Source organism: Myotis myotis, unplaced genomic scaffold, assembly GCF_014108235.1.
Source record: "Myotis myotis isolate mMyoMyo1 unplaced genomic scaffold, mMyoMyo1.p scaffold_m19_p_21, whole genome shotgun sequence".
Taxonomy (NCBI): Eukaryota; Metazoa; Chordata; class Mammalia; order Chiroptera; family Vespertilionidae; genus Myotis; species Myotis myotis.
Window position 1 is genome coordinate 724,162 of NW_023416326.1, and position 138,430 is coordinate 862,591.

General features: G+C 59.5%; 4 protein-coding genes and 1 non-coding gene across 28 annotated transcripts; 2 read left to right on the top strand and 3 right to left on the bottom strand.

Moving 5' to 3' along the window:
* Window positions 1-792: 792 nt before the first annotated feature.
* CAMSAP2 (calmodulin regulated spectrin associated protein family member 2) lies at window positions 793-68,277 on the bottom strand. Of its 16 annotated transcripts, none has more exons than XM_036355061.1 (19): window positions 67,566-68,265; window positions 57,142-57,401; window positions 54,369-54,530; window positions 53,346-53,429; window positions 50,290-50,322; window positions 47,543-47,681; window positions 46,859-46,998; window positions 45,299-45,392; window positions 44,413-44,479; window positions 44,015-44,023; window positions 43,344-43,423; window positions 43,104-43,173; window positions 40,178-42,329; window positions 39,169-39,305; window positions 38,207-38,427; window positions 37,161-37,251; window positions 36,428-36,543; window positions 35,728-35,846; window positions 34,738-35,181 (listed from the first exon to the last, which is right to left on the bottom strand). In XM_036355061.1, the coding sequence occupies exons 1-19, from the start codon at window positions 67,702-67,704 to the stop codon at window positions 34,876-34,878; spliced, it is 4,419 nt and encodes a 1,472-aa protein (XP_036210954.1). In that variant the 5' UTR covers window positions 67,705-68,265; the 3' UTR covers window positions 34,738-34,875. The 16 variants fall into 16 exon arrangements, with proteins under 16 accessions (XP_036210960.1, XP_036210962.1, XP_036210965.1 ...); XM_036355062.1 differs by having other exon boundaries at window positions 34,876-35,181; window positions 37,161-37,233; XM_036355058.1 differs by lacking the exon at window positions 36,428-36,543 and having other exon boundaries at window positions 32,606-35,181; window positions 37,161-37,233.
* On the bottom strand, window positions 26,076-32,360 carry GPR25 (G protein-coupled receptor 25). Its single transcript, XM_036355074.1, has one exon. The coding sequence runs from the start codon at window positions 28,822-28,824 to the stop codon at window positions 27,154-27,156; it is 1,671 nt and encodes a 556-aa protein (XP_036210967.1). The 5' UTR covers window positions 28,825-32,360; the 3' UTR covers window positions 26,076-27,153.
* Window positions 68,278-79,125: 10,848 nt separating the features above from the next.
* Window positions 79,126-93,554, top strand: DDX59 (DEAD-box helicase 59). 9 transcript variants are annotated; one of them, XM_036354961.1, is made up of 10 exons: window positions 79,126-79,152; window positions 81,473-81,680; window positions 84,399-85,162; window positions 86,357-86,524; window positions 86,876-86,965; window positions 87,811-88,062; window positions 88,903-89,055; window positions 90,302-90,430; window positions 92,464-92,723; window positions 93,154-93,547. In XM_036354961.1, the coding sequence occupies exons 3-10, from the start codon at window positions 84,410-84,412 to the stop codon at window positions 93,323-93,325; spliced, it is 1,977 nt and encodes a 658-aa protein (XP_036210854.1). In that variant the 5' UTR covers window positions 79,126-79,152; window positions 81,473-81,680; window positions 84,399-84,409; the 3' UTR covers window positions 93,326-93,547. The 9 variants fall into 9 exon arrangements, with proteins under 9 accessions (XP_036210854.1, XP_036210856.1, XP_036210849.1 ...); XM_036354956.1 differs by lacking the exon at window positions 79,126-79,152 and adding an exon at window positions 79,453-79,901; XM_036354963.1 differs by lacking the exons at window positions 79,126-79,152; window positions 90,302-90,430 and adding an exon at window positions 79,452-79,901 and having other exon boundaries at window positions 93,154-93,554.
* A 3,587-nt stretch (window positions 93,555-97,141) lies between these two features.
* On the top strand, window positions 97,142-124,389 carry KIF14 (kinesin family member 14). Its single transcript, XM_036355111.1, has 30 exons — window positions 97,142-97,180; window positions 98,697-100,256; window positions 100,657-100,911; window positions 101,680-101,767; window positions 102,512-102,610; window positions 103,477-103,529; window positions 104,247-104,277; window positions 104,678-104,785; window positions 105,784-105,900; window positions 106,252-106,367; window positions 106,798-106,970; window positions 107,649-107,796; window positions 108,116-108,179; window positions 108,534-108,718; window positions 109,663-109,765; window positions 110,720-110,880; window positions 111,221-111,368; window positions 111,858-112,010; window positions 113,103-113,229; window positions 113,910-114,003; window positions 114,263-114,395; window positions 115,808-115,902; window positions 117,769-117,863; window positions 117,986-118,207; window positions 118,396-118,580; window positions 119,154-119,312; window positions 119,945-120,067; window positions 121,370-121,444; window positions 122,078-122,216; window positions 122,753-124,389. The coding sequence occupies exons 2-30, from the start codon at window positions 98,794-98,796 to the stop codon at window positions 123,085-123,087; spliced, it is 5,247 nt and encodes a 1,748-aa protein (XP_036211004.1). The 5' UTR covers window positions 97,142-97,180; window positions 98,697-98,793; the 3' UTR covers window positions 123,088-124,389.
* Window positions 124,390-129,141: 4,752 nt separating this feature from the next.
* On the bottom strand, window positions 129,142-129,220 carry TRNAR-GCG. The gene has a single exon. It is a non-coding gene; the product is annotated as a tRNA-Arg (tRNA).
* Window positions 129,221-138,430: the final 9,210 nt, after the last annotated feature.

Below are 138,430 nucleotides of genomic sequence, written 5' to 3' on the forward strand. Positions count from 1 at the left end.
CCTCCCCAGGCCTCAGCCAACCAGGCCCCAAAGCCACAGGGGCCCCTGGTCCCGGGGGCTGAACACGGGTGGGGGGTGAGCCTGGAGCTGCCCCGCCCGCACCCATCTGCCCCCCTTGTCCCCCCCCTGGGCTGGGGAGGGCCAGGCGGGGTCCCCACTACCTGACACGCTGGCTCCTCAGCTCCGGGCACGGCTCCTCCCGGGACAGGCTCCAGGGGGCGCCGTGTGGGGTGCTGGAGCGGCCCCTGCAGGGCGGGAGGAGCCGGAGGCAGCCACACACCCAGCAGGGACCACAGCCCGGCCGCCCGCCTGGGGGCGCCCCTCCCGAGGCCGCCACCTCGTCCCCCGGCCCCCCCCCCGCCCCCTTCTCTCCCCAGGGAAGCCGCTGAGCCCAGCTCCGAGCCAGGGAGGCCTCTGTCCTGCTCCAGGGGAAGCAGATGGCCCGAGAGGCGCCCCCAATCCCACCCCCACCCCCGTCCGCCCAGCCACCCGCTCCCCAGGACCACCCTGGGGAACGGGCACAGGTTCTCGGCACAAAAGATCCCTTCAGGGCCCGGCCTGGGTGGCTCAGTGGTTGAGCGTCGACCTAGGAACCAGGAGGTCGGGGTTCGAGTCCCGGTCGGGGCACATGCCCGGGTTTCGGGCTCGATCCCCAGTGTGGGGCGTGCAGGGGGCAGCCGGTCCGTGATCCTCTCATCACTGATGTTCTATCCCTCTCCCCCTCTCCCTTCCTCTCTGAAACCAATAAAAATGTTATTTCTTTAAGAAAAAAGCACCCTTTAGCCGGTCAGCTCAGCTGATCACGAAAGAAACCAGACTTTATTGGCGTATTTGGCACTGAAATCCACACGGCTGCGGCCCCACCGCCGAGGGCACGGCCGGGCACCACACGGGACCCAATAAGTTAACAGCAACGACGTTCAGGTGTGTGGGTGTGTGTGTGGGTGTGTGTGTGTGTGTGTGTGTGTGTGCATGTGCGCGTGTGCTTGGCCGGCTCCTGGCTCCACAGCCCCCAGGACACGGGGGGCACATGGGGAGGGAGACGGCCGGGGCCGGGGAGAGGGGCTCAGAGACCAACGGACAAGAACAGCAGCCACTGCGGGACATCGGACATGCAGGTGCGGCCCCGCCCCATCCTCCGACCTGGGCTCTCTGTCCGGCTGGGAGGCCGGGGCCTCTGGGGGTCAGGCATCCATTCCTTGGAGCCCTCGCTGTCTCGGTAGCCGCTGCTGACCGAGTCCAGGGAACCCGGAGGGGGAGGGTCTGTGTGGGCGCAAAGGGAACCAGCGCCCTCCGCCCCCCGGGGCAGCTCTGAGCTGAGCCTTGGGGCTCCGGCCGGGCAGCCGGTCTCCTTGAAGCAGCACCCCCACCTGGGCACCACGCCCAGCGACCACCTGAGGGCCTTTGCCCCGCAGCCCCCAGGCCTGCCCGCGTCTGGGCGTCCGGGACACTTCGCGGCTTCAGGAGGGTCACTCCGCCGCCGGTGACCAGAAGGGCTTGCCCACTGCAAGCAAGTCCGTTCTCGGAGCTGCATCAGGCGCCGTGGGGTGCGGGAGAAGTCGCGACCCCACCCCAGCCTGAGACCACGCCACGGGGGTGGAGCCTCCCGGACATGCCTGTGCAGTTTTGGGGTTTAGGACGAAGGCGGCCACGGGCCGAGTGCGCTCCAGGACACGCTGGGGCTCCCGATGCCGCGTGGAGCCTCGCACTCGGGGCTCAGTCAGAGGTAGGAGATGCTGGAGCCTGCAGGCCCTAAGAGCGGACAGTGACCGGGGCCCTGCGTGGGGGGGCGGGGTCAGGAAGGCAGTCCTCAACCCTCACTTGGTGCGTGCATCACAGGGCACATGGTGGGGGGCCCCCCAGCCCGGCACCCCACGGCACCCCAAGAGCTGGGAGACGGGGGAGGGGAGATGCCCACTGGCTGTTCTCTGGGGCCGTCCTCGGAATCACAGGGCCAGCACTGGGGACCCCAGGGGCCCCCGTCTGCCTCTGTCCCGCCTCTCGTATCGCATAAGGAGACACGCTGGGGGGCACACAGGCGGGGGGCCCAGGTCGAGCCGGCCAGCCGGGCCTCAAGCACGGCCACGCGACAGGGAGCTCGAGAACGAATGACAACAGAGACCTCGGGACGTCCGAACAAAAAACTGGTGTAAAAATAAAAGAAACGTCTCAGCTCCGGGCATCGACCAGCGATGGGGCGGGAGCGGCGAAGGCACAGGCGGGCTCGGCCCGAGGGGGCAGCGGCGGCGGCACAGGGCACACCTGGGCGCTACACCTGGCTGATGATCTCCCCGTTCTCAGGCACGAACACTTGCACGGGGGCCCCCTCGGGCGACCTGCGCAGCACGCACACCGTGGGCACCTGCCGGGCGGAAGCAGAGGGGAGGGAGTGAGCGGACGGGCAGCAGGGTCCTGGCAGCGCGCCCAGGGCACCACCCCGTCCTGAGGGTCCTGGTGGCGGCCCAGCCGGTGCGGCTCAGTGGCTAGAGCATCCACCTGCGGACCAAAGGGTCCCGGGTTCGGCTCCGGTCAAGGGCCTGGACCTCGGTGGCAGGCTCCTCCCTGGCCTGGGCGTGTGCAGGAGGCAGCCCATCGATGTGTGTCTCTCACAGCAATGTTTCTCTGTCTCTCCCTCTCTCCCACTCTTTCTAAATGTCAATGGGAAAATGAGGACTTTTAAAAAAAGATCCTACGGGCAGCGGCCCCGGCACCCCCAGGAGGCCACCTCTCCTTCGCCCACTCCCCACCCCTGCAGTCCTTGGGGTGTGCCGGGCACCCTGACCTCCCACCCGCCTCTCCTGGGCTCACTTCTCACCACCCGCCCGTCCGACAGGTTGGGATGGGCTGGGCCTGGGCCAGGCAGGTCCGAGCTCGCAGGAGGGAGACGCGGAGGGTGCGGCCCAGGACGGGGCAGAAGCAGGCAGGGGGGGGGCGGGGCAGGAGGGCCACCCGCTGGGCCTGCGGTGTCGGGGCTGCTGGTGTCAGTCACTCAACTCTTGGACCTGCTGGCCTCGCAGCCTCTCTAGCTGGAGGGCCCGGCGACCCTCACCTGAGTCCCCCCTCATCTGAGTCCCCCCTCACCTGTGTCCCCCCTCACCTGTGTGCCCCCTCACCTGTGTGCCCCCTCACCTGTGTGCCCCCTCACCTGAGTCCCCCCTCACCTGTGTCCCCCCTCACCTGTGTCCCCCCTCACCTGTGTCCGGGGCCCCAGGGCCCGCCCGGGGGGCAGGCTGCGCACGCGGAAGGCCCCCTGGCGGTCCAGCGACTGGGGGCGGGCGCTCCGCAGGCGGACGCGCTCGTGCCAGGACTGCAGCTCCTGGGTCACGGCCGCGCGGCACAGGGCCCGGCCGGCGGGGCTGTCCTTGAGGGAGGGCGCGCGCGCCAGGCGGCCCCGGGGGCGCAGGTGCTGCTGCAGCTGCTGCAGCTGCTGGAGCCGCAGGGCCAGCCCCTCCTCCTCGTGGGCCCCCGGGTCCCGCTCGCCGGGCGGCAGGCAGCCTTCGGCCACCAGCACGTAGCGGCCGGGCGGGAAGGGCCCGGGGGGCAGCGGCAGCGACGGGCGGGGGGCGGCCGGGCCCCAGCCCCCGCGGTGGCCGGGCGTCCCGGGCGGGGACAGCGGCCGCAGCGCGTAGATGTCGGGGCTGCTGCTGCCGGGGGAGGTGGCGTGGGACACGCTGGAGCCATCGGAGCCGCTGTCCTCGGAGCAGGAGTGGGGGGCCGGGGGCGGCCGCGGGGGGCCGCTCGGGGGCCAGCAGGAGCTGGGCACGGTCACGGTGTAGTGTGTGGGGCGGCGGCGGGGACCTGCCCGGAAGGAGTCCATCCTGTGGGGGGGGACACACATCTGAGTCTGGGGGGCGGGGGGTGGAGGGTGGGGGGTGGGAAGAGGCCAGGCGAGGCTGGGCCCTGGCTCAGATCTCCCCAAACAGACGCCATCCGTGCCGGTCGGCCAGTGTGGCTCAGCGGGTGAGCATCGACCTAGGAACCAGGAGGTCACGGTTCGGTTCCGGTCAAGGGCACAGGCCCGGGTGGCGGGCTCCATCCCCAGTGGGGGGCGTGCGGGAGGCAGCCGGTCCATGATTCGCTCTCATCATGGATGCTTTTCTCTCTTCCCCCCTCCCCCGTCCTCTCTGAAATCAATAAAAATATTTAAAAATAAAATAAATAAGAGGCCTCGCGGACGACTCGCCGTGGCTTCCAGGCCGCGGCACAGTCTCGACTGAAGTCACTGGCCACGCGCCACCCACCCCGGGCCCCGCCGTGGCCGGGACCCGCCACCCCGCATGCACGCTCCCGCCTGGGGGTCCCGTCCTTCACCTCAGAGACTGCGCCTGGCCTCGCCGCCCCTGTGTGTCGGGGGTGGTGGGGGTGGTGGGGGCGCTGGCCCGGCCCTGCCGTGGCCCGGGCACGCCGCGGACGGGGACCCCGTGGTAGGAGGGGGGCTCCAGCAGCCACAGGCCAGAGGTGCTGGGCCCGTCCTGGGGCGTGGAGGCCGGGCTGCTGCGAAAGGATCGGAGGCGGGTCAGGAACAGCCCGGATCCCACCGGCACCCGCTGGGGACCCGGGCTGTCGGCCAGCCCCGCCCCCGCCCGCCCCGCCCCGCCCCCTCTAGCCCCGCCCCCGCCCGCCCCGCCCCGCCCCGCCAGCCCTCACCTGGACGCCCCGCCCCCTCCGCCCCGCCCCCGCCCGCCCCACCCTCACCTGGACGCCCCGCCCCTCCCGCCCCCTCTAGCCCCGCCCTCCGCTGGACGCCCCGCCCCCGCCCCCTCTAGCCCCACCCTCACCTGGACGCCCCGCCCCCTCCCGCCCCGCCCCCACCTGGACTCGCTGCTGGGGCCGGGCGTCTTCCCGGGCTTCTCGTAGGGCTGGTCCAGGCTGCTCTCCGTCCAGGGGCCGTTCTGGATGGGCGCGGGGTCCACGGCCCCGGGCTCAGGGCCGGCGGGCGGCAGCCCCTCGGGGCTCGGGGACTCGGACGCCGGGGCAGGCTTGGGCGCCTGGCCTTCCTCTGCAGGAGAAAGGACTCCTGTGAAGGCGGCCGCCGGGGAACCAGCCCGACAGGAACCTCTGGGACCAGGCCCAGCCCTGCCTCCCACGGCTGCCCGTCCGCCCGGCTGGGCAAGGCCATCGCTCTGGGCCACATGACTTCTGGCCCTGGCCGGTGTGCTCAGTGGACAGAGCGTCGGCCTGCGGACCGAAGGGTCCCGGGTTGATTCCGGTCAAGGGCATGTACCTTGGCTGCGGGCACATCCCCAGTGGGGGGCGTGCAGGAGGCAGCCCATCGATGTTTCTAACTCTCTATCCCTCTCCCTTCCTCTCTGTAAAAAAATCAATAAAATATATTTAAAAAAATATATATATATAATGACTTCTCCTTTGGGACCAAATCCCTCCCTCACAGCCCCGTTTTACACCTGCCTCCTGAAATCCCCCCTCCCCCTGCGCCTGGACGGACTCTCCTTGGCTCAGACGGCTCCACGTCTAACCTTTGCTCCCACTGCCGCGTCCGAGTGCACCGCCTGCCAGTTTACCTGCCTTTCTCGCTCCTGCCGTGCCCGCGTGCAGTTTCCTTATTGACTCGGGCACGCCCTGGGCAGGCCTGCACACCCTGCTCACCTGGACCCCAGGATCCTGGGGCGTGTGACCAGGGCTCCGAAGCTAGGACTTGCACTTCCTGCTCCCTGGGAGCAGTGACTGCGGCAGCCAGAGGGCTCTTTGGCTCTGACAGGTGCACATTGAAATAAAGGCCCAGGCCCGGCTGGTGTGGCTCAGTGGTTGAGCCTCGGCCTGTGAACCAGGAGGTCACGGTTCGATTCCCAGTCGGGGCCCGTGCCCGGGTTGTGGGCTTGATCCCCAGTGTGCGTGTGCAGGAGGCAGCCCATCAATGATACTCTCACATCATTGATCTTTCTCTCTCTCTCTCTCCCCCTTCCTCCCTGAAATCAATGAAAATATATTTGAAAAGAAAAAGAAAGGTGCAGAACAGAGGCGGAGGCCTGGGGCCGGGAGGGGGCTGCCCCTCCCTTTCCTGTCAAAATGACCGAGCGACCAGATCGGAAAGGGACGGGCATCCCCCTGAGCCGGGGCTGGGGCAGAGCTGGAGGCATCGGTCAGGGGGCAGCCGCCCCCACCTGAAGGCCTCACCCGCCGGCTGGGCCGTAGCCCCCGGGTCTCGTCTGACACGCGTCCCCACACGGCCCCCCTCACCTTCCTCCAGGAGCAGCCCATCGGACAGCGAGCTGTCGTCGGAGACACTGAGTTCTGGGAGAGAAAAGGGGAGAGAAGATGGGGGTGAGGAACCCAATGCACGTCCATCCACATCGGGGGCAGCCGGGACCTGCCCCTGCCCCTTCCCCACCGAGCCCTCCGCTGAGTGTGAAAACACGGCCCTGGGCGGGAGTCTATTACTTGGAGGTAAGAGAAAAAACAGAGGTTAGGAGCTGGGACACGGGACACCTTTCATTCTGGCTCCGCCGCTCCTGTGGCAACCACACAAGCCCTTTCAACGCCACGGGCCTCAGTTTCCCCGTCTGTCAAAAAAAAGCCAGGGCTGCCCTGGCCGGTGTGGCTCAGTGGACAGAGTGTTGACCTGGGGACTGGAGGATCCCGGGTTCAATCCAGTCAAGGGCACATGCCCGGGTTGCGGGCTCGATCCCCAGTGTGGGGCGTGCAGGAGGCAGCCGATCCCTGATTCTCTCTCCTCCTGGATGTTTCTCTCTCTCTCTCTCTCTCTCTCTCTCTCAATCTCTCTCTCTCCCTTCTTCTCTGAAATCAATAAAAATATATATATATATATATATTTTTTTTTTAAAAAGAAAAAGGCCAGGGCTCTCTGGGGCCGGGCTCCCTGGCAGGGGGAGGGACAGGCAAGGAGCCGTCTTGAAGGCCACGCCCCCCTCAGCCGGCCTCGGGGCTCCCGTGGAGACACCCTCTTATTGAAAACTGGACCCCGCCTCAGCTCTTCTACGAAAACTGCCCGTCTGTGCGTCACTGGTCAGCCTCCTCCCTCGGCCTCCTGGCGGCTGCAGGTGCCCGGGGAGGTGTCTGCTCACAGCCTTTCTACCCTAAACCAGAGACGACATGGGGTGATGTGGGGGGAGGCTGGGGGGTATTCGGGGCCTGCACTGTGATAGCCTGAGGCACTGGCCACGGCCAGGGACCAGGAAGAGCTTCCGGTTTTACACCAGGTCCCAGGAGGTCCCTGAGGGCAGGGGTCGGATCCTGGGGAATGGGAGCCGCGGACAATTATCCCAGCCCAGCGGCCAGGCCTGGAATCCAGTTCCGCCCCAGGGCCCCCACCAGCCCCTCCTCTGGTCCCCTCACCCGGGGGGAGGTCTGGAACCCCTGGGAGGCCTGGGGGAGGGCCCGCCACGGGCATGCTGCCCTTGCTAGGGGTGCTGCGTTGGACCCCACAAGCTGGGTTTGGGTGGAGCTGGGTTCGGGTGGAGCTGGGTTCGGGTGGAGCTGGGTTTGGGCCGGGAAGCTCAGTGGCACCCGAGGAAGGTGACCCGGGTGGCCTCACCAACACCACCGATGGCTGGTCCTGGGCCCCGGTCACCTACCAGGTGGCCCACAGCCCCGGGTCCCTGGGGCTCAGGGACACGCCTGGACAAGGGAAGGGGCTGCACCTGGCCAGGTGGGCAGAGCAGCCTGGGCCCGAATCAGCCCTGCAACCATCGGGTGAGCGGCCCTGGGCAGCCTCCCTCACAGGGCCTGGCAGCGAAGGCCTCTCTCTGCGGCCTGGAGGGCGTGGGGTGGACAGGGCACCGCAGGAGCAGCACCTGGAATTCGCTCCAGGTCAGCCCGGGGGATGCCTCTGTCCTACCAGTCTTCCAGGGGATGGTGGTGGGGGGGGGGGATTGAGACGGATGTGGAAGGAGGGGGACGCTCTCTAAGGAGCTGGGGGTGGCAGAGGGTCAGCACGGGGTGCACACGGCCCCCCGCCCCCAGCAGGAGATCACAGAGGCTGCTCCCCGGGACCTGGACGCACCTCGGCCCAGCGGCAGGGCGACGGGGGGCAGGGACCCCCGATGGCGCCGCTGCTCGCCCAGGCAGCGCTCCAGCGCCCGCAGCTTCTCCTCCTCCCGCAGCACCGCGTGCTTGCGCTGCCGCCGGGCGTGGCGGCTCAGCTTCTCCTCCCGGCTCAGGCGCCGCGAGGCCTCCGCGATCTGCAGCTGCAGGGCCAGCTCCTGCTCCAGGCTGCTCAGGGGGTCCTGCAGGGGCGGGAGGGAGGGTGAGCTGGGATGCAGGAGGCCTAGGAGGAGGGGCCCTGGAGTCACAGAGAACAGCCGCCTCCTCCAGGCAGGCCTCTGAGATTTGCAGCTGCAGGGCCAGCTCCTGCTCCAGGCTGCTCAGGGGGTCCTGCAGGGGTGGGGGTGGGGGAGTGAGCTGGGACACAGGAGGCCCAAGGTCCCTGGAGTCACAGAGAATGGCCTCCTCCTCCAGGCAGGCCTCCAGGTGCTCCTCCAGGGCCCTCTGCTGCTTGCGCACAATGAATGTCAGGACCCTGGATCCTGGCCCTGGCCCTGGCTTGCCACATGGAGCAGAGGGTGGAGGGCCGGGAGGTGCCCAGGAGCTAAGCTGTCGGCCTGAAAGGCTGGCCCGGGACCCACCCACCAGCAGGTCGAGCCAGACGGGGTGCAAAGCGAAGTGGGACACTTTCCCTCCTGACCCCAAAGGGCTGGGCAGGTGAGGGGGGTGTGGAGCCGCAGAATGCCACCACTCACGCCCCAGGCAGGGAAGGGCTCCCGGGAGGACCTGGGCCACGCCCCCCGCCTTCCGAGGGCCAGGCGACCTGTCTGAACAGGCGGCCCAGCCCGGCCCCTCCCTGGGCCAGTGGTTCTCTCTTAACTGATCTCCTGCCCACAGACCCAGCCCAGGCGCTCCCTGGAGCTCCCGCTGCCCTGCTGCCCAGCTGGCACCCCTTCCCACACCACCTGGGCCACACCTTCGTGGGTGCCTCGTCCACCCAGGGCCCAGCACCCCACGGGCGTGATGGGTGCCCCGGACCCAGCGGCCTCCTCCTCCGGGTGGGAGTGCGGCCCAGGCTCCTCACCTCTCCCTGCAGGGCCTGCTCGTCCAGCTTATACGCCGCCCCGACCCTGCGGTGGACCTTGGGGGCCGTCTCCCCGGGTTTGAGGGGGTACTCGGCGGGCAGGACGCCCGTCAGCTCCTGCGGGGGAAGCGAGTTCGAGTCAGGCCCCCCTCCACTCGCCCAGCCCATCCGGGGGACGACCCAGAGGAGCCTGTCTCGCCCAGCTCTGCCCCCCGCCCCCCCAAGCCCTTCTCCCCAAGGTCTCACTGCCTCCCCCACAACCCCCTTCAAGCCTCCTCGCTGCCCCCTGGCCCCGGCTGCCCCCCTGTCTGCAGGGTCCCCCCACAGTCCTGGGCCCCTCCCCCTCCCCGACCGTGAGTGCCTGCACCCAGGACGCCAGGCACCATGCCCCCCCTCCCCCGTCTGAGTGCCAACCCTCCCCCTTCCCTCTGCCCCCATCTCCCAAAGTGTGGCTCCAGGGCGGAGCCCCAAGAGGGGGCGTGGGAGGGGGGCTCTCACCGCCTCCCGCAAGCAGAGCCTCCTCAGCTCCTCCAGGCAGGCCTCCAGGCGCTGCTCCAGGGCCCGCTGCTGCCTGCGCACAGCGTGCGTCAGCTCCTTCACCTCCTTCAGCTCCTTCAGCGGGGACACCGGGCTGTCCGGTCCTGCGGGCGGGGGGCTCGCGCTCAGGGGAGGCCGGTCAGATCATCCTGACCACCCGTGAGGAACCAGGACACGCACACACGTGTACATGCATGTGCACAGGCGTACAGGCATGCACACAGGTGCACAGGGGTGCACACATGTACAAGCCTCCTCTCTCTCTGTCTAGGCCCACAGGACACAGGTCCAGGGTGGATTTTTCAACCGGGTGATCATTGGCACCAGCGTTGAAGGGGCCGGTTCCAGGCAGCAGCAGACTCCAGACCAAGCCCCTCCAGCCAGAAAAACTGCCCAGCCCGGCCGGCGTGGCTCAGTGGTTGGGAATCAACCCATGAACCAGGAGGTCAGGGTTCGATTCCCGGTCAGGACACAGGCCCCGGTTGCAGGCTCCATCCCCCGTGTGGGGCGTGCAGGAGGCAGCCGGTCCATGGTTCTCTCTCATCATCGGTGCTTCTCTCTCTCCCTCTCCCTCTCCCTTCCTCTCTGACATCAATAATATATATATATATATATTTTAAATATATTTTATTGATTTTTTACAGAGAGGAAAGGAGAGAGATAGAGAGTTAGAAACATCGATGAGAGAGAAACATCGATCAGCTGCCTCCTGCACACCCCCCACTGGGGATGTGCCCGCAACCCAGGTACATGCCCTTGACCGGAATCGAACCCGGGACCCTTCAGTCCGCAGGGCGACGCTCTATCCACTGAGCCAAACCGGTTTTGGCAATAATATATATTTTTAAAAAGGAGAAATCCCGGCACCCACCCCAGCGGAGGCCCCCCTCCGGCACCCCCGCCCACCGCCCAGGGCATCCCCCCTCCCGCCCGGCAGCGGCCGGGGCGCAGACCTCCGCCCCGCTCACCTGACTGCTCACCTGACTGCAGGATGACGCCGCTGTCCGTGTCGCTGACCTCGTCCTTCGTCTCCATGGTGGCTTCTCGGGAGGGGGCGCGCGACGCCGCTCCCCGCCTGGGCCGGGACCTGCAGGCGGCCTGGAGTCCCCCAGCTTGTAAGAGACATCACAGGAAAAGCTCCATGTGAACCCCTGGTTCCAAACCCCCTGGTTCCAAACCCCCTGGTTCCAACCCCCCTGGTTCCAAACCCCCTGGTTCCAAACCCCCTGGTTCCAAACGGAGCTCAGGAATTAGACTCGAGGGCGGGGGCGTGGTGGGGAGGAGCGGGTTTCTGGGACAGGTGGGGGGGTCTCAGCACGGGGGGGGGGAGAAGGGGGTGCACGAGAGAAGCTCTGTGGGTCCCCCAGCACACCCAGCCCCTGCTGCCTCCCTCCCAGAGTCCTCTTGGCCCAAGGGGACGGGGAGCGCGGTGGTGGCCACAGAACCACTGACCCGGGTGAGAAAGGAAAAGACCAAAAAGACACAGACGAGAATGAGACTGAGGCCCGGCCTGTGTGGCTCAGTGGTTGAGCGTCGACCTAGGAACCAGGAGGTCCGGGTTCGGTTCCCGGTCAGGGCACAGGCCCGGGTGTGGGCTCGATCCCCCGTCGAGGGCGTGCAGGAGGCAGCCGATCCGTGGTTCTCTCTCATCATCGGTGCTTCCCTCTCCCTCTCCCTTCCGTTCTGAGATCAATAGAAACATTTTTAAAAAGGGAAAAGGATGGAATAGCACAGGGAGGAGGGAAGCAGGAGGCGCGGTGTCCCTGGGGAGCGCGGTCCCTGCAGGGCCACCCGTGCTCTGCCCGAGAAGCCGGGGCATGAGGCCCATCCCGCTGCCCCCGGGAGAGGGCCTCCAGCCAAGTGTCCATCAAGGCAGGTGCCGGAGTGTCCCAATGCCCTGACCAACTCCCGGGCCGCCTGCCATGCCTAGGAGACCCCTCGAGGGGGGCGGGGGGCCCCGGGAGCGTGTCAGGGCTGTGGGGCGTGGAAGCCGCCGGGGACGGAGATCGCCCGCCTCTGCCTCCCTGGGGCCTGGGGCACAGGGTGGTCTGGGTGCTTGAGTGTCAGCCCAGCTGGCTCCAGTCAACAGAGCAACACCTGTCTCCTCCTCCTCCTCCTCCTTGAACCCACAGCACCGGTCAGGGCCCAGCTGGGCTGTGGGGGACGGGGTGGGGCGGGGCCAGCCACCTCCACACTGAGTCAGCTGTTGAGCAACAACACGGCCGTCCTTGGGGAGTTTCTGTCTAGAGCTTATCCTGCCTCCCCCCCACCCCCCTCTCCGCAGGGACACAGGGGAGGGGGTACCCTTCCATCAGCCCCCGGCAGGGACATGGGGGGCGAGGGGCTGCCCTCCACCTGCCCCCGGGGGGGAGAGCAAGCACAGAGGGAGGCAGAGAGAGAGACGGGGACGTCCCCAGGGCACCCCTCTGCCTGTGGAGGCGGAAGAGCTGGGAGCTTTGGGGGACCCACACACACACCAGGGCTCATCGCAGTGCACGGGGAGGGGGGACGGGGGGCTGCAACCCGGACCCGGTGCCCCGGACTCAGCCCTCAGCTCTCCCAGGCGCGGGAGGCAGGTTCCAAGAGAAAGACTCGTAAGTGAGGTCTTTGCGAACTGCCCCCGAGACAGGCCGTCCGCAAGCTCTGGGGACACTGGAGGGGGTCGCCTCCGCCCCGTGCATCCTCCCAGAGCAGGACAGAGGACAGAGGGGCAGGTGGGCACCCCCCCAGGCCAGGGCCCAGGAAGGGCCTGGAGGTCTCCACAAGCCGGGGCGGGAGGGGTCAGGTGTGGGGAGCCATTCACTCGTCACACCTGCCTGTTAATTATTAACCAGGAAGGAGCTGCCTGGGAAGTTGTGCCGCCCCGGGGGGCCCTGGCGTGGCCAGTTCAAGGATTTGGGGGGGCCAGGCCTCTCCCCAGTCGCTGGGTCAAGGGGGCGGCACTGGCCTTGGGTGGTCCCGGTCGGATGCTGAGCCCAGGGAGGGCTCCCCAGCCGGGCCAGCGCCCAGGCCCGTATATTGGGGCCCAGATCCGAGTCTGAGCTCTCCTGGGAGACCGGCCAGCCTCTCTGGGCCTCCTTTCCCTCCGGGGTGCAGAGGAGACCGGGTCTGACCCCTGCCCCTGGGACCTCAGATGGACGGAGCCCTGGAGCCCCCTCCCCCAGCAGGCCCGGCGCCTGGAGCTTCGGGCGCTGCTTTCAGGGGAAGCAGTTCCGGGAACCCCGCCTCCTCCCCACACAGGAACTGCCCTGCCCTCGGACCCTCAGCCTCTCCCGGCCTAAGAAGCAGTCCATCCGTCCGTCCATCCGGCTGCCCAGCTGAGCAAGGTCCCCAGAGAAAGGCAGAGCCCAGAGGGGGCAGAAAGGGGTGGGGAGACCCTGGTACCCCACAGGCCCAGCCACTGGGGGCCTCCCCTCTCCCTGTGCCCCTCCTCCTGCGGAAACTGAGGCCTCACAACTACGGGGACAGCTCCTCACCGGGGCCCCCAGTACCCCCAGCACCCCTGGGCCCGGCCGGCAGGGAGGGGGACAGGGGACGGTGGTGCTGGCCACTGCCCGGGCCACTCCCAGGCCCCGAGGACCCGCTCACCTGGTCCTGCCCTCACCTGAGTGTGCGAGTGAGTCCAGGAGACGGAAACAGCCCTGTCCCGGGTCAGGGGGCCCGGAGGCCTCGCATGTCACCTGGGGTCCCCCCAGCCACGGCGGCCTCCTGCTGCTGCCTCAGACCTGGCTCTGGGCTCCTGTGGTCCCCACGCTGGTGCCGCCACAGCCTGGCCACAGCCCGGCCCCCGTGGCCCCTCCTCCGCCAGGGGAGCCAGGGCGCTTGTCAGGACTTGAGTCAGAGGGAGGAGCAGGTGAGCTAGTCCCGCCCGGAACAAGCCTGCCTGGGCCGCTCCTGGGCCTCAGCGAGGAGAGGGGTGCCCCCCTGTACCCCCGCTACCCCCCCAGACTTCCCCAGGGAGGGTTCCTCCACCCACAGGGAGGCAGCAGGGACCAACGTACTGAGCCCAGAGGGGCCCCGCGCCCTCCTGCCCTGGCCCGGGATCCTACCTCGGGCGGTCAATGCCCTCCCGTACCCCAGTTTCCCTTTCCGAGGCACACGTGGCCCCCGGAAGCGGGGTGCAGGGCCGCTGTCCACGGGGAGCAGCAGCAAGAAGCTCACAGACGAACGAGGCGAGGCCCCCAGCGTCTGGCTCCCCCCAAGACCTCAGGACGGCTCTGGGGGCCCAAGAAGGCCAGGGGGTTCTTGCTTTTTTATTTTATTTTTTCAACCCTCCCCTGAGGATGTGTTTTTATTGATTTTTAGAGAGAGAGGAGGGGAGAGAGAGAAGCAGTGATCGGTTGCCTCCCATATGCACCCCGACCAGGGATCAAGCCCGAAACCTGGGTGCGTGCCCCGACCAGGAAGCGAACCTGTGACCCTCCGGTGCCCAGGGGACGCTCCAACCCCCCAAGACGCCCGGCCAGGGCCGTTCCTGCCCTTTACCCCCGACATCTCCCCCAGGACGGAGGCCTTCGCCTCCCGGTTTATTATTCGCACCCGTCCCTCAGGAGGGTCCCCAGAGCACTGAACCCCGATCCTGCCCCCTCCTCCAGGGAGGCCACTGTGACCGCGGGCCCTACACCCACTCCCTGACCAGGAAGGACCCGCGACCAAAATGGAACCTGACCCTCGAGCAGTCGCTGCTGGAATTCAGGCTATTTCACCCCGGGCAGCGGGGGTTAAAGGCCACCGGGCGGTCGAGGATCAAGGCTTCGCTCGCCACAGAAACCAAAGGTCCCTCGGACTTCGATGATTCCATTCAGCTTTGAGTGCTCGCTCTAAAAATCCCGTCTCTCTCTACCCCCGCCCCCCCAGACCTGGCCTTGCCCGGGATAACCAGCAACCCCCCCCCTCCCACCCACCCCCGCCCCACCCCAACCCCCGAGGCAGGCCGGACTCACCCCCTCACCCTGCCTGCAGGCCGCCAGGTCGGTTCCGGCCCCACTGAACCCGTGCAGCCAGCGAGGCGCCGGGGTTCGGAGGGAGTGAGCGAGCACCCCATCTCCCAGCGCCCCATCTCCGGGACGGCACCATTCAATCAGCGGTACAACAGCCAGGGCTTTGCCAAAGCAGTTCTCGGGGCCTGGTGTGGGCGGACTCTCTGGGTCCCTGCGCCCCAATCTCTGAGTCTCTACTGAGCGCCCCCTCCCTGGGATCCTGGCCCCTCAACATAGCTCTGGGGTGTTTCGGGGTTTTTTGTTTTGTTTTGTTAGTCCTCACCCCAGGATACTTTTCCATTGATTTTTCAGAGAGGGAAAGACGGAGAGAAACATCAATGAGAGAAACACATCGGTGGGGTGTCTCTTGCACGCGCCCCGACCAGGGCCTGGGCCTGGGCCTGGGAGGAGCCTGCAACCGAAGTATGTGCCCTTGACGGGAATCGAACCCGGGACCCTCGGTCCACAGGCCGACGCTCTATTCACTGAGCCACACCGGCCAGGGCTCAACATCGCTCTGGGTGGCCCCCCCTCTTCCCACCCCTCCCCCAGAGCAGGATGACAGAGAGTCAGCTGCTGCAAGGAGCTCCCCAGCCCCTCCCCTCTGACCCCCTGCCACCGCCCCTACCCCCCCCCTCACCCTCACATTCCTGCACACGTCTCTGCAAACAATGCAAGCCCAGGTCCCCCCGGCTGACCAGCCCTGCTCCCCAGGCCGAGGGGCCGACAGGGGACAGCCCCCTCCCTAGGCGAGGAGCCCCCCAGGAGCCAGAGGTCAGGAGCCCTGGCCCCTTCCTCCCGGAGGAAAAACAACAGCCCTCCACCCCCCGCAGGGCCACCACATTCTTCCCCAGGGGAGAGGAGTTAGTTGACTTTGCACATAATTGACATCCTCCCTCCCCCCACTGCACCCATCCCCCAGCTCCAGGTGGGAGCCCATGGAAGTTTCTAGAATCAGCAGTATTCTTCTGGTGCATAGCAACACCTGGCGAGAACCCCCAAGGCAGCGGTTCTCAACCTGTGGGTCGCGACCCCTTTGGGGGTCGAACGACCCTTTCGCAGGGGTCGCCTAAGACCATCGGAAAACACGTCTATCATTACATGTTGTTTTTGTGATTAATCACTATGCTTTAATGATGTTCAATTTGTAACCATGAAAATACATCCTGCCTATCAGATATTTACATGACGATTCATCACAGTAGCAACATTGCAGTGATGAAGCAGCCACGAAAATAATGTTATGGCGGGGGGTCCCCACAACACGAGGAACCGTATGAAAGGGTCGCAGCATGAGGAAGGTTGAGAACCACTGCCCTAAGGGGACCCACACAGCGCACCCCCTCCCCTGCAGGGACATGCTTCTGCGTGAACGGGATGCGGGATCACCAGTGGGTCGGGTCACAGACGCCAGGCGGCCACCCCCTCCCCGGGGCCCGCAGCTCTGCGGCTCCTACCGCTGGCGGAGGCCCAACCGCGGCTTCTCACCTTCATGGCCGGGGCCTAAATCTCTGCCAACGGCGGTGACCACCTTTGCCATCGCAGTTCATGAACCTTCTGTACGATTGGTGCCCGTGAACGACCCCGCCTTCGGGGAGTCCCTCCTCTCTGCACCCTCAAATGCACAGGCAGGGGACCCCCACCCCAGCTCAGCAGAAGATGGGGTTTGGAGCCTGGCGGGCAAACCAGCTCCCCAAGACGCCCGGGCCCCCAGGGATCTGGGTCTGCCGGTCCGTCCTTCCATGCAAAATGCCAAGGGGAGGTGGGCATGCCGGGCGCTGGCGCCGACCTCAGGGGCCTGATGCCTGATGGACGCCCACCCACCCGGCTCCTGGCCCCGGGCCTGGGCACCCGGGTCAGCAAGAGGTGAGGACTCCCCGTCTCCCTGAATCACACCAGAGACCTTACAGCTCCCCAGGAGAGACCGCGGCTCTGCAGGGCTGTCCCTCCTCCAGGAGCAGCCCTGCGTCGGGGAACACTCGCCCACACCCCCCGGCCGTCCCCTCCCAGGACTAAGTCCGGTCCCTGAGTGTCTGCTGATGCCCAGACCCAAGTCCCTCGGAACCGGGGCCTGTGCAGCTCCCCCGCCGCCCCGCGCCCCGCCCGCCCCGCCTCGGGCGCCCACCATCCCCGCGAATGAATTAACAGCCCGGGTCAGCGCCGAGGCCGCCGCGCACGCAGCCGGGGCGCCAAAGGGCCCCGGACCCTGCAGGCCGAGGGGGCGGGGGGCGGCTCCTCCCCGGTGTTCCCGCTCCCCTCGCCTCCCTTCCCCCCGGGAAAGGTGTTCGCCTCCAGCCGGCGATGGCGGCGCGGCGGGGAACGGGGACCCCCGCGCCGGCCAGAGAAACGCGCCCTGAAACCAGACCCCGGCTTCTCTGAAAAGCCCCTTTGTCCGTCCGCCCGCTCCCCTCCCCCACGCGCCCTCCGCATCCCGGCGCCGGGGACTCGGCTCCTTTTGTCTGGCGGCGTTCGGGGCTTCCCGGAACCTGGCCGTGGGGACCCGGGGCGCGCGCGGGGAGGGCCCCCGGGGGAAGGTGGAGGCGCTGGGGACGGGCGCGTGGGGAGGAACGCGGGATCGCCACCCCCGGGAGGGCGCGTCCCCCCATGTCCCGTGGGGGCCCCTCTGCGGCGGCCGAGGGCGCGGGGTTCAGGGGCCCATCCCCCGGCCGCGGCCCCTGTTCCCCCCTTACCTGTCCCCGGCAGCTGCGGCGCCGCGCGCCCCGATCAGGACCCGCCGCCGCCGCAGGACCCGCGCGTCCAGGCCGCCGTGCCGGCCCCCGGCGCCTCCCCCCGGCCCGCCCTCCCCGGAGGTATTCCCTTTAACTTCGGCATTTGCAGCATCCCAAATGTTAAAGATCCCCAGGCATCTGTCCCCCGGGGCGTACCAAGGCGCGGAGGAGGGGGGACGGCGCGCCCGGGGGGGTCGGGATCCCCGCCCCGGAGGCGGGCGGGGCCGCGTCTGGGGCGCGGAGGGAGCCTGCGGGGGTGGGCGGCCGGCGCGGACCCCGGTTCCAGGGACCAGGCCGCCCCCCTCCCCCCTATTTCGGGCTCCCGAGCGCCGGACCCCCCCGGCGCGGCGTGTTCCCGGGGCCCGGGCGGGAGGAGGCGCCCCCTACGTCCGCGCGCGCCGCCCTCGTCCGCGCGCTCCGGCCGGGCCTGGCGGGGCAGCTCCGTGTCCCAGACCCCGGGCGGGAGCGGACCCCGAGGCGGCGGGGGCACCGCGCCCTCTCTCCCCGCAGGCCGGCCCCCTCCCCGCGCCCGCGCGCCCCGCGAGCCGCAGCGCTCCCTGCTCCGCCCGGCCCCGCGCGCCCGCCGCTGCGCACTGCGCGCCACGTGCCGCGTCCGCCCATCATCCATTCATTCCTTCACTCCGCTGCTCTGCTCGCATTTGCTCCACAAACCGGTTCAGGTTCATGCCCCGGTGCCCCCCAAACCCGCCCCCCGACATTGATCCAGCAGCAATAGCGTCCGGGAAGGCGGGGCCGGACCCGGGCGCGGAGGGGAGGGCCGAGCCTGGCGCAGGAGGCACAGCGGGCGGATTGGGGAGGTTTGAGCGGGAAGCCACGCAGCACAGGATGCACAAACGCGGAAAGGCAGAGGCGCAGCGCGGGTGCTGAGAGCTGCAGGAGGGTGCCCGGCCGGTGTGGCTCAGTGGTTGAGCGTCGACCTAGGAACCAGAAGGTCCGGATTCGATTCCCGGTCACGGCACAGGCCCGGGTTGCGGGCTCGATCCCCAGTAGGGGGCGTGCAGGAGGCAACCGATCACTGATTCTCGTTCATCATGGATGTTTCTCTCCCTCTCCCTTCCTCTCTGACATCAATAAAAATATATATTTAACAAAAAGCTGCAGGGGATGGAGCCTGCAACCCGGGCATGTGCCCTAACCGTGACTTCCTGGTTCATAGGGCAACGTTCAAACTCCGAGCCGTGCCAGCCGGGCCATTTAAACGTTCACCTTGCCCAGCTGGTGGTGTGGATCAGTGGTTGAGCATCTACCCTTGTTGAGGTTCAACTTTCAGTAGGGGGCGTGCTGGAGGCAGCTGATCAGTGATTCTCATCATGGGTGTTTCTCTCCTCTCCCTTCCTCTCTGAAGTCAGTTTTCTATATAAAATTTTAAAAATTAAAAGTAAATAGAAAAGAACAATAAATTCTCACTTATAAAAAACAATTTAATAAGTAAATAAAAATATTTATCTCATCTAAAAAATACACCTTCTCAGAAACATCTAGAATAATGTTTAACCAACTCACTGGGTCCCATGGGCCAGGCCCAGAGGACACATAAAAGTCGCCATCAGCTCAGCCGGCGTGGCTCAGTGGCTGAGCATCAACCTAGGAACCAGGGGGTCAGGGTTCGATTCCTGGTCGGGGCACAGGCCCGGGTTGTGGGCTCCACCCCAGTGTGGGGCGCGCAGGAGGCATCCGATCCATGATTCTCTCTCATCATTGGTGTTTCTCTCTCCCTCTCCGTCTCCCTTCCTCTCTGACATCAAATTTAAAAAATTTTTTTAGCCCTGGCTGGGTTGGCTCAGTGGATAGAGCGTTGGCCTCCGGACTGAAGGGTCCCGGTTCGACAAGGGCACATGCCTGGGTTGTGGGCTCGATCCCCAGTAGGGGGCTCTCTCATCATGGATGTTTCTCCCTCTCCCTCTCCCTTCCTCTCTGACATCAAATAAAAATATGTTTTTTAAAAAGTAGCCATCACACCCCTGAAGACTGACTGGGTCCCGGAGATGACAGGGGCCAGACTCACTCTGATGCATGAGCGACCAGACTGGGGGACTTTGGAAACAGGGAAGCCCTGGCTAGACAGCCGGCCAGGCAGGGGTGATGGCGCCTGACTCACGTGGGCCCCGGGCCGGGGGTGTGAGACGGGGGTGAGTCAAGAGCAGAGCTGAGTGACTGAGAGGAAGAGGGCGGAGGGGGGGATCCCCAGGTGTCTGGCGGGGTTCTCGCTGGGAGGAGGGGGAGGAAGGGGACCAGGGCAGGTCTCCATGGCCCGGCTTCCCTTATTTATTTGTTTGTTTGTTTTAATCCTCACCCGAGGATTTTTTTTTTTTAATTTATATTTTTTCTTTATCTCAGAGAGGAAGTGAGGAGAGACAGAAACACCAATGACGAGAGAGAATCACTGATTGGCTGCCTCCTGCACGATCGAGCCCACAACCCAGGCATGTGTCCCCGACGGAATCGAACCCGGGACCCTTCAGTCCAGAGGCCGATGCTCTATCCACTGAGCCACACCAGTTAGGGCCCAAGGATATTCTTCCACTGATTTTTAGAGAGAGTAGAAGAGAGAGGGAGAGACAGAGAGAAACATCGATGTGAGAGAGACACGTGGATGGGTTGCCTCTTGCACGCGACTGGACCAGGGCCCCGGGCGGGGGAGGAGCCTGCCACCGAGGTCGGTGCCTGTGAATCAAACCTGGGACACTTCTGCCCGCAGACCGACGCTCTATCCACTGAGCCACACCGGCCAGGGTTATAGCTGGGCTTCTGAGAGCTGCGTGGTGGCCGGGAGCTGACTGTCTGCCTGGCACACACCCTGGAGGGCTCCCCCCAACCCTCCCCTGCCCTGGGCCTGGTGGCTCACCCCCTCAGTCCGGGGCCCAGCAGCGGACCAGGCTTGGGACCAGGCTCAGGACCAGGCTTGCACCTGCCCAGTTGCTCACCCTCCCCTTCCTGCCCCCCCCCCCCGCCCCCGTGGGCTGGATTCTCTGGGACCCAGACCCTGCCCTGGCGATGCCCTCGGCAGGCGAGACGCTGGTGGGAAACCCCATGAGCTCAGCGGGGCCCCTTCCTCTCCTGACCGCATCCTGCAGCCCACGGAGGGTGCAGAGAGGGGGAGGGCGCTGCCAGCCGCCTGGGCCTCTGGGGGCCGGACCCTCTCTGCCAGGCACAGGCCGGTGAGCTGCTGAGCCACTCGGGGGTCCAGCCAGCGAGCTTGCCCCCACTCCTCGCGCGGAGAGACCCCTGAACCTGGCGCCAGGCCGGGCGTCTAGAGAGCGGCTGGGCGAAGAGGGCAAGCTCGGCCCTGGGGTCGGACCCGAGGGCCAGGAGGTGGGCAAGGAGCCCCTTCCCCAAACTACCCCCCCCCCCCGCCAGTGGGTCTCCCCGGGTTCTGAGGGCCACCAGGTCCCGTCCAGAGCCCAGCCCTGCCGCTCCCCCTCCCTCCCTCCTTCCTTCTCTCCTTCCCCCTCCGTCTCCCCCCACCCATCCCTCCATCCTGGGCTCCCATAGGCTCCAGGCCACAGGCCCTGCCGCATCCTCCCCTTTCCCTCCCGAGGCGCCCGTTGTCGCTGCTGTCCCGGAGGCCACCACCAGGGGGCAGCAGTTTGGCACAGGCCGCCCTTGGGGCTGGATTCTGGGGAGAATTCTAACCCTGGCAACTCCTCAAAGGTGGGGCTGTACAGGTGCATCTAAAATCGCCCCTGCCAAATAATAATAATATAATAATTAATAATAATAATAATAAATAAAATCGCCCCTGCCGCCTGGCCGGTGTGGCTCAGTGGATAGAGCATCGGCCTGTGGACTGAAGGGTCCCAGGTTCGAGTCCAGTCAAGGGCATGTACCTTGGTTGCGGGCACATCCCCAGGAGTGGGTATGCAGGAGGCAGCTGATTGATGTTTCTAACTCTCTATCCATCTCCCTTCCTCTCTGTAAAAAAATCAATAAAACATATATCTTTTAAAAAAATAAAATAAAATAAAATCGCCCCTGCCAAATAATAATAATAATAATAAATAATAAATAAAATCGCCCCTGCCAAATAATAATAATAATAATAATAATAATAAATAAATAAATAAATAAAATCGCCCCTGCCGCCTGGCCGGTGTGGCTCAGTGGTTGGGCATCCACAGGAGGTCAGGGTTCAAGTCCTGCTCAGGGCACATGCTGGGGTTGCAGGCTGGATCCCCAGTGGGGGGCGTGCAGGAGGCAGCCGATCCGTGATTCCCTCTCATCATGGATGTTTCTCTCTCCCTTCCTCTCTTTGAAATCAATAAAAAAATATATATATTTTTTTTAAATATATTTTATTGATTTTTTACAGAGAGGAAGGGAGAGGGATAGAGAGCTAGAAACATCGATGAGAGAGAAACATCCATCAGCTGCCTCCTGCACATCTCCCACTGGGGATGTGCCCGCAACCAAGGTACATGCCCTTGACCGGAATCGAACCCTGGACCCTTCAGTCTGCAGGCCGACGCTCTACCCACTGAGCCACACCGGTTTCGGCAATAAAAATATATTTTTAAAAAACAAGTAAGGAAAATGTGGGGGTGGTGGGGGCGGAGAAAAAAAGGAAGAAAAGACACTTATTGCAGAAAAAAAAAAAAAAAGAAAGAAAGAAAGAAAATGATTGCAGCTCAGGGGAGGATCCCGAGTGTGTTCACTCCGGATTGTCCACCCCCTCTCGTTATGGTCACAATAATTTCAGCAAACGAGCCCTGAGCAGGCCTGAGCCCTGGGGACCGTGACGGACAGGACTGGTCGCCTGGCTTCACTGACGGGAAGAATCTGGAGCTCGGGCCACAGGGGCTGTGCTCTGTGTGTGTGTGTGTGGGGGGCGGCCCCAGGCCTGGTCGTTGGAGGAAGTTTGGGGTTAAGAGCACTGCGGGGGGGGGGGGGGGCACCTCACGGACAGTCATTCTCAGAGCAGCGGGGAGGCTCATCAGCCCCCGCCCGTCTGGCACCTGCTGGGGGCAAACCGCAGCCTCTGCCCAGACGGCAGCCGTTGCCCGTGCACTTCCCGCTGCGCCTTGTCTGCGAGCTCGATGGAACCCTTCAAGGCTGCCCACCCCTGCCCACCCTGCCCGCCACCCCTGCCCCCACCCCTGCCCACCACCTCTACCCACCATCTCTACCCACCACCCCTGCCCCCATCTCTGCCCACCTCTACCCGCCACCCCTGCCCCCACCCCTGCCCACCCCTCCCCACCACCTCTACCCACCATCTCTACCCACTACCCCTGCCCCCACCCCTGCCCACCACCTCTACCCACCATCTCTACCCACTACCCCTGCCCCCACCCCTGCCCACCACCTCTACCCACTACCCCTGCCCCCACCCCTGCCCACCACCTCTACCCACCATCTCTACCCACCACCCCTGCCCCCACCTCTGCCCACCTCTACCCGCCACCCCTGCCCACCCCTGCCCACCTCTACCCACCACCCCTGCCCCCACTCCTACCCACCTCTACCCACCACCCCTGCCCACCCCTGCCCCTGCCCACCACCCCTGCCGACCTCGGGGTCAAGAGAATCCATACGGTCAAGTGTGTGCTGTTCACAAATGTGTGCACACCAGCCGGCTGACCGGGCTGAATCCACATCTTTGCTTCCTTTCTCTCGCCAGCAGGCCCCACCCGTGGGTCCCCCTTCATGCGCCCCTGTCACTGAGGCTGGGGGCCCGATGGGGGTGGGGGGTGCCGGCCACAAGGCGGGAGGAGAGCAGACCAGTGCCCTCTGAACTCACCAGCACCCAGACCTCGCTCTCTCCCAGGGTGGCGAGGGGCTGAGTCATCCCCGCCCGCCTGCCAGCCCTGCCATTGCCCTGCGCTCCCCAGATCACTCAGCACCGGCCTGGTTCCCACGGGGCGCCCTGAGAAAGAACTCGGGGTCAGGGAGGTGAGGAGGAAGCCAGAATTAGTCAGAGAATCAAAGCAGAAGCACACATGCCCGGTGCCAGGGGCTGCCCCGGCGCCCGGTGCCCAGGGGCTGACCTTTCAGAACCCAGCCCGGCTCCTGGCTCCCGGCTCCCGGCTCCCGGCTCCTCTCCTCTGGTGTCTGGTGATCATGGGGAGGGGGCGGCGGGGGGCAGGGGCGGCTGGAATGGATGATCCCCCGACCCGTCCTGGGCTGCGTCTGCCCACACACCACAGCTCACCAGCACCTTCCAGGACCCGGCTCCTCTGCTCTGTGAGGCCCCAGGAGGCTGGGCAGCCCCCGGAAGCAGGCAGCTGGCTGGGACAGCCGGACTCGGGGCCCAGGACTGACCGGCTCTGGCTCCGGCCGCTTAGCAGCTCCTGGTGAACGGCCCTTGAAAATGAAATGCTCAGCCCGGCCGAGTGGCTCCGTGGCTGAGCGTCGACCTAAGAACCAGGAGGTCAGGGTTCGATTCCCGGTCAGGGCACATGCCCGGGTGGCGGGCTCCATCCCCAGCGGGGGGCGTGCAGGAGGCAGCCGGTCCATGATTCTCTCTCATCATGGATGTTTCTCTCTCTCCCTCTCCCTTCCTCTCTGAAATCAACAAAAAATATATATTAAAAAAAACAAAAAGCTGATAGAACATCGCGAGACTAGAGAAATGGAGGTGGGGGAAGGGAGACACCTTACTCCATCCAGCACAGCCACCCCGGGCATCTGTCCTGTTCCCTCCAGCCTGTCCGTGTGCCGTTTTATAAAACATGCATAAGGCTCCCCCTTCATGTTGTCTCCTATCATTTCACATTGTGACACGGGCCTCAGGGCCGGCCCTCACCAGGCCCAGCTGCAGGCACGGGGGGATGGGGGGGAGGCACACGGGGGGCGGGCAGGCACACGGGGGGGGGGGGGCAGGCACACAGGGGGGCAGGCACACGGGGGGCGGGCAGGCACACGGGGGGCGGGCAGGCACACAGGGGGGCAGGCACACGGGGGGCGGGCAGGCACACGGGGGGCGGGCAGGCACACGGGGGGCGGGCAGGCACACGGGGGGGACAGGCACACGGGGGGGGGGCAGGCACACGGGGGGCGGGCAGGCGTGGAGTGAAAGAAAAGGCCCTTCGATCAGGGACCTCGGGCTCTGACCCCAGACAAGCGCTAAACAGGTCAGTGAAACGATGGTATCAGGTCAGGCAGCACCAAGAGGAAAAACAAACCGGAGACCCGCTTGGGGACCGGAAGGGGCTTCGGGGCGCACACAGCACCCAAGATAACAGAGACTTTGTATCCTCCAGGCGCGGGCGTGGGCGTCGAACAGCGAACAGCGAGTCTGTTGCCTCCTTGGACTTATCATTTTCCAATCTCTCTTTAAGCGACACCTTCACATTTGCATGGCACTGAGTTTCAGAAGCCCTTCAAGGACTTCTTTCATCCTGAAAGCAGCCGCCGCTGTCTGACCCGGAGGAGGGTGAGGCGTGCTATTCCTGGGGCTGTAGATGGACTAACTTCTTTCTTTAAAAAAATTTTTTTTTAATTGATTTCAGAAAGGAAGGGAGAGGGAGAGAGAGAGAGAAACATCCATGATGAGAGAGGATCAAGGATCGGCTGCCTCCTGCACGCCCCACACCGGGGATGGAGCCCGCCACCCGGGCCTGTGCCCTGACCGGGAATCGAATCCTGACCTGGTTCATAGGTCGATGCTCAACCACGGAGCCACAGGGGCTGAGCAAAATCACCATTCCTTGCCTGGGAGAGTCACCGTGAGGCTGGGAGGACACGTCCCACCCCCACCCCCAGGCCTGACCCCTCGAGCAGGAGAGAGAATTGGGTTGGTCCTCAGGCTGCAGCCTGGCCTCCCTTTGGGAAAATTCCTGAGTCCCTTTCCCCTGAGACTGACTTTCCTTTAGGGCAGTGGTTCTCAACCTTCCTCATGCCGAGACCCTTTCATACAGCTCCTCATGTTGTGGGGACCCCCAACCATAACATTGTTTTCGTGGCTACTTCATCACTGTCATGTTGCTACTGTGATGAATCGTCATGGAAATATCTGATATGCAGGATGCATTTTCATGGTTACACATTGAACATCATTAAAGCACAGTGATCAATCACAAAAACAATATGTCATTATATATGTGTTTTCCGATGGTCTTAGGCAACCCCTGTGAAAGGGTCGTTCGGCCCCCAAAGGGGTCGCGGCCCACAGGTTGAGAACCGCTGCTTTAGGGCAAATCCTCTTAAATCAAAAGTCCTGTTAACCCGACAAATAAAAGGCCAGCCGGCGTGGAAAGCAACAAAGCATGTATTTGAGATCAAAAGAAGAGCAGATTCCGGAAGCGCCCGTTCAGGCGGAAGCCCAAACAGGGTTGGCATGAGGAGGCCACGGGCGATGGGGCATTTATGAGAAAGGCGAGGGGACAGGGGCATCCAGAAAATCACGGCGACCTCAACAATGTTTTCAGTTCCAGTCCCGTGGCCTTAGCAACAGCGTTTGCTTTGCAAATAGCTCTTTGAGATACAATGTTGCCACTTGCATCTCTGCAAACAGCTCTTTGAGATACAATGTTGCCACTTGTCTTTGCAAACAGCTCTTTGAGATACAATGTTGCCACTTGCATCTCTGCAAACAGCTCTTTGAGATACAATGTTGCCACTTGTCTTTGCAAACAGCTCTGTAAGATACAAAGTTGCCGGTTTTAACACCCCCCAGGTTGGAGGCACAACGACCGGCAAGGCAGTTCCCTGGGAGACCACCTCCCACTTCACTATAAAGGGACTCCATTTACACGTTTTTTCACAAACACTGAATTTCCAAGCCCCCAAGCCCCCGTCCCCCGCCCCCAAACCTCAAAGGCCAGGCGCAGAATGCGGAGAAAGCGGATAATCCACACACCTGTCCCCGGTGGTCCCAGGACCCACAGGAGCCGGCTGGTGCCCATGTGAAACCCACAAAGGGCACGTCCCCTCTTTGAAGCGACACCTGGCTGGCAGGTGCCCTTGCATTTGTGTTGTTTTGTTTTTTCCCCTCGGTGACCTTCAAACTGGGAAACAAACGTCTTTTAAAATAATAATAAGCAGAAGAACCGACGAGCGCCGCCGCTGGCCTGTGGATGGCTCCGCCCAGGTGGATGCGGCTACCGCCCACGGTGGGGGCATCACCCCAAATCCTCAGGGGCCCGAGGCCAACCTCAGGGGCCCCCGTGGAGCGTGGTCTGACCCCCCAGTTCAGCCGCCCCTGCCACTCATTTCACGGCGGCCGCTCAGGCACAGAGGCACCCGGCCAGGCTCCGGGGAGCAGAGCGGGGACCGAGGGCGGTGATGCGCACAGAGACCCCCGCCCCTGGCGACGGGTTCCCGGTCCCGGGTCCCAGGGAAGGGCCAGGTGGCTGCCAGGTGAGTCCCGCTGCCCGGGAGCGGGGAAACCCATCCCCGGGCGAATACACCGGGTGGCAGACACGGGCCCGTTCCCAGGGCTTTGGGGAACTTTGAAAGCGAGAATCTGAATCGATGGTGACTCATGACTCGGCCCAGTCGCCAGAGATGACACTCAAAGGGCGGCTGGTTCCCACTGGCGGGAGGTTTTTGGAGAGGCGCGAGGTCTGGTGCGGTTCTTAGGAGACGGAGGCTGTCGTCGGGGCCAGAGAAGCTGCAGCTGAAGACAATGGCTTTGGGGCTCTGAGTTGGAAATTCCGGGGTGCCGCGGGGAACCCACTCCCCTCTCCTGTGCCTGGCGAGCCTGCGGGTGTCCCCGCTGCTGTCCGCTGGCTTCACGGGATCCTGAAGGGACTGGAGCGCCTTCGCCCAGGCGCCCACTGCGCGGAGGGAGCGCTGGGCCCGCAGCCTGGCTGGGGAGGGGGGCGTCCAGGAAGCGCTGAGGTTCGGAGAAGCCGACGGCGGCGGAGAAGACCCGGTACCCCGGTGCCCGCGGAGAGGCCCGCTACCAGCAGAGGAGACGCGCCGGAGATCCAGCCGCCTCCCGGGGCCTCCGCGGGGCTGGGGCCGCTACGCGCGCGCGGGCCAGGTGCCGGCTCTCCGTCCGCGCTTGTCCCCCGCTGTCGGCCGCGCCCCGCCCGTCGGCGCTGGGGTCCCCGGAGCTGAGCCCGCGCGCCAGGCGCCATGCCCGGGCGCGGAAGGAGCGGTCCAGCAGCAGGTAGATGAGCGGGTTGGCGCAGCCGTGGCCGAAGGCGAGGCAGGTGGCGAGGGCCAGGCCCCAGCGCAGCGCCCGCAGCAGCGGGCAGGTCAGCGGCAGCGTCTGGAGATGCGCCAGGTGCAGGGCGGCGCGCAGGGCGCCGAAGGGCAGCCAGGAGCCCACGAAGGCGCCCTCGACGGCGCAGATGATGCGCAGCGAGGCAGCGGGGAGGCGGCCGAGGCGCGGGGCCCGGCGCAGGCGGCGCGCCAGGCGGCAGTAGCAGAAGAGGGAGGCGCCCAGCGGCAGCGCGCAGGTCAGCAGCAGCAGCCCCAGCCCGAGCGCCTGCCAGGCGTCCGAGGGCCGCTCGCCGCACTGGCTGCCCGCGCCGTCGGGCCGCGGCTGCAGGTCCCGGGAGACCAGGGCGGGCAGCCCGACCAGCAGCGCCGCGGCCCAGACGCCCCGGCACAGGGAGCGCGCGCACCGCGGGGAGCGCAGCGGCCGCGCCCCGACCGGGCGCACCACGGCCACGTAGCGGTCGGCGGCCAGGCCGGCCAGCAGCAGGGCGCCCGCGCAGCGCGAGGAGGCCACGGCGAAGCTGCTGAGCTTGCAGAGCGCGCGGCCGAAGGGCCAGCGGCCGCCCCCCGCCGCGGCCGCGGCCCAGAGCGGCAGCGTGAGCACCAGGCCCAGGTCGGCGGCCGCCAGGTGCCACTCGAAGGTGTCGGCCAGCCGCCGCGGGCCGCGCCGGGCCAGCAGCCGCAGCACCAGCCCGTTGCCCAGCAGGCCCAGGGCGCAGGCCGTCAGGTAGAGCGCGGGGACCACAGCGCGCGCGTGGGGCAGCTCCCCAGCCGCGCACAGCGCCAGCTCCTCGTCCAGGACGCCCCACCCGGACCCGGACCCCGAGTACTCCCAGGGCGCCGATGTCGGGCTGGGGCTCCAGGGCGGCGCGGTGGGGGGCATGGCGGGGCCAGGACTGTGCGCACCCAGGACGCAGCGCGGGGCGCAGGTGGTGGCGGCAGTTCTGTGGGTGCCCAGCACCTCCCTTCCTGCCTCCCGGGCCCAGGGGATGGGTGGGCAGGAAGGTGGTGGTGGAGGAGGGGAGGAGGGTGTCGGGGTGGGGCAGCTCCCCCACTGCAGATGGTGGCCCCGGGCCAGGAATGGAAACTTCATTGCTGGGTCCGTGGAGGAAAAGTCCTCGGGGCTGGGAACCCCGCCTGGCCGCCCCGGGGAGCCGCCTGATGTCGGGGTGCAAGAGCGGGGGTGCCCTGGAGCCCCCCAGGCTCCCGGCTGCTGTGTGGGCAGGTGCGGAGACAGAGCCGCATGAGACTGGCGTGGGCCGTGGGGATGGGGCCTCGCCTGTGCCCATCCACCGTCCTGCAGGGAGCCTGGGCCGGGGACCTGCCTCCCACACAGGGGCTGGCCGGTCACCAGAGCTCTCAGGTGCATTTGACATGTGGCTGGGCCTCTCTGGCCAGGTGACATCCAGGTACTCAGTCCGCAAGGAGCACCCAGGCGGGCCCTGACTGCTCTCTGCTGAGCCGGCAACAATGTTGCACTTCATCTCCTGAATAGACCCGCTCCTGCTCCTTCATCCTCACTGCAGACCTCCCTCCCTCTCCCTGAAATGCTGGGGTAAATGTCTGAATGCAGAAGAAGAAAGGAAAGGGGAAACGTCCATGAGGAGAGAGAATCACTGATCGGCCGCCTCCTGCACGCCCCCCTACCCAGACCCACAACCCGGGCCTGTGCCCTGACCGGGAATCGAACCGTGACCTCCTGGTTCACAGGTCGATGCTCAACCGCTGAGCCATTTATGATTGAAACCAGGGCCCTTCCGAGAGTCTGAGAGGCAGGCGTTGTCCTCATCCACCTGGGCCTCGATCCAGGACTGCTCTGGGGGCGAAGATGGCAGCCCGGGGTCCCTGTGGCCCACGCGAACCCCCGGGAACTGCATGTGTCCAGGGGGTCCTCCCCGGGCCTGTTACGGATGGACAAAGGCAACAAGAGAGGAGGCCGGGGCCCACGGGGTGTCTGCTCCTCCCTCCAGGATGCTCCAGCCCCCGGGCTTGGGTTACCCCTGATGCCCCCCACACCCCAGGGGGTGGAATCTGAGGGCTGGGAGATGCGGAGACGTTGCCCTGATGTCTGATCCCACAGGTGCTGGGAGTGGCACCCACATCCTGGTGGCCTGGGGGCCGAGCCTCCTTCCCCTGATGGCATCAGGCCGTGCCCGCTTGCCAGGCCAGAGCCCCTGGACGTCACCCCCTTTGGGCACCCTCTGCCCGGAGCCCCCAAAGCGCCAGGGATTCTGAAACGGAGAGACGAACGCCAGGGGAACGAGAAGATGGGCGAGCGGCCGAGCGGGGCCTGGGCGGGGGTGGGGGAAGTGGAAATAGGTTGTTTATTAAAAACACAGAGACTCTTGCTTCCTGGGCTGTGGTCTCGCACCCAAGGGAAGTCGGTGGCCCAGAGCACACGGGGTTTCTCTCTGCGGGCCTGGGCCCCGGGGCCTTTCGGAACCTGTCTGATGGCAGGAAGCAGCAGAGGCCGCACTGGGGCCTCGGCTTGGCCTCCCCGGGTGGGCGCCCAGCCCGGGTCCAGGGACCCAGGCCCGCGTCCTCCCTTCCCCACAGGAGGAGGAGAAAATCAATCCCCTTTCTGAGATGCCTGGCCACCTGCTGTCAGGGGTCAACAAAGCCAAAGGGGGGGTCCTCCCTCAGCCTCGGGGCTTCTCTGTCCATCACGGTGACTGGCAGGAGCGTGAGACAGACACACCCAGACACGGGCAGCCGAGGCCCGACCTGGACTGCTTTCAGGGTAGGTTTTCGTTTTACTTCCGCTCCTTTGTGGGCGCTTACAACTCTCCCCGCCAATTTAAAAAAATATAGATTTTTATTGATTTCAGAGAGGAAGGGAGAGGGAGAGAGCGAGAGAAACAGCCATGATGAGACAGAATCATCGATCGGCTGCCTCCTGCACGCCTCACGCTGGGGACGGAGCCCTGACCAGGAATCGAACCGTGACCTCCTGGTTCCTAGGTCAACCCTCAACCACTGAGCCACCCAGTCGGGCCTGTTTGGTTTTTACTCCGCCGTGTCAGTCACATGCGGATTAGAAGGCAGAAGCCGCATCACTGCACGTTTCTTTGGGTTGCTGAATTTTCTAGCGCCTTAATTTTTTACATTGAGGTTGTGCCCAGTATTATTTTTGCTGTTGTGGAAATGTGTCTGAAATAACTGCACGTAAGACTGTGGTTTTTTTCTTTCTTCTTCTTTGGTGCCGTTTTCACGGGGTGAGTGCCCTGGTGAAGGTCAGAGGCTACGGGACTCCCAGGGCCCGAGAGGGACAGTGATTGGTCACCTTGTGGCTTTGTTGGGGTCCTGGGCGCGGCCATCTCCCTGGGCATGTCCACCGGTAAAGCCTATTTCCCCACTTTTATGGGTAACGCAAAGGGCACCTCACTTTAATTTGCATTTCTTCCAACACAGCGAGCTCGTCTCTGCACATTTAGCTGCTCTCGCGTCTCACCGCGCCCTTCCCGCGCCTGTCTGGTGTGACCATGTGTTACTGTCCCTGTGTGTGAGCTCATTGTCGAGGCTAAGTCAGGGCCCCATTGGGTTCAGATATTTCCCCAGGCTGGTTTCTCAGCCATTTTCACTGTCTCTAGGTCTCCATTGTCACGTAGCCCCGTTTGTTGCTCTCAGCAATTTCCGAGGTTAAAAATGTTCCTTCCTCTTTGCTGATCTAGAAGCATTCACTTCTGTTCTTGTTAGAAAACATGTTTGTCAGTTTCCCCATCTACCTAGAGTGCAGTCTTTTTCTTTCCAGGTTTCTCTCGAACTTTCCCAGGGCCATTCAATGCAAAGCACATACTGTACTGGAAACTGACATCAAATATTACTGACTAGCAACGGCCACGGACACATAAAAGTTCAAGTGGGCCTGGGAACCGCCCCTGCTGTGCCCTTGCGTCGTAAACCCACGTCTGCAGGGCCCGGGTCTGCGTCAGAACATTAGCGACCAGTCTGGCTTCACAGCAGCTTCGTAACCGGCCCGTTTCCACGTCTGCCTGGTGGGCGCTGTGAGGGTGCAGCCGCCGTGGGAGCCCCGTCCTGGGCGGGGGCTGGGTGGGGCCCAGCGATGCTGGCTCCCCGGGCCTTGGCTGGCATCACAGAGGGCGGCTCAGTGACCCTGTCCCGTTGCTCCCGCCTCCAGGACACACGTTTTCTCTGCACACAGTGGGCGGTCGCTTTCTCAGCACACAGTGGGTGGTCGGCAAGCGGCTTAGGAGTCGCACAGTTCACTAGGCCTGGGGTCCCGGGTGAAGGACAGACAGACGGCTGCCAATTCAGTTGCTGTTGGTTGACAGTGACTGGGGCCTGAGCGTGAGGCACGCCTTGCAAAGCCACTTCTCCTCATGGGGCCACTCTCGCTCTCTCGGGGGAAACACTGACCTGGGGGCGGGGAGCCACTGTGACCGAGCGGCCACCATGATGGGGTTTCCCGCAGACCACACAGCCCGCGGCAGGTGGTGGCTGTGTCTGTGCATCCACATGCGTGTATCTGTGTGCGCGCGTGTATCTGTGTGTGTGAAGGCCTGGAGGGCACCAGGGGAGGGCCCCGGCCTGGATGCCCGAGGCCGTGGGATGTTGCAGACACTCAGTTCTTTCAGACCCTGGCAGCCACCGCACAGGAGCTGGGAGGAGAAGAGAGGGTCTCTAATGTGAGCACAGCCCCCGGGTGACTCAGAGTGAAAGCCAGGGCTGCAGCTGTGTGGCCTCGGGGCCTAACCTGCCCCCATCCCCTCGTGGCCCCTGGTGACAAGAGCCGGTGGCACCAAGGCCTGTGCAGGTGAGCCAGCCCCTCAGAGGCCCAGGGTCGGCGCTAAGGGGTCCCAGACGTAAAGGCCCAGGATCTGCTTGGCAAGGACGCACCCCTCCCGTCTGGGGTCGCTCCTCAACCAGGACACCCACGGCTACACACACACACACACACACACACACACACACACACACACACACACAGCTACACACACGCACACCCACACCTACACACACACACACACACACACACACACACACACACACACACACACACACACACACACACACACGGCTACACACACACACACACACACACGGCTACACACACACACACACACGGCTGGTGGCTGGCAGGTTGAGACGGGAGAACTACGAGAGGAGTTCACCTAAGTCCAGAGAGTATCACAGACAGACCCCACATTTCACTCAAGACACAGGTCTCCGGGTGCCATGCGTTTATTGGGGCGAGGAGAGCCACACTGTGCGGGGGCCGTGCGCCTGTGGGCAGGTGGGCGGCGCCAGGAAGTCCCCAGGAAAGGCTGGCCCGGCTCTCAGGGGCCAGAGGACACCATGACAGTCCCCCCCACCCCCAGGCCGCGAGGGCAGAAGGCTCCGGAGCGCGGCAGGTGCACCTGAGTGATCGTCGCGGGTGCCTGACCTCGGTGTGTGTCAGCCAGCGGGTCGTGAGAACCCCCAGGACCGACGAGCCCATGATCTGCATCGAACTCTTCAGACATGATTTTTAAAAACGGCTGCACCTCAAGGAAACAGATGCTACACTGAGGGTGGCGGGCTGTTGTGGCGACATCACACTCTACCTTTGGAGGCGGCGGCTGCGGGACCCACGCACACGGGAGACCAGCGGGCGGCTGCTGGCGGTGACTCTGCCCCCATGGACCTACGTCCAGTTGTTGAAAATTTAATGTCCTGGCGACATGAGGAAGATGCTGCGGAAGCCAGACCTGGTTTAAGAGACCAAATGTAGCCCTGGCCGGCTTGGCTCTGTGGATAGAGCGTCGGCCTGCAGACCAAAGGGTTCTGGGTTCGATTCTTGGTCAGGGCACATGCCCAGGTTGCGGGCTCAATCCCTAGTGCGGGGCCTGCAGGAGGCAGCCGATCCATGATGTTTCTCTCCCCCTCTCCCTTCCTCTCTGAAACCAATAAAAATACGTTAAAAAAAAGGACCAAATTTAGTTATGTACGATGCTCACTAATTCTCTTTTTGATGACTATTTGCCACATTTTAATTCTGTTTATTTACTCCTTTTTAAACCAGTCTTAATCTAAACGCCATTTGGTAACTGCGTCTCCTAACGGGACAGACTGAACGGTAACGTGTGTGTTCCCCGTTTTAATGCGCATGTTACACACGGCGTGTATCCACTTACAACACGAGAGCCACACGGCCCCTCTCACATGCAGACAGCAGGTCACGAGTAGTTTGAGCTACACATACATCTTGCACAGATACTGGGAAAAAATCTGTGAATTTTTTACAGTTTTAACAAATATACATAAATATAAGAACATAAATTACAGGACGATATCGACAGCATTGAGAACGTCGGTAACTCAGAGGCGCGGATGCCCGAAGGGCCTGGGACGACAGGACGGGAAAGCCCCATCCGACATCCGTCCCCACTGTCTCTCCAAATAAGTACGTGCATCACAGGAGATGCTAGCGACTCTCTAACGACTCAGTGAGAACCGCGTGCATGCGAGCCTCTACCCTCCTGTCTGACCCGCTGATGCTCCCCTAGGCTCCCCAAGGCCCACGGCTGCCGCACCCACCTGCACCCGGGTCCCATGATCGCCCGGTCACATGATCGCCCACATCTTCCTGAGAACGAGGCTCCCACGGCACGTGTGCGCTCGCTCTGAGCCGCCCTCTCGGATGGGATACAGGAGAAGAAAAACTCAACGTAAGCAAAGTCATGGAAGCTGTTTTAAAATTAAAGTGTAGCCCTTTGTACATGTGTAAGTTCTAATAGAGTTTGGATGTCAGTTATAAATAAAATGAGGAAAAGAGCCGCTCCCGCCCCAGCTCAGGCGACCGGCCCTCGGGCGGGAAGCAGACAACACTGATTAACCTGCAACGTGCTCTTGGCTGAGCTCCCGGGGGCTCCGCCGACCCCAGCAGCTCCCACACCCCCACGAGCCGAGACCGTTAATACTAGTGAGTGAGAAACACAGGCGGGCACGCTTACTGCGACTCCGACGCTCGGACACGGGGAAACATGAGGTCCCGTCAGACCAACACCAGGGCCCCGCGCGTCACGGGAAGGCGTGCGGCCTGCGCGGCCACCTCCCTCCGTGATCCCCACGGGAAACAAAACACAGGGACCTCGGAATAAACCCCACGGAGAGAAAGGCATCAAAATAAACATAAGGACAAGCACATACATGGAAAGTGTTAAAAAAGCAACAGATAAACCCATATTCTGTACCCTCGCCGTCTTCCCCTTCAGTCCAACAGTGTGAGGCGGGCTCCGTGCCCCTGGCCTGCGCCGGTGCGGCCACGCCCGCCACCGGACCGGCGTCCATCGCCACGGGCACCACCGGCGAGGAGAACCCGCCCCCGCCCGGTGGAGCGCCAGCCGCCGGCAGCAGCTGCGCCCAGTGCAGCGAACACGCGTGGGCTGGCGATCAGGGAGGCTCCCCTGCAGGAGGCGGCGGCGGTCCCCACGAAGTCCCGGAGCGAACCCCGACCCTACGCCTTTGTGGGCAGCAGCTTCTTGGGCGTCACGGGCCGCTTGCTTTGCCACAGGTGGCTGTGGATGGTGATGGCGTCCACGCTGGCCGACAGTGTCTTCGCGGGAATGTGGCTGAACTGCTTCCTGTCGGAGTTGTACTTGTAAAGGCCCTCGATCATCTTCTTGCTGATGGACTTGGGGCCGATCCCGGTCAGCTTGGCGATGTCCTCCGTCTCTGGACAGTAAGTATACAGAGACCGGAACTGGCAGCCCGAGTCCCGGAACAGGATCAGGAAGTTGTTGGCGTCCGACTTCTCCATTTCCTGCAGAACAGCCACACGCGACAGTGAGCACCCGCACGCGACACGGTGAGCACCCGCATGCGACACGGTGAGCGCCCGCGCAGATGCCGCTGAGTAACTGCAGGGCGTTTCTAGTCAAAGCTGATGACATTTAATCAAATATAAATTCTTCAAAGCCAGAGCACCACGCCTGTTACAAGAGCAAGGCGGTGCCACCACCTCACTCTGAGGCGTTGCTGGCTGCGTGGATGATGCTGTGTAGAGCGGCCAGTCCTGTCTCAGGAACCCCCCCCCCGCCCCCCACCCCCACCCCAGCCCGCCAGCCTGTGTCTCCTCAGAGCAGCTGCATTTGGAAACGACGTGACCTGCGCTCGTGAGCACGACTGAGCGGATCTGGGCAACAAACTGTGTAATTTCCGACCGTCCGCACCGTGTGGGGCCCACGTGCGGTGCACGCAGCCTTGCGGTCACGGGCAGTCACGGTCTTTGGTGCGGAAGGTGAGAGCCAGGAGGCTGCGCCCGCGATGGAGCCGGGACGCGCCCGTCCTCCCGCTGCAGCCCGCTCACCTCGAGGATCCGCTTCTTCTGGCCCTCGTTCACCCTGCCCGCCAGGCAGCAGTGCGCCAGCGCGTTCTGGATGATGTGCTTGTTGGACTTGGCGCTGGGCTCCTTGTACAGCTTTGGTCCTGGGGAGGATTTCAGGACAGGAAGTGACCTTCCCAAGTCGGAGGCGCCATCAGCGCTCCCCCGGCACCCCGGCCAGACCAGGGGCCCCACACAGGCGCTCCCGGCCCTCGGCACCGGGTCCCACGCAAGGGGGCGGCGGCTGCTCTAGTTCCTCTGCAGGTCCCACCTGGACGGGCCTGATGCCCACCCCGGTGCCTTCCCCTCACCTGCCAGCGGCCACACCCCTCCCCGCTGTCTCCCTCCCGCTCCGTGTCCCACCCCGTGAAGCCCGGGTCCCGCGGCGCCGACACGGCCCGGGGCTGGGAGGGCCCGAGGGACACGAGCACTGGGTGCCCGCCGGCCCGAGGAACGGTTTCAAAGCCGCACAGTCCTACAGACTGACGTCTTCTGGCCCAATCACAGCCCAGAAACGGCCAGAGGATGCGGTTTCACTCGGAGATTTCTCTCAGCTCATCTGGCTCAGTCACGCCCGCCCGAGCGAACCTGCAGCCTGAGACTGACCCCCTGAGACTGACCCGGCACCCACAGGCCCGGCCCAGAGCCTGTCCTCTCGGCCCGGGAAGGGCACAGCCGCGCCCACCTGTGTACTCTGTCCCCGAGGCCACCGAGGACGTGGTGGACGCGTTCTCCCAGTCCTTCTCTCCGTTCCGGCTGCCGCAGCGGCTCGGGGACAGGAAGCCCTCCACGGACTCCGACCTGGAAGCCAGGACACACGGTTACGTGTCAGACACAGAGAGGGCGTGGCCAGAGGGACCCGTGAGGGCGCCACCCACACCGCCCAGCGACTGAGAGCGCGCTGGGCCTGCCGCCCAGGCCCCGGCACAGCACCCGTGGGCACCACCGAGGGAGTGAACGGCTCCATGTGGAGACGCCACTCACACAACAGGATGGCAACACTGAGGCTGACGCACGAGGCCTGCTGCTCTGGGGGTTGGGAATAAGGTGCCGAGGAGAGGGCAGCGGGAGCCCTGTGCCCTCGGCAGCTGCTCTGGGCCGACCCCGGGGGGGGGGGGGGGGCACTTTGTATCTGGCAGGAAACAGCTCGAGGCCGGCGCCTTTCGGTTCTGCCTCCCGTGGCTTTGCCACGACCCCGTCAGCAATCGCTGCTGACGTCTGTAGCTTATAAAAGCATCTTATCAATGTCACTAGTTCTAGGCTCTGTTCGCTGAAAGGTGAACAGACCCTCTGTACACACGACCTAACCGCTCTATCCTAGTGAGCAAAGCCTGTGAGAGCTAGCGGCCAGGACTTCATCCTGAGACGGACCCTCCCTCGGACATTCGGACGGACGGACAGACAGACGGGTAGATTACCTGGGCGTCCTCTTGCCGGACTGCACGCTCTCGCTGTCACCCGTAGTCAGTGACGCCAGGGAGAGGCTAGAGACTGAAAGACACAACGAAGCTGTGGCCTGAGTGAGAGCAGCGCCCTCCCAGCAGCAGGAGGCGTCTGCTCGCTGGCCCTCGCGGCCCGTGGGAAGGGCAGCCGCGCTCTCCCCGTTCTACTCCCTCTCCACACAGCGCGGCCCGCGGCCAGGCCCCGTTCCCTGGAAAGGAGGGAAAAGCCCAGGCTCGCTGCTGTTAGGAGTCGTTCAGGAGGAAGGTGCACATGAGGCATGAGATGCTGATCATGAGAGAAAAGAAAATGAACAAGCGGAATAAAAGGCATCCAGGACGGTCTCGTTCCCGGTGAAAATTAACTGACTGATTTTAGACGAGACGGGCATCACGTGTCAGGGGCCGGAAGAGGCCGTCGTGCTATTTTCCCTCCGTTTTGGAGTCACTGGGAATTCCCTAAGACGTTCAATGGTTTTTAGTTGCAACAAAACAAACATCGTTTTAAAAAGTGAGCCTGGGGGTTGCATTTGTAAAAAGACACGTCCTCCCAACTCGAAAAGCATGAGCTGGGGTTGCAACCCTGTCTGCTAGGGGAGCCGGGACTCGGCCCCACACTCGCCCCGCACAACGTGGGCCTGACACCCCAGGCCAGGGCGGGGTCCCTGGCCTCACAGGAGGAAAGTGGGTGAGTGATGCGGGGGTCACACCGGGCAGAGCCAACAGGTCAGCATCACACATGTACATGGGACAAACATGCACATGGGATACACGGGACCACACAGATGCACACAGGACACACACATGACACACACACATGCACAGGGGACCCATATGCATGCACGTGGGACCCAGACACATGCACACAGCAGCCCGCGAGACACCTAAGCCGTCCTGCTCGCTCCGGCTCCCAGACAGGGAGGCGTGAGGACTCGGACAGGTCTGGTCTAGCGGAGCACCGTGCAGGCACGTGACCATGACAACAGGCTGGCGTTTCACGGACAGACCTCGCAACACCCAGTTACCTGGAGGGCCCTGGGTGGGGGTCTTGGGGGGCTCCATGTGGTCTCGGTGCATGGACTTGGGGCGCTGCTTCTTCTGCTTGGCGGTGGGCGGACGGGGCTTGATCACCGTGTCCATGTCCTCCATGAGCTTCAGCTGCTTGCGCCTCAGGTACTCCTGCCGGATGAACTCCCTGCGCGCCCTCTCGTCCTCCTTCTTCTGACGCTCCTCCTCCGTCTTCCGCCTAAGAAACCAAGCGGCTCAGTTCTGATTCGGCACCACCGAAAACAGGCGTGGGAGAAGGTGGACCTGTTCTGTTTTAGCGACGTGGGGGAAACGGTCCTTTAAGATGCGGTTGAGGTAAAATATATATATATATATATATTCCAGATAATTTAGGTCATTAAAATATACATAAATATGCCATTTAAAAAAGTGTGTCTGTAAAACCAAGTCAAGTTATTTTGTTTTTTAGAGAGGAAGGGAGAAAGTGTGTGAAACATTGATTTGTGGTTCCACTCATCCATGCATTCATTGACTGACTCTTGTGTGTGCCCTGACCAGGGGTTGAACCCCAACCACGGTGCAGCAGGACGATGCTCTAACCACTGACCCAGCCGTCCAGGGCCAGTGAAGTTGTTTAAAATTAATGTGGTTTCTGGAGAACTTCACTTTGATGCCTCCAACTTAGGGTGAAAATACACAAGCAAGTAATCCTTTGGGAAAACAAATCAGCTTGTAAAAATCACCAAAATCAGCATTAATTCAGTTGTCCATACACGACAAGTGTCTAACATCTACTAGTGAAACTCAGTGAGAAGCCAGCCCTCACCTGTGCCTCCTCACCTGTCCCCTCCTCACCTGTCCCCCCTCATGGCCGCCCTCACCTGTCCCCTCCTCACCTGTCCCCTCCTCACCTGTCCCCTCCTCACCTGTCCCCCTCACCTGTCCCCCCTCACCTGTCCCCCCTCACGGCCGCCCTCACCTCGTCTCCTCCTTCTTGTGCTCCATCTCTGCCTCCAGCTGCTGCTTGCGGAGCTGCGTCTCCTTCTCCCGCCGCAGCCGCTTCTCCAGCAGCGCCGCCCGCTTCAGCGCCATGTCGTCCTCTGCCTTCTGGTCGTCCTGAGAACACGTTTCATTGAAAACAGGGAGAGGCGTTAGGTACCAATGTTCTCAACTTCAATTCTTATAACTGAAAATGGAAATACCGACTCAACCTCATTCCAACCCCACCCACCCATGGAACGTTCCAGGCATTTTGCGGGAAGAAATGAATGAAAACGCTACATTCTTTCAAGTAACAAAGGACTTACTTGTTTCTAAACCTGGGAAGTTAGCAAAGACCAACCAACCAGGAAAAGGAAAGGACTGAGGTGTGCTTTTTTGGATCCAAATAAATAACTCAAGTGGGCAGGTGTCCCCAGTGTTGAAAGCGGCATGTAAACGGCTTTAAACACGCTCCACAGAGAAACGCAAGCCACAGCCCTGACAGCAGCTCCCAAGGTCACACCCAAAAGAAAGCGCCGCTGCACTTCCAGGTGGGGGCTCTGGATTAGTAGGGGTCCTGAGGAAGGGCAGGCTCCACACTGGGGATCGAGCCCGCAGCCCGGGCATGTGCCCTGACCGGGAATCGAATGGTGACCTCCTGGTTCATAGGTTGACGCTCAACCCCTGAGCCACGCCGGCCGGGCTGACAGCTCACGTGTAAGTGAGGGAGGCAGAGGTGCAAGGTCAGCACCTCCAGATGTGCACCGTGACCGTGTGCACCGTGACCGTGTGCACCGTGACCGTGTGCACCGTGACCGTGTGCACGAGGACCCATGTGCGTCATGACCGTGAGCACTGTGACGAGAATGTTCTAGAAATCAGTGGGTTGCGTGTGCTGCCGTGCCCTGGGGGAGCAAGCCCGTGCTGGTGGGCTGGGACCAAGGGGCTGGTCCTGGAGAAGCACATCCACTGAAGAGCCCCCCCCACCCCTCCGGGCCCGGACGCACCTTGAAGAAGAACCCGCAGCACACTTTCTGCTCGTCGTCGAGCTGCTCTCGGTCACTTTCTCCATCCTCTTTCTCCACAGACACGTCGGCCTTCTCTGGGGGCTTCAAGTCCGACAGGGACACCTCGATGAGGCTGACGTTTTTGGGGGCCGCGGGCGGGAAGGCCGGCCGGGGAGCGGGCTCCGCGGGCCAGCCGGGCGGGTCCGCGCTGGGCGTCAGGCACACGGTCTCCGTCACGGGCTGGGCCAGCACCTCGGACACGCTGGACTCCACGGGCTTCCCTGCCTCCCCCGGGGGCCGCGCGGGCGGCTCCGAGGCCTCCGGGGCGTCCGCGCCGTCCTTCCCGGGTCTGGGCTCCCGCAGCTGCGGCTCCCCGTCGTCCCCGAAGCACACGAAGGAGCGCGTCTGGATGGGCACCTGGCTGGGGGAGAACCGCCGCAGCCGCGGGAGGCTGTCCACCGAGCGGGGCGGCGTCAGCGTGCGGTTCAGGGGCGCGATCTTCAGCTCGTTGGGCCGCGGGGTCCGCGGGGTCTTGATGGAGAAGGACGCGCTCTTCCTGTGGATGGGCTGCGGGGACGGGTGGGTGGGCCGCGGGGGCTCGGGGGACGGGCCTGGCCGGGCGGGCCGGGGGTCGCGGGCCTGCCTGTGGGGAGCGGGCTGGGGCGGGGAGATCACCCAGGACTGGCGGTCGCGCATCCGCATCAGCGCCTCCTGCTGCTGCGACAGGCGCTGCATCTCCTGCTGCAGGAAGTGCAGCGAGGCGTTCAGCTTCTCGATGGACCGTGTGTACTCCAGCACCTCGCCCTCGGGCGCCGGCTCCTCGGAGGGGCTCGCCGCCCCCCAGGGCCGCTCAGGGTCCGTGGGCGACGTCGGCCACGGGGCGGGGGCGCCCTCCAGGCCCTCCTTGATGTCCGCCAGAGACTTGCTCCGCTGCCCGCTGGCCCTGGGCAGCTCCCGCTCCGGCGCCCGCTCGCTGAACACCTTCTCGTCCTCGGCCCCAGCCGCTTCCTCCCGCAGCGGGGCGCCCCCGTCCCCCCGCTTCTTCACCACCGTGAGGAAGGCCGTCCTGCCCATCTTCTGCCGCTGCCGGGTGAAGGCGGCCTCCACCTTCTTCTTCTGGGCCTCGATGGCGCGCCGCTTCTCCTCCAGCCGCATGTGCAGCTGCAGCACCTCCGAGGCCAGCAGCTGCGTGCTGTCCCGGCCGGGCGGGCCCGCGTCCTCCGGGCTCTGTGCCCAGGCCACCACGTGCGGGATGTTCAGCTCCGAGCCCTCGGGCGTGGTCTTCTGAGAGCTGCTCCCACTGCTCTTGCCGTCCGTGTGGTTCAGCTTCCGGAACTTCTGCTCGGCAAAGCTGGTCATCTTGACGCCGGAGCTGGAGGAGGCACTGCTGCCGGGCTGGGAGCGGGTGCTCACGGTGCTGGGGCAGGGGCTCGGGGCCTCGCGCGCGCTGCCGGGGCGCAGGTCGTAGTCCTGCAGGAACTTGGGCGCGTCGTCCATGTCGGAGTCCAGGCTGACGGTGTAGTCCCGCAGCGAGGAGTCCTCGTCCACCGTGCCCGGGAGGTCCTCCGACGGCACGTGGATGCCAGTGTCCACCTCGGTGTCGTCGGTCGCGGGGCTCAAGGCACCTTTGGTGTCGGTCAGGCGGTCAGGGCTGGGCGGGTGCAGCTGCAGGTTGGCGTTCAGGGGGCTCAGGTCCTGGCTGTGCAGGAAGAAGCCGTTAGCGACGTGGCCGGGCGGGGGCGCGAGGGGGCGCTGCTCCGTGTCGTGGATGATCTGCAGCGCCTCCTCGATGCTCGGCGCCTCCACCTGGTTGCCCAGCTCGTCCAGGAGGAGCCCGGGCTGCAGGGCTCCGTTGGGGAGCTGGTAGCGGGTGTTCTCGCTGGAGTTGAGCTTGTGCGGGGGGTGGGGCACGTAGGTGGGGAAGCCTCCACGGGGGCCTGTGCTCAGCTCCTCCTCGATGCTCCCCGCCTCCCCCTCCCCGTTGACGGGCTTGAAGGACAGGCTCTTCCTTGTGGTTTTAGACGCTCGGCTGTTGTTCAGAGAAAGGCCTTCGTTGCTGACAGAGCGGGGCAGGCCTCGGTTCGGGGCGCCTCTTGGCACCGTGTTTTCTTTATCAAAAGAAATATCGAATGAAACTCCGTGCACCGACGATCTAAAAAATTCAGAGAAAACCCTTAAATCATCCCAGAAAAGAAACGGCTTTATGTCACCGAACGATTATGTACAACCACAGCCTTCCCTCGGCATCTGCGGAGGGTCGCTCCCGGACGCCCCCACGGGGACCCACATGGAGGAAGCTCAAGTCCCCCCATAAACGGTAGTGTCTGCGGTGACCCTCACCCTCCTGTGCACGTCACATCGTCTCCGTCTCCGTAGAGACTTGAGTCCCCGATGGATGTACAGTGGGGCCTTGACTTACGAGTTTAATTCATTCCGAGACCGAGCTCGTTAACTCAAATTACTCTATCAACTCAATGCAAAAAATCGGCCGAGAGACAGCTGGTATCTCAAAAAACTCGTTAGTTGGGACACTCGTAAGTCAAGGCCCCACTGTAAATGCTGTGACTGTTGTACTGTATCGTTTTGGGAATGATGGTAAGAGTCTGTACATGTTCAGCACAGATTCAATCACAGGCCTGACTACACAGGACACATCAGCAACAGTGTAACTCCCCTTCCCTGCCCCCCGAATATTTTCAACCCACAGTTGGTTGAATCCATGGGTGTGGTGCCCTGCTTCTCCATCACATTGTCCTCAAGGTAAGGTGAGGCCCATGAGGCAACTTCTACACGCAGCCCCTTGATCGATCACCTGCCCACAGGCACTAAGTAAAGGTATATTGCGATTTGCCCAACAGCAGAAGAGACAGAGAGAGAGCTGGCATTTCCTGGTAATGTGAACAGGCGGACAGAATTCTCTGCTTACCTTTTTTCCTTGGGCCATGTCCCTATGAAGCCATCAACGTAAGACATAGATGAAGACCTTCTGATTCCCCCTTCAAATGAAAAAATAAAAAAGTCATTGCAATCATGTAAAAAATTTAAACTTGCAGCAATTTAACAGATTTCACATAACTGGACGTGTGTGTTTGTTTACATTTACTCTCAATCATCTCGCAGTTAACCTACTGAAGTGGCATTTCCTCGGCTTTTTCAAATCTATTACCTGAGGCTGAAGAAGGAGGTTGGGGGCGTGAGTGTCTGGAAGGCAAGTGATGAGGGTGTGGGAACGCATCTCCTTCCGCACTGCAATGCAAACCCGAGACAACGTTACAGCCAGTGTTACAACGTCACAGCCAGTGTTACAATGTCACCATGTGCTTCTGCTTTTCTGTCAACTGTACACAGAACGGCGGAGACCCAGACAACACCACCACCCGACTCTCCCTCCTAGTGAAAAGTAAGCAGAGGAAACAATACGTTGCTTAAACCAAAGAACAGCCGTGATTATACGCACTTCTACATATTTTGTATTTTCACCAAAGAACCTGAAATACTTCCATCTACATCTCAGTGTCCTTGACAGAGAAGAGAGGAACATTATTTTCTTTTCACACATAGAAATGAAAAGGTTAAATGAAAGTGCTTGGTTTGAACTATCTGGGTGGAACCTAAATCTGCAAGAACTGCAGGTGTGATGAGCCCGTGGAGGCTGGCAGCCCCCGCGGGGCCTCCTAACAGTTGGCATCTCCACCCCGATCTGTTGGGAATGAGCTGGGCAACAGGGTGCAGTGGCTTCTAGAACTCTCTGCAACCCACTCTCTCAGTCAGTGAAGAAGTCAGCAGTAAGTGCATAGCTCAGGCAGAGGAAGACAGACACCACATGGCTTCACTTACACATGGAATCTAAAAACAAGACAAATGAATAAACAAAACAAAAGCAGACTGCTAGAAACAGAGGCCACGGGGACGCTTGCCAGAAGGGAGGGGATTGGGGGTGGGGTGAGAAACGTGAAGGGGAAGATAGTCAAGCGTATTGTGATATGTTTACTCGGTGACAAGTGATCACTAGAATAGGGGGGTGATCACACTGTAAGGTATAAAAACGCTGAATCACTATACTGTACACCTGAGACTAATATGACCAATATAAGGCTGTAGACCAACCAAACTTAGATACACTTAAGACAGGCTTCTAAGGGAAGCTAATTAAAGCCTATTCAGTTCAAAGTCCAACTGACATGGTGAAACTCGAGTGCAATGTCGTTGTGTTAGCGAACAGGGGAGAGGCCTACCTGGCGGGGCCCTGGGAGCTGTCCACGGTGCTTGCGCGGGCGTCTGGGGCCCGCACTGCAGGCTCCGCTGCGACAAAGATGAAAACCTCAGCATTGCATACTTAGGCAGCACATTCCCAAGATCATTTCAAGAATCCTAGGCCACAATAACTTTAAATTTAACCTCAATTTCCCTTATTACTCAGAGAAGTCATAGTATATTTAAAGCTATCTTCTTTAAAAAAAATCCTTATTGGTTTCAGAGAGGGAGAGACAGGAACATTAACAATGAATCATTGATGGGCTGCCCCCTGCACGCCCCCTACTGGGGATCCAGCCCACAACCTGCGCCTGTGCCCTGACTAGGAATCGAACCCTGACCTCCTAGCTCATAGGTCAAGGCTCAACCACTGAGCCACACTGGCCGGGCCTTTATTTCTTACAGTTGTTATTAAGTGCAATCACTAGAACATGGTACTATAGTAACCACAAACCTATTAGGTTTAATACATACACACCTTTTTATGGTCTAATGAGAAATTCAAATGGCAGATTAAAGCCAAGAAGCCATAACTGGAGTGGATTCTGGTAACAATGTTGAAAACTCAGAACCTCACAGGGGACACGAGCTGGGGATGGGGGTGAACGAAGTAAAGAGAAGAAAGCGACCGACAGTGAGAGCTCAAAGCCCCGCAACGTCAGGCTTCACATTCACAGCCGCTTCCTTCACTTGTTCCCTCCGACATCAGGCCTCGCACGGAGCATCCAGGGCCTTTAACAACTGGGAACTCGGCACTCATCAAGGTCAGCGCTGACCCTGGAAGGACAGCGGGCCTCCCCTGCCAGAGGGGCCGCGAGGGCTCTGCTGCCCGTCCTGCTCATGCTCAGGACACTCGCGGGACCGTACCTCCCTGTGCACGAAGGACGCGGGGCTGGACGAAGGACGGCTTCACCACCTCGAACCACCAGAAGAGCTCGGCCATGAACACCAGGTAGTTGCTCTGGGGAGGGGGAGAGGGAGGGGGAGAACCGGTGACTGTGCGCCGTGCCAGGCGTGGCTCATGCTGCGCTGGGGCCATGCGCACACCTCGAACCTACACCATGTTCTATGTCGATCGTGCCTTAAAGCTGGAAAGCCGACGGAGCGCCTGGCAAGGCCACTGTCCTCGTGGAGTTGTACTGCGTGTGGCCACCAGGGGTCAGCAGAGTACGGGGTGAGTGTCCCGTAACCACAGCTCACATCTCTGTCTGAGTTTACGATGGTTCAACAGGAAGGAACGCCTGTACCACCAAATGCATCTCATCCCAAGCTCTTCTCTCCGTCTCGTACGACGGCCCCGCGGCTGCAGTGAGGCTCTCACACAACCCACAGAGGCACAGTGTGCAAGACCAACGGGAGAGGGCGCGGTGACCCCCCTCCAGGGAACCAGGCTGTTTGCTCCCACAGACCTGGCTCGAGCAGCCACACGTGTGTATAGCTGTGCACACACTGCGAAAGGCTTCACAACATGTAATGACATCCTCCTCTTTTCACCCAATGCCTTGCAGAGCTGTGTGCTCCATTCAGTAAAGCACCTCCACTCCTTCCCTCCGACAGCTCAGCGCCGGGAGACGTGCACACGGGTCCCTAGTGGGACGGCCTGTTTCCGCTCTTCACCTCCAGGAACTACCCTCTCACGCTCTGTGCCGGCGAATGGGTTAGAGCCCCTCCCCCAGTCACACTGCCACCAGAGGGGAGGGCACCTCGCCGCACAGGGCTGGCTGCAGTGACGGACAGTGAGGGGAGGGCGCCCCTCGCCGCACAGGGCTGGCTGCAGTGACGGACAGTGAGGGGCCGGGACCACGGGCCAAGCTGCTTCCCAAGTCGGGAAACATTCAAGTCAAGTCAGAGCTGTGGTTCCAACGCTTTAGCAAAGGACACGGGAAGCTACCCCCCCACCCCCGTGGACAGCGATCTCCTTCAAGTGTGGCTGATCCACCTGGATCCTGCCCGCTCTGCGCGATGAGAGAGAATCATGGATCGGCTGCCTCCTGCACGCCCCACACTGGGGATTCAGCCCGCAACCTGGGCCTGTGCCCTGACCGGGAATCGAACCCTGACCTCCTGGTTTATAGGTCGACGCTCAACCACTGAGCCATGCTGGCCCGGCAGCACTTGGATTTTTCAACAAGCAAGTTCCAGTAAAGGCGTTCATGAGATACATATGGCCGCGATATTCCTAATTTCTACTCTGATAAACACGGCAGGTGCCAGCCTTCAAACATGAGGTTAGCAGATGGACACCGGGCTGAGTTCCAGGTCAGCTTTACCCTGTCAAAGATGCCCACAGCTCACCGCGGGTTAAAAAACATAAAATAAGCAGGAAATTCACAAGGTGATTTTTCCAAAGGTCCCCTGGCTGACAGAAGAGCTCATCTGCGGCTGGCAAGGAGGGAGGGGAGGGGGGTGGGGGGAGGGAGGACGCACCTTGATGGAGGCAGCGGCGTAGAGCATGTCCTCCAGCGAGAAGTGGCAGCACTGGGTCAGGTGCTCCTGGCAGAACTCCTGGACCAGCTGCAGGTTGTACAGGCTGTCAGCCAAAGACATGGTTTCTTTCAAACAAATATCTTCAAACAGGAAGAGAGCAAGGTGATGACTTGGGGTTGATTTGGAAACACACATTTCAGATCCCGCTTAGTGACTCAGTGTGCGCGCACACACACACACGTGCATCTGCTTCACACACACACACACACACACACGCACGTGCGTTTGCTTCACACACACACACGTGCATCTGCTTCACACACACACACGTGCGTCTGCTTCACACACACACACACGCGCGTGCGTCTGCTTCACACACACACACGCACGTGCGTCTGCTTCACACACACACACACACGCACGTGCGTCTGCTTCACACACACACACACACACACGCACGTGCGTCTGCTTCACACACTCACACACACGCACGTGCGTCTGCTTCACACACACTCACACTCACTCAGAGACGGGGCGGCCACGACACAGACTGGGAGCCAGCATGCCTCCCCGGCTGTCACCTGGGGTCACCCTGCGCTCACACACCACGCTGGTGGAAGCCGTGCGCTGTCACCACGGCCCGCGTCCCCACGCCCCCCACGCCCCGCGGCGTCCGGCGCTCACCCTCCAGCCTGACGATGCCGGGGCAGTAGAAGTGGATGAGGGCGGCCAGCGCGCAGCCGTCCGTCCCGTCCTTCAGCAGGTTCTCCACCAGCGGGATGCACGGCAGCGGCCGCAGCGTCTGCTCCTTCCGGTAGCGCGCCTGCGAGGCAGGAGGCGCAGTCAGTGCGGCACCGGAGCCAGGGCCGCGGCCTGTGTCCCCGACGCCACGCGACAGCGATGAGACCAGTCACAGCGTCCTCTCCTCTCAGCACCCGGCCCCTCACCAGTCACACACACAGCGCCGGGCCCCTCACCCAGTCACACACACAGCACCCGGCCCCTCACCAGTCACACACACAGCGCCGGGCCCCTCACCCAGTCACACACACAGCACCCGGCCCCTCACCAGTCACACACACAGCGCCGGGCCCCTCACCCAGTCACACACACAGCACCGGGCGAGGCTGGCACAGCCCCACTGCTGATTCCGGGAGGGACCCTGAGCCTAAACGCTTCCGTGAAGAAGCATCGCACCCCGGCCGGCGTGGCTCAGGGTGAGCGTCGACCTGTGAACCAGGAGGTCAGGGTTCGATTCCCGGTCAGGGCACAGGCCCGGGGTGCAGACTCATCCCAGTGTGGGGCACGCAGGAGGCAGCTGGTCAATGATTCTCTCTCATCATTGATGTTTTTCTCTCTCTCCCTTTCTCTCTGAAATCAATAAAATATATAGTTTAAAAAATGACTCAGACTGATGAACAAAAATAGATCCAGAGACAAATGGCAGGGGAGGTGGGGGTTAGAGAGCAACCAAAGGATCTGTGTGCGTGCGTGTTAGCATGACCAAGGGACACAGACACTGGGCCGTGGGGGCTTGCCCTCGGGGGTGGGAATGGCTGGGGAGGTGTCCACTGGGGAAAAAGGAGACACATGCAAAACTTCAGACAATAAAAAAAAAAAGGACTCAGAGACTCTGCACGTAATCACCAGCCCGCTGCCCTGAGCACAGCGCTCTGCAGTGCTGGCCGTGCTCTGCGTGGCGGGTCCTCCCACGGAAAGGGCCAGGGAAACTGGGCGGCAGGGCACGCGCTGTCCCCACAGGACACCTGGCGATGGGAAGCATTGCTCGAGGAACTGGGACAGTATCAGGTGTGACACACGGGCTTGTCATCTGAACGCTAAGGTCACACGAATAAAGTGTAACAACCCTGAGACTGGAAAAACCGTCCCAGCTGAGGGCTCACTAACCAGTAGCAGAGCGAGCACAAGAGTTCCTGCTCACCCGGAAAACGGAACCTGGGTGTGCGCGGGGCGGGGAGGGCGTGTGAGGGTTTACGAGACAGCTCTGCTCTCGGCAACGAGATGCTGAGGAGCCAGTGGTTAAGACAAGCTCTGGAATCAGAGACCCCGGTTCAAATCCTGGTCCTGCCACTTAGGAGCTCTCTAGTCTCAGTTTCCCCATCTGTAAAATGGGGCTGAGGAGGGCGCCTGGGGGGTGGACAAGATGACGCGTCAGGTGCGTGCACGCTGCTGGGCACCGCGCAGGCGGAGCTCAAGGCTGGCTGGTACCAGCTCCCAGCTCCCCAAGAGCCGGAGAGGCCGCCGAGGACGGGGAGTTTAGCAGCACAGCTCATGGCGGTGCTGGTTACTGCTCTTTCAAGTGGGTCTTTAAAATAATCAAAACTCATTTTTCTTCTGACTCCACCTAAACCGGTCCCCTCCCTATTTTATAATTAGAATATAACTATGACATGTTCCCGTGCCGGGCCGACGTCTCCATCTATGCTGTGTCCCTCTTCAGAGACACACCACATCACACACACGCGCTGCAGTCTGCACTGATTCCTGATGCTGCGCGGTCAGGACTCCCTCTCAGCCGGCAGCAGCCTTGGCCGCCGGTCTCTCACCCGGGAGGGTCCTCATGCTCCCTGCTTAGCCGGCAGGGAACAGGGCCTGCTGCCCCGATACCCTAGGAACCGCCGGCTCCCTGGCTCCCCAGGTCCCTGGGACAAGCTGGTTGGGCCCATGGTCTGCACTGGACCGAGCCACCACCCAGGGCCACCCAGGGACACCAGCAGGAGGTGCGCCTGCTGCCCTGCTCTCTGCCAGCTGCCGCTCTGCTCCAGGCGCACACACACACGCATGGATGCACAGATGCACGGACACATGCAGACATACGCAAGCTTGGACACACTCAGGCTGAGACACACAAGCACACGTGTGGACGTGTGCACACACAGAGCTTTGCTGGCTTTAGCAGTAAATGTCTATGCTCACCACATTCAGCCAGAGGCGTGGAGGCATGCCAGACATTGTGAGTGGGCTGACCCCAGCCTCAGTCCTGAGAGACCAGCCCTTTGGGTCAACCAGAACTGAGACAGGAAGTCCGGAGCTGGTAAGGACAGCGGTCACTGGCTATCACAGTGTCCCTACCACTCAGGCTGAAGAGGAGATGATTCTTTCAAAACCATGGCTTTAAATATGAATAGCTCACACAAATAATTCATATTCACTCATACTAACGTTATTAAAACTAATGCTCTTTTAAAACCTGGTTACTGATAGTCTGTGGTTATTGACAAGATAAGCAAAAGGTGCTGCCGTGTCAGATGACTTTACAGCTTCCGGCCCAGCCTGGCAGGACTGTCTACCTCCCTATGTCACGGGACCAATGCCGGGCAGTCCCTCTGCGTGACTGACAGGCTGTAGTGACCGCGCCAGCAGGACACAGCAAGGCCACGCTATGGGCACAGTTCTCAGAGCAAACTTACGGGCACCAGTTTCCAAAACCACTTGGAAGGAGACTTCAGAGGAGCAGCGGAAGCAAAGGGAAGGAAAGTCGTCAGGTTAGTTTCAGTGAAGCTACAGTAGATTTCCTACCGCGGAGGCCCACGGCGACAGCGCCCATCACATCTCTAAATGCCAGTTAATACTTCAGCTAAAATCTATAGGTTTATTTAAAAATAAGTGCATATGGACAGACATAGGTTACAACCCGTTAAATAAGTTCATACAGACAATGAAGAGGACAGACCTGCTTACATCAGCAGCCTCAGTAATAAATATAGGAGGAGGGACGGGGTTAGAAAACGACGGCCGTGAGCCTCACGGGAAGCTCACTCAGGTCGGCCCCTCGTGAACATGCCCCTGGGAGGGGAGACTCTCTGCACTCGTGGATAGAGATGGAAACCATGGCCCCAGGCATCTGAGTTACGCCTAACATACAGCCGGTCATCTTCACGCAATACTTATTGCTTGGAGAGAAATCGGGGGCCACCTCTGAATTTTTAAAGGCCTAAAACGCCAAGTTTCTCACTGAGTTGATGGCCAGGGACATATTCTAGACTGAGGTGCTGTGTTTTTGGTCAAAGGGATGTTGGCGATAGGTATAACGAAAGAAACTAATCAGCACTGACCTCAAAGTCCACACAAGAGAAACTGGAACTACAGAACAGACCCTTAGGGGCAGAATTCTAGGTGAACGTTACCTAATCAGGCGGTCAAGGCCTCACAATTATTTAGTTGAAATAACAGTATGAAAAGGAGCCCAGGTAAGCCTCAGAGTCAAACCAAACGATGCATGGGAGGTGACGCCCTGTGTTGGAACCTGTGTCTGTTCTGTGTACTTATAAACGTATGGAACACACCTGGGTCAATAAGAACATTACAGGTCAGACACCAGGTTCCCAGAGCGGCTCCAAAGAACATGGTTCTGTGGGTGTTAGCACATGCCATTCACAGAGGAGTTCAGAGATCACACGTGTTTGGGAGACAGATGGGCAGGCTTCTCCAGGGGCCTTCATGTCTGAAAATGGGCTGTGAATTTCTGAGAGGGGCCCCGGGGGCGGGGAGAGGCAGCATCTCCCAATGGACTTGACTTCAGAGCCCTGTTCTCCAATGTATCTCGGTGCTGCGTGAAGGAATAGAGTTAAAACAAAAGTGGGTTATGGTTTCCACGGCTGAGGAGCTCTGCTCGCACGGGCAGAGGACATCGGGCAGCGCGTGCGCTGCTCTCACTGGGGAGAGGGGCTATTCTGAGCCTCCACCTTCAAATAAAGCAATTAGAACAAGGGGATGTCTTTTCTCCAAAAGCCATTCCTTCCCCCAGTTCCAGTCCCTGCAGAATCCCTCACCCATATTTCTCTTTAAAAAGTGGCAAATGCTACACTGAGTAGACTCGTATCTGTAATATTCTGAGAAACAAACTCAACATAGTTAGTCTTATAAACTTAAGAACACAAACCCGTGGGTTCACAGCTCTCCAAAACCACCAAACCGTCTCCGGCTCATTCCCAAAGGGGCCATGTACTCCAATGGCATGTATGCAGGCACCCGTCCCTGTGACCTAGTGCCCCACTTTCCAAGTCCACCCGCCACCCCCAGGGCCGAGTCACGTCCACACCCTCGAGAAGGCCTCCCAGGTGTTCACGCCCACAGCCGTCCAGGTGTTCACGCCCACAGCCGCCCAGGTGTTCACGCCCACAGCTGCCAGGGGTACATATGGAAGTTCAGGACAACCAGCTCCCTACTTCCACAGACCCGTCGTGTCTAGTACCTGCCGTTACTAACAGCGAAGAGGGGAGATGTGGGAATCATTTTAGTCCCGGAACTTAGGGGCTCTTAATCCAACCCTTAACGTTTACAGGTGAAGAGAGGCCAAGAGGTCGAGGGCCTGGGAAGGTCACGCAGTGTCAGGGCAGCGCTGGTCTGACCGGAAGCTCAGACGCATTTGCCACACGCTCCGCACAGGCCCTCGGAGAATGGGTGCTGGACTTGAGGCCCTGCTGCAAACCCCGGAGATCCCAGAGCAGGGCGCCAAGACAATACAGAGGCTCAAGCAACTTAGACCAAACACTGTTGGTTATTTATCTGAACTTCAAATTTAACGGGCCTCCTACTTTAGCATCAAAAAGAGCATTAGAAGCAGAAAGAGCAATTTGAAAAAAGGGAAACAGAGAACATCCCAGCAGTAAAGGGTCTGGCTTTCCCTCAACTTGGCGCTCCTCACAAGGCCCCCTCTAGGACACGGCCTACCCTACGGTCAGAAACACACCAGGGGGAGCGCACACTCTAAAGAGAGAGCTTTGCAATGTGAATTCTGGTCCAACCCAGTACAAGTGGCGCCGCGCAGGCCCATGTTTAGAGAAGATGGTGGTAAAGGAATCTACTGGAAGGAGGGTGGGCAGGGGGCGGGCAGCGCATTATCGGCACACGGTGGGGGTAACAGTGAGGAGACCGAGTCGCCCAAATGGAAAGGAAGGCTCTGAATAAGGGCAATGTCTCCCCCCGAGCCCCGCGCCCCGCGTCCAAAGGGCTCTCCCGCGATGCGCTCTGCTGGACTGTCCTGCAGGGGCACAGCGGGTCTGCGTGGGCAGCACAGATCTGCAGAGCAGGAAATGCCAGGTGCCGCTCGAATGTCCAAAGACCGACTCTGAGCTGATGTTTCTTCTTCCCCCAGAACCTCCCGGGGGACAACTCGCAGCTCCTGGGCCACGACGGTAAAGGCGGTCCTATTACACGGCATCACAGGGCCGATACCCTGACGCTGTTTTCGTGTTGTTTCCTACATTTTACCAAAGTCCAGACCATTATTTTTGCCAAAAGAACCTCAGAACCTGAGCTCGAGGCATCGATGTTTTCCTGAGCACCATCGTCCACCCCCTTCGCTTTGTGCTCCTGCTTACGTGGTGTCCCCGGCCTGGCGTTCCCGGGCCCAGTTACCGTCACCAAAACCAAGTTCAGGACCACAACTGCGCACATTTCCCAAAGTAACAGCACATGTGGGCGCACGGGCCGCACGAGGCCCCGTTTTCAATGCGAAACGTACCTTTTGACCTCCTGGGGCTTCCACTGTGTGATGCTCCTTCAGTTTCTGTTCTTGCTCCAGGATGTCCTTCAGATGTTCGTTTACCTTAAATACAAAAGCACCGGCGTGAAGGTCCATCCCGCAGAACAGGAAGAGCACGCGCCTCACACTCCTGTGGCCAGACCTGTGTGTCCAACAGCAGCCCCACTCACAGGAGAACATTCCCTTCCCAGCCGGAGGCACGTCCTACAGGGGCCGCCTCCGCTCACGAGGGTGAGCTCACTGACTCACTGGATGCTGCCGGACACCCGGGGCGGGCGGGAGGGGCGAGCTGGGGACAGGGCACCAGGAACCTCAGCTTTAAGGCTCGGGAGCAATAACACTTCTGTTTCGTCAACATTTTACACTCTCTCCGGCGGGCGTGGCTCCGTGGTGGGGCACTGACCTTCAAGCCAGGAGGTCACCCGTTCGACTCCCGGTCAGGGCACAGGCCCAGGTTGGGGGCTGATCCCCAATGTGGGGCGTGCAGGAGGCAGCTGATCCATGACTCTCTCTCATCACTGATGTTTCTATCTCTCTCCCTCTCCCTTCCTCTTTGAAAAAAATAAAAAAGAAGAAAAAGACATAAAAAAAAGGGGGGGGGGGGAGGATGGGAAATTTTAACCAGATTGCACAACCCGAGCTTTCGCTTTGACTTGAAACAGAAAGGGTAATGGAGTGTGTGTCTGCTCAGGCGGCATCAGCAAGATCACAGATGGCAGCTTGAGAACAGCAGAAACGTGTCCCTCACAGCTGGAGGCTGGAGGCTGGAAGCCAAGGGCCCGCGGGGGCGGGTACGGTGTCTGGTGAGGGCCAGCGTCTGGCCATTTTCTCTGGGACCTCACATGCCCAAGAGGCAGGGAGCTCTGGGGTCACCTCCCCAGGCCTCACCTCCTGACACCACACAGATCTGGGGGCACACACCCTCCGTCGCAGCAGAGCGGCAGCGTCTTGAGGACCCGCCTTCCTGCCATGGGAGCGCCGCGGCCCTGCGTGTGCACCCACCTTATTTATCCAGTACATGACGGCGTCCTCGATGTCGTAGGGCAGGTCGGTGGCCTGAAAGAAGGTGGAGTACCGCTGGGCGCACGCGATGACCTTCTCCACGCTGACCATCTCCGCCGTGTAGGCCATCATCAGGGTGTCTATCATCGCCAGGTGGGCGCTCTGAAACGGGAGCGGGGACACGGCTGAGCCACCTGAGAGTTCTGGCCGACGTTCTGAAATGCGAGCGCCGCCTCCCAAGGAGCAGGCGCAGAAGGGAGGCCACAGGAGGCGGGGCGCTAAGGAAGCACACAGGGCACACGCGGGCGGGGCGAACGGAGACAGTCCGTGGTCCGCTCCTGGCGAGGCCCCGGCTTCGGGCACCGTCTTACCCCGAGGCGGCCCTGGTCCTGTTTGTGATCACGTCGTAACTGCTCCTCAGCAGCGGGATGTACAAACTTCAGCGTCATCTCCAGCTGCTCCTGGCTCACGCGTCACATCCACGCAGAACTCTGCAGAGCCTTCCTCTAAGGCAGCGGCCGCCTACCGGTGGTCTGCGGACCACTGTCCCATCTCCCCTCCCGCCTCCACTGGACACGTTCCAGTCCAGCCCTCCACACGCCTCCCACCTGAAGGCAAGGCCTCCGTCTGAACCTCCTGCTCCAGCTCCTCCCCCTGCTCATCCACGCAGGACTCCTGTGTGTCCTCCTGCTGTGGCCTCCTGCTGTTGTTTTATGTTTTTAAATACATAAGTGGCCTTATACTTACCATTACACTTTTGCTACCAGCACACAACTCGCCTCCCAAACTGGAGGCAGCATACAGAAATAAAAGATCCCCAAATTATGGTAATTTATTTAAAAAAAATTTTTTTTTATTGATTTCAGAGAGGAAGGGAGAGGGAGAGAGAGAAACATCAATGATGAGAGAGAAGCATGGACTGGCTGCTTCCTGCACGCCCCCTACTGGGGATCGAGCCTGCAGCCCAGGCCTGTGCCCTTGAATGAAACTGGAACCAAGACCCGTCAGTCCACAGGCCGATGCTCTACCACTGAGCCACACCGGCCGGGGCAAAGTTAGATTGTGCAGAGGTGGAAGGCGGGCGTCCATACGTCCAGCACCAAGCACCATCCCCACACGCTTCCTAAAGCAGGACAAGAGGCCTGATGCTTGTCGCCCGGTCGCTCTAAACCAACACAGCAGGTTCCTAAGGAGCAGCGTTCTCACTAGGACTCAGACCTTCTCCCGAGATTTTAGAAAAACAGTAACACAATCAATCAAACGTTCACGGCAACTGGAAACCTTTACATCTAATGGTGACAAGAACTGACAGCACAGGATTAAAGCACAAGGCAGCACACGGGAGCCTGCGAAGGGCTGCAGGCAGGGTCAGCCGCGGGCGGAGGCTCAGGCCTGCACGTCACCGGTACATCCCTGCCGCGTCCCTGCGACCAGAGTGAGATGCGCCCCCAGCCGTCAGCAGGGTCAGCCCTGTGTCAGCGTCTCCACACCCACACCCACACTCACACACCAACACACACTCACCCCTCCACACACCAATACACACCCACTCACCCACCCCACACACACACTGACACACACACACTCAAACCCACACACTCTGACACACATACACTCACAGTCACACACACACACACACGCACACACACACTGCGCTAGGAAACAACGTGGAAAATACAGGTGCTTCACCTGCTTGAGCGATAACGGTTACGTTGCCATCGGTGTGCGTGGGCCGCGGCTCAGCAGACACGGACCCCCAGCCGTGGGGACCTGGGACCGTGCACTCAGCACGGACACGCACAGCGGGGGCAGCAGCCGGGCAGGGACCCTCCAGAGGGGACGTCAGAGGGGAACTGCTCCCCGTGCTGCAAGCTGCTCGCAGGTGACGTGCCCGCAGAGCAGGCCCCAAAACTCAGTGAGCACGGGAACCTGAAGCCACCACGGAGCTGAAACCCTTCCCCACCGTCCTGACAACTCAGCTGCCCACCTGTAAGCAAATGACCAGCTAACTCTTACATTACCTCCTTCCTTAAAGTAATACAATGGGTTTTTAAAAAAGAAAAAGGCAGAAAGCAAAGTAGGTCACAACCTCATTTAGTGCCAGATGGTGAACTGATTTGGCCCATCCTACTTCAAGCTCATGATTTCTTGCTTTTTTCTTTAACTACATACATTCCTTCCTCTGTCTTCCTACACACATCTCCCCTGCCTCTGAGCATGGCCGCCTCATGGAGGAGCGAGACTTCATCAAACGTGTGGCCGTTTTCCTTCCAACACTATTTCGACGACGCCCAGCATTCTGTAAACCAAGCTAAAGGGGCAGCAGCCCGGCCGGCTGTAGCTCAGCGGTGGACCTAGGAACCAGGAGGTCACAGTTCGATTCCCGGTCAGGGCACAGGCCTGGGTTGTGGGCTCGGTCCCCAGTAGGGGGCTTGCAGGAGGCAGCCGATCCGTGATTCTCTCTCACATTGATGTTTCTCTCTCCCTCTCCCTCCCTCTGAAATCAATGAAAATATCTATTAAAGGGGACAGCAGACGGTGACCTGAACACGGGCCTTGTCTCCAGGGACTGCGAGGCCCTGCCTGCTTGGCCCAGGCCAGCTCAGTGTCCTTCGCCGCGTTTTCCCCAGAAGAACTCACGCTTAGTGACTACACCGACACGTGTGACAGGCAGAGACGCGTCAGGAGGTCACTCAGGCACGCGCACGGGCACTGACACACATTCACACGCGAGCCCGCCCTCCGGCCCGGCCCCGGCCCCGCGGAGGCTCACCATCTGGATGGGCTTCCTCTGCAGGTCCCGCTCGGTCACCAGCCGCTCCTGGTCGGTGACGTAGAGCCCCTTCTGCGCCAAGGCCTGCACCACGGCGTCGTGGCCCACCAGGGGCTTGGCGGCGTCGCCCTTCAGGATGAGGCTGCCGGCCCGGCAGTACAGCTCGGCCGACAGCAGCCGGTGCACGACGGGCGGCTTGATGTGCTCCTGGTCGTACTGGTCCGTGTAGAACGGCTCTCGGAGCTCCTCTGGCACATTTTCTAGGCAGGAGCAGAGGGACGCGCTTACAGGGTTCCGTAAAGAAACACAATGTGCCCAGTAATGACGACTGTGCCATCGACACTAAGGTTCCTCCTAAAATGACAGTGGCCATTCCTAAACTGAGCAGACCTGGAGAGCACCTGAATTGCAGGGAAATCTGCCGCAGACACCATTCCGAGCGCGTCCTAAAGGAGACCACGGCGCCAGCGGGGGAAGGCTCTGATCTAGTGGCTCCAGGGAAAGTCTCCCACATGCACACGCACATACAGTGAGCCACACGCACACGCACACTGAGCCACACACACACGCACATACACACTGAGCCACACACACACGCACATACACAGGGAGCCACACGCACATACACACTGAGCCACACACACGCACACACACACAGGGAGCCACACACACATACACAGGGAGCCAGATGCACATACACACTGAGCCACACACACATACACAGGGAGCCACATGCACATACACACTGAGCCACACACACATACACAGGGAGCCACACGCACATACACACTGAGCCACACACACACGCACACACACAGGGAGCCACATGCACATACACACTGAGCCACACACACACGCAAATACAGTGAGCCACACACACATACACAGGGAGCCAGATGCACATACACACTGAGCCACACACACATACACAGGGAGCCAGATGCACATACACACTGAGCCACACACACATACACAGGGAGCCACATGCACATACACACTGAGCCACACACACATACACAGGGAGCCAGATGCACACACACAGTGAGCCACACGCATGCGCACATACAGTGAGCCGGAAGACTGCACAGGACTTCAGTGACTTCCCCCCCATGTACGCAGTCAACCGGGAGATGCAGGCACAGCTCACTCCGGGGACTGAGGCCTCACCCGAGAACCTCAAACCCCTGCACAGCTCACCTGGGAATCTCCACCTTCCCACGGCCACGCCCATCCTACCCACTGACCCACTCAGCGGGCACAGAGGGCAGCTTACACACCACACAGCCAGGGCACACTGTTTTCCTGCCGTCTCTACTCTGTCGCTGCTTCCCCCCTCTCCTAACTGGGCTCCATGCTTTATAGCAAAGCCAGGACGAGAGCCAGGGCTGTGCCCACAGGGACAGGCGGGCATCCGGGCTCGAGGTCACCGCCCGCCCTCTCCGGGAGAGTGAGGGTCCTGAACGGGCAGCTCGAACGTCCGGTCAGTGACGCACAGAACGAATCGAGGCCTTTCCATGACAGCTGACGAGGGACCGTGAGTGTCGCAGGAGAGAGCCACAGTGAGTGATGCTCGGGCAGTGCCCTGGGAGTCAGGCCTGGCAGCGGGGAGATCAGCTGCAGCTCACACCATGCGGAAGCGAAGGGAGAGCCAGTGAGCGGGGGTGGCCGCACGCACACCGCGTGGAAATATCCACCGCGCAGCTGGGGACCATGCAGGACTCTGGAAGAAGGTCAAGAGTAGCTGGAGCAATCTGGGATCTGGGGGAGATCTAAAAATATCCTCCCATTTAATAATTGAAAGCACTCTCCTCCCACAGCTGCACTAACCAGCGGCGAGCCGGCTGCCGGGCAGGGCACACAGCTCGCTGGGAACCACAGAAGGCGTGTGCGCGTGGGGACTCGTCTAACCCAGCACCCCAGGAGCTGAGGGACCCCCTAACCCAGCACCCCAGGAGCTGAGGGGCCCCCTAACCCAGCACCCCAGGAGCTGAGGGACCCCCTAACCCAGCACCCCAGGAGCTGAGGGACCTGCCTAACCCAGCACCCCAGGAGCTGAGGGACCCCCTAACCCAGCACCCCAGGAGCTGAGTGACCTGCCTAACCCAGCACCCCAGGAGCTGAGGGACCTGCCTAATCCAGCACCCCAGGAGCTGAGGGACCCCCTAACCCAGCACCCCAGGAGCTGAGGGACCTGCCTAACCCAGCACCCCAGGAGCTGAGAGACCCCCTAACCCAGCACCCCAGGAGCTGAGAGACCCCCTAAAAGACTGCTCATTATCAGGGTCACGAACTTCCCCCTCACCCATCACCCCTGTGCATCCACCCAGTTAGTGGCTGCTTTCCCATCCTGTGCCCACACCTGACCATTTCCGAGGGCCCGTCTACCAATCCCACTCCCACCCCAGGTACAAGGTGAGCTTCAAACCTCCCACAGCCAGGGGAGCCAAGGGCCCACAGCATAAAAACGGCAGAAAGAGACCTTTCCACCCCAAAGAACAGGTCCCTTTACATATATACATGTTTTTTTTACTGATCTCAGAGAAGAAGGGAGAGGGAGAGAGACATCCACGATGAGAGAGAATCACTCATCGGCTGCCTCCTGCACCCCCACCCTGGGGATGGAGCCCGCAACCCGGCATGTGCCCTGACTGGGAACTGAACTGTGACCTCCTGGTTCATAGGTCGATGCTCAACCACTGAGCCACCCCAGCCGGGCCCAAACAGGTCACTTTAAAACCAGGTCTTCACGAACTATATGCTTCAGAGGCGACTTGGGAAACGTCTCATTACTACCAACAGTGCAGGCTCCGTTTCCTAATAACAGTTTGGACTTGTGTCACATTTTGAAACCAATGAACCGAAACGGCACGTTAGGAGATAAACAGGCGTCAGCGATAAGAGGTTTCGCCCTCTCCCCGGCGTGCGGCCCAGATAAGAGGGACTCCGGGAGCGGCTGCCAGGGGCGCGGGCGGGTTTTTCTTGTGCACCAGCCTCAGCACAACCCAGCCGATGGGGTCATCACACTTTCCGCCATCACCTGAAAGGCCTGAGGGACAGGGACGGGGACGGGGAGTGCTGCTCAAGGCGATTGCCATCGTTTCCTATGAAGCTGGCGAGCTGCCCGCAGCCTCCGTGTGCCAGGGCACGCGAGGTTCCTCTGAGAAGTGAAGGCTTCCCGGCCACTCACCTCGGCCGCGGTATCACCTTCAAAGCCACACCTCAGGCCTCTTCGCCCACATTCCCTGCCATGGAGGTGGCACCAGCAGTGGGAACGATGGGGGCACTGGACTTAAAGAGACGAGTCCTGACTTAGCCGGTGTGGCTCAGTGGGTAGAGCGTTGGCCTGCGGACTGGAGGGTCCCAGGTTCGATTCCACTCAAGGGCACGTGACCAGGTTGTGGGCTTGATCCCCAGTAGGGGGTGTGCAGGAGGCAGCTGATCCATGATTCTCTCTCATCATTGATGCTTCTCTCTCTCCCCCTCCCTCTCTGAAATCAATTAAAAAACAAAAAAAGATGAGTCTTTGTTCACCCACGTCCTTGGTAGGGGGTCTGAGTCCCCAGGTCCACAGATGTGCCTGCGACCCTCGACTCCAGCGCCCTCCCGCTGCCCTGGGCCCGACAACACGTCTCCTGCTGCTACAGCGCCAGCTCTCCCCTCCGCATGCGCACAGGCCGCCCCTTCAGCCCTCCTCCTCCTCCTCCTCCAACCTGCACGCGGGGGCTCTTTCCACTCAGACTCATGAGCGCCACCTCCTCAGGGCACAGCCCTGGCCCCCGGGGCCACTCATTCCCTACAGGACAGTCACTCCCTACCACACTGAGGGGCCAAGGACAGCAGACGTCTCTGTCCAGTGTCCTGGCGCCACGGCGGCCCCAGGACAGTGACCCAGGGCGGCGTCTTCAGAGCAGATGCCAGGGAAGAGTTCGCTCCCTCCTTCCCCATCACATGCGGGCGGGCGGGCGAGGTGCTGGGCCGCATTCCTCAGCTCACAGTCCGCCCTCTCCCGTGACACACCTCCCGCTCTCATCTCCTCACGGGGCGGCACAGGGAGCCTCAACTCCACCCGGGAGCTGGCTTCTCCCTGAGAAGGGGTCACACACATGAAGGGGGCGTGAGTGACCTGGGGAGGCCGGCAATGGGAGTGTGGGCATGAGCCCGGGTCTCCTCTCTGACGTAGCTACGGGCTCTGTGTGCACCACGTGGGTCTCCTCGCTGCCTCCATGGGCGCCGCGCCTCTGAGCTGCTTCTGAGACCCTGCCCGCCAGAAGGAGGCCGTGCCCGGAGGAAAGCTGCTCCGGGGCTGGAGCGGGAACCGTGCAACATGAGCTAAGAATCTGTGGGAGCGCGCGCGTGTGTTTAAGCGTGTGAGCATGTGTGCGCGTGAGAGAGCGTGTGTGTGAGAGCATGAGAGCGTGTGTGTGCGTGCGCATGTGTAAGAGTGTGAGCATGTGTGTGAGAGCGTGTGTGTGAGTGTGAGTGTGTGTGTGAGCGCGTGGGGGGGAGGGGAAAAGAGAGAGAATAAAAGACACGGGGCAGAATGCTAACAATCGGTCACCCTGGGTCCGGGGCACTCAGGAGTTCCCTGGATTATGTTAGGTTTTGAATTTATTCTGGAAAAAAAGTTGCAAAACCTTGAGATGCCCCAAATCAATCTTCCCCCCAAACGTGAGCATCTTCCAGGGTCCCCTCCATCCAGGAGCCACTAGCTGCCCAGTCGGAACCTCGGGGTCATCCCCAGCCCCGTCCCTCTCTCCACCCCCAAATCACACCCATCACCAAATCCAGTCCCAACCCACCCTTCTCTGGCCAGAGCCCCGCACCCCCGGCCTAGGCAGTCAGCGCCGGTCACAGGCCAGGCACTTACCCCTACACCTGTCTCCTCCACGTGTCCACCCTCGTCCCAGCTCCAGCCAACCACTCTCTCCCACAGCCAGGCCTGCTTATCTCCAGAGCAAGCTGGTCACATCTACACCAGCAACGAGCCGGGTTTTCAAAGACCTCGGACCTCTCTGAGGGTTAAGCCCTCCCTGTGACCTGCAGGGAGGCCTGCCCTGCCCCTGCCCAGCTCCTGTGGCCACACTCCCTCCCCTGCAGAGCTGTCTGCCTCTGCCATTCCGGCCGCTCTGCCCTGAACGCCCTTCTCTCTGTTCCTCACTCTCTCACAAAATACTAGTACGTGCTCAGTGAAGTAGTCATTCTAGTTTTAAATCCATTGTTTCTTAAGCTGGCCCTTCAAACAGCTCTGTCCCACTCTACCTTTCCAGCTGGGTCTCCCACCTCCCCCAACCCGCTGGGCACACCACCTCCCCCAACCCTCTGGGCACACCACCTCCCCCAGCCCGCTGGGCACGCCACCTCCCCCAGCCCGCTGGGCACGCCACCTCCCCCAGCCCGCTGGGCACACCACCTCCCTCAGCCCTCTGGGCACACCACCTCCCCCAGCCCGCTGGGCACGCCACCTCCCCGAACCCGCTGGGCACGCCACCTCCCCCAACCCGCTGGGCACACCACCTCCCCGAACCCGCTGGGCTGAGCTGCGTCACTGACACGGCCCGGGTCTCGGCCTCCGGCCTGCGCACACCAGCTCCTCCACCTGCAGTGCCTGCCCTCACTCCAGGCCCAGTATGACCGGCCTCCCTCCAGGGCCCAGTGGCCCGCCACCTCCCTCCTTGGGCGTTTCCGGAGCTCCATGCAGCTACACGGTCACCGTATCTCCCTGCTGGAGCTCCAATCGGAGGGGAAAGGCCCGGTTAAACCGCGCCTGCGCTGTAAGACCTCCTCCCGGGGCCTCAGCATCACCCCTGTAGTTCTCTCCACACTCAACGGCTCTCCCTCGGCCTCCTTTTCCTCGGGCTCCCCAAAAGCTTTCGAAGGGCTCACTGCCCTCGATCCTGCCTGAGATGTCTTCTCGCCCCTGTGATCTCATCTACTTCCAAGTTCAATTACACTTTATACACGGCCTCCTTCCTCCATCGTCCCCACACCCACACCTGCAGCCAGCGGCATCACAGGCTTCTTGGAGATGTGGCCAACGCACCAAGTTCAAGGTTTCCTCAAACAAAGGTGGCGTGCCTTCCACCCCGCTGCTCTCTCCCCCTCCGCCAATGGCATCGCGACTCACCCTCCCAGTCACTGACTCTCAAAGGCTCAGGTGACCTCATCCTCCCTAAAACCTCAGGTGGCCGCATGCTCTCACAGACTGCCTTTAATTCAAGCCCTCCCCAGGCACCCCAAGTCCAGTCATTCAGAATGCTGGGATCCCCCTACTACCTAGCGCCTCTTGGGCAGCGGTCAAGAGGGCAGAGCACACTCCGGAAGGGGGTGGCGCGGATGAGCTCCTATCCCCCTGGGCCTCGCCCCCCCCCGCCCCCCCCCCCCCCCCCCCCCCCCCCCGTGTAACTGGAGTGACTAACAGTTTCCAGCTCTTGACCAGCCTCCTGGGGTTAAAGTGAGATAAGACATGGAAGTGCCTGACGCCGTAGGTATAAGTTCTCAGTAGCTGTGAGCAGCCCGGGTGGCGTGCTCAGTGGTTAGCGTCGACCTGTGAACCAGGAGGTCACGGTGGGATTGCTGATCAGGGCACACGCCCGAGTTGCGGGCTATCTCCAGTAGGGGGCGTGCAGGAGGCAGCTGATCCATGATTCCCATCATTGATGTTTCTCTCTCTCCTTCCCTTTCCCTTCCTCTGTGAGCAGCTGTCCCCTCTGTCCCAACCCACTTCGAGCTCCTGGGAATGGCCTGCTGGCTCCTGCAGCACGTCCCACACCAGCCCCTGCCGTGCGCCCTCCTGAGGGCAGCGCGCCCTGGCCCCCTGGCCCGCCGTCACCCCCGGCGTGAGCACCAGCGAGCTCCTGCCCTCCAGCACGTGCTGGGACAAACACACAGAGCGTCAGGCGTGTTTGTAAGAAAGGGTGATTTGATGCTGAACTCCACTGAATGGCCCGGAAGGGAGATACCACTGGACAGAGTTGACATGATAAAGTGACATGAGGAAGTGCACGCTAAGATCGCCACACGCAAGAATTCGGTGAGGAAGCGAGTCGTTTAGACGCTCGCGCCCACCATTTCCTCCGAAGGACTGAGGGAGCGGGACCTTCAGGGCGACTGGGTGACATCCTGGCCGAGCGGGCAGGCTGCCCTCCCGCTCCTGGCCCTGCTCAGTCATCAGAGTATCTGTTTACTGGTTACAACGCATCCAAACAAGCCGACTCTTGACTTGATCAAAACCGGGTCTGCATTCTTCCACAAAAGGAACGGCTGACATCCGGACTCTTCAGACCATTTCAGTGAGAAGAGAAGGAGACGATTCAAAGCTTCTGACACAGGACTTCAGAGGAGGTGAGCCTCCACCTGTCTGCTTTCTAGGTGTGACGGCGCTCGTGCTTTATTTTTTCATTTATGGCTCAAAAACTTCATTCTGTGCTCACAAGTGACTTCTAGCTATCATTTTAAGTGACTTTTCAACATCTGGTTCTAAAATTGGCTACTCTTGACTATGTCAAAAGTTAGACAGTTTATCATGGGAAAAGACAAAATCCATGCCCGAAGACCCTATACCGCATCGCTACAGAAGTGATTTTACTAATCAGAGCAAAGTCGGGCTGATTTTCGAATGACTAACTGACTACTATGAGGTAAAACCTTTAAACATGAAGTCTGTTAGCATTTGCTGCATAAGTGTCTGCAGCAAATGAAGCACAGTGACATCAAGAGAAAGAAAGCGTTCCCCTTTCCCTGTTCACACCGTCTGCATTTATGCTTTGGAAGAGCACCGGCTAAGAAATAAATGTGCCAGCACAGCAGGGCTGCTAACGCATTCACCTTTTGTTTCTAAGTCGCTCTGAGGTCCTGAAGCTGGGTTTTCCTGGGTTTTTAGACATTCCAACGGTTGCCCAGGCAAATGTTACCAAGTACCAGCAATACCCACTGAAACCATCTGACAGTTAGTTTAAGACGGGCCCACTCTTGAAAGGAAAAAGGGAGCCGGTTACGGAGCGCTGGATGCACACTTTACAGCCGCCGATGGGATGACTCCGCAGATGCTGGAAGGGGCAGGGCTCTGAGCGCAGAAAGCCCTGAGCTCGCGGAACCCACCGCTGGCCAGATGTGTCAGCTCCCTCATCTGCTAACCGGGAGCAGCCGGAGGGAGGGCTGCTGTGGGAAGAAGCGAAGCCACGTGCTCAGAGGGCTGGGGATCCCGGCATGCCCAGTCCCCAGCATCGTCAAACCCTGGGAGCCGGTCAGATCCCGACTCGTCCCCGCCCTTGGGAAAGCGTGACAGGAGCGGGAAGGCTGTGAGCCCTCTCTGTGCGTTGCGAGGGTTTTTTAGAACGGGGGACCCAGCACCGGCATCACCGAGGGGCCGGGAGCCCCGAACCCCAAATGGGCACCTCAGGGCACAGCCTAGAGCCCAGGCCCTGGCCCAGTAGGGCTGCCGCTCACATGCGATTCCTTTCACTTCCTTCCTTCCGGAAGCGAGCTCGCTACATGTCCCTCCTGGGCCCAGGAGCTAGTGGACATGCCTGACAGTCTGACTGACAGACAGACAGACAGACAGGAGGCGGTTCCGGTCAGGGGCCTCGGCGACCCCGGGCCACTTGCTGGCTGACATCCGGGCTCGAGTGTCCTGGGTTCCGGGAGAAGGACCCGGACATTAGACACAGGTCCTCCTGCACCTTCTCTACGGACTCGGCCTCCATTTCTGCTCCACGTGGGCTCCCGCTTCGTGGGCTGAAACACAGCCCCGCTCCTCGCTGCTGGTGGCCGAGGTGCCGGAAAATAAGAACACCCCAGCAAAGCTCTGCGCCCCTCCTGCGTGTGACCGGACCCTCGGTTCCAGAGAAACCCTGGACATGCAGGCTCTTTCAAAACGACTTTAAAAAATCACGTCTCCGCCTGATGCCCGCTTTTTAAAACACCTGACATCTTTTCCTCCTTCGGCACCAAAGCCCGAGGACGCAAACGCAAAGAAAGCCGCCGCGCACATATACGTGAAATCGTGCGGAATGTGACCGCTCCCGCGAAAGGGATTCAGACAATTTCCCAAACACCGAGACTCCTTCCCACGTTAAGGAAAAGGAGCAGCGGGGAGGATACTCAGCTGGGCGCAGCTGAGCGATGGGAGTGAGTCAAATCCTGACCCACCCCTGCCACAGCTCTAAAGGGGGGCGTGAGCCATCCCCCACCCCACCTCCCCAAACTATATATATATATTTTTTAAATTGACTCCAGAGAGGAAGGGAGAAGGAGGGAGAGAGAGAGAGAAACCTCAGTGATGAGAGCGAATCCCGGATCCGCTGCTCCTGCGCGCCCCACACCGGGGATCAGCATGTGCCCTGATGGGGAACCGAACCGAACTAAACCCTGACCTCCTGGTTCCCAGGTGGCCGTGCAACCCCTCGCTCCCCAAACGACCCTTCACATCTGGAGACAAGCGTGTAAACCCTAAGACGCTTTCCCAGCCAATGCATCACATGCCCCAAAGGGATGAACGGGGGGGGGGGGGGGGCGCAGAAACCTTACACAACGGCCCCTAAAAGCCGCCGGACGAGAAAAGGGCGCAGCTTCCGAGGCAAAGCTCCGGTTTTCCCAGCGACCGGGCGCCGCGCGGGCTCCCGGGGCCGCGGCCGCCGAGTCCCGGCGGGAGGCCCTTTCCTGTTATTCTGCAAAAGCCTGGGTCCGCGGGAGCGCGTCAGCAGCCCGTGGCCTGGCAAGCCCTCTCCCGCTTGAAAAAGACAAATAAAAAACCCCACGGCGGCGAGTGCTTCTTTCCCCTCCACGGATGAAGCCAACATCCGTTTTTGGGAGAAAAGGAAAAAGGAAAGAAAGAAAAAAAAAAAAGGACTATGTCTCCCTGGCAAATACGAAATGGAAACACTGCCCCGGGGCTCAATCTCGGCGGCGCTCGGGGCGCCCGCAACCCCGGCGAGCGGAGGACGAGCCAATCCCGGCGCCTTTCGACCCGGCCGGGCGGGCGGGCGCCTGACATGCGGGAGCCCGGGCGGCACCTCGTCCCAAGTGTCAAAATCAAGGCAGAGCTACGCCCCCCGCCCCCCCAAGTCCCCCCCCCCCCGTCCTCCAGCCACACAGACACCAGCTCAGATCGGCCGGCGGAGCGGGCACAATTATGGGGCTTGCGGGGGGGAGGGGGGTGCATCGCAAGGAGGGGAGCAAACGGCATCGATGAAAACCAGAGGTCGCAACCCGTCCAAATTGCCCCAAAAACAAACCCGTCCGCGATCCAATCCCAGGAGCCCGGCCGGACCCCCCCGCCTCCCCAGGCCCCGTCCCCGCCCCGACCCCGGGCTCCGGCCCCAACCCGCCGCCAGGGTCCCTCCTGCCTTCCCTCCCGGCGCCCGCGGGCGGGAGGCCGGGCGCGGGGCGCGGGGAGGGGGGCGCGGGGCGGGGGCGCCGCCGCCTACCTGTCCCGAAGGCCTTGGCCACCAGCCAGGCCAGGTTGCAGGCGATCTTGGCGCGGGCGAAGTCGTAGTGGTCGAAGGGCTTGATGGCGGGGACAATGAACGTCCTCCGCAGCTCGCGCGGCTCCGCGGCGTCCCCCATGGTCGCGGGGTGCTGGGCGCCGGGCGCGGGCGCTCACATGGCGCGCGGACGGCGGGGCGGCTCGGGGTCCGCGCGCGGGGAGCCCCCGCCTCCGGCCGCCGCCGCCGCCGCCGCCGGCCGGGACCGGCCGCCGCCCCCGCCGCCCGCCCGCGAGCGCGCGTGAGCGACGCCGCTCCCCTTTGTCTGCGCTCCGCCGCCCGGCGGGGGCGGCGGCTGCAGCGCGGGGCGGCCGGGGGCTCAGCGCCGGCGCCGGGGCCCGAGGCCCGCCATGGCGAGGCTGCGCTCCCTCCGTCAGGCCGCGGGCGCAGGGGCGCGGGCGGGGGCGGCCGGCGGCACGACGCTCAGGAAACGTCAAAATCACGGCGGCCGGCCTTCCTCCGCGCCCCCCGCCGCCGCCCCGCGTCCGCCGCCCGGGAGACGCCGCCACCGGCTCTCAGCTCCCGCCTTATCGGTGACGCCCTCAGGGCTTTCCCCCTTCACGCCCGGTTCCTTCGCTCCCCCGCGGCCGCCGCCACCGCCGCCACCGCTGCGGTTTTCCGGCTGCGGCACTGGACCGAGGGAGCAGCTGCGGGCACTGAGCATGCGCCCTGGTGCGGCCCCGCCCCGGACAGGCCCCGCCCCCGACAGGCCCCGCCCCCAGTCGGCCCCAGCCCCGCTTTCCTTCAGCCGCAGGGATGCTTGCCCCAGGCGCGGCGCACTGAGCATGCGCCCTCTCGCGGCCCCGCCCCTGACAGGCCCCGCCCAGGAAAGGCCACGCCCCAGTGCCCGCCCCCTGGTCGGCCGCAGCCCGGCTTTCCTTCAGCCGCAAGGATCCCCGCCCCAGGCTCGGCGCACTGAGCATGCGCAGTCCCGTTTTCGCCCCACCCATACCCTCGGCCACGCCCTCGTACCCGCCCCTGGCTGGCTCCCCTCCAGCCGCAGGCACCTCGGCCCGGGCGCACTGAGCATGCCCAGCCTCGTTCCCGCCCAGTCCACGCCTAGGCCACGCCCCTGGCCACGCCCCCTACCATCTTTCTCCAGCCGCTGGCACCTCGGCCCCAGGTTCGGCTCATTGAGCATGCGCCGCCCTCTCCAGCCCGGGTCCCGGGTCCCGTGCGTCTGCTTTGTACTCATCACTCGGATGCTCGCCGGGGAGGACATCCTCCGCGTCCCTGGCGCTGGGCCGCTGCCCCTGCCACTGCTGGGGAGGCAAGGGAAGGAAGGGCGGAGAGAGGCCTGGTAGGAGCTCCCGTCTGAGCAGAGAGAACTGGTATTTATGAAAACGCTGGGTGCGTGGCATGCCCTTTTGCAGCGAACCCGACGAGCACCATTCTGCTTAATTCTCGGAGGAACCCTCCAGGGTCGGGGCCACGAAACGACGGAGGGGAGGCGTGTGCATTCACTCGCCGGGGTTTCAGGAGGTTTAAGGATCCTCTCCTTAACCCCGTGCTCGCCACTCACACCTTCCTTCGCAAGGCACACTGACTGCCCGCCAGGGTCTGGCACCTACAGACACACCGTGATGACCTCCTTATATCAGAGCTGCCCTCCATCTTCCCAAAGGAACCTGCTAGCTCAGAGCTGTGTCCTTGCCCAGTGTGTCCCCTCTGTCCCCCCTGGCTTATTCCTGCTCCCCCCTCAAGCTTCTTCATGGTCCTCGCCTCCTCCAGGAAGCCCTCCCTGATAGCCCCTGACACCCCCCCCCCCCCCAGCCCGGGCGGTCAGCAGGTGCCTCCCCGACTGCTTCCAGCGCACCCTGTGCTTATGTCTGTCACAGCGTTGGCCACACTATGTGCAGTCATCCATGACTCGTCTGTCTTTCCCACGGTTGACAGGGTCTTCTCCCAGCACCTGGGGCGTGCTTAGACCACAGTTGCTGCTCGGTGAATACTTAGGGGAGTAAGGGATGGATATTGTTGTAGTTAGCGCTTATTTTGTTTACTTAACTCACTGATTCCTCGCTGTATCTCGTTTGAATACAGTACCTAATTTTAATTATGATCAAATCCTGTGTTATCTTCGTTTCACAGGGGCGAAAACTGAAGCTCAGAAAAAAAAATTTAAATCAGCCGGTAGCACACAACTAGGAAATGGGCAGACCCAGGATTTGAACCCAGGGCTGTCCTATTCCAAAGCCCATGCTTTAATGACCAGAGCCTCCCTGGAATTACCTGCCCTGAAGATAGAAGCAAGATATAGGAAGCCTGAGGAGAGGGGCTTTGGGCCGTGCTACCTAAAAGGGTAGCCTGGCCCAGCCAGTGTGTTTCAGTGGTTGGTTGAGCGTCCACCTATGAAGCAGGAGGTCAGGCTTTGAGTCCCATTCAGGGCACATGCCTGGGTTGTGGGCTCGATCCCCAGTGTGGGGCGTGCAGGAGGCAGCCGATCCATGATCCTCTCTCATCATGGCTGTTTCTCTCTCTCCCTTCCTCTCTGAAATCAATACAAATATTTTTTTAAAAATAAAAGGGTAGGTAGCTCCGCCAGCAAGCTTGCCCCTTTAATCCTGTTTAATTCCTACAAATCCTCACCGTGACCATAGGAGGCCCTGTAGGTAATCCTTGCTGGCAGCGTGGGCCAGGAGAAGAGTGCGAGTGAGGACAATCCTACGCCGCAGGGTGGCTGACGTCATTTTTCAATAATGTAATGAACACGAATAGAGTCTGTGCCATAGGCATAGGGGCCCATAAAATTAGCATGCGGGTCACAGCTCAAACAGCGGGGTCATGGGATGACGACGTGAACTCGCACGTCCATGCTGAGAAACCGGCGTTACTCCCATTTTCCGTTCCAGACGAAGGAAGGACTGAGGGGCGTCCGGACCGAGTTGCACAGCCAGGAGTCCGTGGTTGACTCATCTCTTGAGTCTTGCTTCAGAAGCAGGCCCTGCTCTGCTGGCTCCACACCTGGGCCACCCTTCCCTGGGTCTGCTCCCCGCCTGGATGACGGAGGCCGACGCGTCCTTAGATGAATAACGTGATGGAAGAGAGGTAAGTCCTTCGAGAGACGAAGCACCGACAGGGCATGCAGGTGTCCTGGGGAACCTCCGTGCGATCGACTGTAGCCGAATCAGCCCTAACCGGGTTGGCTCAGTGGATAGAGCATCATCGGCCTGTGGACCCAAGAGTCCCGGGTTCGATTCCAGTCAAGGGCCTGTACCTTGACTGTAGGCCCCTCCCCGGCCCGGGTCGGGGCGAGTGCAGGAGGCAGCCAATCGATGTGTCTCTCTCCCATCCATGTTTCTCTCTCTCTCTGTCTCTTCCACTCTCTCTAAAAATCAATGGAAACATATCCTCGGGTGAGGATTTAATAATAATAATAATAACAACAACAACAACAATAACAACGTAGCCAAATTCACCTGCAACTGAATTCTCAAACCTGCAGCCTGCACAGGTCGAAGAGAGAGAGTGAAACATTTCCCCGGGTGTTACCATAATCCAAGAGCTGATATAAGGTTTCTTTTCTTTTTTTTTTTTTTTTCCAAATTTTTAATATACATTTTTGTTGATTTCAGAGAGGAAGGTAGAGAGAGAGAGAGAGAAAAACATCAATGATGAGAGAGAATCACTGATTGGCTGCCTCCTGTATGCCCCACACTGGGGATCGAGCCCGCAACCCAGGCCTATGCCCCTGACTGGAATCGAACCCAGGACCCTTCAGTCCATAGGCCAACGCTTTATCCACTGAGCCAAACCAGCGAGGGCAATACGAGGTTTCTGAGGCCAGAAGCCATGTCCACCGGCTTCGTGCCGGGCGTGTGACCTGGCCCGGTCCTCTCTCTCGGAGTGGGTGCGGGTCAGTGCTCGCAGGATGGGATTGGGAGCCACTGCAACCTCAATAAACACAATGAGGAAGAGGAGGAGACAAAGGCAGCGGCTGTGGCTTGTCCCCTGATTCCGCGGGGATGCATTTAGCAGCGACGGCATCACTCTGGCCCCGATCGCGAGGCGTGTGTTTTAGGAATGGGGCACGGAGGGGAGGGGGGGTGAAGTGCCCACACAAAGGGCAGCTTTCACTTGCAGGGAGGCCTCGAAACCTGGGGTCACCGCAGGAGGCTCTTATTAACAGAGAAACACCCCGAGGACAAAGAGGGATTCATTTCCAGGGAGACAGACGCTCTAAGAGGGTGTTCTTTGTGGCACCTTCAGAATGGTCCCTTTTTAAACACTGGGCATCTCCACAGAACGCCAGTCAGAAAGACATGCCCTCCCCTGCCTCCTTGAGATCGCTGGCTTCGTGGAAAACAAACCCCACGCCTCGGGGTGCCTCGGGCCGCCCGTCCGACCGCACCGCCCTCCCTCTGTGATTTGTCTCTGGGCTTGGAATCTCTATCCAACAGACAACAGCGCATTCACTTATTCCTACACACACAGACCTCCTCCCTGTTTTATGGTATTTTCTATATGTTTTTATTGATTCCAGAGAGGAACAGAGAGGGAGATAGAAACATCAAGGATGAGAGAGAATCATGGGCCGGCCGCCTCCCTCACGCCCCCCACTGGGGATGGAGCCCGCAACCCGGGCCTGTGCCCTGACCGGGAATCGAACCCTGACCTCCTGCTTCATCGGGTGGACGCTCCACCGCTGAGCCACAGGCCTGGCTATTTTACATGTTTCTCTTTCTCCTGGAAAATTCAGTCTCCACCAGACTTCCTTCCTTGTGGGCACCCTCCGTCGCTCTGAGTCATAAATGTGTCCGGTCATCCGCCAGTGTTGATTGACAGCCTGCCTGCTGAGAACACAGTGTTGAAGGAGGCGGCCGAGGAAGCAAATTTTTCATGAGAAAACTCGGGGACTTTGGGTCCAGAGGGGCCCAGCTGTCTGTCCTTCGTGCCTCCATCTCTATAGACTGGAAGCCTTGTTGCTGCTCTAGACATCTCAGAAACAAAGAAACACGTAGCCATTCGCACTCCCCAGAGACCTCGTCTTTCTTTCTTTTTTAAAATTTTTATTTATTGATTTTGAGAGAGAGAAAGAGAGAGAAAAACACTGATTCGCTGTTCCACGTAGTTATGCATTCGCTGGTTGATTCTTATATGCGTCCTGACTGGGGATCGAACCCGCAACCTTGGCGTATCGGGACGATGCTCCAACCAACGGAGCTAAGCTACCCGGCCAGGGCAACCTCGTGTGGTATTTTAAAATGGACAGCACGAACCCACACACTGTCGCCCACTTTCCATGCGCCACCCTCATAGCTGCTGGCACTTACTACGTATGAACACTGTCTACCTGTATTGACTTACTTCATCCTCACCGCAGCCCTGTTCTTACCCTCATGTGGCAAACGGAGAGACCACGGTGGCGAAGACCTTATGTGACTTTGTAACTCCAGGAGGTAGATTAATGATACTTGGAATCCACCAGGTTAAGGATGACCGAGGGGACCGGCTGATATTGCTTGGTCGTTGATCGTCGACCTATAAACCTGGAGGTCGCGGTTCGATTCCCAGTCAAGGGCACAGGCCGGGGTTGTGGGCTCCATCCCCAGTGTGGGGTGTCTAGGAGGCAGCCGATCAGTGATTCTTTCTCATCAAAAATATATTTAAAAAAAAAGAATGGCCATCCCTGGCCAGTTTGGCTCAGTGGATAGAGCGTCCGCCTGCGGACTGAAGGGTCCCAGGTTCGATTCCGGTCAAGGGCCCATCCCTGAGTTACGGGCTCGATCCCCAGTGGGGGGGAGGGGGGGGGCGTGCAGAAGGCGGCCGATCCATGATTCTCTCTCATCATGGATGTTTCTCTCTCTCTCTCTCTCTCCCCTTCTCCCTTCCTCTCTGAAATCAATAAAAATAATACTTAAAAAGAGAAAAGAGCCTAAACCGGTTTGGCTCAGTGGATAGAGCGTCGGCCTGCGGACTGAAGGGTCCCGGGTTCGATTCCGGTCGGGGGCATGTACCTGGGTTGCGGGCACATCCCCAGTGGGAGATGTGCAGGAGGCAGCTGATCGATGTTTCTCTCTCATCGATGTTTCTAACTCTCTATCTCTCTCCCTTCCTCTCTGTAAAAAAATCAATAAAATATATTTAAAAAAATAAAAAATATATAAAAAATAAAAAGAGAAAAGAATGACCAGGGGTTGGGGGAGTGGGGGTGGAAGGGCGCCTCGCTCGCTGAAGACTGAGCACCGCGGCCAGCTGGAAACCCGCATGCGCTGGGCGGGCCTCTGTCACTTCTCGACACAGTGCAGCTTTTCATCCGGACGGCCCGCGGGATTTTACGAGGATTACTTCACCGTCTTCACAGCGCTCCCGGCGAGCCCCGCGTGGTGTGGTGCCAAGTGGGTGGTGGAGCAGCCCAGCCCGGGGAGGCCAGGGAGCTCCCGGAGTCGCCCCGAGTCCGTGTCTAAACCGAAAAGGGAAGCCTGGCCCGTGGGCTCCCAGGGGCAGTGACATCTGTTGTCCTGTTTGCGATGGAAACAGTTATTGTCATTTCAGGGATGCTGGTATTTTCAACTATGGTTGGTATTTGACTGTCCTGGCCTCTGGGCTAGTTCCCCTCCCGGGTTGGTCACCAAAAATAGAAAAATCAGATCTTCCTGTAATCCTCTAGTTGGGACTACGCTGAGGTTTGAGGGTTTGAGGGCCTCTTTCTAACTAGAGTGTGGATGTGCACGTGGTCGTTCCTTTAAAAAAAAATTTATATATATATATATATACATACATATATATATATATATACATACATATATATATATATATATATATATCTCCATCCCTAGCCGGCTTGGCTCAGTGGATAGAGCATCAGCCTGCGGACTAAAGGGTCCCAGGTTCGATTCCGGCCAAGGGCACATGCCTGGTTTGTGGGCACATCCCCCCAGTAGGGGCCGTGCAGGAGGCAGCCAATCAACGATTTTATCTCATCATTGAGGTTTCTCTCTCTCCCTTTCTCTCTGAAATCAATAAAAATATATATCTTAAAAAAAAAAAAAATATATATACATATTTTTTATTGATTTCAGAGAGGAAGGGAGAGAGAGAGAGAGAGAAACATCCATGAGGAGAGAGAATCACTGATCGGCTGCCTCCTGCACGCCCCACACTGGGGATCGAGTTAGCAAACTGGACCTGTGCCCTGACCGGGAATCGAACCGTGACCTCCTGGTTCATGGGTTGACGCTCAACCACCGAGCCACACCGGCCGGGCATGGCTGTCCCTTTTACCACGACGGAGGGACAGCCAGGAAACTGCCTGACTTCCTGCTTTGGGAGGGTCTTTTGGGTTCAGAGCGTTAGGAGGGATTTGAAGATCGGAGTTTGATGAACGGACACAAAACGTGGCTTCCTCCTTCTCCTGCCTGTGTCTTCTCGCCCGCCTGTGCCCCGTCTTCCTCCTCATTTTCGAGATCAGAGGAATGCAACTTCCTGTTTAGCTTCTCGTGCTAATTTGAAGGCTCTGGATAAAGCCAGGAAGCAGGAAATTACAGCCTGAGGCCGAGGACTGGAGAAGGGAAAACCTGTGGCATCCAAAATGACACGTTCACGGGACTCTGAGAAGCCAGCCTTACCTCCGCCACGTGAAGCACACGCCCCTCCCGGGTTCTGCAGGAGGAAAGCCGCGCCGGCGTCGGAAGGGAAGCAAAAGCCATAAGTACTTTCCCACCAGACCCTTTGTATCACACGTCTAAACCAGCGGTTCTCAACCTTCCTAACGCCGCGGCCCTTTCATACGGTTCCTCATGTGGTGGGGACCCCCAACCATAAAATTATTTTCGTGGCGACTTCATCACTGTCATGTTGCTGCTGTTATGAATCGTCATGTAAATATCTGATAGGCAGGATGTATTTTCATTGTGACACATGGAACATCATGAAAGCATAGTGATGAATCACAAAAACAATATGTAATGATAGATGTGTTTTCCGATGGTCTGAGGCGACCCCTGTGAAAGGGTCATTCGACCGCCAAAGGGGTCGCGACCCACAGGTTGAGAACCGCTGGTCTAAACGCAGGGCGTGTCCCTGTATGGAACCACTGTATGTGACTCAGCAGTGAAACCTCCAAATAGCACGTGTTACAGTCAGGCCTCACGCGAGCGTGACTCTCCCCCAAACCCCCGCTTGTGCAGGTTTGAACTCACGCTTAGTGTTTCCGTTGCGTTCCGGGCAAAGTCCCGTCTCCACACAGGATCCCCGCATTGGAAAGAGCGTCACTCCCTTCACTGGGAATCTTCTAGCGAGGATTAGAGACGGCGTTCAATTTAGAAAACCTTTTCCACTCCGCAGGGCGCCGGTTGATAGGACGCTGGGAGAGCGATCGTCATTCCCAGCTCGTCATGGCGTTGCTGTAGACACCCCAAGGGGCTGGAGAAAACTCGAAGAATGAAACAATGAAGGGAGGTCCCTGCTTCTCAAACCAGGTGGAACCGTTAGGGCTGATCGCTAGGACAACAAATGATCAATTTGAACCACGCTTTGATCGTGAAACCACCGGTTAATAATGTGGATACCTGTTAGTAATGTGGATTGACCCTCTACCGGTTAATAATGAGGATTTTGTCATCAAAGAAAACACGATAATTTCAAGAGAAACATCAAAAGTGCTTTGTTCAAAGTCACGTCCGTCGCTGGCTACACATTTCCCCATCTTTCAGGTCATTTGTGGAGACCGTCCCAATAGAACTTTTCTTGTTTTGAGGCAGACCATTCAGAGACCCCATTTCCTACGTCTTCGTACGTTTTGTGGTGCTGCTCAGAAAGCGCGGGTGCCGTCGATCGGAACATCTGAGGGAGCGAGGGCTGGTGAACAGGGCGGGTGGGTTCATGCTCCCCAGGCAAGATCTTTCCACGTGTCTTTAACTGGTTTTGAAGTGTGTGATGGTGTGTCATCATGAAGCAACATTACGTTGCCGTGTCCTCTGGCCCATTCTGGTGGATTTATGATTAAAGCGTGGTTCAAATTGATTATTAGCTGTCGGTAGCGATCAGGATTAACGGTTTCACCTGGTTTGAGAAGCTCATAATCCACCACACCTTCCTGATCCCACCAAACGCAGAGCAGTGTCTTCCTTCCGAAGCGATTTGGCCTTGCAGTCCATGTTGATGGTTGACCTGGATCAACCCATGGTTATGTGCTTTTGGGATTCTCAAAATAAATCCACTTTTCATCGCCAGTCACAATTCGATGCAAAAAAGGCTTTCTTTCGTGCCGGTGAAGCCACATTTTACTGATGACTTTTCGGTTTTCCATTTGTCTTTCGTTCAGTTGATGTGCCACCCACTTTCCTTCCTTTAAAATCCTTCCCATTGCTTGTAAACGACCGGAAATTGTTTGCTGAGCAACATTGAATCTTTCTGCGAGTTGTTTTTGAGTTTGACACGCATCTTCACCCAATAATGCTTGTCATCGTTGGTCCTCAAACGTTTTCGGTTGACCTGGATGTTCTTTGTCTTTCACATCAAAATCATTCCTTTTACAGCGTTTAAACCAGCGCCCACAAGTATCTTGAGATGGAGCATGTTCACCATAAGCTTCCCGAAGGATGCGATCACTGTCAGCAGCACTTTTCTTCAAAATAATGAATTAAAACTTCCCGCAAATGCTCTTTTTTCGGCACAAAATTCGACATTTTTTTAAAAAAATATTTTTTTATTGATTTCAGAGAGGAAGGGAGAGGGAGAGATAGAAACACCCATGATAAGAGAGAACCATGGATCGGTTGCCTCCTGCACGCCCCCTTACTGGGGACCGAGCCCGCAACCCGGGCATGTGCCCTGACCAGGAATCAAACCTGTGACCTCCTGGTTCATAGGTCGATGCTCAACCACTGAGCCACACTGCCCAGGCAAAAATTTGACATTTTTAAGCGTAAAAATATCTATGATGTTAACACCTTCAGCAAATGTGACATATGAAGTTTTGAAGCTTGTTGCCAATACAACAAAACAGCACACATATCAAATCGCATCTATATCAACATACGTGTGACTCCGTCTATTGGAAAAAAAAAATCTGCATTAGTAACCGGTCCACCTGGTAATTGCTTTTGGATCGAAGGTGTTATGGAAACACCCGCTCTCCTCATGGCATCCTTCCCTCAAACATGTTAAAATAGAAATAAAAAATGAGGACAGCGCTTAGGGAGGCAGAAAATCAGGCTGCCCATGAAACGCTGGCTTTGTTCAACGGGGTGTGTGTGTTTTCAGAATTTGGGGAAAAAAAAACAACAACCACCTTTGACCTAAAGCTGTGTGATGCGTACAGCGTTCCAGCCAAGTTATAAATCTCCGTGGAGGGCGGCTGGGGTGGCAGATGTTGGGCGGGACGGTGCCCTCCCTGCCGCTCGACGGCAGCAACAAAGAGGCATTCACAGCCCCACGGCCACCTCGCGTGTGTTCCCGTCTGAGCGGAAGGTGGCTGGGGTGGTGAGTGACGTTAATCCAGAAAACCGAGGGGCGTCGGGGGGGGTGTGTGTTCAGATGTCCCTGGCATCGCCCCGTTCGTGGGACTCGCGTCTGTGTCCTCAGGTCCCAGTTGCATCCACAGAACCAAGACACTCCCGGCTCCCCGGGCTGCACACCCGACTTGGTTCTTATTTAATTTCATATTCTGCCTTTCAATTGTATTTATGTACTTTTTTATTTCCGAGAGGAAGGGAGGGGGAGAGAGAGAGAGAGAGAGAGAGAGAGAGAGAGAGAGAGAGAGAGAGAGAAACATCAATGAGAGAGGATCCTGGATCGGCCGCCTCCTGCACGCCAGCCGGGCTGTTCATTATTCACTTTATCGTCCCGATGACCTGGGCCACGGCTGGGCCCCTACCACCCTCTCCCTTTCGCACCTTTTCCCTGATCAGTAGCACCACCCAGCCTCCAAGTTCCAAAAACGGAGTTATTTACTCGTTCAGCGGGTTTGTGGCCTCGACCGGGAGCCCGGCTGGGAAAATCGTGACGCGCAGGGGGGGCCGTGTGAGCCCGTCCTTAGGTCCCATCCTTGCCCCGAGAGGAGGACTCCCTGCCACTTCCTGTCTCCCACTGTTCTCGGCTGTAAAATACAGGAAGTCGTTTTGTTTTTTTTCCCTTCAAATCGCAGACTCCGTGGGCGTGTCTGTGCTGTCGTCCTGGGAGGGGACGCACTGTAGTCTGGCCGCCTTCCCGCGCCTGCCTCTTCCCTGTCCGCCGCCCCCCAGGGCCCTCTGCGCGTGGGAACCTCCGCTCTCGGTCCGACCCGCCTGGCGTGGCCCCGCACACGGAGCTCCGCACTTTCACCCACGTGCGCGGGTCTCATGCCTGCCCCTGGCCTCGCCCCGTGATGGACCCTTGGGTCATAATCCCATAACAGTGACAAGCTAGGCCACCGTGAAGGTATGTTGCCAAGGAAACAAAAATCTTAAATTTCAACAAGATACTGTGGGAATTAGGGCGATGGTGTTAAAGTAGATTAGAAAGAGCCTAAAAGATGATATGAAAGTATTTTTAGGCCGGCCGGCGTGGCTCAGTGGTTGAGCGTCGACCTATGAACCAGGAGGTCACGGTTCGATTCCCGGTCAGGGCACAGGCCCGGGTTGGGGTTGTGGGCTCGATCCCCAGCAGGGGGCGTGCAGGAGGCGGCCAATCCATGATTCTCTCTCATCATGGATGTTTCTCTCCCTCTCCCTCTCTCTAAAATCAGTAAAATACATATATTTTTAAAAGTAGGGATCTTCTCTTCATGGTACCGTATATTAATATGTTGATTAATTACCTCATTGTGGTGGCTGCATCAGTCATACCAATTCCAGACAAGAGGGTTTAAGGAAAGAATTAAAATAACTTTTAAAACCTGCGTCAGCTGTCTGACTAGTTGGTGGCCTTGAGTGAATGAGCTGTTATCATCCCACAAAGACGCCAGCCTCACTGTCCTACCAGGTGTTTGCAGGATGGGCCGCTGACGCCTGATCGCGGGCTGTAAGGTCCCTTCCTCGCAGGCGTTACTGCGTCCCTGATATGACCGCAGGTTTGAGAGCTGGGCGATGAGGTCATTATCAACACGGCGGCCTGGGGTCCTCCCTGACGGAGGTGGGAGCATGAGCCGTCTCTCTCTCTGCCTGGCGGCTCGGCTCCCGCCCGGACACGCCCAGCCTGTGGGGCTGGCACAGCTCCGGCACCACTTCTCACCACTAAGAGCGGATCCAGAATTCAGAGCAAGAGAAGGCCCGGTGTCACAGAGCTAGCCAACGCCTTCGGGGGCCCGGCCGGCGTGGCTCAGCGGTTGAGCATCGACCTATGAACCAGGAGGTCACGGTGGGTTCGATTCCCCGTCAGGGCACAGGCCCGGGTTTGCAGGCTCGATCCCCAGTGTGGGGCGTGCGGGAGGCAGCCGATCAGTGATGCTGTCTCATCATTGATGTTTCTCTCTCTCCTGCTCTGAAATCAATAACATATATTTTTTAAAAATGCAAAGGCTTATGTGCTTGCTACGGAAAGTGGGGGTTGCTGGGGGGGAAGGGGGTCCCTTTGAGAGGCTAGCCTTGGGAAAAAACGATTTCTAAAAGGAACAGTTTCTAGCCCAGCCACGGGGAGGAGGAGCAGCGACGGAGAAAGTCGGGAGAGGTTCGGGGAGAAGTGTGGGGCCCGGGGAGGGCTCCCGCCTGGACCGTGACGGCCCGTCCCGTGGCCCACGGCGCCCAGTCACCGGGGGGTTAATGCAGGGTTTTCTGATCCTGATGAGCATGTTCTCCTAACCGCTGCTCTGAAACTCAAATTATAGCTTTCCAGGAGGTTAAAAAAAAAGGGGTTGAGCGAATAAGCTGAGGTCTGCACAGGGATCGTATAACCGCCCTTCTGAAACCACGGCCTCGGCCTGGGGGTTTGGCCTTCCTCACGCCCCGTGTCCTCTCGCACGCATCCACACGGGGCAGCTGGCACGGAGGGTCCCTTGTCGGCTGGCAATGTGCACGGGATATAGAACGCGTCCCCTGAAATTGTCGTGCCAAGTGCGTCCTTGTAGGTCGAGGACTCACAAAGACTGGTGGCGGGCACACTCTCCACCTAGCACGAGAGACGGTCTGGACGGATGTAAGGAATACTGATATTCTGCCTGGCCGGCATGGCTCAGCGGTCGAGCACTGACCCATGAACCAGGAGGTCATGGTTCGATTCCCGGTTGGGGCACGGGCCTGGGGTTCAGGCTCCATCCCCAGTGTGGGGCGTGTGGGAGGCAGCAGACCAATGTTTCTCTCTCTATCCCTCTCCCTTCCTCTGTCTAAAAATCAATAAAATGAAAAAGAAATAATGAAATTTGCCCTGGCCGGTTTGGCTCAGTGGATAGAGCCTCAGCCTGTGGACTGAAGGGTCCCGGGTTTGATTCCGGGCAAGGGCACATGCCTGGGTTGCGGGCTCCATCCCCCAGCAGGCAGCTGGCCGGGCGATGTTTGACTTTTCTAGCTGGGAGGAGGTCATGTGCTTTAAGACAGGATATGAGCTCGGCGGTTGAGAGTCGACCTATGAACCAGGAGGTCAGGGTTCCATTCCCCGTCAGGGCACATGCCCGGGCTGCGGGCTCCATCCCCCACTAGGAGGCCTGCAGGAGGCAGCCGATCCATGATCCTCTCATCATTGCTTCTCTCTCTCATGCTTCTATCTCTCTCTCCCTTCCTCTCTGAAATCAATAAAAATACGCTAAAAACAAAAAAACAATGGCCCTCAAATGCTATCCCCTGTGCTCTCTGCCTCCACCGAGATGTCAGCTCGTACGGGTTTTCCAAGCCTCACCTACGAACGGATAAGGAGTGGCTGTAGACCCATAGGTGTGAGCCCAGTTTCCAGGCACCTGAGAAGGACGGGCGTGAGTCTTTCTGTTCGTGTCTCAACAGCTCGCGTTATGACCGCATTTCCTGTTGCGAGGCTGGGCTGAAGGCGAGCTCAGAATGGCCATGCAGGACGAGTGTGAATTCCACGGCGCTGGGCGACTGAGTCACGCCGCACCTTTCCTGCCCCGCCCTGCCCTGCCGAGTCCCCGGGGCTAGGCGTGTGTCCTTAATGCCATCTGCCCATCTGTGGCTCCCACCTGAGCTCCTACAGGTAAGGCTTCCGCCGCCCACCACGCACACGCCATCATCGCACCGTGTTGGTGGGGAGACAGAGCAGCGGGGGTTAACTGGACTGTGCTCTGAGGAGTCCTAATTGGGGACCTGAATATGAGCTTTTTAAAAACAAACAAACAAACAAACATGCCCTGGCCGGTGTGGCTCAGTGGATAGAGTGTCGGCCTGTGGACTCAAGGGTCCCGGGTTCGATTCCGGCCAAGGGGCGCATGCAAGGGGGTTGCAGGCTCCATCCCCAGTAGGGGGCGTGCAGGAGGCAGCCGATCCATGATTCTCTCTCATCATGGATGATTCTCTCCCTCTCTCCCTCTCCGCTTCGCTCTCTAAAATCAATAAAATTATATTAAAAAATAAAATAAGCAAACACATATTTTTATTGATTTCAGAGAGGAAGGGAGAGGGACAGAGAAATCAAAACATCCATGACGAGAGAGAATCATGGATCGGCTGCCTCCAGCGTGAGCAGGACCCCCACTGGGGTTCGAGCCCACAACCTGGGGGGAATCGAACCCTGACCTCCTGGTTCATAGGTTGACACTCAGCCACGGAGCCACGCCTGCTGGGCCCAGCTATGTCATTGGAGCAATAAACTTGCAGAGCCATCAGCCCCTTCCCCTCCCCCTCCTCCTCCCCATTGCTTCTGCACCACCAGTGGCTGGGGGCTCGTGGCCCCAGAGCCTGCCCATCAGAGGACCGTCAGCCGGGAGGGACCAAGCACCGAGACTGTGTTATTTTCTCTCCGGTGTCGGTGGGTGTGGCCGTGGCGGAAACTCGCCACATGAAACAGCCTCGACTTAATTTTAGAGCCATGCTGGCCAGCCCCCAGCGGCAGAACCCGCGTCCAGGCCCGCCGGGGGCCTGCGATCCCCCCACCCCCACCCCGGTCCCCGCCCCTTCCGTCGTCTTTCGGGACCGGCCGATGCTTTTTCGCCAACCCCGGCCCACGCGATCACGTCAGTTCTTCCAAGAGGATCCCCACGCCCGCCCCTCCCTGCAGAGACAGCCTCCCAGCCCAGATCCGGCTCCGGGCTTTCCCTCCAGCCGGGGAGCCGGGAAGGGGCGGGGACAGCGCGTGGAACCCCGCCCCCGGAGCTAGCCACGCCCCTCCCACCAGAGCTCCGCCCCCCGCCTTGGCACCGCCTTCCCGAGGCTCTAGGGCGCGGCCCCTCCCAAAACCCGGAGATGTAGACCGCGCTCCGCACGCCCCTCCCAGCAGCGGTGAAGCCGAGCCTGTGGGCAGGAAGCCCGACCCAGCGCTTGAGGAGCTGCAGGCGACACGGCGGGCCGGCGGCTCGGGCCTCCGACTCTCTAGACCCCGACGCTAGGGCGTGGCAGTAGGAGGGGCCCGCCTTCCCACCCAGGCAAGCTCTCTGCTCGCTCGGTCTCCTAGCAGCGCCAGGACGCGCAGGCGCTCTGAGTGCTGGGCCGCCGGGACGCGCAGGCGCTCTGAGTGCTGGGCCGCCGGGACGCGCAGGCGCTCTGGGTGCGGGCCGCTGGGACGCGCAGGCGCCCTATTACGAGGCGGTGGCGCGGGTGAGAGCTGAGTCCGGGCGCTGGGGGGGGTGGCGGGGGGAGAGGGGGAGGGTGGAGGCGGCGGGGGCGGGGGGCGCCGACGGCGAGGGGGGCCGCCCTTGGACTCTGCATTCCCAGCGTTGAGCCCCCCGGAAAGCCGCGCTCCACGGGGCCTGAAGATTGTCACTGCAGACCCCCAGCTGCATTTTTTGTTGGAATCGAGCCGTTCGCCCCAAGACTTACGTTTGAGAAAAATGTGTAAGAGCCTATATGATGGTCATTGGCACAGACGCTCCTGGGGACCGCGGGCACCCGGGGCCCTGACACAGGGCTGCCGGGAGCCGCCTGTGGAGAGACCCAGCCTCGGATGTGCTCTTGTTTATGGGGGACACGCACCTGCCCGGGACCCCGCAGGTCTGTGCTCGGGCGCCCCGGCTCCGCGGCTCGTTACTTTCTGGGTCAGAGTAGCATTTCCCGCTGTGCTTGGCGGTTTTGACTGTGAAATTCCCATTCGTGAGGTGTCCCCCTCCCCCCGTTTGTGAAAATGCAATAGAATGTCCTCCTGAAGGTGTGTGATGTCTGCTGTTGCCGAGCGCAGGTGGACAGGAAGCAGGAGTCGGCTGTGTGCACGGGCTGCGTGTGTCTCCCTGTGTCTGCATGTCTGTCTCTGTTGGTGTGTGTTGGTATGTGTGTCCATGTGTCTCTGTGCATGTATAAGTGTGTGTATGGGTGTACGTATGTGCATGTATAAGTACATGCATGTGTCTCTGTTGGTATGCATGCATGTCTGTGTGGCTGCATGTATAAACATGTGCATGTATGTTTGTATGTGTGCCTGTGTTGGTATGTGTTTTCATGTGTCTCTGCATGTATAAATGTGTGCATGTGTCTCTCTCGGTATGCGTGCGTGTGTGTATATGTGTGTGCGTGTATGAACGCGCACATGTGTTGGTATGCGCGTTTGTGTGCATGCGTGTGTATGTGGGGAAAGGATGCTGTCTTTTCATCAGAGAAAGCTGGCGAATGGAAGAAAAGCTCCACACAGCTAGTGTCTTGATACTTCCTCTAATCCTTTGAGGCAAAACCCGGGACACCAGGCTGATTCCAGGATGACCACCTGCTACTCTGTCCTGGGCACTTCATTGTGTTGACAGTAAACCTCACTGTATGATTTCCTCCACAGAAGATCGAAGGATGTTTGTCCCGAGGTCTCTCAAAGTCAAGAGGAACGCCCCCGACGGAGGCCAAGGCTGCGTGGCCAAGAAAGCGAGACCAGAAGCCGACGTCGTGCGGTGGGATGAGGGGAGTGGCCCCCCGGCGGACGCTGTCCCTACAGGAGACGCCGCAGCTGCCCACAGGCCACAGGCGGGGCCCGAGCCGGGCGCCCGGGACAGCCTTCCCTCCGACGAGCCTGTCAAGTCCTTTTCGAAAATGCAGCGCGCGGCGGAGCCCGGGGAGCCCGTGTGCGTCGTCTGTGGCCGTTACGGCGAGTACATCTGCGACAAGACGGACGAAGACGTGTGCAGCTTGGAGTGCAAAGCGAAACATCTCCTGCAGGTGAAGGAAAAGGAAGAGAGGTCGGCGCTCAGCGGCCCCCCGGGAGCCGGCTCGCAGCCGCAGGCCCCGCTCCTGACGCCCTACGTCTACCAGGAGCACCCCTTCATCGCCAGCCTCGGGGAGGACCAGGTCGAGAACCTCAGACACCAGCTGGGCATCTGCGTCCAGGGGCGGGCTGTCGCCAGGCCCATCGTGGACTTTGAGCACTGCGCCTTCCCCGAGACCTTGAGCCTCAACCTGACGGCGGCCGGCTACGAGGTGCCCACCCCCATCCAGATGCAGATGACTCCCGTGGGCCTCCTGGGGCGGGACATCCTGGCCAGCGCGGACACGGGCTCGGGGAAGACGGCCGCCTTCCTCCTGCCTGTCATCATGCGCGCTCTGGTCGAGGTGAGTTCAAATTCACCCGGAACACGGGAGGCGTCCACCCACCTCCGCGCTTACCTGGGTTCAAGTTGCAAAGCGACCCTGAATCTTTAGCGTTGAGGAGTGTGTCTGAGAAATGTAACTTGAGGGAATTTAAAAATATATATATATTTTTATTGGTTTCAGAGAGGAAGGGAGAGGGAGAAGGAGGGAGAGATAGAAACTTCAATGATGAGAGAGAACTGTTGAACTCTTCCTCTCTGAAATCAATAAAAAAAAAAAAAAGATATATATTTAAGCCCTCGCCGGTTTGGCTCAGTGGATAGAGCGTCGGCCTGTGGACTGAAGGGTCCCAGGTTCGATTCCAGGCCACGTACCTGGCTCCTTCCTGGCCTGGGCCCTGGTCAGTGGGTGTGCAGGAGGCAACCAATTGATGTGTTTCTCTCACGTAGGTATTTCTCTCTGTCTTTCCCTCTTTCTCTCTCTCTGAAAATCAATGAAAAAATATCCTCAGGTGAGGATTAAAAAAAGTTTTATATCTATATCTATATGGCCACCAGAGAGAGGTGACACTTTTACCTATAGAACACCAAACAATGACAGCAGATTTCTGCCGATTAGAAATCACGGAGGCCGTGCTATTGTTCAAGTGCTGCCAGGGAGGAACGGCCAAACTGGAATTACATGCCCAGTGGAGACGTTCTCTGTAACGATGAGGAAACCAAGACGTTTTCAGAAGGAAAACGAGAGGCACCGGTCACCAGCCTGCCAGTCCTGAAGGAATGGCTAAAGGAAGAAAGGCAACGGTGAGAGAGAGAATCTGGGGCCACCAGTGAGGAACAAAGAACAGTAAAAAAGCGTAAAATAGGGGTAAACATAATACTTTTCCTCTTGAGTTATCTACATCATGTTGTGTGGTTAAAGCAGCAATTCTAGCAAAACCCTATGTAATAAAGAGCTAATACGCTAGTTAGACCTGCCGGCGGCGGTGGAACGACCTTCCGGAACGACCTTCCGGAACGACCTTCTGGAATGACCAGTGGGCGGGGCCGCGAGGCAGCTGGGGATGCGAGGGCCGAGCTCCTTGCATGCATTCCGTGCGCCGGGCCTCTAGTCTACACACACACACACACATGCATGTATTTTTTTTAAAGAATTTAGTTCATATCCAAAGGGATAGACGGCTGGTGTCTCTAGGTCTGTTTTCCGTCCTTGCAGGGCACGTGTCCGTCCGCGCTCATCCTCACCCCAACGAGAGAGCTGGCCATTCAGATAGAGAGACAAGCCAAAGAGCTGATGAAGGGCCTGCCGGGCATGAAGACCGTGCTGCTGGTGGGGGGCCTGCCCTTGCCGCCCCAGCTGCACCGTCTGCGGCAGCACGTCAAGGTGAGCGGCCCAGCCCGCGGGGCGTCCTTCAACGGCCATGTGGCCGGGGGTTTCCTTCCTGGAGAAGCCTTGTGTGTGACCCTCGGTGGCCTTTGCAGTCTCGCCTACTCAGAGTGGGTGTTTCTGAAGTCGGTTCCCTGTGGGGAAGGGGAGGGGCACGTTCATGGATGCGCGCTGCACGCCGTGAGTGTCGGATGCTCACACAGGCGGCTCGTTGAACCGCCGCACGTGCGCCCTGACCTGGAATCGAACCCGCGGCCTCTTGGTACACGGGTTGATGCCCAACCACTGAGCCACACCGGCCGGGCTCCTCACGTGTATTTTTTTATTTGCTTTTCCCCTTTTACCCAGGTCGTCATAGCAACCCCGGGCCGCCTCCTGGACATCCTGAAGCAGAGCTCCGTCCAGCTCCGCGGCGTGAAGATAGCAGTTGTGGACGAAGTGAGTGACCGGGAACATGGGTCGCGTGGCGCCCTGTAGTTGGTGGGCTCTCTCTTTACATGTATTTTCGTGGATCTCAGAGAGGAAGGGAGCGGGAGAGAGAGATGGAAGCGTCCATGATGAGAGAGAATCATGGGTCGGCTGCCTCCTACACGCCCCACACTGGGCATCGAGCCCGCAACCCGGGCCTGTGCCCCGACCGGGAATCAAACCTTGACCTCCCGGTTCATAGGTCTGGGTTCAAACAGAGCCACGCCGGCCCAGCTGGCCTCTTTTCCTAAACTCGTCCCGTGCGGACCGCAGCTAAGCTGAGGCGTGGGCATGAAATCGAACCCTAGGCCTCCGTTTCCAAAGGGCAGAAAACAGACCCAGCCGCACTGTCGCCCGCACCTCCCGCTCTGTTTATCTGTGACTGTGTCCGAGTTGTGTCACATGGTTACACAGTGTCTACTTTCATGTAAACGTGTCTTTTTCCCAGGGGATCCTTCCTGTTTTGACAGGGTGGCAGCTGTTTCTGGGTAAGGGTTTTCCATTTGTTACCGGAGTCTTTTCTTGGGTGGCCCTGGGTTTAACGTCAAATCAGGCTCATGTGGAAATGATGTCTCAGCCTGGCCGGCGTGGCTCAGGAGTTGAGCGTCGACCTCTGAACCGGGAGGTCACAGTTCGATTCCCGGTCAAGGGCACAGGCCTGGGTGGCGGGCTCGATGCCCAGTCGGGGGCGTGCAGGAGGCAGCCGATCCGCGATTCTCTCTCATCATGGATGTTTCTCTCTCTCTCCCTCTCCGTTCCTCTCTGACATCAATAAACGAGATATGAAATAATAAAATAAAACGACGCTGTTTCAGGCCGACACCATGTTGAAGATGGGCTTTCAGCAGCAGGTGCTGGACGTCCTGGAGCACGTCCCCCATGACTGTCAGACCGTCCTGGTCTCGGCCACGATCCCCGCCAGCATCGAGCAGCTGGCGGGCCAGCTCCTGCGGGACCCCGTGCGGATCACGGCTGGAGAGAAGAACCGGCCCTGCCCCCACGTGCGGCAGATCGTGCTGTGGGTGGAGGAGCCCGCCAAGAAGAAGAAGCTGTTTGAGATCCTGAACGTGAGCAGCCACGCTGGGTAGCCCGGCCCGTAGGTCTTAAGAGGAGGAGTGTCGGGTGTAGCTTTCGGGGCATTTGGCTTAGGTTTCTGCTAACACATTGCTTTGCCTGTCTCAGAATCCTGTAAGAATCCATGATTTTTTATTTTTATTTTTTTTTCATTGATTTTTTTTTACAGAGAGGAAGGGAGAGGGACAGAGAGCTAGAAACATCGATGAGAGAGAACCATCCATCAGCTGCCTCCTGCACACTCCCCAATGGGGATGTGCCTGCAACCAAGGTACATGCCCTTGACCAGAATCGAACCTGGGACCCTTCAGTCCACAGGCCAACGCTCTAGCCACTGAGCCAAACTGGTCAGGGCGAATCCATGAAATTTTTAAAAAATACATATTTTTATTGATGTCAGAGAGGAAGGGAGATGGAGAAAGAGAGAGAAGGAAACATCCATGATGAGAGAGAATCACGGATCGGCTGCCTCCTGCACTCCCCCCACTGGGGGTCACGTGTACAACCCGGGCGTGCGCCCTGACCGGGAATCGAACCCCCGTCTCCCGGTTCAGAGGTCAACGCTCGACCACTGAGACACACCAGCCATGCTCATCGCGCCCAACTTTTAAAAGTTATTTGTGCGTAGAAGGGCCGTAGGCTGTTCTGGCTTCTGTGTGTGCATATTTCAAAGAAAAAACACTCATGTTGACAGGGTATGCCTTGTCCCTCCTTCATGGTGCGTACGAATCTGCTGGTAACCAGCTGGCACCGGTGCTTGCAGGAGAACTACCCGTGGTGGGTGTTCCCGAGTAACTTGAACGTGCATTCTCCCCCCCCGCCCTCCCCCCCAGGATAAGAAACTCTTCCAGCCGCCCGTGCTGGTGTTTGTGGACTGCAGGCTCGGGGCGGACCTGCTGAGTGAGGCCGTGCAGAAGGTCACGGGCCTGAGGAGCGTGTCCATGCATTCGGAGAAGCCGCAGGCGGAGCGGAGGAGCATCCTGGAGGTGCGACGTGGCCCCCTGTCTCATCTCGGTCCCGAGACCCGTGTTGCCTCATTTTCAAGAGACACGGGAATAACCAGCCGGTGTTTAATGCAGACCCCTTTATTTAAAAAAAATAGATTTTTATTGATTTCAGAGAGGAAGGGAGAATTTATAGATAGAAACATGCAATGATGAGAGAGAATCATCGATCGGCTGCCCCCTGCACGCCCCCTATTGGGTAATTGAGCCCACAACCTGGGCATGTGCCCTTGACCGGAATCGAACCCAGGACCCTTCAGTCCGCAGGCTGACGCTCCATCCACTGAGCCAAACCGGCCAGGGCTGGACCCTTTTTTAAAAATCCTCACTCGAGGATATGTTTTTCCTGATTTTAGATAAAGAGGGAGGAAGAGGGAGAGAAACGTCCATCGGTTGTCTCTCGGGATGGAACCGGGGATGGAACCCGTAACCTCCGTACGCGCCCTTTGCCCGATCGGGAAGCAAACGGTAACCTTTTTGGTGTAGGAGATGCTCCAACCCACTGAGCCACACCTGCCAGAAAGGAAGGAAGAGGGATGAAGAGAAATAGCAATGATGAGAGAGAGATATCGATCGGCTGCCTCCTGCACGCCCCCTATTGGGGATCAAGCCTGCAACCTTGGCATGAGCCCTGACGGGGAATCAAACTGTGACCTCCTGGTTCACAGGTAGACCTGAGCCACGCCGGCCAGGCTAAAGCAGACCTTTTTTTTTAACGACTAAGAACTCCAGGCAGGCAGTGACCGAAGCTGACTGTCCCTCCTGCCAGCATTTGTGTTTGGGGAGCAGGTCAGCCTGGTCCCCAGGGATCGTCCGCTAATGAGGTGACTAATTCAGAAGCCAGCGTTTCTGTCATCAGGTCAGCGTGGCTGGGGCAGAGCCTAGGTCACCTCTGGGAAAGGTCTGCCCGAGGAAAGGAATAGAGAACACCCCGGTGGTGGGGGGCCGGGGGGGCCCTGGGAGGAACCTGGGCCACACCCACTTCCCCCGGTTCACCAAGTTTCCTTCCCGAAAAGATACTGCAGAAATGTTGCAGGAAGTATCGGGAAAAGGAAAGGACCTCAAGTCTATGAAACGCCAAGAGACACAGTTCTCAGGGGTCACCAACCTTTCGCACCCCAGGGACCACCAGTGTAACCCTAACCCTGACCCCAACCCTAAAGCGGTCCGCGGCCCACCGGCTGGCGACCGCTGCCCTGAACAGCGCGTTTTCTCGCTTTCCTGGAAGGGCTTGCTCGGCGGAGCCCATGAGGTGGTGGTGAGCACGGGCGTCCTGGGACGAGGGCTGGACCTGGTCAGGGTCAAGCTGGTCGTGAACTTCGACATGCCCTCGAGCATGGACGAGTACGTGCACCAGGTAAGGGGGTTTCCGTGTGACCGCGTGACTTTCCTCGGGCACAGCCCTTGTCAGGGTAACGACGAGTAAGAAAAAGGCCCGTGATGGACAGGAAACTTGATTTTTACTTATTTTTGCTTTTAAGACGTATATGCCTATAAACGAAATCTTGGTTTTAAAGACTCTGTGCCTTACGTAGTAACTAGAGACGATAACCTACCATGCCATTTACATTTTTAGTTGTTTTTATATATTGTTTTATTTCCTTTGTATTCCTTTTTAAATTTTAATATATTTTTATTAATTTCAGAGAGGGAGAGAGAGACGGAAACATCCATGATGACAGAGAATCATGGATCGGCTGCCTCCCGCACGCCCCCCCACTGGGGATGGAGCCCACAACCCGGGCCTGTGCCCTGACGGGAATCGAACCCGGGACCCTTCAGTCCGTAGGCCGACTCTCTACCCACTGAGCACCACTGGCTAGGGCTCTTTTATATTTCTTCTCTTCAGTGAGCATGTTAAATGGCTTTTAGAACCAGAAAAAGCAAGGGGCCAGGGGAGGCTTTGTTTTACGTGGGTACATCTGGCCGGAATACAAGGAGCCCCACAGTGTTTGTTTTTGAGGAATCTTGTCTTCATCTCCTCTTCACATCCGTGTGGCTCTAGTCTTTCCCTTTTCAGGTGCGTCTCTCCCCTTTGCTGCCAGAGACGCCAACCGGCAGCTCTCCTTTCGGCCGGACACAGAGCCTCCTCTGAGCCGTTATCTCCCCGGCGCTGCTGGCTTCCTTCTCCGGAGTCACTTACCGGCCCTGCGAGGAGGCCTTTCTCCGGTGCTCGCAGAGGCCCCGGGGGGCCACCTTCCCCCGGGCCGCCCAGGAGGCTGCAGGCCGGACGAGGTCCTCTGCGGTGCTCGGGCTCAGTGACACGGCAGCACCCCCACCCCGCCGCCTCCCCCTGCTTGTCAGAGAGCTGACGATGGCCCAGGAGGCCGTTTTCAAATAACCGAGGCTCGTTTCCTTCCAGACGTGGAGTCGTGTTGTGTGGGAATCTTTCTAACATTTTAAAATATGTAAGAGGCGCCAGCAGGTGTTTCTCAGTGGTTGAGCGCCGACCTCTGAACCAGGAGGTCACGGTTCCATTCCTGCTCAGGGCACGTGCCCGGGTTGCGGGCTCGATCCCCAGTGTGGGGCGTGCAGGAGGCAGCTGATCAGTGATTCTCTCTCTCTCTCCCTCTCCCTTCTTCTCTGAGATCAATAATAAAATATATTTAAGAAAATGAAATAAAATAGGTAAGAAGCTGCTCTGCGTCCTGGGCAGAGGGTGCTGCTAGAACGCCCTCACCTTTCCTCCGGTCCCAAGGTCAGTCCTCTGCGTTCATTACTCGCGGAGCAGCGCGCAGTCACACCGCGATGGCCGCCCGCCGTCAGGGTGGCTCCGACCGTGCTTGTCTGTCTGTCTCCGTCCTTGGAGCACACGTGCACACAGGGACAAGGAACACGAATGAGTAAGCCCTCACCTCGGAGTGGTCACCTGAGCTCACGGTGCAGAAATGCACGTGCACGTGTGTGCACACGTGTGTACATGTGTGCACATGTGTGCATATACACATAGGTGTTTGGGCTGTTTCTTTTAAATATATTTTTATTGATTTCAGAGAGGAAGGGAGAGGGACGGAGGGAGAGAAACATCTATGTTGAGAGAGAATCATCGATCGGCTACTTCCTGCACGCCCCATTCTGGGGATCGAGCCCACAACCCCGGGCATGTGCCCTGACCGGGAATCTCCGAACCCGGGACCCTTCAGTCCACAGGCTGACCCTCTATCCACTGAGCCACACCAGCCAGGGCTGGGGTATTTCTTAAAAAAAGATGCCAGTGGCAGCCACTAGAGTGATTTCACAAATATATTGAGAGACCAGTTCCAGCAGCTGCTCTCGGAACAACCGTTCGTCCCGGGCAAGCGTCTTCACACCCGGGTCCTCCGCTCCTTCCTCGGGGCATTGGGGTGTCACGGGGACCATCCTGAAACCCCCCTCTGCCTCCCGCTCCAGGTCGGCCGCGTGGGGAGGCTCGGCCAGAAGGGCACGGCCATCACCTTCATCAACAACAACTCCAAGCGGCTCTTCTGGGACGTGGCCAAGAGGGTGAAGCCCACGGGCTCCCTCCTGCCGCCGCAGCTGCTCAACTCCCCGTACCTGCGCGACCAGCAGCGGCGGGAGCAGCAGGGGGACCGGCAGGCCCCGAACCCGCTGGTCACGGGCGCCAACCTCATGGACATCATCCGGAGGCACGACAAGAGCAGCGCCCAGAGGTGACGCCCGCGCCCCGGACGCTCCGGTTCGGGACGTTCTGCACGCTAGGACGCGCGGTTTGAGGAACCGGGAGGGGACATGAAATAAAAATGGAAAAAAAAATTGGGGGAGGTTTAGACAAATATTTCTTTTTATTTATGTATTTATATTTTTTAAGGGGGGGAAAGGGACATCTATACTACTTTTAACAATAAAATGGAATTAAAAAAAAATTCCTGCCTGGTCACAGCAGCTCAGAGGTTGAGCATTAACCTATGAACCAGGAGGTCAGGGTTCGATTCCCGGTCAGGGCACAGGCCCGGGTTGTGGGCTCCGTCCCCAGTGCGGGGCGTGCGGGAGGCGGCCGATCCATGGTTCTCTCTCATCACTGATGTTTCTCTCTCTCTCACTCGCTCGCCCTTCCTCTCTGGCGTCAATCAATAAATTAAGAAAAAGACACCGTCGTCTTTGGCAGGCTGAGCCGCACTCAGGTTGTGCCGCCGGTGGCACTCACACCGACACCCCTCTGTCGCCTCTATGCTTCCTGCTGACCGCAGTGGACACAGCATTTGCTCACAGGGAGGCAGGCCTGGTACAGGAGGTGGCAGGTCATTCAAGGTGACTGTCCTGGCGGCCGCCAGTAAGCCGACTCCGGGGAGATAGGGCCCTTTTGTTGTCCGAGAGGCTCCCTGAGTGACCCCGCTGGGCGGCCGCCGCCCGAAACCGACCAGGGATAATTAGGTGAGCGGTCGCGTCCCATCCCGCCAGGACCTGCCGCGCAGTCACCTGCTACAGTGTGTGGCATGTGCAGCCTCATTGCACAGAATGGCCCGGAAGTAGAAGGCAGGCGTTTACCATTTAGATATGTTTACAAGGAGCAATTTACAGCTTGGCCAGCGTGGCTCAGTGGCTGAGTATCGACCCAGGAGCCAGGAGGCCACCGTTCGATTCCCGGTCAGGGCACATGCCCGGGTTGTGGGCTCCATACTGTGTGGGGCGTGCAGGAGGCAGCCGATGCGTGATGCTCTCTCATCACTGAGGTTTCTCTCTCTCTCCCTCTCCCTTCCTCTCTGAAATCAATAAAAAAATATATTTTAAGAGAAGATAAAAAGGGAGAACTCTGTTACCGTGAACGCCCTCCCCCCCAAGGTGTCCTGTGCAGAGTGGAGAGTTGGGGTGCACAGCAGGCACCCCACGCTGCCCGCTCTCAGCCCCCCTGCGGGCGGTGCACCCTCCTAATTACCCCGGGCGGGCACCTTGGGCACAATGGGAGCATTGAGTCCCTGGTGTCCTCAGGTGAGAAGGGAGGGTTTCGGATGAGCCTGTGAGGACGCGGAGTATCGGGTGCCACATTCCAGGAATGGGCCGGATGACTACAGATCTGAGCCGTCTAGGGAAACGAGCAGAAACGGGGCTACTGACACGCAGCCTCACAAGCTGGGAGGCCCCGATTGGAAGCCGAATCTCTAACACGTTTAAATGGAGCCTTCACGGAACCGCTGACCATGCGAAGGAGAGAGCCTGGGGCTGGACCACAATGACCACTCTTTGCTTGTTTTGTTTAAAATATGTTTGTACTAGAGGCCCAATGCATGCAACCGTGCACGGGTGGGGTCCCTAGGCCTAGCCTGCCATCAGGGCCATCTTCTGTCCGTTCACCAGTCCCCAGTCCTGCCCCGCCGCCACCCACCCCGGTTCCCTGTGGTTCCCGTTGGGTATACAGAGCCTGCAGGATGGGGGAGGGACCGAGAGGTGGTCAGTGTGCCTCATAGTGACTGGTCGATCTGGTTGTTACGCAGTTATGGTCGCTGGGCTTTTATTATGTAGGATTCATTTCAGAGAGGAAGATAGAAACATCCATGATGAGAGGGAATCCTGATTGGCTGCCTCCCGCATGCCCCCCCCCCCCCCCCGGGGATGGAGCCCGCAACCTGGGCCTGTGCCCTGACCGGGAATCAAACCGTGACCTTCTGGTTCATAGGTCGACGCTCAAACCACTGAGCAGCACCGGCCGGGTGGGATCTCCTGGAGCAGAGAGGTGGTGGGTCCTGTTCCTTTGTGATGAGCGTATGGGGGCTTGCTCAGAACCCCGGGGGACGGTTCCCTCCATCCTCACTGAACCCTAGAGCTTCCTTGATGTACAAACAGGTTACTCAGTAGGCCCTGGGGCTGACAATGGTTTTTTGATTCCTACTAATCATCTCTGGAATGAACCCAGAGTGATTCAGAGAGGAAAGAGCGTCTGGAACAGGTACTAATCCCCGAGCTCTCCTCTTTCTATATTAAAAAGGGATTATGAGGTTCCTGGAACGGCCTCTTTTTAAATGACGGGCAGACTTGCTCAATGGATTAGGTTGCGTCACCGAGTGGTCACGATGGAATTCCTAAAGATTTCATCAGCCGATCAGACCGCAACGTGCAGGCGCCCATACTCCCAAGGCTCCTGGCCCAACACGTGTTCGAATTTAGAAAGAAAACACAAGATCTGCCCAATTTAAAACGGCCTTTGTGCTTAACTCTTGCAGGAATTTGAAGAGTCCCAAAGACACGGCAGTAAAAAATGCAACGCAACACGAGCTCCTACAAAGCAGGACGATACAGCCCGCGTTTTAACAATTTAAAAACTATGACATTGAGTAATTTATGATAAATCTCTGTCCCCAGGGACTGTTAACTGGCCCAAGTGAAGGTTTTCCTGTGAACCTTAACCTAATCTAAAAGGCTTCCAATGGGCTTGCATCACTTCTTTAAAAAAATTATTTTTATTGATTTCAGAGAGGAAGGGAGAGGGAGAGAGAAACATCCATGATGAGGGAGAATCATGGATCGGCTGCCTCCTGCACGCTCCCCCTACTTCCCACCGGGGATGGAGCCCACACCCAGGGCATGTGCCTCCACCAGGAATTGAACTGTGACCTCCTGGTTCAGAGGTCGATGCTCAGCCACTGAGCCAGGCCTCTCCCGACCCCTTTCCATGTGTTTTCTTTCAGTTTGTCTCCCTCTGGTGGATTTTTTAAAAAAGATGTGCGTTTATTTTCAGAATAACTGGATTATTTGGGGCAGTGAAGAGGGAAGAGGAATATTTTGATGTAGGGAGGTCCCCGGGAAGGGGGAAGCTGAGGCCAGAATGCAGGTGTGGGGCCCCTGTTTTCTCCGAGACCAGAGCTAGGGAGGGGCTCGACCAAAGGGGAGTGGGCAGCTGGTGGTGAATGAGATCGGAAACTAAGGGAAAATTATCCCTAGGATTCCTAGCCGACGGCAGATGCAGTTGGTTTCTGAGGTCGTCCATTTATGGAGTCCCGTCTCATGCAACATGCTCGCACTTTCATACACATCGGCTACTGCAGCTCTCACAAATACTTGACAGCTGCCTGTACGGTATACAGTGAAAACGTGTCAATTATATTGCTAGACAGTAACCAGTCACATTTTAAAAACCACTTCACATGCATTCTCTAACTTGACTTTTCCAGCAATCATTGATGTTTTATCTCATATTACAAGCACAGAAACCAAGGCACAGAGAGGTAAAGTGATTTTAGTGATACGTAGGTTTTTGTTTTGTTTAAATATTTTTATTGATTTCAGAGAGGAAGGAGAGGGAGAGAGAGATAGAAACATCCATGATGAGAGAGAATCATGAATCGGCTGCCTCCTGCACGCCCCACACTGGGGATGGAGCCCACAACCTCCGAATCGAACCGCGACCTCCTGGCTCATAGGTCCACGCTCAAGCCACTGAGCCACACCAGCCGGGCGCCCCATGCAGGTGTGATCAGTCCTTCAAGGAACTCCTACTCGGAGGAGTCCAGTTCGGAGCAGGTTTGGAAACGCGGGCATCGTGAATAGCTGCTGTCCCGGCAGCGGGGCCTGAATGCGATGCGGGCACAGAGCTCTGAGCTGCCCGCTGCTCGGCACCACAGCCCGCGTGGGAGCATCTGGCGTTCCCTCCTCGCGGGGCTTGGAGACCGGTTCCAGTTGGGGTTTTCAGAATTAAGCGAAACAAACTCAAGGTAAAACATTCAGTCCGTTCCGATCGCCGCGCTCTGCCTCCGAAACCCTAGAAAAGCGCAGCGATGACCAATGGGGACAATCAGCCACTTTGACGGTGGGCGGGCTCCGCGCTTACCCTGAAGGTGGACGAGTGTCACTGCCCCAGGGTCCGGCGTTCCGATTCCCCGAGCCCCAGCCACCGGCGCTTCCGGGAGGGGCGGGAGGAAGCCAAGGCGTGGCGCCGACGCGACGTCCAGCAGCCAATCAGAAGGCGGGGCCGACGCGACGTCAGCGCGCAAATCGTAGTGCGGCGCCCAGCAGCCAATCCGAATGCCACACCCTGCAGCCAATTAGAAGGCGGCGCCGACGCGGCCGCAGTCACTAATCAGAACGCGACGCCCAGCAGCCAATCAGAACGCGGCTTCCAGTAGCCAATCGGAAGGCGGAGCGCCCATTCAAATTGTGGGCACCGGGAAAGCGGGCGGTGAGTGTCGCGGTCACCGTGTCGGGCCTTCTCGGCGGCGGGGGGCGTGCGAGGTGGGGGTGCCGTGTGTGGGGGTGCGGCCCTGGGAGGGTGCGGTCGTGGGGGTGCGGGCGGTGGTCTCGGCTCCGGGTCTCTCGGAGGAAGGGAGGGAGGGAGGACGGACGGATGGACCTGGCGGCCGGACCTCAGGCTCCGGTCCAGTCTCACCGCAGTGACCAGCGACGCCCAGAACCGCGGGGACGCTGGGCAGGGCGGTGACTGCTTTCCCGAGGGTCCGTCCCGTCGGATGGAGAACTCGCCCAAACGGCCCAGCCGTGGGTGCGAGCAGCGGAGTGTCCGGCGGCGGACTTGCTGGCCGTCCGTGTGTCTGCATAGGAGGAAGGGCGTGTCCTTGGACTGGAAAGCTTGCCCGGAGATGCTCAGGCCCGGCTTGTCCAGGGTGGTGTTGTTTATTTAGAACTTCAAAAAGACGCCCTTAAAAATGGACTTCTGGCATTTTTGTTCTTTAAAAAAAAATTTAGATATATATTGGAGGCCCGATGCTCGAAATTCCCCTGGCTGATGGCCCCGGCTTCCCTCGCAGTCCCGGCTTCGTCCGGAAGGTCGTCTGGAAGGCCGTCCGGTCTAATTAGCATATTATGCACATCTATATCTATATCTATATCTATCTATCTATCTATCTATCTATCTATCTATCTATTGATTTCAGAGAGGAAGGGAGGGGGAGAGAGAGAGATGGAGAAAGAGAAACATCAGTGATGAGAGAATCGTTGATCGTCTGCCTCCCCTACTGGGGATTAAGGCTGCAACCCGGGCATGTGCCCTGACTGGCAAATCAGACCGTGACCTCCTGGTTCCTAGGTTGATGCTCAACCACTGAGCCCCGCCGGCCAGGCTGCCCCTTCCTCTTTGAACCCGGCTGGAACGTCCTGTATATTGAGCATTTGCAGCCTGTAGGCCAGGGTTTTGTTTTTCATATTTGTTGATGGGGAGTCTTGTTAGGATTTTGACCGATTCAGCCTGGGTGGCTTGAAATCATTCTGTCCATATCCCGCTAGGCATCCCTGTTTGTAACATTTCCTCAACGCGTATTACGAAAATGCTTCTCCGTCTTTGACTTAGGTGCTAGGGTTTCCTTTCACCCCCCTCCCTGCTCCCCAAACTGGGGGTACTTTAAAAAAAGCACAACACTTTGCCGACATGCACTTTTTACATCTTTTAAGTCCCTTGGCACCTTTGACCTGATGTAAGGGTGATGTGTCTATTCCTTCTGGACTAAGGAACTAAGAATAGGGGTCTTGTCTTTGGAATCCGTAGCATTGGCATAAGGGGACGTAAATAACGTGTGAGATAATGACCGTCAGCTCTTCGAGGGGATTTGTCTGAGCTGCTTGGAAACAGTTCTGAGCTGGATGTCGCCATTTATTCTGATGTATTCTAATGTCAGGAAAGGTCCTCATGTCTTTGAAGCCTGTTTGTGGTCTGTGCAATCTAATTTTTTCTTGTAACTTAACAGATACTTTTGGAAACGGATCCGCTGGACGTCAAAGGAGCATCCAGAGAAGAGCTTAGAGTCCTCAACGGCATCCTTTTGAGAGTAACTCGCTGCCCCAATGTCAGTCTACACGGCACACCGAGGGCACAGCAGTGGCCTCCCCGGCGCTCCTGCTTCCCAGAGGAGCTCATCACCGGACGGCCTCGGCCTGGGGAGCAGCCGGAAGCAGCTGTCCAGCTCGGACGTGTCCGAGCGTGAAAACGACGACCCGTTCCTGAGGTCCGCAAGGAAACTCAGAGACATAAACAGCACCTACGTGATCTCCGCCTGTAAGACACCTGGAGATACGCCCCTGACCCCTAACCCTGCAGGTAGACTGACCCTTCAGAGGAGAGTTACAAGAAACAAAGAATCATCGTTGCTTGGGAGTGAGGTGGGCGAGTCATCTGAAAGAAAGACAGAAACTCGTCTTAAGTTACAACGTTGCATCCGAGCAGGTTCTGTGGACAGGCGGACACCAGCTGGAGCAGATTCCGTGGACAGGCAGGCAACAGCCAGAGCAGATTTCGTGGACAGGCGGACACCAGCTGGAGCAGATTCCGTGGACAGGCTGACCCCAGCTAGAGCAGATTCCGTGGACAGACGGACACCAGCTGGAGCAGATTCCGTGGACAGGTGGACACCAGCTGGAGCAGATTCCGTGGACAGGCGGACACCAGCTGGAGCAGATTCCGTGGACAGGCGGACACCAGCTGGAGCAGATTCCGTGGACAGGCGGACAACAGCTAGAGCAGATTCTGTGGACAGCCGGACACCAGCTGGAGCAGATTCCGTGGACAGGCGGACACCAGCTAGAGCAGATTCTGTGGACAGCCGGACAACAGCTAGAGCAGATTCAACGACACAGAGCGTGGGCGGGGCTGCAGCAAGTGGTAGTGCTTCACGGGACACCAGTAGGACGGTAAGGATTGTCAATAATGAGAAACACTCCTCCGTTGCATCATCTGCACCCTCAGCTGAAGACAGCGACACTGGACTGGTGGCCGATGAAAAAGGCAGAGGAACATTTTCTTCCCTCAGGGGAGCAAATGACAGCGTGACACGTGAGTACTTCAGTCATAGCACGCCCATCCGTCCCCAGAAAGAGGCTGAGGAGGCTCGACCAGGACGCCTGGCCACGAAACCCTTTCAGAGCCCGTTGGACGTCAGAGTGTCGGGAACAGGAAGCTGGCGCCACAGAAATCTTGGGGAGGATGTTGCGAAAAACAGAACTGGGTTTGAAAGCTTAGGAAAAGGGACGCCTACGAAACGCACTGCAGGGCACACGTGGACCCCACGGTGCGGCACGCCTCAGCCTCAGAGCGTGGCGATGTCCACCCTGAGACCCAGGACGCCCAGCTCCCAAGGTCAACAGAAGCCAAAACGCTCTCTTTTCGCAAATAAAAGGGAAGGGTCACAGGAGCATACAATCCCTCCCACGGAGGAGGCTGCGGCTCAGAGGGCCTCCACAGAGAGGGACCCCTTAAAAGCGGAGAACAGTCAGGTGACGGTGGCGGTCCGGGTGAGGCCCTTCAGCAAGAGGTAGGTCACACCTTTTCATGCCTGCTGCTCTGCATTTTCTTTCCTTTTTTTTTTTTTTTTTTTTTTTTTTTAATGTTTTTATTGCTTTCAGAGACAGGAAGGGAGAGGGAGAGAGATAGAAACATCAGTGATGAGAGAGAATCACTGATCGGCCGCCTCCTGCACGCCCCACACTGGGGATCGAGCCCACAACCCAGGCCTGTGCCCTGACCGGGAATCGAACCCTGACCTCCTGGTTTACAGGTCGACGTTCAACCACTGAGCCACGCTGGCCGGGCTGCTCTGTATTTTCCACATAAAACTCATCCCCCCCAGAGGAGTGTTATGTTCACCTAGTTTTGAGGGCTTCATCCTCAGAATAACGGCGGCAGCTTGACCTTCTTTGCGCTCCTTCTCGAAGAGAGAAGGACGAGGACACGGCCCAGGTGGTCTTCCTGGACGGGGAGGAGATCGCCGTGCGACACCCGGACCTGAGACAGGCGTACAGTTTCCTCTACGACGTCTCCTTCTGGTCCTTCGACGCGTGCCACCCACGCTACGCCAGCCAGGCCGCCGTGTACGAGACGCTGGCGGCCCCGCTCCTGGCCCGCGCCTTGGAGGGCTACAACGCCTGCCTCTTCGCCTACGGGCAGACGGGCTCCGGGAAGTCGTACACGTGAGTGTGGCCGCAGACGTGGCTCTGGGCGGGCATGTGTGCGTGTGTGTGTGTGTGTGTGTGTGTGTGTGTGTGTGTGTGTGTGTGTCTTACGTGAGAAGCGGCCTGGCTTGATTGACGGCGCACAGTTCTGAGACCACAGGGATCCCGGCTCAGGTCTGCTCGTTTACACGCTAGTCCCGCACCCTTGGTCCAGCTGCCTGACCCCTCGGCTCCGGTGCATGCCCAGGAGTCACTGACCTTTGCGAGAGTCATTGGCCCCATTTTACTGTAAAGCGAGCATTTCTAACGCAGGCCGGATAAACAAGGTCGAAGTGTCTGTGGGCCGCAAAAAAACAAAAGCTTCCATTTTCATAGAAATGTGGGTTTATTTCCATAGAGACGTGCTGAATACAAAGGGCCGAAATAAATGAGTCGTCGTTAACATAAAATAATGGAACATTTTAATAAAAATTGATATTTTTGCTTGAACATTCACTTACCAGACACTGAATAACTGCACAAACGAATAAGCATCATGCAAATAAATCTGTTTTTCTCGTTCTCTGAAAGCGAACTATTTCCTGTTGCGCACACCACACAAGTCAGTCCAAGCCTCTCGGCTTCTGGGGCCTCCCGGTCGCCTCCCTTCACCCCTCACGTGGCCCCTCCAGCGTGTTCACCCGGCTTCACCCCCTTATTCCCGTGCCCATTTGGGGTGATCACGTGGCCCCGCCCCCCAACAGAGTTTTAAAGACCTGCTTGGTGTTACTTCCCCTCTTCACACAGGATGATGGGATTCGGTGAAGAACCAGGAATCATCCCAAGATTCTGCGAAGACCTATTTGCTCAAGTGGCCAAACACCAAACCCAGGAGGTCGGTGCGGGGGCTGCAGGCCTTCGTGTTGGGCTAGAAGAGCGCCCAAGCGGGTGCACATCGGAGGGAGGCGGGGCCACCGAGGAAGCCCCCAGGGGGAGACGGGCCCTGACTTCCCTCAGCGCCAGGGTGGGCGAGGGCCCAGGGGTGGGCGAGGGCGGGGCTCCGGCCTGGTGTCGGTTCCTCCTGGTGGCAGTGGAGGAGGAGGGTGGAGGAGGAGTGTCTGCTGTGTCCCCCGGAGGGAGCCGGCACCGCTGTGCGGGTCTCTGCACTCAGCCAGCGGCGCACCGACCCCGCAGGACACAGGCCCGGGCTTAGGGCGAGAAGCTGCTGATGTGTGAGCTTGGAGTTCAGCTCCCAGGCCCTGTGGGTCAGAGAGCGGAAGGGAGAAACGCGCTATCAGTGCTAATGCATGAAACTAACCCAGAATGAGGAGGGGCTTCTGTGAGAACCGCAGGAGGGGGGGGGGGTAGGCAGGTCTTCTCAGGGGGACAGCTGGGCTGGTGAAGGACACGGTCATTACTGGTGGGAGGGGGCGGGGCACCCAGGCGGAGGGCAGTGGGTGCGGGGATTGGAAAGCGAGGACGCGGGAGCAATGGGGTCTGTAGACTGCTCTGCTTGGAGCCGGAGCTGGAGGGTGGAGGGTGGAGGGTGGAGGGTGACAGGAGGCCCCCGTCGGGTGCAGGTTGCAGACCGCGCGAGGGCGTTCGGAGGTAAGTTGCAGGCTGAGCTTCTCTCCTACAGGTCAGGTATCACCTGGAAATGAGCTTCTTTGAAGTTTATAACGAAAAAATCCACGACCTGCTGGTGGGCAGAGGCGACGGCAGGCAGGGGAAGCAGGCGGTGAGTGAGAGCGTCTGTCGCTGGCTCCCAGTGTCTGTGTTTACGAAAGCCTGTGGCCCCACGCGCCCCCCAGGTGACACGTCGGGCTTACGTGCTTACAAGTGCTGTTGTGTGACAGCAGGTACGTGGGGCTGCAGTTGAGCTGTCTTGTTATTTAGTCAATAAGCTGGGCGTTATGGCCAGTGGAGATTAAATGAGTTATTGAAGTGAAGCTCTTTATTTTAAGCAAGTATCGTGTAAAAGGTACTCGTTCCAGGATATAGTTGGACCACTTAAACGCTCAATCCCAACACGTCTATAAAGCTAAAAGGCAGTAGAGGCTCACAAAAAATTGTACTGTTATTATAGCACTGTTCTTCACTGGGCTATTTGGCAAACTGATATCCTATGGATAATATTTCCTGTGAAGTAGGACATTTCACAAATACATAAGCTTTTAAGAAAATGCTGTTAGAATTTAAAGTTTTTAATTTTTTTATTACTTATTTATTAGAATATATTTTTATTGATTTCAGAGAGGAAGGGCGCGGGGTGGGGGGGCGCGGGGGCGGGGAGAGAGGGAGAGAAACATCAATGATGAGAGAGATTCACTGATTGGTTGCCTCCTGCACACCCCCTTCTGGGGATTGAACCGTGACCTCTGGGTTCATAGGTCAACACCCAACCACTGAGCCACAGCAGCCGGGCTTGAGGCGGGTTGTAATGCCTCACAGGTTGGTTTCCGTGGGAACCTTGATGTTTATTCCTGGGTCAAGTGAAGGCAGATGTCTGGGCCTGAAACTCAGAGTGTGGGGAAAAGCCGCTGAGAACTGCCTTCGCACGGACCCCCTGCCGTGCGCTGACCACCACTCTCGCTTGCTCCACAGCTGAGGGTCCGGGAGCACCCCGTCTCCGGGCCGTACGTCGAAGCTCTGGCCGTGTAAGTACCGTGTCCGCTGCGCGTTCTCCTGTGTGTCTGTACCTTTCCCAGCACCCGTGGGGCCTGGCGCAGACCATGAGTTACACCGAGTGGCCAATACTAGGGGGTTCTCCCTCTGTCCCCTCCCCGCTGCGGTTTGTATCTGCTCCTTAAGCCGCCGGGGGAGGAGGTGTAAGATGAGCTCATGGTAAGAGTTTTGGTTTTTCTTTTTTTAAATATATTTCATTGCTTTTTACAGAAGGGAAGGGAGAGGGACAGAGAGTCAGAAACATCGATGAGAGAGAAACATCGATCAGCCGCCTCCTGCACACCCCCCACTGGGAATGTGCCCACAACCCAGGTACATGCCCTTGATAGGAATCGAACCCGGGACCCTTCAGTCCGCAGGCCGACGCTCTATCCACTGAGCCACACTGGTCAGGGCGAGTTTCAGTTTTTTAAAATATTTTTCATTGGTTTCAGAGAGGAAGGGAGAGAGAGAGAGAGAGAGAGAGAGAGAGAGAGAGAGAGAGAGAGAGAGAAACAGAGAAACATCAGCGATGAGAGAGGATCACGGATCTGATGCCTCCTGACACTGGGGACCCAGCCCACAGCCCGGGCCTGTGCCCTGACCGGGACGGAGCTGGGAACGTTGTCACGTGGAGGCCCTCAGGGGCTCCCCTCCTTACCGTGGGAGAACAAGAGGGTAACCGACTCTGTCTTTTCCCTTCCCGCCAGGAACGCCGTGGGTTCTTACTCCGACATCCAGGTAAGAGGGGCTGTCCCTCACCCTCTGCCCCCTGGAGAGCGTGACCGTGGCCATGAGCCTATGAGAATATCCCCCTTGGTTGCTGGTCGCAGGAGGGGACGGTTAACCTTGTTCACTTCTCACGAGCAGGTTTCGCTTCTTGAACTTAATTCAAGAGAATTTCTCTTCTGAACTAAAACTAAATCCCACCAGCGTAGAGTTATAGCAGTTGCCTTTCAAAGTTGTTATTTCCCGACTCAGATATCGGGGGTAGACACAACCGGACAGTGGGCATACAGAGGACTGCACGGTAGACATTGATGTGTGGCTTCATTTACGAACTGAGGAGCGTGGGGTCACGGGGGGTGCGGGCGTCCTCGCCCCCGGGGCCCCCGCCCGCAGCCTGGCCTCTCCCCCGCAGGGCTGGCTGCAGCTGGGGAGCAAGCAGCGGGCCACGGCGGCCACCGGCATGAACGACAAGAGCTCCCGCTCGCACTCGGTGCTCACGCTGCTGCTGACCCGTACCCAGGTGGGACCCCTCACGCCTCGCGTGCCTCCCACCTTTCCTTTCAGTCAGAGGTAAAAGGACATCCGTGTGCATGCCTGACCCCGGTGGGTTTGAGGAAATATACTCAGCGACTGAGTCAGGTTTGGTGCAGATGGCTGTACGTTTTTCTCACCGTTTTAAAAACCAATAATAGCTATTATTCATTTACCGGGATATCGCGGGCGTCGTATCAACATGTGGTGTGTTCTCAGTAACGCGTGGGGATTACCGTACGGTATTTGGAAAATCCTACCAGAAAGTAAAAGATTTCTTATAACTCGGCTATCGGGCCCGTGGCTCCAGTAAAACCGCTCTAAACATTTCGGTGAACGTGTGTCAATTGTGTGACCATTCCGCTTGAACAAGTTTACAAGCCCTGCAGCCAGTTCATGCGACTACCACGCTTTGTGAAATGTTTTTCATGGCTGCCCGACGTTCCCTTGACTTCACTTCCTCCAGTCTTTACTGCTGGGCGTTTGTGTTGCTTTTAGGCCAAGAGCTGTTGTTTGTTTGTTTTTCCATGAGAGAGAGAGAGAGAGACAGACAGACAGACAGACAGACATAAGCTTGTTCCCCCTGCTGATGCATTCATTCATTGGTTGATTCTTGTTTGTGCTCCGACGGGGATGGAGCCCGCAGCCTTGGGGTCTGGGGAGGCTCTAACGGCCTGAGCTGCTGCGTTAAGCCCGTTGCTACTTCCCCGCTGGGATGAACACCTTCACACGTTGTTAAGCTGCTTACCTGCTTATGGTTGCTTCCTTAGTGGCAATCTGTCCCTTTCAAGTCGCTTCTTTCCTTTTGGCACAATCCGCTCAGCGCGTTCGCAGCTGTGAGTGACTCACGATCGCAGGTCCACGGAGGGTCCCTCGGCTCCAGGAACAAGCGGGCGGCCTGGTCCTCACAGCTCCCCTCCCGCAGGCTCCCCTCGGGGTGAGTCCCAGGGACTGACGCTGCGTCATGTTAACCTCCTTTTGCCACAGACGGAGCTGGTGGACGGGGAGGAGCACGACCACACGGTGACCAGCCGCATCAGCCTGGTGGACCTGGCGGGCAGCGAGCGCCAGGGGCCGGCGGGCACCAACGGGCAGCAGCTGAGGGTGATGGACCTCCCTGGGGGAGGGGCTTGCCCCTGGGGGAGGGGCTTGTCCCTGGGGGAGGGGCTTGTCCCAGGGGAGGGGCTTGTCCCTGGGGGCGGGGCTTGCCCCAGGCCTTATGTTTAGGTTTAGGAGGTGACCAGGGACACGTGCTCCACAACAACCAGACGCCTCCCCCTGCAGCTGACAGCCTGCGCTGCTGGGGCGTCCGGAGGCCCCCAGTTTGGTTGTGGTCACTTTCCAGGGACGCTAGGAGGCTGGGAGTCGCGAGGCAGCTGGGAGTGTGTGGAAGGGAGCGTGGCGTCCACCTGCTCTGAGCAGCGATCTGACCTTCACGCGTCTCTCTCCCCACAGGAGGGCGTGAGCATCAACAAGTCCCTGCTGACCCTGGGCAAGGTCATCTCCGCGCTGGCGGAGCACGGGGGCCGCCGGAGAGCGTTTATTCCCTACCGGGAGTCGGTCCTGACGTGGCAAGTGTCTTTCGAACTTTCTTTTCTACATTATTTTCAAAAATAGATTTTTATTGATGTCAGAGAGGAAGGGAGAGGGAGAGAGAGAGAAACATCCACGATGAGAGAGGATCATGGACCGGCTGCCTCCTGCACGCCCCCCACTGGGGAGGGAGCCTGCAACCCGGGCCTGTGCCCTGACCGGGAATCGAACCCGGGACCCTTCCGTCCGCTCTCTCCGCTGAGCCAGGGCCCCTGGGCATTTTTAGCGTTTGCAGAGCTTCTCCCCGCTCTATGGTCGTGGTGGCCCCAGGAATGGGTGACCGCGCCGTGGAGGGTCTTCCCCACAGTGGCTCCCTGTGCGCTCGGGGAGATGGTGGGGGAGATGGGGAGATGGCTGCGGGGCCCGGCGGAGGCTGACCCAGCGCCCCCCCCCCCCCCCCCCCCGCAGGCTGCTGAAGGAAAGCCTGGGCGGCAACTCCAAGACGGCCATGATCGCCACGGTGAGCCCGGCGGCCAGCAGCCTGGAGGAGACGCTGAGCACCCTGCGCTACGCCCGCCAGGCGCGCAGCATCGTCAACCGGGCCCGGGTGAACGAGGACGCCAGCGCCCAGCTCATCCGCGGTGAGCGCCCTCCCCTGCGCCGCGGGCTCCGCTGCTGCAGCAGGTCCTCCCGGATGACAGTTTGGGCGACGGTCGGACGGATGGACGGACGGGCGTGTGCGACTTAAGGATGATTTCCGGGGCCTGTTTTTAGAGACCTTGGCCGGCTCCTGCAGTGGTGGAGGGCAGCGAGGGACCCGGGAGGGAGCGTGAGCGGCGAGGGCCGCCTACCGGGCCTCAGTGCCGTGCCATGGCCACCTCCCAGGCCCGGCTCGGCCGTGGCAGCAGCAGGAGGGGGAGGTGCCGGGCTGGCCTCACAGGGGCGAGCTGCTGTCTCAGTCCAGCCTCTCACACGGGACCTTTCTCGTGAACGTCAGTGTGTGCTTCCCGCTTGCAAACCTTTGCGCCGGCAGGTCCCGTGTCCCTCTGTCCCAGGGGGAGCCGTAGGCCCCCCTCCCCGGGTGTCCCGCTTGGACACCATCCCTCCTCCCCGGGAGGGCAGGCTCCTGGACACGGGAGCGCTCCGGGCAGGGCGGGGGAGGCAGGCGCGGAGGCCCCGCAGGGGCAGTGGCCTCGATTCTGCAAAGATCCCGGTTCCCCGAGGAAGGTTTAAAACTCCCAGCGCAGTGGGAATTGGAGGGCCACGCTGACCGCGGAGATGATTCTGCATCAGTCGTGCGTCTTCTTATCAATATTTAGAATTGAAAGCAGAAATCGAGAAGCTGAAAGCTGCTCAAAGAAGCCGTCAGAACATCGACCCTGAGCGCTACCGGCTCTGTCGGCAGGAAATCACATCCTTGCGAATGAAGCTGCACGAGCAGGAGCGAGCTATGCTGGAGATGCAGAGGTGGGGGCGAGGGCCGAGGGGTGGGCGGGGCCACGGGCTGCAGGATCAGGGGCTGGAGGGGGCGGGGTCAGATGGGTGGGCGGGGCCACGGGCTGCAGGACCAGGGGCGGGAGGGGGCGGGGTCAGATGGGTGGGCGGGGCCCGGACGGTGCAGCCTCCCCCTTCCTGTCCCCCCGCCCCCCAGGTGTGCAGCTGCCCACCCCCAGGCCATCTCCTTTAATCCCAAATGGTGTCATAATCTTTGTTGATTGTCTGTTGATTGTTAACTATATATATGTGTATGTATTTTTAACTACGAATTCTGTTTGTTTTTGTAAAGAGCGTGGAAAGAAAAATTTGAACAGGCTGAACAAAGAAAACATCATGAAATCAAGGAGTTACAGGTATGAGCTCAGCGTCCTAACTGATGTAGGCGGCAGAGAAGGGTGCCAGCGAAACGCTGATTAAACCTGTCGATGACGCGCTGGCCCTATAGGAAGCACGGCCCAGAGAGGGTTAGTGTAAAGCCGTGTGGAGGTCAGGGTGGCGCTTGGAATGTGAGGGGCATCGGGGCGTCGCTGGGACGTCCCACGGAGAAATTACCGACCTTAACTGAGAGCCGCTGGGTGGAGAGAAGCCTTTCACCTGGACCGCTCATTTCAAGCCCATCTCAGTCACGCTGTGGCCACGGTTCTGCTCATTTCAAGCGCATTTAACAGTCACGCTGTGACCATGGTCTCCCCTCCCTCCGGCTTCAGAAAGCAGGAATCACCTTCCAAGTGGACGACCGCCTGCCGAACCTGGTCAACCTGAGCGAGGACCCGCAGCTGTCGGAGACGCTGCTGTACGTGATCCGGGAGGGCACCACCACGGTCGGGAAGCGCGGCCCCGCCTCCCGCCCCGACATCCAGCTGTCCGGGGCCCTGGTGGCCGACGAGCACTGGTAGGTGAGCCTTCTCGGAATCGAGGGCCCCTGGCCGTTGTCTGCCGGTGACCGACCCGCTCACGGGAGGCACGCGTGTGCCCTGAATCCTTGGCATGATCCTCCCAGGGCATCTTTTACCAGGAGGAGCGACACCGAGTGCTCCGTGATCATACAGACTCGTCCCCACTGTGGGGTCGTCTCTCCCCCCTTTTCCATCCTGTTAGCCCAAAGACGACTCTGGGTTTCTTTCCCGTTCTCTGAATAGAAAGCTGCTTTTAAAAATATATATTTGTATTGATTTCAGAGAGGAAGGGAGAGAGAGAGAGAAACATCAATGATGAGAGAGACTCATGATCGGCTGCCTCCTGCACGCCCCTCACTGGGAATCGAGCCCGCAACCCAGGCATGCGCCCTGACCGGGAATCGAACTGTGACCTCCTGGTTCATAGGTCGACGCTCAACCACTGAGCCACGCTGGCCGGCCGGCTCAGCCAGGGGCTTTTATCTCCCCGCTCCCCCCACTCTCACGCCAGGAAAACGTTCCTTATCTGTCCCGTTATCAACACTCTCTCACAAACCCGGAACATTAGGAAAGCAGAACACAAGAACACTGTCCATCTGTTCCATTTAGAGGGAGACCACCATCGATATTTTACTATGCTTTTCACTGGGTTTTTCTCTGTTTTCTTTGAGGGGGGGAGGGGGCACTTTTTCAAAAGCAGTTGTGATCAAAATACCCACAGTGCTCATCTTCCTCCCTGCGGAGGGTGCGCTTGCTGGGGGCCAGGCTTTTCCACCGAAACCCAAAGTCTGCTTGGAGGCAAGTTTGTTATTGTTATTGTCACGCATTGATCTGGACCTTCACCCCAAAGGAGTGACCCCGACAGGACGGCTTGTCCTGTGTCCCCTCCTCCTACGCCGTCCTCTGCCCCGTAGCGGTAACTGTGTCTCCATCCCCGCAGCACCATCAGCCACGTCGACGGGACTGTGAGCATCGCCCCCGTCGGGGAGGCCAGGACCTACGTGAACGGCAAGCACGTGTTGGGGCCCACGGTGTTGCACCACGTAAGCGGGCGCCGTCAGGCGGGCGAAGGCGCTGGGCTCCGGCGGGCCGTTCACGTATCTGCGTTTCAGTCTGAAAACGCCCTCTCCTGTGTGTTCATTAACCGCCTCCTTTCGTGCAAAGACAAGAGCCGTGTGGCTGTGGGGGGACCGGGCGAGCTGCTCACTGTCCTCATCATGTGTCCCCAGGCCGGACGGGTGGCACCTGGCCCTGCCCTTTGCCCTTTGCCCTCTGTCCTCTGCCCAGTGACTTTGAAGAGCTGGTGAATGGCCTGGCTGTGCATTGCCCAGGCCTGGACACCTGAGAGAGCACCGTGATGATCATCCGGGGAACAGGCCTTCGGGCGCCCCATGATGCAGGCTTACCTCCTATGTCCCTCAGTGTCAGGGGAAGTGATTCATGTGCAAGTCTTTTTTTTTTTTTTTAATATATTTTGATTGACTTCAGAGAGGAAGGGAGAGAAAGAGAGAGAGAGAGATCAGTGATGAGATAGAATCATGGATCGGCTGCCTCCTGCACGCCCCCCACTGGGGATGGAGCCCGCAACCCGGGCCTGTGCCCTGACCGGGAATCGAACCCTGACCTCCTGGGTCATAGGTGATGCTCCACCACTGAGCCACACCGGCTGGGCTTTTCCTGTGTGTGTGTGTGTCCAGCTCTCAACACGGTGCCTGCAGGGAGAGGCTCCCCGAGCGCCCCCATTGAGTCTGTGCTCCAGGCTCCTCATTCCTGACGTCGGCAGCCAGTGTCTCGGGGGTTGTTGTGACACATCCAGGAAGGGACACGTGCAGAATGTCCCATGCCGTTCTCGGAGTAGGAAGTGCCGGCTGGACGCCGGTTGCCCTGACCCGTGTTTCTCGTTAATCGCACCGACTGTCCTGAGCCGCTGAGCAGTGGTCTGTCCCGAGCGCCTGTGCGGCCGGACGCCCCTGCAGCGGCTGCTGTGTGTGCCGCAGGGCGACCGCGTGGTGCTCGGGGGAGACCATTACTTCAGGTTTAACCACCCGGCGGAGGCCCGGAGCGGGAAGAGGCCGCCCGGGGGAGGCGCCCCGGCCGGCGAGGGCCCGAAGGACTTTGAGTTCGCCAAGAACGAGTGGTTGGTGGCCCAGCGATCGCAGTGAGTGTCGGGGTCTGAAGCAGTGAGTTTGGGGGGCAACGGGGGGAGAGCTGTAGGGGGAGGGCTCCCGGGAGGGGAGTTTCGAGATTGAAGGTTTTGTTTAATGGGAAACATTTGAACACGATTCAGAGCTGCTGTGGTTATGGCCCTCTGACCATGGCGCCTTGAACCTGAGACTGATACAGGATAGCGTTGCATGTAAAGTGCGATGGGAGAAAACCTGCCCTGGCCGGTGTGGCTCCGTGGGTAGAGCCTCGGCCTGCGGACTGGAGGGTCCCGGGTTCGATTCCCGGTCGAGGGCACAGGCCCAGGTTGCACTGCGGGTTTCGGTCCTTCGCAGGCTGGAGGCGGAGATCCAGGAGGCGCAGCTGAGGGCGAAGCAGGAGATGCTGCAGGGCATCCAGGTGGCCAAGGAGGTGGCAGAGCAGGAGCTGTCCTCGCAGAGAGCCGCCTTCGAGGGCAGGATCGAGGCCCTGCAGGCCGAGCTGGTACGGGCGGGCGGCCTCCTCCCCTCGCGTCCTTTCCTGGACGGCTCCCTGAGCGACAGGTGGCTGTGGACAGGTGGCTGGCGGCCAGACCAGGAGCCTCTCTGGGCCCAGTGTTGGCTCTGGCCCACCCCCTGCTGGGCGTTCCGGGAAGCCTCCCAGTCCACCTGCTGATCTGAACCCTGATGTTGGAAGCACCCAGTGACGCCCTCCAGAGGGGCTGGGTCATCGATGGGGAGGCCACCGGGTCCTCCAGCCGAGTGAGCCTGGCTCCCGGCGCCATCTGTGGGCCTGCGTCCCCAGGGCCCCGCGTGGAGGGTTGACCAGGGATGTCTGTTTGTGGTCAGACCCGTCGGGCCAGCTCTTCTCCCGGCGCGTCCGTCTCTCCTGCTCTGGTGAAAGGCGGGCCCTTTGGTGCATCCAGGAGCTTGGGGAAGGACTTGCATGTTGGCCCTGGTTACTTATTTATTATTTATTTATTATTCTTTAAAGAAAGAAGAGTCTCAGCGGAAGAGGCTGCAGGAGATGAGTAACCAGAAGGCACATCTCCGCATCGAGGAGCTGGAGAGGGCGAAGCAACGGCTGGAGCAGGAGGTGCAGGCCAACCAGAGGCGCCTGCAGCTGGAGAGGCTGGCGGCCCAGCAGGTGACTCTCCTGGCCGGGCTCGGGCTGTGGGTGGAGAAGCAGGGCTGTCAGGGGAGAAGCTGGGCTGTGGGTGGAGAAGCGGGGCTGTCAGGGGAGAAGCCGGGCTGTGGGGGGAGAAGCCGGGCTTTGGGGGGAGAAGTGGGGCTGTTGGGGGAGAAGCTGGGCTGTGGGTAGAGAAGCGGGGTTGTCAGGGGAGAAGCCGGGCTATGGGGGGAGAAGCGGGGCTGTCAGGGGAGAAGCCGGGCTGTGGGGGGAGAAGCGGGGCTGTCAGGGGAGAAGCTGGGCTGTCGGGGGAGAAGCCGGGCTTTGGGGGGAGAAGTGGGGCTGTCGGGGGAGAAGCTGGGCTGTGGGTAGAGAAGCGGGGTTGTCAGGGGAGAAGCCGGGCTATGGGGGGAGAAGCGGGGCTGTCAGGGGAGAAGCCGGGCTGTGGGGGGAGAAGCGAGGCTGTCAGGGGAGAAGCGGGGCTGTCGGGGGAGAAGCAGGGCTGTCAGGGGAGAAGCCGGGCTGTGGGGGGAGAAGCGGGGCTGTGGGGGGAGAAGCCGGGCTGTGGGGGGAGAAGCGGGGCTGTGGGGGGAGAAGCTGGGCTGTGGGGGGAGAAGCGGGGCTGTCAGGGGCTTAATGTCCCAGCGTCACTCTCAGTGGCCCCAAGTGTGGACACGGTGGTGACGTGTGGTCACTCCTTGGGGGTCAGCTCGAGGACACCGAGGGCCCAAACTCGAGGGCTTTAGGAGGGAAAGCAGAACGGCTTAAATCTTGAGAACAGTGTTAGTCGCGGTCACAGGCTGATGGTGTCCAGTGAGGTTTTCAAAGGCATTGACCGTGGGCTGCTGTGAGCACTGTTTTGTGTGGGTTTTTTTTTTGTTTTTAACTCCTGTCAGTGGAAAGAGGAAGATTAATCTATGTAATTAAAGCCCTAATGACGTTTTGGTGGGGGAAGGCGTTCCTTAGAGACGTTTCCTAAGCTCCCAGCAGCCTCCTGTGCTGACTGGAACACGCCTTGGGAGCTGAGCCGCAGTGGCAGCGTGTGCCGCGGCCCACCCCTCCGTGTTCTCTCCCACATGCACACGCGTGGCCCCGCGATGCACGGCCCAGGCTCTGGACGACCACAGCGTCCGCCACACGAGGATCCTGGAGGCTCTGGAAGCCGAGAAGCAAAAAATCGCCCAAGAGGTGCAGGCGCTGCAGCAGAACCGGGGCGACAGGGACAGGGCTCTCCCGGGTGAGTGCGCGACGGGGCAGCGCTTCTCGGCCCCTGTGCACGCAGCGCAGGCCGAGGAGAGCTACTCAGACGCCACCCTCACCCGGGCTAAATCATTAAGCAAATGACTTTCCCAGGCCTGTCCTCCCCCGGGGCGATTGCTAGAGTGTGCATGCATGTGTGTGTGCGTGTGCACTGACTCCCCATGTGCTCGCTTCCAGTCCCGACGAGCTGTGTGCGCGTGCGCGTGTGTGTGCGTGTGCATGTTCATGTGTGTGTGCACTGACTCCCTGTGTGCTCGTTTCCAGTCCCGACGAGCTGTGCGTGTGCGTATGCATGTGCGTGTGCACTGACTCCCCGTGTGCTCGCTTCCAGTCCCGACGAGCTGTGTGTGTGTATGTGCGTGTGTGTGCATATGCATGTGCGTGTGCACTGACTCCCCATGTGCTCACTTCCAGTCCCGACGAGCTGTGCGTGTGTGTGTGCGTATGCATGTGCGTGTGCACTGACTCCCCGTGTGCTCGTTTCCAGTCCCAACAAGCTGTGTGCGCGTGTGCGTGTGTGTGCGTGTACACATTCATGTGAGTGTGCACTGACTCCCCATGTGCTCGCTTCCAGTCCCGACGAGCTGTGCGTGTGTGCGTGTGTGTGTGTGTGTGTGCACGTGCATGTGCACTGACTCCCCGTGTGCTCGCTTCCAGTCCCGACGAGCTGGGGCTCCCTGAAGCTCTCCCTCATGATCCAGGAGGCCAACGCCCTCAGCGGCCGCTCTCAGAGGCAGTATGTGTTCGGCAGGTGAGGCCTTGGTGGTCGGGGTTGGAAAGCAGCTCTGGGTTTGCAGAGTTCACCTCTGTGTCCCTTCAGAAACGGTGACAGTGTTTTAGTTCCTCCGAGGACAGCACCCCCTGCCCATGATGGTCACCGCCACAGCATGCTGAGCCCTGAGGGTCTCCTCCAGGCCCCGTGCTGGGGGAGGGGCCTCTGGTTCAGAAGCTCCCGTGGGAGTGACGGGCACGGGTGTCTTAAGATGGCCTTTCCCTCTGGTGTGTTTCAGACACGAGGCGCCCGATGGAGGGGGTGGCCCTGGCCCCCGGGTCCGGGTGCGGAACCTGCGGCTGGGCGTGTCCACCCTCTGGAGCCTGGAGAAGTTTGAGTCCAAGCTGGCGGCCCTGAAGGAGCTCGAAGAGGTTCACATGCTATGACTCTGTCTACACTGTTTTAAAAATGTTTCTATTGATGTCAGAGAGGAAGGGAGAGGGAGAGAGAGAGAAACATCCATGATGAGAGAGAATCGTGGACCGGCTGCCTCCTGCACATCCCACACTAGGGATGGAGCCCGCAACCCGGCATGTGCCCTGACCGGGAATCGAACCCTGACCTCCTGGTTCATAGGTCAGCGCTCAACCACGCCGGCCGGGCCCTACTTGTTTTCGATATCTTACTTTCTGTCTTCTGTCTTCTAAAATCATACCCCAAATAGGAATCTTTTTAATCACACTTTGATGCTCACAATTTGCTACCAGAAATATTGCCTGTTTTACCAGTTTGTTTTCATTTGTGTTTAATAACTGGTGAGTCGGAGGGTTGGACTCTGTTTCCTTGTGGGAAAAGTGTGTGGTCAGCCTAGGAAACCAGGACACAAAGCAAAGGAAAGCCAGGGAGAGGGAAAGCCGTCGCGGATGAGGCGGAGGTCAGCGCACGCGGCCGCCGGGTCTGGGAAGGGGAACCGGGGATTCGAGGTGCGGGCAGCATCTCAACAAAGACCACAGGGCCTTTAAGGTCGTGTCGCACGTGCAGCTGTGCCGATAAGTGTGGTCATTCTCCAGGAAGAAAAGCCTTTCTGGTAAAAGGAAAGTTATGAAAGCTGAGTAACCGGCAGCACACCGGAAAGTCAGTCAACAAGCCTCAAAAAATAAAGGCGGCGGGAGGGGGGGGGGGGCGGGTGTAAAAAGGTGCGGACCCCAGTCGGTTTCACGAGGAAGTGCTTTTGAACCTCTAAACCTTCCAGACAGACAATCCCGTGAACGGTCCCAGAGCATCGAGAAAGACAGGTGTCCCGGCTGCCTTCCGACGATAGGACAATTGATTAAAATCAAACGAAAACCACAAAACCCGAAAAGATGACTCAGAAGAGAACCACAAGCCAATCTCAGTGCGATCACAGCTATGAACACCCCGGATGCAATGCTAATGAGGCAAACCCACACAGATACTCCCAGAGCCCTCGCCCCGGGGTCAGGCGGGGTCAGGCCCCCGCGAGTGAGACCAGGCAGGTCAGGTCCGGGACCGAGGGCGTGTTCACCACAGAAAACCGCCGCCGGGAGGACTCGGCCTGCGGACTGAAGGGTCCCGGGCTCGATTCCGGTCAAGGGCACACGCCTGGGTTGCGGGCTCAATTGCCAGTGGGAGGCGTGCAGGAGGCAGCCGATTAAATGATTCTCTCTCATCGTCGGTGTTTCTATCTCTCTCTCTCCCTCTCCCTCCCTCTCTGAAATCAGTAGAAATACAGATTAAACAAATAATAATAAAAAGTGAAATAAAGTGCAACCACGTATTTAAGTTCGTAACAAGCAGAAACCGTCTGTTTTATTTCTCCCAGAGTAACTGCCAGTGCGAGGACCTCTTCTGTGACCCCGAGGACGAGTGGGAGCCCGACCTCACGGACGCGCCCGCCGCCTCGTTCTCCAGGAGGAGGTAGGCCTCGCTGCACAGGATCGCTTCCTTATTTTTCATTTTATTCATTTTATTTCTGGTTCAATCCTCGCCCGAAGATTTTTAGAGAGAGCTGGAGGGAGGAGGAGAGACACGCAGAGAGAGAAGCATCGATGTGAGAGAGACGCATTGATGGGTTGCCTCCCACACGAGCCCTGACCGGGGCCGGGGAACCCGCAGGTACGTGCAGGCACGTGCCCTTGACCGGAATCGAACCCAAGACCCTGCAGTCCGCGGGCCGACGCTCTATCCACTGAGCCACACCGGCCAGGGCTCAGGTCCTTGTTTTCAGAGAAACCTGTAGCCTGATGCGTGTCCGTGATTCACGCCGCGGCTCCCGCTGACCAGCAGCTTAACCGTGAGGGAATCGAGGGAGGCTTCAGTCGTTGCTGAAAAATCAGCACCTCGCGCCCCGTGTCCTGAGGCTTGGAGGTCGGGTCTTCCTCCAGCGGAGACTCCTGAGTGCGTCTGTGATTTAGGAGGGGCGTTCGGAGGGACGGAGCGGCTCTCGGGCCGAGACCTTGGAGCGAGGCTCAGCCTTGTGGGATGTTTATGGCCGAGCCGCGGGCGCCCCGCCGCCCCGAGTGACAAGCGACAGGCCCTGACAGCTTCTTAATTGCACGGCCGCCCGACAGGCCCTGCCGGCCGAGTGAAATAGAGCGCGGCCGCCTGTAAATCCCCCGCGCCAGTGACAGTCACACGCGGGACTTGCTGGGCACCGAGTGAGTCTCAGGAAGGGACGCAACGGGTGTTTTCCTGATTCGAGTTTGGACGTTGATCGCCCAGATGGAGGTGAAGGGCCGGCTTCCTGGTCTGGATCCGTGTGCTCACGCCCCTCTCCCTCGCCCCTGAGTGCAGGGCGCTGTGCCCCCGCCCCCCCCCCCCCCCCCCAGCACCAGCACTGCCTGTCTTCCTGCCCCGTCCCTGTGGGTGCGCAGGGCCCGTGGGGGAGGCGGACGTGGGAAATGGGCTGTGGCAGGGCCAGTGCCTTTGTTTAACCACCTTCCCCACAAACAGTGTTTGCTCTGCGCGGGCAGAGCCGCCGGAGTTCTGTTAGGAAAAGACGTCGAAGAGGCCGCTGGGTGGGGGTCGGGGTCACAGCCCGAGCTGTTGTGTCGATCCCCGGGGGCTGCCATTGGCGTTAGAAGGTGACGGGCGAGTGGCCAAGAGGAGGTGGGGCTTTCCCAGAGCTGTCAGGACAGCCGGGCAGCTGGACAGCCAGTGCCCTCACCCCAGGGAGAGGCCCCGGGCCTGCTGGCTGAGGGGCAGGGGCAGCAGGAGACCCGGCGGAGCAGCCACTCCCTCCACCTCCCTGCGGGGCGTGAGCTTTCCACGCAGAGCTCCGCTCCCAGACCAGTTCCCCTTACAACCCTCCCCCGTTGGGTGATGTGGTGGCCAGCCCGTCCTGGCCGCTGCCTTGCCACCCACGTGCTGTTCCCCACCCGCATGGCGTTCCCGCGTCAGCACAGGTCCCCCCCTACCCCCCCCCCCCCCCCCCCGCGCGCCTCCCTCGGTGCGGCCGCCTCCCCACTCGCTCCATGTCGGGCCGGGCCCTCCGCCTCCGTGGCCGCCTGCGCCCGAGCTCCCGCCTGCTGGGCTCCCAAACACGCTCTGCTGTCGTCACTCGCCCCGTTTCTCTCTCCCTGGGCACGCCCAGTGGCTGAGCCCGGAGCCCGTGCTCACGTGCTCCTCCGCACGCGTGGGCCTGTCCTGGTCACTCATGACCTTGTGCCTGGACGCGCCTGGGACGGGGAACCCTCACGCGGAGCCCAGGGCTTGGCCCGGATGGACCTGCGCGAACGGTGCTGCTCGCGGCGGGTCACCGACCTCTCGCTCGTCCGTCCGCAGGAGCAGGAGTTTGGTGAAGAACCGCAGGGTCTCCGGCTACTTGCACGACATCCAGGCCCACGCGGCTCCGGGTCTGCCCTCCTCCCGCTCCTCAGGTGTGTGGTCCTCGGCCGTCCTCGTCCCGCGTGACCCGGGCCGGGGTGAGGGACGTGCTCGGGCGCGCGGCTGTGGCCTGTGGTGCCGGGCCCGGGCTGAGGGCTGTCTTCCGTCGGCACAGGCTCGGGGGAGAAGCCCAGCTCCCTGGGCTCCAGCTCTGCGGCGTCCTCCCTCCCCGGGATCTGCAGGGAGCTGATCGGCTCATCCCTGGCCGTCCTCGGGCGGAGCGGCGAGGAGGAGACGGTGGCGGACGGCCTGGTGGACAGCCTCCTGCGGGTGCACGGGGGGCTGCTGGCCATCTCGCAGGCCCACGCCGCCCAGGACGAGGACAGCCCCGACGACCGTAAGCAGCCCCCCGCGCTCCCCGGCACCCCCCCCCCCCCCCCCCCCAGCGGCTCTTTCCTGTGTGGGCGCTTCCCTCTGAACGGCTGTCGTCACAGCCGCACGCGTTCCCGGCGGGTGAAGGTGCGGGTGGCGTGGGGTCAGCTTCTCTCCTGGGAGAGGCCTTCCCACCATCCTCCTTCCTCTCAGTGTTCTCTGCGGACCCCGTGGCCCAGGCGCGGGCGGTGCAGGTGGCCTGCGCCTTCGGGCAGCTCGCGGTGCTGGCCCCGCTCTGGCCGGGGGACGCCCCGCCCGGGCCCCGCGCTGCACGGCTGGGGGAGGAGCTGCGGCAGGAGGTGGAGAAGCTGGGCAGCTACTTGCAGGTGTTCCTGCAGGTCAGTCCGTGTGCCGATGGCGGGGAGGGCGGCGTTGGCTCAGTGTTTGCGACCTTTCCCGTGGGCAGGGCCGGGGCGAGCTGGGGACCAGGCCCTGCGGGTGGACTCGGGCCTGAGCGTGGAGAGGGTGCGGCTGAGGCTGGTCTGCGGCAGAAACGAGAGAGAGAGAGAGAGAAAGAGAGAGAAAGAGAAAGGAGAGAGAGGGAAAGGGAGAGGGAGAGAGACGCCGATGGGCTCCCGGGTTTTAGAGGCAGCCGAGCGGCAGAAAGAGACCAAACCCCGACCCTCCGTTGCCCTTAGGGAAGCCTGCCGGGCGGGCGGCTGTCGGGGTGGGAAAGTTCAAGGGCAAAGACCCCCGTGTCGTCCTCTCTCATCACCCGTGTGCGACTCCCAGAGGCTGCGGTGCCCTAGTCCCTGACCCGGGGGGCGGGGCCGCCTGTCTCTGGCTCTGAGACGGAGGCGCTGCTGTTTCGGGGCGCAGAGCGTGTTTCCCTCCCCGTCTGGTCTGTCCTTTCTTCGCCTCCCGCTCCTGCACCTTGTGCATCTGACAAACGGGTCCCTGTCGCCGGGCAGGGCTGCTCCTCAGACCTCCCGTCGATGGTGACGGACGCGCAGAGGAGGGCCGCGCAGGCCGTCCGACAGGCTGTGGCGTGTGCGGGGCAGCTGGCGGTGCTGAGCGGGAGCAGCCTGCGTCTCCTGGACCCCGGGGCTTACGGGGATGCCGACGTGCAGGTGAGGGGCGCGCGGGGGAGGGGCACGCGGGGGAGGGGCGCCAGCTCCGGGAGGCCGCACCCGGGCGGGAGAGGCTCCTGGCCCAGCATGGCTGAGCTGACGGCTCTCACGGTAGAACGGCCTGTGCTGAGTCGTGTGGGAGGAGATCTAGGGGGGTTTCCGTCTACGCTGGTGCCTGTGCCACCCGCAGGCTGGTGAGTCCTCCCTGCACCTCTCGGTCCTTTCGTTAGGGACAGCGGTTACCGTGAGGGCCGCACAGCCCGTCAGCCAGGGCGTCTGTGTCTGCTGGCTCAGGGCCTGGCTGTGGACACACAGAATCGGGGTGCCTCTGGCTGTGGACACACAGTTTCGGGGTCCCTCTGGCTGTGGACACAGAATCGGGTCCCTCTGGCTGTGGACACAGTATCAGGGTCCCTCTGCTCGGACAACATTGTGTCCCCAGCTGGTGTCTGGTGCCCAGTGACCGACCTGCCCGTTGGCTTCCCGATGGGCTGCTCGTTGGTGTCCAGCTTCAGTTGAATGGAATGAACTCGGAATGTATTCCTGCAATAAGCAGGAGATATGACAATAATTAATTATTTTTAAAAATCTGAAACCTGAGTTTGCCAGTTAACGCCTCAGCGCTTTTCCAGGAGGACCTCGTGGACGCCCTGTGGGACGGAGTCGGCGCGGGGGTGAGGCTGCTGATCGACTCTGGACTCGAGCGGGCGGAGGCGTTGCAGCGTGAGCTCTCAGGGCAGCACCCCCAGAGCGAGGTAACGGGACGAGAGGTTCTAGGGGGTCCCAGACGGTGGCTCAAGTTGGTTTTTAAAAATATATTTTTACTGATGTCAGAGAGGAAGGGAGAGCGAGAGAGAACCACGGACCGGCTGCCTCCTGCACGCCCCCCACTGGGGATGGAGCCCGCAACCCGGGCCTGTGCCCTGACCGGGAATCGAACCCTGACCTCCTGGTTCCTAGGCCGACGCTCAGCCACTGAGCCACGCCGGCCGGGTCACATTGATGTGTGTGCGTGCGTGTGCGTGCGTGCGTGCGTGCGTGCGTGCGTGTGTGTGTGTCTCCATGAATTAGGTGGTTACACACCCATGTGTTTGAATGTGTTCGACTGTGTTCTGTGGAAAGGCTGCTGGGAGCACGCGTCCCTGTGGCCTCTGGTCAGTGCTGGGCTGGTCGGGGCGGAATCCCGCGGGCGGACCCTCAGCCGGTGGAGCGGCAGCGACACCTGCTGGTCATTTTCTGGCTCCTCTCCCCTTTGCTTCCGTCTCTGCTTTTCCACTTACGAGCGCAAACAGCCCCGTATGGGTGCATCGATCGCTGTCCTGAGCCAGGTGTTTGCCGGGTTCACATGGATTATCTCACACGAGACACAGAAGCAACGAGGACTCGAGCGACTTCCCGAAATCCACCTCCTCCCCCTCGGCCCTGACTTCAGGGCCTGACCCGTGCCGTCTCGGGGGGTACCCCAGGGGGCTGGGGCGACCCGGGGCCTGTGTTCACCCCTGGGGTCCCTCTCAGCACTCGCTGACCGTCACCCGGTGCTCTGACCCCGCTCTGACCTGCCGTGCGATGACACCTGGGGCTCAGGGTTCGAGCTCGGCATTTCTGAGCCCCCACTTTGCGAGGTGGGGTCCCCGGGCTGGTCCTGTCCAGTGCCCGAGCCGGGTGGTCTATTCCGTCCGCTGGGGCCCGAGCCCAGCACGTCACCTCCGCGGGTTTCGTGGGTGATTGATCGTTTATGCACCGGTTTCCTTGCTGAGGTCACGACGGGGAACGGAGGGTTCGGGAGATGGAAGGTCCAGTCCCGACTGAGTTCCAGAGACGCGTGTGTCCTGGGATCTTGTCCTAACGCTTGTCAGACCGTCTCCGCCTCCCGCTCTCCTGCGGAGCTGGTCGGGGGCCAGGGCTCCCGCTGCTCTCGCCGCTGAATTGTCGTCCCGGGAACAGGGCTGGTCCCTGACCTCCCAGCCGGCCTGCCTCTCCCGCTGGTCCCTGGAGCCCTTGGGGTCCTGCTTCTGGAGAATCGCGTGGGTAACACGCAGCCTGACCTCTCCCTCCAGGCGGCCCAGCAGCTGCACACGAAGGCCGAGGCGCTGATCGGGTGCCTGGAGACCATCTTTGCCGAGTGGAGAACCGTAAGCCAGGCTCCGGGCGTCTCTGTGTCACTGTCGTGTGTGTCTCCCCTCGGTTCCCGTCGGTCACGCCTATTTCAGTGCCGACCCTTTGCCGGGTGTGGTGACCGTCGGCTCCGTGGCGGCTGAGCGTGGCGTGGACAGGGGCCCGCAGTCGCGAGCTCTGTGTCCGGCTGCCCTGGGCTCAGCTTTGCTGGGAGAGTCGTTACAGGCTGTCAACCTGTGTTTCCCGATCCGTGTGCGCGGAGGCGAAGGCACAGGGGAGCCGGGCAAAGTATGTTACTCCCGTGTCAGGCGTGAGCAGAAATATGTAAACTAGGCATGTTCACGCCACAGGTGAATGGAGAGTTAAACCAGGCATACGCATAATCAGTGTGTGGCATTTTTTTATTTAAATAAAACAAAATTAAACTCTTAACAATTTGATACATTTACCTTTTGTGACGATGGGTGGCGGTGGTTCTGTTTTTTTATTCCGTTTTCCTGCAACAGGGCGATTGGACTTGGGTTTAAAATGAGATGAGAATTCCTCCTCCTCTGGGAACGGCACCCGTTCTCGCCGGGCTGGTCTTGCTGGGGGGAGGGGAGGAGACGGGCTCGTCCCTGTTCTCACCAACACGGGCTTCACTCCCACAGAAAAGCTCCCGCACGCCAGCGCAGGGAGAACCTTCCGGAGGCGGAGCCCTGAGGGAGATGGCTGATCGCGCCCCGGAAATGCTGGAGTTAACACGCTGCTTAGAGCAAACCATTGGAGGGGTCGTTTCTGCCCTGAGAGGTACGTGCTCCGACGGGAGGATCTCGTGGTTAAAGGGGCCGCGGCACCTTCCCTCCTCGTCTAACTTATTAGCCACACCTCCCGACACTATTAACACCGACATGGGAACCCTGTGGCCGATCCCCACGTAACATGTAAGTGCTTCCGCCTGGAAAGCTCAGTCCTTACAAGCACCCCACCTGCCCTGGGCGGCTGGTGTGGCTCAGTGGATAGAGTGTCGGCCTGCGGACTGAAGGGTCCCGGGTTTGATTCTGGTCAAGGGCACGTGCCCGGGTTGTGGGCTCCATCCCCAGTCGGGGGTGCAGGAGGCAGCTGATCCATGATTCTCTCTCATCATGGGTGTTTGTCTCTCTCTCTCCCTTCCTCTCTGACATCAATAAAAGTATATTTAAGAAAAAAAACAAAAACAAACCCACCTGCTTCTTGAGCAGTCGAGCTGATCATGTCGACCGGTTAGAATGGTCACGACGGGGCCAACGACTGACAGACGCCCGGGGAGGAGGGAAGGGTTAGTGACTCTCTCCTCTCCTGCCCAGGATGCCACAGCGACGGGGGCGCCCTCAGGACCTGCGTGGAGAGGGTCTGTGTCTTGGCCGGGGACGGTGGTGCCGACAGCTGTGCCCAGAGCCGTGGGGACCTGACATCCGCGGCCAAGTCCCTCCTCCTCTGCTTCGAGGCCGAAGACAGACCCGACTTGTCGGAACCTTGGAACGCGTGTCCTCAAAACAGCAGAGAGGGCCGCCGGCCGCCCGGGGCGAGCAGGACCAGCCCCGCCGCGGGGAGAGGCGTCCCCAAGCGCCTCTATGCGCTGCCCTCCCGGCCCCCGCGGAGCTCAGGGGAGCGTGCGCCCAGCGGGACCCAGTGGGTGTGAAGGTGAAGGCCGTGGAGAGGGCAGGGGCGGGCCGTTTGCTCATGCGGGAGAAGGTAGGAAGCAAGACATCGGCGTGAATATCTCCCAGAAACCCACACCTGTTGCTGGCCCTCGCTGGGCTGGACGGGCAGGCCCGATGGGCTGTGGTTCCGGGGCCGGGGGCCTGGGAAGGCTCTCGGCAGCCGGTTTAGACGGGCGCAGACGGACACGCTGGAGCGTGGTGAACAGCTGAGCCGAGGAGCATCCCCGTCGCCTCGAGCTCTCCCTGAGTCTCAGACGCTGGTACCTGCCTGCTTGCCCGTGAGCCCGTTCGAGACGGTGATGCTTCTGACGAACGGAGACCCGAGCGGCCCGCTGCCTTCTCTCCCTCGAGGTCGGTGGGAAGTTGCCGGCGCGTTTACCAGCGGCAGAGCCTGGGCTGCTCAAGGGCGTCCTCTGGTGTCTGTCCAGATCGCAGCCGGCGACGCAGGGACCCGCTCACAGCGGGTCAGCTTCCTGTGCCTGTCCCAGCGCGGGGCCGAGCGCAGAGCCAGCTCAGCTCCCGGGGGTCCTGCTGGTTTGCACGGGATCTGATGGAGATGGAGGGTCCGTGTGCCTTTTCACAGTTTACAAAACACACACCATCGTGTCCACCATCAAGTGACAGGCTGCTCCCCCGGGCTCTCCCGTAAGGGACCCCGTCTGACCTTTCGCGCCTCAGCGCGTGCGGTCGCACAGGCCGCCTGGGACCCCGCGGTGACACTGAGTGGCGCCTGGGGCATCCCGACAGCCCGTCCTCCCGCCACTCCTGGGCAGGTGCCAGTGCCGGCTGGCGGCCCTCGGGAACGGGCCTCGCCCCTGAGCGTCCGTTCCCTGGTCGGGGCAGCTGGTGAGCGCGGGCCTCGCCGGCGTCTCCGGGGGCTTCGCGGTGGTGCCGGCAGCGAATCTGCTTTCTTTCTCATATTTAACTCTTGGCGTGGGGGCTGCGCCCTCCTTGACGCGCTGTGTGTGTGTGTTTATAGGCAGTGCCCTGCCGGGTGCCCCTCGGGCTCTGTCCCCGGGAGGACTTCTCCGGAAGCGTCTACCTGTGTGGCGAGCTTGCTAGAACATGGGTGGCGTGGTTTTTAACTTCAGTTCAGGATTTAACCTCTACCTTCTGCTGCCGCACGACTTCAGTGGTCAGAAGCCACTTGGGGTCTTTTGCAAATTGCTGTGTATTTACGTATTTATACTCGAAATAAATTGCTATGCAGTGTGTGAATGCGCAGTGGGAAAGGTACTTGCTGCTGGAATCATGTGCCCAATAAACGTTACAAAGAGAACTCTTACCACATCCTGTCGGCTGCAGACTGTCTCTTGGCCTAAGGTTTTTATGTTTTGTTTTGTTTTGTTTTATTCGCTTTATTCCTGACTCAAATTTGCTATAGAACACCCGGCCGGTGTGGCTCAGTGGTTGAGCATTGACCTCTGAACCAGGAGGTCATAGTTTGATTCCCGGTCAAGGGCACAGGCCCGGGTTGCAGGCTCGATCCCCAGTGTGGGGCGTGAGGAGGCAGCCGATCCATGATCCTCTCTTATCCTTGATGTCTCTCCCTCTCCCTCCCTCCCTCTCTGAAATCAATAACAATATATTTAAAAACAAACAAACAAAAACTCCGGGCTGCAGTGCATTTGGCCTTTGCAACCTTTAACCCTGAGGCTTTCAACCCAGAGGGGCCGCGCCTGCACTTTAAGGTCCTGGGGGACAGGGGGGCTGTGAGAATGTGCTGTCATTCATCAGCGCTGTCCCCTTAATGGCCCCGCTGACAGGCCCCCCTGCAATGGAGAGGGTCGGGCGGGGCCCTCCACACCCGTGAGCAGGTGCAGCAGGCCGGGTGCAGGTGAGCAGCTCCTCACGGGGCTGGGAGGCCGCCGCAGCCACCAGGGGGGCCACAGAGCGGCTCGCGCAGCACGGACCCTCCGTTCACCGGAGTAGCAGAGCAACAGCCAGCCAACGGGGTACTTTGGTGTCAACCCTTTAGTTCTGCTGAAGTGCCTGCTAGCCTGTTGCCTGTCTTAGTTCAGGGGTGGGGAACCTCTGGCCCACGGGCTGTACAAGGTCTGAGAAACCACCTGGTCCCGGCAGGAAAAGGCTCCCCACGGGACAAAGGGGACGCTTCAGCGAATAGGAGTGCAACACGCCGCTGGGCACGTCCGAGGGAGCCACACGCGGGTGCTTTTGGGCCCCCCTCCGCGGGTTTGGACGTGGAGCCGGTGAGTCGAGGCAGCTCCGGGGCCGGGTTGATGTGAAGGAGGACGCGGCGAGTTTGCTCTTTTTCTGATGAAAACAGCACAGACCTGCCCAGGTGGCTGCGGGCGAGGCAGGTGCATCGCGTGGGGCGTGGGGCGTGGGGCATGGGGGCTCCAGCCTGTCGCTTGGGGCGTTCCGTTGATTCTCAGGCCGGGATCCCGCTCTCATTCACGTGTCTTGACCTTGGATGTAACGTCCCGGCCAGTGGGTCTGATACCGGGAAGGCAAGTCCGCCTCCGTTCTCCCCGCGTGTCCAGAGGGCCTCACTCCTCCCAGCCGGCTGGTGTTGCCGATGAACGCTGAGGAGCGGTGCCTGATCTCTGAGGACGGTGTTAGGGCTGGAGTTCCTCAGCCCGTACGATTGAATCTGGTCCCCCCTGCGCCTTCCCCCCCTCCCTTCTCGGCTGCCTGCCCGGCGAACTCTCCCCCGCCCGGGAGGCCCCCTAGGTCCCCGGCTGACAGAGGGGAAGATGGGAAGCGGGTAATCGCTGTCCCTGGTGATCGGTACTGGACATCACGGACGACGCACTTCCTTGTCAGAGCAATTAGAAGGGGGGGGGGGACCGGTCGATGCCTTAAACCCACCAGGGAGGGGCGTGGGCCACTTCAGAGGCAGAAGTCCAGGCACAGGCATGTTAATGGCGTCCGAGTGGCTTAATTGAAAATAGATTGCCCGCACTCGAGGGACGGGTCACGTGGCTGATCCGTGTGTGTGTGTGTGTGTGTGTGTGTGTGTGTGTGTGTGATATCCGTGTGTGTGATCCGTGTGTGTGTGATCCGTGTGTGTATGTGTGTGATCCGTGTGTGTATGCGTGATCCGTGTGTGATCCATGTGTGTATGTGTGTGATATGCGTGTGTATGTGTGATCCGTGCATGTGTGATCCATGCGTGATCCGTGTATGTGTGATCCGTGTATGTGTGTGATCCATGTATGTGTGTGATCCATGTATGTGTGTGATCCGTGTGTGATCTCTCTCTGTGTGTGTGTGATCCGTGTGTGATCTCTGTGTGTGTGTGTGTGTGTGTGTAGAGCTGCATCCCACAAACACAGGTGCAGCCGCCATTGTGTTCTGTGACCCCCCAGCGACCCCCCTTCTGCGGGCTGGTGTGTCACCTGGAGCCACTATCGTCCGTGGGAACCCTGGCGAAGGGACGGTCACAGGTTTGCCAGGTAAAACCTAGATTTTGAGGGACAAAGGGGAGACTCCTCTTCCGCTGTAATGCGCACGTCGGCCACTGGAGGGCAGCGTCTCACAGGAATCCGGCCAGAGTGGCTTTCCCCGGCTTCTGGCTCAAGTCCCAAGTTCACAAGGAACCAAAGCAGCGGTTCCCAACCTTCTGGCCCTTTCAATACAGCTCCTTATGCTGTGGTGACCCCCAACCATAAAAACATTTCCGTGGCGACTTCATCGCTGTCATGTCGCTACTGTGATGAGTCGTCATGTAAACATCTGACATGCAGGATGGTCTTAGGCGGCCCCTGTGAAAGGGTTGTCCGACCGCCAGGGGGTCGCGGCCCACAGGTTGAGAACCGCTGGAACTCTCTGGAAAAGTTCTCTGGTGACATTTTACATCCATTTCCCCCGGGGGGGAGGGGGGCGCCACAGGAACAATGCAGTTGCTGAGGATGTGTTGATGATGAGTGTGCGTCCACGCAGCTCGGGGCTCTGAGTCACCGGGGCCCTTGGAGTGGCTTCCTGGCTTCCCCGTGCACATGGGTCCCGTTGGAGGCTGCGGATGTAAATTCTCATTTTTCTCCTGGTGTGTGTGTGTGTGTGGGGGGGGGGGGGGCATTCATATGGAGGCGTCCTGAGTCAGGGAGAGCCAGCAGGGAATTTCTGGCGTTTCTCAGAAGCCTGTCGGCCTGGCCTGGAAGCCGGGTCTTGCTTTGTTTGCTGTTTAGTTTAATCCGTGTCTAAATGGCTTTTCCAGGGAGCTAAGGGTCGAGTGGGAATTCCTTAGACAGGGACGCCGCTGCCGTATAGGAAACCATCACTGCCGGCCGGAGTGGCTCAGTGGTGAGCGTCGACCTAGGAACCAGGAGGTCAGGGTCCCATTCCCGGTCAGGGCCCAGGCCCGGGTGGCAGGCTTATGAGAAACGCCAGAAGTTCAACCTGGTTCCTAGGTCGACGCTCAACCCCTGAGCCACACCGGCCGGACGCCTTCTCCACGCCCTCGGTAGGTTTCAGAAAACTCACCGGAGGGAATGCCTGTGCCCTGACCGGGAATCGAACCCAGGACCCTTCAGTTCACAGGCTGACGCTCTATCCACTGAGCCCAGCCAGCCAGGGCCCGACTGCGGGCGTCTTAATGCATGGTCTCCAAGTCGGGGGTGGGGGGGGGGGGGGGAGACGCACAGCGGGCGTTTAGCAGCTGTTTCGCAGATATGAGCAAAACGGGGGCATGGAAACATTTTCCGAGAAACGCTTGTCCGTTGAGTTATTAAAACAGGACTTTCCGGGCCCCGGCCGGGTGTCCCAGTGGTTAGGGGTCGTCTCCCTACACCGAGGTTGTGGGTTTGATCCCTGGTCAGGGCACATACAAGAAGCAACCAATGAATGCGTGAGTTCGTTTCTCTCTCCAATCAGTCAATCAATCAATCAATCAGAATAGGGCTTGACTAAAGGCACTCACGCCTCCAGGCTCCTCACAGGGAACCAGCCGGTCACTTTTCCGAGAGACGTTGTAAAACCCACACACGCTCCCCCATCCCCTTCCTTCAAACAGCATCCCAGAAATGTATTGCCCGTGGGAGAAAGTTAATTTCTAAAATGTACATTTTTCATCTCCCCCGCGTCCATTCACTATGTTTCCCTCTGGTTTTCAATGTAAAAATGCAGATTCCTGGCCCCCCTCCTGCTTTCGTCTTTAACCTCCCCTGTTTGTTGATGTTGCCATCACCCGGGTGTCAGGCGCTGTCTCCCAACGCCGCGTGTCACACGAAAGCAAACACAGCCCCGGTCCATTAACGAGGGGCTGAGATCAGGTAACCAGGGCCATGATTCCATGCCCCCCCCCCACACACACAGAAAACATGACCCCACCACCCAGCCTGCTCCAGAGTGAAAGGCCCCACAATTACATACGGCAACGAAGTTCAGGGTGGGCGCCTGGGATTGTTTCAATGTTCCCTGTCCGCCCACTTGCATTTTACCTGCGATTTAATATATACTAATTATATATATTAATATACACTGAGCAGCCAGATTATGATGACCGCCCCATCAATACAATGAAGTGAATGAGTTATGCAAATAATAATAATAATAGCCCTGACCGGTTTGGCTCAGTGGATAGAGCGTCGGCCTGCGGACTGAAGGGTCCCGGGCTCGATTCCGGTCAAGGGCATGTACCTTGGTTTCGGGCACATCCCCAGTAGGGAGTGTGCAGGAGGCAGCTAATCGATGTTTCTCTCTCATCGATATTTCTAACTCTCTATCTCTTTCCCTCCCTCTTTGTAGAAAATCAATGAAATAAATATATGTGTGTGTGTGTATATATATATTTATTTAAAAATAATAAAACCTTGAGAGTATTTGCTTAGGAAGTTTTCAATATCCAGTATTTTTGGAAGTGTCCATGAAGTACTGATGGGGTGGTCACCATCATCTGGCCACTCAGTGTATATCAAAATGCCTATTTTATTATTGTTTTAAAATATATTTTTATTGACTTCAGAGAGAGGAAAGGAAGAGAGAGAGAGAGAAACATCCATGATGAGAGTCATGGACCTGCTGCCTCCTGCACGCCCCACACTGGGGATTGAGCCCACAGCCCGGGCACGTGCCCTGCCCGGGAATCGAACCCGGGACCCTCCAGTCCGCAGGCCGACGCTCTATCCACTGAGCCACACCAGCCAGGGCCTCCCTCATCACTGATGTTTCGACGTCTCCCTCCCTCTCCCTTCCTGTCTGAAATCAATTTAAAAACATTTTCTTTAAAAGGGCGCAGCAGAGATTTTTAGCCAAAGCGACAGATGCCCGCCCGTGGGACGCGGGCTTCGCGCAGAGGTCGCCACGGAGAGGCCCATGCGCGCTTGCGTACTTCCCCTCTTCGCCCCCTAAACCCCACGGGGCTGTGTTTTTTTGGGGGGGCGGGGGTCTCCCCGAGCAAACCTCCCCCCTCGGATCACTCCCTTCAGCCCCGGCAGCTCTGATCGGTTCCAACAAGTGTTTAGAGCGAAGTGTTGACGCGCATTAATCTGTTTCTCGTCTGCGCGCCCGGCTCACGCTCGGCCGGTGGCGGAGCCGCGCGCCTGACAGCTCGGGGCGCACGGTGCGCGCGGGGCGGCCGCTGACGCTGAGCAGAGCCGCGCGGGTTGTTATTCTTTGTAATTACCTTCATTACGGGAGAGCGTGTGTCAATCAACCGTGGGCTTTAAACATGCCAGCAATTTGCGAGGAAAAAAAAAATTAAAAAAAAAAAGCATGTCTGTTTCCCAGCCGCGCCCGGACGGATGGGGCCCGGGCATGGCGTGCGCGCCCCGGCGGGCGGGCCGGGCGCTGTATTGGAAACAGGCGGCGGCAATTTTCCGAAGGATCGCTCTCCCTCCTGGCGCCCCATGACTTTCGACACGAACAGAGAGAGGATGCCGGTATGGAGGGAGTTTAATAGGGAGCTCATGTGCGCTTTTTTAAGATTATTATTTTTATTTCTTTATTGATGTCAGAGAGGAAGGGAGAAGGAGAGGGAGAGAGAGAGAAACGTCCATGATGAGAGAGAACCATGGACCGGCTGCCTCCTGCACGCCCCACACTGGGGATCGAGCCCACAACCCGGGCCTGTGCCCTGACCGGAATCGAACCCGGGACCCTTCAGTCCGCAGGCCGATGCTCTATCCACTGAGCCAAGCCGGCCAGGGCCAGACGTGGCTTTTAAAAATGTACTTTCCTTTGATTTCAAAGAGGAAGAGAGAGAGAGAGAGAGAGAGAAACATCGATGATGAGAATAATCATGGATCGGCTGCCCCCTGCACGCCCCCTACTGGGGATCCAGCCCACAACCCGGGCCTGTGCCCTTGACCGGAATGGAACCGTGACCTCCTGGTTCACAGGTCGATGCTCAACCCCTGAGCCCGGCCGGTCCGGCCGCAGACACAGCGTCTTAGATGGATTTCTGCAGCGAACCTACCCGGTCAGGTTGGTGTTTGACAGCCTTGCTTCCTGGGAGGCGGAGTTGGAAACGCAGGTGCTCAGTCGCGTCCCGGCTGCAGGTGATTTCATCGGAGGTCACGGGGTCACGAAGGCCTCCCTGGACAGTGTCCTGAACACGATGGTCAAGGGTAGGGCTCGTCTTGAGAGCTGACCACTGTGACCGAGGCCCGTCTCTCTGGCCTAAGAGACACCCACCCAGTTATCAGTCCCTCACCCCACCCATGTGCATGCAGCCACGGGGGGCGGGGGGGTTAAAAATGACAAGAAAGGCCACAGAATCAGCCTCATGTCCGAGTTTCCTGGCTTTGCCAGCCTGTGTGTGGGAGGAATTCCTTTTCCAATAGCAGATGCCTCCACCAGGGGGCGATCAGGGACAGGGAGAGACGCAGGGGCGGGGATTCCTGGTTTGTGGGGGTCCCAGGTGAGCTGTGGCTGTCAGCTCGTCCCCAATATAGGAGCCCGATGGGTCCCCACAACCAGGACATCCCCAACCCTCCCCCAGAGTCTCCTCTCCACTGCCCCCCTCAGCCGGTGCCTGGCCGCCCCCAACCTGGGGCTTCTGGCTCCCCCCCCCACACACACACATGCTTCTCCCAGTCCCCTCCCCAAGTCCTTGTCCCCTGTCACCTTCTCCAGGTGCCGGCTTTGAGGTGCTTTCAAAAACTGCAGCCCCACCGGGCCGGCCGGCAAGCGTGGCTCAGTGGTCGAGGGCCGACCTATGAACTAGGAGGTCCCGGTTCGATTCCCAGTCGGGGCCCATGCCTGGCAGCCGATCAATGATTCTCTCTCGTCGCTGATGTTTCTTTCTCTCCCCCTTCCTTCCTCTCTGAAATCCATAAAAATATATTTTAAAAAATAAGAATAAAATACAACTCTTTTTGTTGTTGTTAATACTTACGGGAGGATATTTTTTCCACTGATTTTTTTAGAGAGGGTGGAAGGGGTGGGAGAGAGGGGAAGAGGGGAGAGAGAGAGAGAGAGAGAGAGAGAGAGAGAGAGAGACATCAATCAGTTGCCTCCTGTATGTGCCCCACTGGGGCCGGGGATTGAATCTGAATCTACAACCCAGGTACTTGCCCTTGATCAGGAATCGAACCCAAGACCCTCTGGTGTGTGCGCTGACGCGCTAATCACTGAGCCACACCAGCCAGAGCAGAAAATACAGCTCTTTTTAATTTTTTTTATTGATGTATTGATTTATTGATTTCAGAGAGGAAGGGAGAGGGCGGGAGAGATAGAAACATCCATGATGAGAGAGAATCGTGGACCGGCTGCCTCCTGCACCCCCTACTGGGGATCGAGCCTGCAACCGGGGCCTGCGCCCCGACCGGGAATCGAGCCGTGACCTCCTGGTTCTTAGGTCGACATGTCGATGCTCAACCCCTGAGCCCCGCCGGCCCGGCTCTTCAAGATATTTCACCAAAGTGGTGGCATCCCATCCGATCGTCGCACCTGCTTGAACGTAAGAGGGGCAGCTTGATTGTTAGAAAGAGTTTCCAAGGACGACGAGACTGGCTTTGACAGAGCCTGCGGTGGGGCGGAAACGCTTTCATAAAACCCCGTGGAGCCATCGCATCCCCTGACCTCCCTTCGCAGCCACGCTTCTGACATCTTATCCGAACCAAGGGCTGGGGATTGGGCCGAGGGAGCATGGACGGCCTGATCGACCTCACGGTGTCTGTGTCGAGGGAAGAGGGGAAATGGCCGATTGAGCCCCAGAGGGCCCCTCCCCCCAGCGCGCGCGCGCACACACACACACACACACACACACACACACACACTCTCCCCGTTCAGGTGCCGCGTGCGCTCACCGAGGCCGGGACATCTGTGCGTGCGGTTCCCCTCGGGTGTCTCTCAATTGGTTTCTGCGCGCGGGGCGGCTCTCAGCCGCGGCCGGGGTCTGTGAAGCGTCACGGTGGGGCCCACGGGAAGGAGGAAGGAGGAGGCTCAGGGCTGTAGCCATCACTCGCCTGCCTCTGGGAGGGATGCTCTCCCGGCCGCTGGTCCTGGCTCCCGGGGAGCGGCCTCTTTGTCTCCAGGCGCCTGCGGAGACAGCTCAGGGGGGCCTCCTCCAGCGGCCGGCGGGCGGCGCTGGGCTCATGGGCCGAGGGACCGGGTGTCTGTCTGAAACTCCGGGTCCTTCCTGCAGGAAACCCGGAGTCTACGTGTGGATTCTCTCCTCCATCCACTCGGAGTCGCTGGGTGTTATTTTATTAGAATAGATTTTTATTGATCTCAGAGAGGAAGGGAAAGAGAGAGAGAGAGGGAGAGAAATATCAATGATGAGAGAGAATCAGGGACCGGCAGCCTCCTGCAGGCCCCACACTGGGGATGGAGCCCACAACCCGGGCCTGTGCCCCGACCGGGAATCGAACCGCATCTTCCTGGTTCCTAGGTTGACGCTCAACCACTGAGCCACGCTGGCCGGGCTGGAATTCTCTTTCTCTTGGTCCCTTGTATGGATTGATTGCCAGGCGGAGAATAGATATTGGATGTCGAACCCCAGGAGAACGTAAAGGAGGGGCGGGGAGGGGGAAGTACCATTTCATACCTTGTGTTCAAAACAAACAAAGGTTTCCAGAATTAAAAAATCATGCTAGCCCTGGCTAGTTTGGCTCAGTGGATAGAGCGTCGGCCTGCAGACCGAAGGGTCCTGGGTTCGATTCCGGTCAAGGGCACATACCTGGGTTGCAGGCTCCCGGCCCTGGTCTGGGGCATGTGGGAGGCAACCAATCGATGTGTCTCTCTCACATCGGTGTTTCTCTCTGTCTCTCCCTCTCCCTTCCTCTCTCTCTGAAAATCAATGGGAAAAATATCCTCGGGAAAGGACCAAAAAAAGAATAATAATAATATATACTTTTAAATGCTGATTTATCTCTGCGCATCCCCAAATGCGGCTTGCACATACATCGTGGGGTTCGGAGGATGCCAACCCAGGGCGGGTGTATTGATAGGCGTGTAATGATATACAATTTATTTCGGGGTGGGCGGGGGGGAGGAGGTACAACTTAATGGCTCATGAATAGCAAATTCATTATCTTTTTAATACTCCGGTTATATGGACGCCATATACCATCTTTATGGGGCCACGGCGAGCATCTCCATCCTCCACTCCACTCGGAAAACAAATATTCCCAAATCTCGGCCCCCCGGAATGATTCGCCGAGTCCAACGCCTCCATAAATATTATTGGATTAGAACACGGTCGGTTGGGCCGCGAACCGTCGCACGTTGGATGCCACCTGTTGCCCTGGATTTTAAAGGGCTGACACATTAATTTATCTCAAAGGCCAGCGACAGGGGGACAACGCCGTATTTTCACGGGGGGCGGGAGGGGGGACAGGGGGGCGCGTCAGGCAGGCCTCCCCCTGGCCGGAGAGCGTGCGAGGCCATAAAACGCGGCGCGGCTTGTTAAGTATTCATTTCTCATTTGCATCCGTTATTAAATGATGTGCCAGGGGCCGGTCGCTCATCGTAAAACGACGCGCAGTGCCATCGGGCTCTCGGAAGACGGGCCCCGCGCTGTATAATTTAGTGTCACTTTAAGGGTGGGCGTGGGCGCGCGCGTGTTTGTCAGTAATGATGCTTAATTATTCCGCGGAGACGTCTGCGGCCTCGGAACCGGGCTCAATAATTCATGCCAGCCTTCGGGTCACTCAGAGAGATGGCAGGCAGGGGGCCCCGGCCCTGATTCATGGTGATTCGGGGACTGGTCCTTCCGCAAACGCTGTCATTCATCGCCTAAAACCATGGCAACGCGGGGCGCCGACTCAGAGGGGCTTATTATTAGTAGTATTTTTTAAATGTGTTTCTTTTAATTTTTAATTTTTTTGAAATATATTTTATTGATTTTTTTACAGAGAAGAAGGGAGAGGGATAGAGAGTTAGAAACATCGATGAGAGAGAAGCATCGATCAGCTGCCTCCTGCACAGCCCCCACTGGGGATGTGCCCGCAACCAAGGTACATGCCCGTGACCGGAATCGAACCCGGGACCCTTCAGTCCACAGGCCAGCGCTCTACCCACTGAGCCAAACCTGTCAGGGCTTACATATGTTTTTATCAATTTCAGAGAGGAAGGGAGAGGGAGAGGGAGAAAAGAACATCCATGATGAGAGAGAATCATGGACCGGCTGCCTCCTGCACGCCCCACACTGGGGATCGAGCCCCCAACCCGGGCCTGTGGCCCGACCGGGAATCGAACCCTGACCTCCTGGCTTATTTTTCAGGCATGTCCCTGACTGTCACAACCGTCTTCGCCTGGGGTTTGGGAACTTGAGGTTGACCGTGTCCGAGATCCCCGCCCTTCAGAGAGACGGTCCAGGGACAGAGACTTTCCCAGGCTCCACGGGCACGTCTGTGTGGAACCTCCCTGGCCTGGGTATCCATTTGCATTTGAAAACCGAGAAAGTACAGGCGTGGGGAGCGGGCTGGCAGGGGAGGGCGGGAGGGGGTGGTGGTGATTTGTATTGCAGGAGCCAGAGATGCCCAATGACCCGTGTGAAAACAGTTCATTAAAACGTGGATGTGCGCGGCCGCCTAATGCAAAGAGCTTTATTGCCGCCTTAGAAGCCCGGTGGCTTCAGGTGGGCGGCGGATCGAGGCGGGGCCATAACTCAGGCCGGCGCCCCCCTCTGCCTCCCCCCGCGCCTGGCCTGGGAGGGAGACCCCGAAACCCCTCCTTCCTCGCTGACCGGACCCCGGACCCTCGGGGCTTCCAGCGAGTCTGGGCCTGGTTCCCTGTCACTCCTTTCAGAGCAGAAGCAGCACCCCTCGTGCGTTTGTAGGCGATTTGCACGCTGTGGAGACGCGACTCTGCGGAATGAATGAATGGTTGTCGGGGGCGGGGGGTCTTTTGTTCTCCTTATTGACTTTTGAATACATTTTTATTGATTTCGGACAGGAAGGGAGAGGGGGAGAGAGAGAGACACATGGAGTGTTGTTTGCAGTAAATTTAATCAGTGCCTGTGTGACCACTGTCTTCTCTCTGGAAGTTAAACTTTTACGGCATCAAAAATAGCCAGTAGGGCCCGGCCGGCGTGGCTCAGGGGTTGAGCGTCGACCTGTGAACCGGGAGGTCACGGTTCGATTCCCGGTCAGGGGCACGTGCCCGGGATGCGGGCTCGATCCCCGATGCGGGGTGTGCAGGAGGCAGCCGGTCCATGATCCTCTCTCGTCATGGATGTGTCTCTCTCTCTCTCCCTCTCCCTTCCTCTCTGACATCAATAAGAATATATATGATAGAACCAAGTTTCCTCAGATGTGCTTGGCTACGGTCTGTGTACGTGCACGTGTGACTGTGCCGTGTGATCTGTGGGAACAAGGCGGGGTTCGGAGGGCACACGGCTTCACGGCTCCTGGGAGGAGCACAGAGATCTCGGATATGTTTGACGAAGCTTCCTCGTCTCTTGTTGAGAGAGAGAGAGAGAGAGAGAGAGAGAGACAGACAGAAAGAGAGAGAGACAGAAAGAGAGAGAGAGAGAGAAGGAGGAGGAGGAGGAGGAGGAGGGAGGGGAGCGAGCGGGGGGTCTCCCCAACCAGGAGGGTCCCCCCGAAGCCCCTCCGATTTAATTGCCCGAACATGACGGCCGGGCCTGCGGCGTCTCAACTTGATGTGCGTAATTGATACCCAAACACGGTTACGGGACGCGACACGGCCCGGGCCCCAGCGCCGTGTGTGTGTTGAGTGTTGATGAAAGTGGTTTTTCTTCTCTTTCTTTTGGTACAAAAGGGTCAGAGACATTAACAAGTTGAAAGAGAGCGTGGGCTCTGTTCTCGCCCCCCTGACCCCTGTGCCGCCCCCCCCTAATCGGCTGCACATGTTCCCTGTTTGCGTCCAACTTCAGGCTGTGAGCGCTCGGCGCCCCGAGAGGGACTGGAGGCCCAGAGCACCGGGTCCAGGTCCGACGTAGAGGGCGGGCGGGCGGGCGGGCGGGCGGGCGGGCGGCCGGTGGGAGGGAGGTTTAGCAGACCCTCCAGCGCGCCTGGCCCGGCCGCGGGTATTAAACCGTCTGGCCCTGGTGGGGCGGAGGGAGGCGAGGGCGGCTCTGAGAAGGATTCGAGCGGACGTCTAAATGATAATTACCGGGTAATTGTGTTTGGGTTAGAATCCGTGCTGTTATTTTTATGGCTGACATGAGACGTAATGTGTTTCTCAGGGCCCCGCGGCCGCCGGGGGCGGGAGGCAGGTGTCAGGCGGCATTGGTGGGGCCGGTATTGAGGGAGGCCGTGCGGCTGCCCAAACGCTGCACAGACTCCGGCTTTTTTTTTTTTAGCCCAAACTTCAGGAGCATGTTTTCCTAGAAATGAAAGGACAGTGGACTTGGGTCCGATGGCTTTCAAAGTCCTCTTCTTGCCCTGGCTGGTGTGGCTCAGTGGATAGAGCGTCGGCCTGCGGACTGGAAGGTCCCAAGTTCGATTCCAGTCAAGGGCACAGGCCCGGGTTGTGGGCTCCATCCCCAGTGTGGGGCGTGCAGGAGGCGGCCGATCCATGATTCTCTCTCATCATGGATGTTTCTCTCTCTCTCTCCCTCTCCCTTCCTCTCTGAAATCAATAAAAATATGTATTTTTTAAAAACTGAATAAGTCCCTTTCTTTCCATTTGTGCAAAACCACCTGTGGTATCTTTCAAAGATCTTCCCTGTGCATTGATTAAAATATATTGTTATTTATTTCGGAGATGAAGGGAGAGAGGGAGAGAGAAGCATCGATGATGAGAGAGAATCACGGACCGGCTGCCTCCTGCACGCCCCACACTGGGGATGGAGCCCACAACCCGGGCCTGTGCCCCGACCGGGAATCGAACCCTGACCTCCTGGTTCATGGGTCGATGCTCAACCACGGAGCCAGGCTGACCAGGCTTTGCTGTGCCTTTAACATCAATGAGCCATCGATGCTGTGGCCCCTTGCCGTCCATCTCCCCTCCTGTCCACTTCCTGTCCCGCCTCCTCCTTTCTCTTCTGGCATTTTTTTTTTTTGCTTAATGGTAATTCTGGGGACCTGCACAAGAAGCTATGCTTATTTATGAGGGCTTCTGAGTTGTCCCGTGTTTCTTAACTCTCTCTCCCTCTCCGTCTCTCTCTCTCGGCCACACACAGATTTAAAATAATAAAAGCACTTCTCCAAGTAATTGAAACAGGAAAAGTCAGTAGTTTTCCACGTCGCCCGTTTCCCAGAACAAAAAGATGGCCCCTCTCTTCCAAACCCCACCTTTGCCCACTTTCCGCGCAAAACCCCACCTTTGCCCACTTTCCGGCAGGTTCATGGCGCCCACACGTTCCCCAAACCACGGCGCCCGCCGGAGCCACCGCCGCCGCCGCCGCTATTTCTCGGGCAAGCGATCAGAGGGAACCTTCTCGAAGTTAGAAACGCGTTTGTGTCGCTTCCCCGCCCCCCCCCCCCCCAGCTTCCTCCGATGACTAGCCCATGTCTATTCTCTATGAAATTGATGTCAAAAAAGTATTATATATTTTCCGGGGGAAATAGAAGGCTGCCCTCCGCCCTCCGGTGAGGACATCTATCCCTTTAATCATACTTTTCATTTCAGGGCATTGAAATTTCCGTTACCAAGGACAACACCATAAATAAAAAGTCTTTGCGCGTTGTGTGTGTGTCTGTGTGTGTGTGTCTTTTTTTTTCCTCTTCCCCTCCCTTCTTCTTCTTCACCTGCCCGCTCTGCAACTTGGTGCATTAAGCATGAGCCGGGCCGAGAGTGAGGTGGCCGCATGTGAAAATTTATAATCATTTATTACGTGCGGCCGGAGCCCGGCGGAGAGGGTGGTGGGGGGGGGGGGGGGGGAGGGAATGAAAGCGTGAAGGCATATACATCCATAAACGGAAGCCGGGCGCTTAAATGAAAAGCAAAGTGAATTTCTGTGTCTTGTCATAAAGTAATGAGAGGCGAGAGGTTTTATTCATGGCA

Bases quoted from the DNA above. Each gene is read 5' to 3' on its own strand.
- GPR25 (XM_036355074.1), bottom strand. From the start codon at position 28,824: ATGTCACCTGGCCAGAGAGGCCCAGCCACATGTCAAATGCACCTGAGA.
- CAMSAP2 (XM_036355056.1), bottom strand. From the start codon at position 67,704: ATGGGGGACGCCGCGGAGCCGCGCGAGCTGCGGAGGACGTTCATTGTC. The intron at 50,323-53,345 runs GTACGTTTCGCA...GCTCCTCTGAAG, and splicing joins AAGCCCCAGGAGGTCAAAAG to TCTCCTTCCAAGTGGTTTTG. The intron at 44,480-45,298 runs GTACGGTCCCGC...TCTTTGTCGCAG, and splicing joins CGTCCTTCGTGCACAGGGAG to CGGAGCCTGCAGTGCGGGCC.
- DDX59 (XM_036354961.1), top strand. From the start codon at position 84,410: ATGTTTGTCCCGAGGTCTCTCAAAGTCAAGAGGAACGCCCCCGACGGA. The intron at 86,525-86,875 runs GTGAGCGGCCCA...CCTTTTACCCAG, and splicing joins GTCTGCGGCAGCACGTCAAG to GTCGTCATAGCAACCCCGGG. The intron at 86,966-87,810 runs GTGAGTGACCGG...ACGCTGTTTCAG, and splicing joins AGATAGCAGTTGTGGACGAA to GCCGACACCATGTTGAAGAT.
- KIF14 (XM_036355111.1), top strand. From the start codon at position 98,794: ATGTCAGTCTACACGGCACACCGAGGGCACAGCAGTGGCCTCCCCGGC. The intron at 100,912-101,679 runs GTGAGTGTGGCC...CTCTTCACACAG, and splicing joins GGCTCCGGGAAGTCGTACAC to GATGATGGGATTCGGTGAAG. The intron at 104,278-104,677 runs GTAAGAGGGGCT...TCTCCCCCGCAG, and splicing joins GTTCTTACTCCGACATCCAG to GGCTGGCTGCAGCTGGGGAG.